Source organism: Prionailurus viverrinus, chromosome B2 (genome assembly GCF_022837055.1).
Source record: "Prionailurus viverrinus isolate Anna chromosome B2, UM_Priviv_1.0, whole genome shotgun sequence".
NCBI classification, from domain to species: domain Eukaryota; kingdom Metazoa; phylum Chordata; class Mammalia; order Carnivora; family Felidae; genus Prionailurus; species Prionailurus viverrinus.
Window position 1 is genome coordinate 29,031,652 of NC_062565.1, and position 134,799 is coordinate 29,166,450.

The 134,799-nt window shown below is 47.2% G+C and overlaps 11 protein-coding genes and 1 long non-coding RNA gene across 34 annotated transcripts in view; 6 read left to right on the plus strand and 6 right to left on the minus strand.

Annotated features, from left to right (window-relative positions):
- Positions 1–2,038: 2,038 nt before the first annotated feature.
- GNL1 (G protein nucleolar 1 (putative)) lies at positions 2,039–9,326 on the minus strand. The gene is made up of 12 exons (XM_047858988.1): positions 8,987–9,326; positions 8,412–8,577; positions 7,902–8,038; positions 7,592–7,743; positions 7,413–7,484; positions 6,232–6,439; positions 5,968–6,063; positions 5,375–5,569; positions 3,422–3,600; positions 3,182–3,344; positions 2,758–2,898; positions 2,039–2,388 (listed from the first exon to the last, which is right to left on the minus strand). The coding sequence occupies exons 1-12, from the start codon at positions 9,057–9,059 to the stop codon at positions 2,147–2,149; spliced, it is 1,824 nt and encodes a 607-aa protein (XP_047714944.1). The 5' UTR covers positions 9,060–9,326; the 3' UTR covers positions 2,039–2,146.
- Positions 9,327–9,568: 242 nt separating this feature from the next.
- Positions 9,569–15,350, plus strand: PRR3 (proline rich 3). Of its 4 annotated transcripts, none has more exons than XM_047858990.1 (5): positions 9,569–10,288; positions 11,030–11,092; positions 12,989–13,171; positions 13,520–13,810; positions 14,060–15,350. In XM_047858990.1, the coding sequence occupies exons 1-5, from the start codon at positions 10,183–10,185 to the stop codon at positions 14,164–14,166; spliced, it is 750 nt and encodes a 249-aa protein (XP_047714946.1). In that variant the 5' UTR covers positions 9,569–10,182; the 3' UTR covers positions 14,167–15,350. The 4 variants fall into 4 exon arrangements, with proteins under 4 accessions (XP_047714946.1, XP_047714948.1, XP_047714949.1 ...); XM_047858991.1 differs by lacking the exon at positions 9,569–10,288 and adding an exon at positions 10,412–10,544; XM_047858992.1 differs by lacking the exon at positions 12,989–13,171.
- A 6,747-nt stretch (positions 15,351–22,097) lies between these two features.
- On the plus strand, positions 22,098–37,084 carry ABCF1 (ATP binding cassette subfamily F member 1). 3 transcript variants are annotated; one of them, XM_047860094.1, is made up of 25 exons: positions 22,098–22,237; positions 26,595–26,641; positions 26,861–26,950; positions 27,063–27,192; positions 27,343–27,380; positions 27,466–27,573; positions 29,005–29,079; positions 29,161–29,277; positions 30,118–30,222; positions 30,827–30,949; positions 31,359–31,459; positions 31,553–31,638; positions 31,913–32,052; positions 32,138–32,286; positions 32,610–32,693; positions 32,894–33,018; positions 33,207–33,319; positions 33,439–33,610; positions 33,776–33,850; positions 33,943–34,013; positions 35,508–35,540; positions 35,623–35,791; positions 35,968–36,032; positions 36,119–36,191; positions 36,316–37,084. In XM_047860094.1, exons 1-25 carry the CDS (start codon positions 22,165–22,167, stop codon positions 36,480–36,482), a joined length of 2,529 nt encoding a protein of 842 aa, XP_047716050.1. In that variant the 5' UTR covers positions 22,098–22,164; the 3' UTR covers positions 36,483–37,084. The 3 variants fall into 3 exon arrangements, with proteins under 3 accessions (XP_047716050.1, XP_047716051.1, XP_047716052.1); XM_047860095.1 differs by having other exon boundaries at positions 27,066–27,192; XM_047860096.1 differs by having other exon boundaries at positions 22,115–22,237; positions 26,576–26,641.
- Positions 37,085–42,526: 5,442 nt separating this feature from the next.
- On the minus strand, positions 42,527–62,228 carry PPP1R10 (protein phosphatase 1 regulatory subunit 10). Of its 2 annotated transcripts, none has more exons than XM_047858753.1 (20): positions 62,100–62,228; positions 61,027–61,549; positions 54,729–54,846; positions 53,955–54,041; positions 53,665–53,800; positions 52,406–52,457; positions 49,273–49,350; positions 48,961–49,134; positions 48,638–48,743; positions 48,413–48,525; positions 47,184–47,284; positions 46,777–46,924; positions 46,541–46,699; positions 46,193–46,439; positions 45,944–46,007; positions 45,649–45,843; positions 45,405–45,480; positions 45,042–45,155; positions 44,082–44,882; positions 42,527–43,787 (listed from the first exon to the last, which is right to left on the minus strand). In XM_047858753.1, the coding sequence occupies exons 3-20, from the start codon at positions 54,833–54,835 to the stop codon at positions 43,678–43,680; spliced, it is 2,868 nt and encodes a 955-aa protein (XP_047714709.1). In that variant the 5' UTR covers positions 54,836–54,846; positions 61,027–61,549; positions 62,100–62,228; the 3' UTR covers positions 42,527–43,677. The 2 variants fall into 2 exon arrangements, with proteins under 2 accessions (XP_047714709.1, XP_047714708.1); XM_047858752.1 differs by lacking the exon at positions 62,100–62,228 and adding an exon at positions 61,772–61,864.
- Positions 62,229–62,339: 111 nt separating this feature from the next.
- On the plus strand, positions 62,340–68,573 carry MRPS18B (mitochondrial ribosomal protein S18B). The gene is made up of 7 exons (XM_047858755.1): positions 62,340–62,495; positions 63,675–63,783; positions 63,895–63,992; positions 64,120–64,188; positions 65,527–65,593; positions 67,359–67,418; positions 67,990–68,573. The coding sequence occupies exons 1-7, from the start codon at positions 62,418–62,420 to the stop codon at positions 68,286–68,288; spliced, it is 780 nt and encodes a 259-aa protein (XP_047714711.1). The 5' UTR covers positions 62,340–62,417; the 3' UTR covers positions 68,289–68,573.
- Positions 68,574–69,066: 493 nt separating this feature from the next.
- ATAT1 (alpha tubulin acetyltransferase 1) lies at positions 69,067–83,276 on the plus strand. Of its 2 annotated transcripts, XM_047860680.1 has the most exons (13): positions 69,067–69,192; positions 69,626–69,686; positions 69,813–69,904; positions 70,024–70,084; positions 70,202–70,315; positions 70,512–70,613; positions 77,521–77,566; positions 77,686–77,754; positions 79,321–79,392; positions 79,563–79,806; positions 82,363–82,442; positions 82,534–82,576; positions 82,909–83,276. In XM_047860680.1, the coding sequence occupies exons 1-13, from the start codon at positions 69,086–69,088 to the stop codon at positions 83,081–83,083; spliced, it is 1,266 nt and encodes a 421-aa protein (XP_047716636.1). In that variant the 5' UTR covers positions 69,067–69,085; the 3' UTR covers positions 83,084–83,276. The 2 variants fall into 2 exon arrangements, with proteins under 2 accessions (XP_047716636.1, XP_047716637.1); XM_047860681.1 differs by lacking the exon at positions 77,686–77,754 and having other exon boundaries at positions 69,077–69,192.
- A 178-nt stretch (positions 83,277–83,454) lies between these two features.
- CB2H6orf136 (chromosome B2 C6orf136 homolog) lies at positions 83,455–87,261 on the plus strand. Of its 3 annotated transcripts, XM_047860684.1 has the most exons (7): positions 83,455–83,731; positions 84,141–84,279; positions 85,083–85,481; positions 85,752–85,840; positions 86,023–86,223; positions 86,815–86,884; positions 86,963–87,261. In XM_047860684.1, exons 2-7 carry the CDS (start codon positions 84,229–84,231, stop codon positions 87,074–87,076), a joined length of 924 nt encoding a protein of 307 aa, XP_047716640.1. In that variant the 5' UTR covers positions 83,455–83,731; positions 84,141–84,228; the 3' UTR covers positions 87,077–87,261. The 3 variants fall into 3 exon arrangements, with proteins under 3 accessions (XP_047716640.1, XP_047716638.1, XP_047716639.1); XM_047860682.1 differs by lacking the exon at positions 84,141–84,279 and having other exon boundaries at positions 83,456–83,731; XM_047860683.1 differs by lacking the exon at positions 83,455–83,731 and having other exon boundaries at positions 83,749–84,279.
- Positions 87,262–87,309: 48 nt separating this feature from the next.
- Positions 87,310–103,236, minus strand: DHX16 (DEAH-box helicase 16). Its single transcript, XM_047860672.1, has 20 exons — positions 102,840–103,236; positions 101,182–101,429; positions 100,933–101,095; positions 100,568–100,624; positions 96,517–96,771; positions 96,127–96,330; positions 95,855–96,046; positions 95,099–95,209; positions 94,812–94,927; positions 92,949–93,159; positions 92,654–92,752; positions 92,397–92,549; positions 90,849–90,989; positions 90,042–90,204; positions 89,825–89,943; positions 89,644–89,711; positions 88,771–88,933; positions 88,506–88,667; positions 88,043–88,216; positions 87,310–87,528 (listed from the first exon to the last, which is right to left on the minus strand). Exons 1-20 carry the CDS (start codon positions 103,044–103,046, stop codon positions 87,400–87,402), a joined length of 3,135 nt encoding a protein of 1,044 aa, XP_047716628.1. The 5' UTR covers positions 103,047–103,236; the 3' UTR covers positions 87,310–87,399.
- A 2,061-nt stretch (positions 103,237–105,297) lies between these two features.
- On the minus strand, positions 105,298–114,479 carry PPP1R18 (protein phosphatase 1 regulatory subunit 18). The gene is made up of 4 exons (XM_047860673.1): positions 114,411–114,479; positions 111,727–113,406; positions 106,865–107,075; positions 105,298–106,218 (listed from the first exon to the last, which is right to left on the minus strand). The coding sequence occupies exons 2-4, from the start codon at positions 113,338–113,340 to the stop codon at positions 106,199–106,201; spliced, it is 1,845 nt and encodes a 614-aa protein (XP_047716629.1). The 5' UTR covers positions 113,341–113,406; positions 114,411–114,479; the 3' UTR covers positions 105,298–106,198.
- Positions 114,480–115,345: 866 nt separating this feature from the next.
- NRM (nurim) lies at positions 115,346–118,284 on the minus strand. Of its 2 annotated transcripts, XM_047860685.1 has the most exons (4): positions 118,091–118,282; positions 117,320–117,516; positions 116,528–116,704; positions 115,346–116,178 (listed from the first exon to the last, which is right to left on the minus strand). In XM_047860685.1, exons 1-4 carry the CDS (start codon positions 118,221–118,223, stop codon positions 115,897–115,899), a joined length of 789 nt encoding a protein of 262 aa, XP_047716641.1. In that variant the 5' UTR covers positions 118,224–118,282; the 3' UTR covers positions 115,346–115,896. The 2 variants fall into 2 exon arrangements, with proteins under 2 accessions (XP_047716641.1, XP_047716642.1); XM_047860686.1 differs by lacking the exon at positions 116,528–116,704 and having other exon boundaries at positions 118,091–118,284.
- LOC125166688 (uncharacterized) lies at positions 116,700–121,513 on the plus strand. 4 transcript variants are annotated; one of them, XR_007152495.1, is made up of 4 exons: positions 116,700–117,093; positions 117,696–118,137; positions 119,409–119,550; positions 121,289–121,513. It is a non-coding gene; the product is annotated as an uncharacterized LOC125166688 (long non-coding RNA). The 4 variants fall into 4 exon arrangements; XR_007152493.1 differs by lacking the exon at positions 116,700–117,093 and adding an exon at positions 118,615–118,750 and having other exon boundaries at positions 117,511–118,137; XR_007152494.1 differs by lacking the exon at positions 116,700–117,093 and adding an exon at positions 118,615–118,719 and having other exon boundaries at positions 117,511–118,137.
- MDC1 (mediator of DNA damage checkpoint 1) overlaps positions 121,042–134,799 on the minus strand; it is a 15,098-nt gene continuing 1,340 nt past the window's right edge. For 4 of the 10 annotated variants that reach the window (XM_047860663.1, XM_047860666.1, XM_047860664.1 and 1 more), the window contains exons 2-15: positions 133,496–133,634; positions 132,563–132,943; positions 132,408–132,477; positions 130,657–132,122; positions 129,841–129,906; positions 129,583–129,672; positions 128,103–128,879; positions 127,954–127,997; positions 125,451–127,484; positions 125,250–125,369; positions 124,939–125,121; positions 124,583–124,708; positions 124,361–124,471; positions 121,042–122,566 (exon numbers count right to left, since the gene is read on the minus strand). In XM_047860663.1, the coding sequence (XP_047716619.1) occupies positions 122,399–122,566; positions 124,361–124,471; positions 124,583–124,708; positions 124,939–125,121; positions 125,250–125,369; positions 125,451–127,484; positions 127,954–127,997; positions 128,103–128,879; positions 129,583–129,672; positions 129,841–129,906; positions 130,657–132,122; positions 132,408–132,477; positions 132,563–132,943; positions 133,496–133,634 (5,775 nt within the window). In that variant the 3' untranslated portion in view covers positions 121,042–122,398. Of the gene's footprint in view, positions 122,567–124,360; positions 124,472–124,582; positions 125,139–125,249; positions 125,370–125,450; positions 127,485–127,953; positions 127,998–128,102; positions 128,880–129,582; positions 129,673–129,840; positions 129,907–130,656; positions 132,123–132,407; positions 132,478–132,562; positions 132,944–133,495; positions 133,635–134,799 lie in introns of those variants that run through there. The other 6 variants (XM_047860668.1, XM_047860669.1, XM_047860670.1 and 3 more) reach the window with 6 other exon arrangements.

Sequence of the window (134,799 nt, forward strand, 5' to 3'; positions counted from 1 at the left end):
TAAACCTACCCCCTCTTCAGGTTCCCCTCCAGCTCCAGGCCTCAACTTTTCATCCCCACCCCCAGATTCTCCCTATGGCCCTAGTGAAACTCATGAGAGAGACAGCAAAGATAAAAAGATAAATGAGAAGCAGCATTGTGGTGGAGGCAGGGGGTGGGCGGACAAGTAGAATTCTGATTTTCTCCCCTTTCTCCATTTTCTGAGAACACTAACGTCCCTACGTCTAAGCAGCAGATGAGTCTCTTGCTTCCCTAAACATCATGAACCCTCAGAGGAAGCTGAGCCTGGAGCCCCTTTCTTCTATCAGAGCCTTCTAAAGAGCCAAAAATGGGAGACAGGTGGGTTTTTCTCTAACTGGGACTTTTTCTCTTTTATAGCATATTTTGGGCAACCTTTAAGCACATTCACATGCTCACAGTATTTAATCTTTGTTCTGGAGTGCAAATTCCAGGACTTATGTCTGCACTGCACCAACAGAGGATGAGCTTGGGAGTATGTGACTAGGCCTCAAAAGCCAAACATATCAGCTTCTCCTAAATATACTTAGTTTCCTTCACTCCTGGATTGCAGGGTTTCTATTGGCATTACCGAAAACTGCCCCATGTCCCAGATCCTGCATGGGATGCTTTAGAGTGAAGGGAAAAAATCTGGTACTCGCATTTTCTCCTTCCCCTACACCTAATGGTTTGTCAATCTGTTAAACAATACTTTTTGCTACCACTCAACCCAGACAACATTGTGGCAGCCAACAAAACAAATCTCATTCTCCTTTTCCTCCAAGAATTAAGTCTAGGAGTCCAGTTGCTTGCTTAAGAAAGTACAGCAAATGTTAAAATACCCTGTCTCACAAAAGAACTGCTGCTGAAATGCACATGACTCCATAAGACAGCTGTCTACCTGCTGACTTCTAGCTCAGACCCTGCACTGCTCATTTTAGCTTCATTCCAAAACCAGGGCAAATGGGATTCAGAAGGCTGATTCTGTGCCCTCCCTTATGAATCTCACAGACCTTCCATGCATGTAGACCTTTAAATAATAAAGCTTAACACTGTACTTAAGAGGCTGGTCTGCTCAAATTGTAAGTGTGCACACTAGTTGTTTGCCAGTAATTAAGATGCTACTTCTACACATTTAATCACCATTTTCACAAACATTGTCTTAACTAAAAATTCTATCAACAGGAAGTCCTAGAATTATAGTGTATGAGCCCCAAAGATTTGGAGAACATCACATACCCTTCTTAATCCAAAAACTTGGTTATCTGAAATGGGATCTTAATCACGGCAAAGCTGCACATTTAGGTCAGGTCCTGTTCGTGCATCTTTATATGCTCAGTACTTAGCACAGATCCAGACAAACAGTTGACCCTCAAAAAGTAGTTGTTGAATTTCAATAAATCCTGTAAAAATCTCACATGGAGACATCAGCTTGTCACACCTCTTACCACTTCTTCTCCAAAAAGATCCTAGTATAGGGGCGCCTGGGTGGCGCAGTCGGTTAAGCGTCCGACTTCAGCCAGGTCACGATCTCGCGGTCCGTGAGTTCGAGCCCCGCGTCGGGCTCTGGGCTGATGGCTCAGAGCCTGGAGCCTGTTTCCGATTCTGTGTCTCCCTCTCTCTCTGCCCCTCCCCCGTTCATTCTCTGTCTCTCTCTGTCCCAAAAATAAATAAACGTTGAAAAAAAAAAAAAGATCCTAGTATAACCCAGGTCTAGCAGCAGGGAACACACAAGGCTGCTGCTCAAATCTGAGAAGGAAGGAATGGCATGAACTCCAAAAGAGGGTTGGATTTAGACCAGGCCTCAAAGCCTGAAGTGACTTCCCCGCCCCATGTTGATAACAGGATCCATAAAGTGCAGAATGGGAAAGTGAGCAGAGACAGTGGATTTCAGGGCCTTAGAACCCAGTGAAGTAACCCTTAAGAGAGCTCTTCCTTCCCAAAAAGAATGCACGAGAAAAGAAGGGAGAAGAAGAGAGAAGTCTCCCACAACTGTCGGCCTAAAACAGCCGCTCTCACCTCAGTCCATCTGGGGAAGGGGCTACAAAGCAGACAATCTTTATTCACAATTGGGATGGCAGAGGGGAGGTACCCTCAGGTCAGTCCAAAAGCAGAGATACTGGGTGGAGCAGATGGCACAGGGCAAGGACTCAGCACTCGTCCTCACCCAGTAGGGCATAAGGGTTTCGGGCAGCCAGGCTGGACCCTGGAGCTGAAGTCGGGGTGTCCTCATCCCCTTCCCCCTCCTCATCCGCATCCCGGTCCTCCTCTCCCTCCTCCTCACAGGAGCTGCTCAGCTCTTCTTCTTCCTCCTCCTCCTCGTCACCTGCTGGCCCCACCCTGCCCTGCAAAACCACCAGCTCTGTGGTCTCCGGATGGGACTCCCAGGTGCCTGGGGAACCAAAACAAGAAAAGAATGGAGGAGAGTTTTAAGCAAGGAACTAAAGCCAGAGAAAGATGGGGAAGAAGCAAAAACTAAGAGTAACAATCAGTTCTGTAGCTGCTGGCATTCATTCATTCATTCATTCATTCATTCAAACTCCCACGGGCTGGGCACTGAACAACAGCTCTGCATACATTAACTCTACTCTCTACCACCACCTTACCAGGAGGCAACTATCACCCTGGTTTTGCAGATCAGGAAACTGTCTCAAAGATGTTTAGTAACACAGAGCTGGCTAACAGGTGTAGAATCCAGATCTGACCCTGAGCCACAAAGCCTTTTGCCTACATCATAGCACAGGAACACTGGCTGTCTGACCTTTCTGTTCACTGTAGCCTGGCGGATGAAAACACAGGCTGAGGCGGCCATCCAGTGCCAGCCGCAGGAGGCTATTGGCTGCTCTGTACACATCATTCCGGGCTGCCTTGGCTGTCTTATAACCACGTTTCTCTGCCCAGGCTGAAGAGAGAAAAGAATAATGGGGAGGGAAGCCGTTAACCGGACCCAGTCACCATCACCCTATTCCCATAATGTAGTCCTTCCACTTTTCTCTGGAACATTTTCTCTTTTCTCTGGCCACAGCTTCATTTCACTTTTCTCTGGCCACAGATCTTGCTGGCTCCACGACAGAAATCCAAGCATGAGTAGCCAGATATTTTACCAAGAGCAGAACCTCTGAGAAGAGGAGAGGAGATAGAGCAGGGTAAAGGGCAAGGGGAGAAGCCAGGAACATGGAGCCCACCTTCACAGATGTCCCAGGCACACCAGGGATGTTCTGCTGAGGGATCCTTGGCCTCTGGGTGGCGCAAGTGAAGCAGGACCTGCACAGGGATTCGAGAGGCCAGATAGCCCACTGCGGTGTATGGCTCCTGGATTTGGGCAATGGGGTAGATCCCCGCCAAAACCTGAGGGGAAACAAGAATGCTCAGCCTGTTCCTGGCCTTCTGCTTTCTCTCCCTCCCTGCCCCATCATACCTCATACCTGCAACTGCCTGGGCAGAAGGGAGGGAAATATGAGGCCAGGGCAGTCACAGAGCTTCACAGAGGGAGTGAGAAAGTAGGTCTGAAAGTATCGGGTATGGCCGGGGGTTCTGGAGACACTCACGACCTTCCGCCCCACCAGCCCGTTGATCAGCGAGGACTTTCCCACATTTGGGAAACCTAAAGAAGGCAAGGAAAATTAACACTGGACAGATCCCTACTCTGTGACAGGTAAGACAACAGCTATAGAGAAAAAGGGAAGTAAAGCTCAGAAATCAAGGAAGCAGTATAACCTTAAAAGTTTCAAACAAATCAGGCTCTGGGCTGCCAGGGTTGAATCCTGGCCTCTCCACTTACCAGCTTTGTAACCTCAAGGCAATTTGCTTCACTTTCTGAGCCTGTTTCCTCATTTTACAAGTGAGTAGTCAGGATTAAATAAAACAGAAACAAATAGAACTGTGTGGTTCAGTGCCTGCAGCAGACCAAATGCCCAACACAAGTGAAACATGTATCTCATAATCTTTACAACTTGTCCAAGAAGAAGACTATAAACCCTTGGGGGCTCACTGCTGCTCTCTTCAGGACCACCTCCGTCATTCTGGGTGACTTTGGTATCTGCACAGGTGTTCTGTTTAGCACTCTGACCTCTCGGTGCCTGCATCTATTTTCCAAAGATCATTTCCTCAACTACCCATTGTCAAGGTTGTACTCTGGACCTTGTCACTTCACACCTTCAAAATCTCAACCACAGGCACCACTCTCTCTGCCCTGACATCCTATCAATTCAGCTCACTTACTCTGTTTCCTCAGTTCCAATAAATCTTCAACTCTGACTCTAGTACAAAACCACTATTCAATACTGAACTCATGTCCTTACTTCTCTTCTTACCCAACTGAGATCCCAGGCCCCAGCTCTATAGCCAGTAGCTTTCACTCTTGAGTTCACCTTGAACTTCCCGGTCCTGCCCCTCTCCTCCATCTTACTCAACCCCATGGCTCCCATCCCCCAATGCCCTGACACTCTGGCTTATCCAAAAATCACCAAGCTCATTCCCACATGAAGACCCTCTCATTTACTGACCCCTTGGTCAGGAAGGCCCTTTTCCCATTATCTCCAAATAGCTACTTCCTCTGAACATCCTGGGCTCTTCTCAGAGGGAGTTTTTCATGAGAACCCTCCTCGCTGGATCACCCTCTACCTTTCAATGCCCCTAAATAATATGATTTCAAATTATGAATCAACTTACTTTCAAGGAAATAAGCTCTGTGAGGGTAAGGACTTCTCTGCCATTTTCACAACAGCATAACCCATCCCTGGAACAGCACCCGGCACTCAGTAAATATTTGCTAAGAACTAGAGGTAAATGAAACCTCAGGACTGCCTGTCCCACAGCAAAGGAAAGGGTCTCTGGGCCTTAATCATACATTCCTTTCCTCCCCAAAAAGAGCAGAGACAAGGCTATTAATTCAGGGAAGATGCTCCTTGACAACAAACTTAATGGGATAAGGCTCAGAAAGATACTAATGCTAACAAAGCTCCTGCTCTGATTTAATGATTGCTCTACTATTGATTACTACCATGTAAACAGTTAAAATCTATGTCTTTCAGAATGACGCCTGGTACATAGTAAGTACCACATAAATATTAAATTTCAACAATCATGATTATTACCATTATCACTATCTGTCAGGCATCATTAGGCTCTCTGTATGCCATTCCCTTCATTCCTGACATCCATTCTAATTGGGTATCAGCATCCCCATTCTAAAAATCAAAGTAACTAAGACTCAAAATGGGTAAATAACTTCCTCAAAATTAATAAAAGGTAAGGAAAGGGGGAATTTAACTCAGGGGTGCCAGGATACTTCCACTATTGCCGACACCCTCCTTTTCCAAAGAGTGAAACTCTGTACCTCATAGGAGGCTGCCATGCATGGGCCATTGCTTCCTTACCCACACAGCCAATGGTCACCACTCCGTCTTTGTAGCGCTCCCGGGTTGGGCCGGTTGGCTCCATTGCTGAGTCAGTCTGCTGCTCCACAAGGACTGCAGGTCCATCCTCTTCTTCCTCCTCCTCCCCAGAGCCATTTCCCCAGGTGGCCCCAGCCACATCTCGGGCAATCTTCTCCCGCCAGCTATTTAAGTCCACTGTTCCAAGAAGGAGATTATGATGAAGGTTCTCCCTAGGGCCACCATAAATGACTGCACAGACTATACACTGCACAGCTGATGTAACTGGCGCCCCAAGAGTGCCAACCTGCACCATACATTCTCCCCAGCCTTCACTTGACCCCACACAGAAATCATATGAATGTTTGAGTTTCAGAAAAATACTGGGAAGACTGAAAGCAACAGACCACTGGGGCTCCTGTCTACCTGCTGCCTCTGTTGCCACCAAGTCAGTCTGCTCCCTCTTCTACCCCTCCCTCTGGCTTCTTGCCTACATCCACAAAGAAGGGACTGACTTTAAGGAAGGTAAGCAAAATGACTTCAAGCCTTGGGCTTTCCACATATCGTCCCACAGCTCCCCTCTAAGAGGTGTATACCTTTCCCCGCAGTGATGGCTTCACAGGCTCTCAGTAACTGCTCTGGCCCCAGTGCCCGAGTCCATCCTCTCCCCCGTCTCCGACTCTTCTTCAAAACTGAGATCAGAGGGCACAAAAGTGTTAGCACATGGGCTTATGCACCCCATCTCACCCACCACCCTTAAGACCAATATCAGGTGCTCCTTTGTCAACAAGCCTCTCTGTTCTCCCTGTTGTCCCCTGCCACCCACCTCTCCCATACTGCCTTCCTCATTGCCCACTCACCACTACTAGGGTCCTGTGGGGTCCGTGGGTCCCGAGGGAAAGAGGTAAAAAGGACTATGTGGAGCTGGGGATAGTGCTGGTGAAAATAATGCTTCCAGGCAACGACGAGAGCCGGTGGGGCTAGATCCACCTTGTTCAGGACCAAGACCAAGGCCAACCCAAGTTCTCCAGTCACGTACTCATAAAGTGCTGGTGGGAAATTCACAACCTGGGACAGGGTTGGTGAGAGGAGGGAGCAATGAGAGATCAACCCAGAGTTCTCTGCCTCTAGCTCCCCACTCACCAGGCACAGCTCAGAGACAAGGCTCTAGTGGTAGCAGATTCTGGGGCAAAAGGGTAAATCAGCCAAACTAAACTAGGAAAATAAAGTAATGGTAAGCAATACCTGCGCAATTGTCTGGGGAACTTCTTACAGGTCCTAATTAGGAATGGAAATGAGCCAAACACAAGACAAGGAAATAGTGATACCTAGCACACTGGGATAAAGGCTGGGGTCAGGAATAGGGGTGGGGGTTGGGATCAAACTTCGCACCTATTTTTATGTGCATGCACTTATGTTTATACACATGCGTATGCACACACATATGCGTGTGCATGTTTGTGGCAAGCATGTGTGGCTGTGTGAGTGCATGTGAGTGCACACATATGTGTACCAATGCGTGTATATATGTTGTTAAGGACTTCCAACCTAAATGTTCCCACAGACCTCCCTTTCTCTCACTAGAGGACAACAGTGAAGTGGTAAAGCCAGATTAACACAAGGGTCATCTAGCAGCAGGGACTAGAGCCTTAACCACTGTCTTAACCACTATTGCAGGTGAGGCTGAATTCTGTAGTGACTAACATGATGGAGCAGGGGAAGCCCTAGCTGCCTTCACAGAATCCCCTGGAGCTCCACACTAGAACTTTCTATGGGTCTAGCTCTGGTGGGATGGGAAACAAATTATGTAGTTTTTCATCAAAGGAAGTAAAAAAAAAGGATCAATTAACCAGAGCAGAAGTGGTAAGCTGTGACACTGATGAATAAAAGACTGAGTTCCTGACTGCAGACATTAGTCATACTGACAGAGAAGACTAGAAATGAAAGATACCTCTCCAGCTCCCAATTTCTGCCTCTGCCCTTTACCCTACAAGAATCTTCCTTCCCCCTCCCCCTTGCCACCCTCATTCCCAGTACTCACTGGATGTCGGATATCAGTGATAAGCAGGACAATGTCAGACATCTCCAACACGCGCCACAGCTGCCTCCATGTCTAAAAAGACAACATCAGTGGAAGAGTACCTAAGCCTGGAGTCCCTCTCCTACCCGACCCCAGACCAATTTGATGAAAGGTCACTCCTGTCCCTACTGCATTCTCACCTCCAGATTATGCTCAAAGTAGCTGAGTTTCTCAGAGGTGTAAGCCCCATGAATCTTTGCAAGATACTCCTGGAAGCTACGTTCCTCCTGGCTCATTAGCTGCTCCTTGGACATCTCATAGCTCCAAGGAGGACGTCGGGGAAAGTCCAGGACTGGGAAATCAAGAAATAGTCCAAGTAAGTCTAAGAACAGTTTCAGGGCTCAAGAGTACATCGCAGAACCTCTCCTTCCCAGCAGTCAGGTCTTCCTCTTCCAAGCTCCTTCCCCGAGCCCACTGCCTCTCCCAAACATCCGTGTGTTGAGCTCTCACCTGAGCCAGGCTGATAGACCTCTCGGATGTCCAGCTCCAGCAGCTCAGCACTGACTGGCTGTAGCACTTGCTCCCGGGCTGCTTTCTTTCTCCTTTCCACCTCCTCCCGGCTGTCTCGCTCAAAATGCAGCCGGTATCTAATGGGACAGGGACCGCGCCATCTCTTGCAATCCTGTGACCACAAACTCCCCTCTTGGGCAGACAACTTCGTAGAGCTTTCTCTTCAGAGTTGTTCAAGTCTCCTTTCAGTAAGCCCTCCCTCAAGTCTCTCTTTCCCACAGTATTCGACCTTCCCCTAAGCCTCGCCCTTCTAAAAACCAAGAACTCTCTCCAGCCCCTCCGGAAGAGAGAACTGTGGCCTGCTCCGGTGAGCCCAGCTGCCTGCGGAGAATGGTGGCATCCCAGCCCCATCTCCTCCACCAGCAATAGCCGAGTTTCCCCCAATACTCTCACATCCGGGTAGGCGGGGAAGCCCGGACCAGTACACCCCCCTCCCCCGCCTACTCTCACCGATTTGGGTCATAGCCTCGAGGACCCAGCCCCTGGGAAGGCTGCTGGTTGAGCCTGCGGATATGATGGGTCACAGACTCCCCGTCTGAGGTGTCGGTTTGCTCCTCCCGCCGCTCCCGGCTCCCGCTGCGGCTGTTGGAACTGGATCGCAGCCCATCTTGGAGCCCTGCGGGGAGGAGTTGGTGACGCTGAGCTGGCGGGTTCTAAGGGGCTGTAAGACCCCCTCCTCGGTCAGCCTGGCTTCTCACAAGACCCCACTTCTTTTGAGGCCGGGGGCTCCCAGCCATCCCGCTCAACACCCTACCGGATGTGTGTGGGGGGAGTCATTCCTCCACCAGAGACCTGCGGGGATGGCGCCCGGTTAGAGCTGGAGGGGTTCCCCTCCCCCAACTATCCATCCTTTCCCACCCCTTCCAAGGAGCCTGGGGTAAGAGAATCCCCTCTGCGGTGGCCCGCGAGCGTCCGCGCGCGGCCACCGCCCACTCCCACGCCCCGCAGAGGTGCGGCCGTCACACCCCTCCTTCCAGATGTGCGGGAGCCCGAGCCCCGCCCCCTCCCCTCGCTCCTGCACTGACCTCGCTTCCGCTCCCGCTTGTCCTGCAACTGCTTCTTCTTTTGCTTCACGCTGAAGGGCTTCTTTCTCGGCATGGCCTGGACCAGTCACCTGGCCCAACCTCCGCCGAGCTCCGGCCGCCTCAACGGACTCCCCCCCCGGCAACCCCCGCCGCAAGGGCCTGGGACCCTTGAGGGGGCGGGGCTATGAGGTGACGTCAGCGAGCGGGCCTGGCCGATTCGCCCCAGTGGCCTGGGTGGAAGGCGGACGAAGGGAAATACAGCCACTTTCCTCTGGCAGCGAGGCGAGAGGAAGATGCGGGGTGGGCTACCCGCACGTGAGACTCAGTGGCACGGACAGGGCGCAGCTGCGGCGAGGAAGGAGGCGCGCGTGGGAGGATCAAGCTAACTTCGTCACGGACGCTACCAACTCGCGTTCGGAAGAGGGGGGACGCGTGTCATCACTACCTTGCGCGCTGGGGGAAGCTACCACTCACCTGGAGGGGTCGGTGGAGCAGAGGGCGGGTCCTACCACCTAGGGGAGAGAGAGGCGTGGATGCGCTTAAGATATTTTAGCAACCCCCGGGCTTGACCTTTGTGGAAAGACCGGACTGCGTGTCTTGGCAATGAAGTCAAGTTGCTGACTACACTGGGGACAGGGTCAGACGTCTTGAGGGACGGGTGGCAGTCTAAAGAGTCCTGGGCGCGCCACCTTCGTGGGACCAAAATTCCTTGTGGGACGATGATAGGGGCACAGATCATACAATACGGGCAAGCGCGGGCGAGGAGGGAAACCCAGGCGGGACAAGGACTTTTGAAGAGAGGTCAGAGGGCACGAAGTTGTGTCTGCAGCTGTTACCATGGTAACCCGGGACCGGATGTGGCGACTTAAAGGTGCGACAGTGGCCTCAGGCCTCCTGGCCCGACAGTCTATCGACTCTATGGCACATTGTGAGGAGCCGGTTGTGGGGTCTTTTCAGCGAGGAGAGAAGAGAGGAATTTTCTTTAAGCATTTATAGGAACGCAACAAAAGAAGGCTTGGGCCTGCCATTATCGTCTGGCAGAGACCGAGCCCCACAAAGGCTCCCCGGAGCCTTCCGGAAATGAAGGGGCAGGAGCCTCAGCTTCTCAGTCCACCCAACGGAAGCGGAAACAGAATCCCAGCGTGCCCCTTCCTCACTGCCCTCCAAATCCCGCTGCAGCCATTGCCGCAACCACGATGCCGAAACGAAAGAAGCAGAGTCAGCAGCAGCAGCCGCCACTGCAGCAGCCCCCGCTGCCAGAGCGGGAAGAGACTGGAGACGAGGAGGATGGGAGTCCCATAGGTGAGGAGCCCGGGAGGGGTGTGCACATGCCTGTCAGCTGGTCAAGGCAAGGGGATGGGGTCTGAAAAGGCGCGGGGGAGGGGGCTCTAACGGAAGGAGGAAGGGCGCAAGCGCTGGGGCGGGGATAGGAGGCTGTCCGATGTGGAGTCCTGAGCGAGTTCTCTTCCTTGACTCCTCAACTTCCATCCGGCCCCTAACCTTTCTGAAGAAGACAAGGGAGAAAAGGATAAAGAGCTCGTGTGCGCAGCCGCAGAAGGCAAGGGGGGGGGGGGAGGGGGCTGGAGAGGTTGCAGATTGCAAGGTCTAGAATAACAACTTGTGACCAGACTTGCACAGAGAAAGTGGAAATGCTGCCTTCTCTAAACTGCTCTGGGGCGGGAGGTGTGAAGGGATCGCTCTGATTGGCCAATAGTTAGGGAGAGGAATTGGATCACCTCTGGAATCACCTGGGATGTTTTGGATAGCAACTATGTGAGGGAAAGAGAAAGCTGTAAGTATCCTTTCCGCATTGTGTGCTCTCTTTGACTGAGTCTCTACTTTTTTTTTTTTTTTTTTTTTTTTTTTTTTCAAACTCAACGCTTGGCAGAGGAAAGGGCAGATAGATGGGCTAACAACTTGTAACACTGATGAGAATATATCTGGCTGTACTGATTGGATTAAAAGATGAGTAGCAGAAAACCATAACAGGATCATCAGTACTTTAGTCCATTCTGGTGACTATATTTTCGTGTCTACTCTTAGGACCACCCAGCCTTCTGGGCCCTCCCCCCATGGCCAATGGAAAGCCTGGTGACCCCAAGTCAGGTGAGGACAAGGGGGCTCTGATCCTTTGATTAGGTCCTGGAGAAGGGAGCAAGGGAGGGACTACAACCCCGGAAGGACTCAAAACCAAAACATCAGGGATTCTTTACGTAAATTAATGGAAAAATGTTGTATATTCACAGATTGGAAAGTTCAATGATGTAAAAATGTCACTTCTTCCCAAATTGATCTACAGATTCAATGCATTCCCAGTTACAATCCCTATAATGGAAATAAGCCTGTGTTATTACGTGGAAATGCAAAGGATCAGGCTGAGAGATTGCAAAGACAGTCTTGAAATAGGAGGACTTATTACTGTAAAACTATGGTTACTATGATGTGGTATTGTCATAAATCAGTATCTCAGTTCAAAGAGACTAGTAACAGGCCTGCAGATATGTAGACAATTCATTTGTGATGAAGATGGAGCTGAAATAGTGGTTGTTGCAGTAGATCATGCTGGATCAATTGGATATTCACGGGTGGGGGGGATGAAATCTGAACTATTCATGTGTAAACATCAATTCCACGTGAACTGTAGATCTGAGTGTTAAAGGTAAAGAAAATAAATACATTTCATAGTCTTAGAGGAGATACGAGTTCTTAAACAAACAAGAAGCACACACACACTAACCATAAAGGAAAGATTGATAAACTGAACTACATTAAACTTTTATCAACTAAATAACACCATTAAGAAATTAATAGGAAGCTAGAGAGTAGAAGATATTTGCAATAAGTATAACCAATAAAGAGCTCATATCTAGAATATATACAGAACTCTTCCAGACAACCTGTTAGAAAAGTGGGCAAAGGACCAGAGCAGCTGTTTCTCAAAAACTGAGATCTAAGTGACCAAGAACATGTGAACAAGAACTCAGTATCATTAGTTGTCAAATAACTGCAAGATAAAAACACACCACTTTGAAGTTGAGACCCTTGTGCACTGTTGCTGAGATAGTAAAATGATGCAATTCTATGGAAAACACTATGGCGTTTCCTCAAAAAAATTAGAAATAGAGCTACCATGTGATACAACAGTCCCACTTCTGGGTACATATCCAAAAGAATGGAAAGCAGGATCTTGAAGAAATATTTGCACACTCCTATTCTTGCAGCACTATTTACAATAGCCAAGAGCCAGAAGCAACCGAAGTGTCCATTGAGAGATGAATGGATATACAAAATATGGTATATTCATACAATGGAATATTATTCATCCCCAAAAAGGAAGAGAATCCTTGTGTGTTATATAGCATGGATGAACCTTGAGGCCATCTTGCTAAATGAAACGAGCCAGTCAGAAAAAGACAAATGTATGATTCTACTTATTTGAGGTATCAGAAGTAGTCAGATTCATAGAAGCAAAGTAGAATGGTGGTTGCCAGGAGCTGAGTGGAGGAAAGGAGAGTTGTTAAAGATCTGTTTCACAACAGTGAGGATTTACTGAACACTACTGAAACATGCACTTAAAAATATTTAGATGGCAAATTTTACATGCCTGGCTGGCTCATTCAGTAGAGCATGCGACTCTTGATCTCAGAGTTGTGAGATCGAGCCCCATGTTGGGCATGGAGTTTGCTTTAAAAAAAAAAGACAGCAAATTTTATGTTATGTGTTCTACCGCAATTTAAAAACAAAAAACAAAAACTCCCCAGAATGGCAAAAATGAAAAAAATTTATATTACTAAGTGTTGTCAAGGCTATGGAACAATGGCCAGTGGGAGTTTAAATTGGTACAGCCACTTTGAAAAAGAAAGTTTGACTTCATTCAATTTTACCATACATATACCCTAGGACCCAACAATACCTATACTACGTTTATCCTCAACAGAAATGCATACATATGTGTAACAAAGACATGTATAAAAATGTTCATAGCAGCATTTTTCGTTATAGCCCCAAACTGGAATCCACCCACATGTCCACCATCAGTAGAATGGATAAATAAGTTGTTGTGTGTGCATGCAATGGGATACTACACTGCAATGAAAATGAACGAACTCCTGCTACAGGCAACTTGGATGAATCTCACAAACACGATGTTGAGCGAAAGGAGCCAGACAGAAAAGAATGCAGACTGTATGATTCCATTTATGCGAAGTTCAAAAACAGGCAAAAACTAACCTATGGTGCTAGAAGTCAGGATAGTGGTTCCCTTTGGGGAGGAGGGTGGAATAGTGGGGGAGGAGGGGCACAAATGGGGGGAGGACTTCTGAGTGCTAAGAAGGCTCTATCCCTTCACCTGGGTGGTAAAAACACAGGCGTGTTTACTTTGATGGTAATTGAGTTGTGCTTTTAAAATTGGCGTATTTTTCTCTATGTATATTGTACTTCAATAAAAAGTAAAAGAACAACACAGGGCTTTTTTCTCAGGATTAAGGTGGCCACTGATCACCTTTCTGTGTCTGTCTTTCTCTTTCTCTCCAGCTCTTCACAGAGGTCCTCCAGGCTCAAGGGGACCAATGATTCCACCACTGCTGAGTCTCCCACCTCCTCCCCGGGGCAGAGGCCCAATTCGGGGGGGCGTAGGCCCCAGATGTGGCCCATATGGTCGTGGTTGGTGGGGGGCCAATACTGAACCTCCTTTTCCTGGACCAGGCCATGGGGGTCCTTCCAGGGGAGGCTTTCACAAAGAGCAGAGAAATCCTCGAAGGCTCAAAAGTTGGTCTCTTATCAAAAATGCCTGCCCACCCAAGGATGGCCCCCAAGTTATGGAAGGTGAGGTCCTTTTTTTTTTAAATGCCTGTGACTCTTCTCTTTTGGGCTATCCTTTGTCCTTTTGAAGTAGAAGTAGCCCTGAATGTGTTTTTCTGCCAGAGAATGACTACCGTTATCACTACCACTACCAAATAAATACCTGGAAATGGTAGGGAGTAGGAAATCTGACTGCCCTCTCTATTTCTGGTTTTTGTTATATCTTGTTTTCTTTCTTATATTTTAAACTGACCAATTTTTACTTGTTCACAGACAAATCCAACCGCCCTGTCTGCCGACACTTTGCCAAAAAGGGCCACTGTCGATATGAGGACCTCTGTGCCTTCTACCACCCAGGCGTCAATGGACCTCCTCTGTGAGACTGTGCCTTCCCATCCAGGCTGGAAGGAGCCCTCTGTGACCTAGCGGCCATATATTTCCCTGTGGCCCTGTGATGGCTACTGTGAGGCTGTTCACCCACCACCCTCAGTCAGTGACACCCACCCCCATCTGTCACCTTCCCGTTTGGGGTTCAGAGTTGTGTTTCATCACTGGTGCCCAGTGTGTGATCCAGCCTCCAGAGACTCGCCTTCGGGACCCCATCTTTGCTCCCTTCAACTGCCTCCTGGATCCTCTTCCCCCTCACCAACTGACTGCTGAACAGGAAACCTCTTTGGTGCTGTTTCTTGTGCATCTGCCCACCCAGCCCCCAGTACTGCCCTCGATTCCTGAGAGCTCTGGAGCAATTTCCTACCATTCCCATCTAGCTGCTTAAGTCCTTTTTATGTGACAACCCTTACCCCAAAAGTTGCCAGTTGCTCTGTGAAACTCACCAGGTTGACCTGGGGTTGAGTATGGATGACTGGTGCAGAGTTACTTCCTGAAAGGCCACTCTCCCTGCTTTTGGATTTTGTAGTTTCTGCATCAGTAGCATGATCCCCACCGCTCTGGTCTGTGATCACTGTGCTTTGTGAAACTGTGCATCCCCTCGTACGTAGCCTCTCTCAATGTCTGTGGCATCTTTGTGACTTCCCAACACTAGAGTAAGTTTTTCTGCCAAAACAAGTGAGACTCGGTGCCCTCTAGACTTTCCACGCCTCCCAACGTGGGAGAATTGTGAACCTTTCTGCAAGACTGCCTCCCTGGTCTCCCCATCCTGGTGTCGGTTTTTCTGGGTTTGACACAAGCCCATGAGATGTCCTCTAAAGCTTCTGATGGGCAACCCTGTCTCCTCTCCAGCCCACTTTAGTTAGACTATGTCATTGTGAGGCCACCAGCCCTTTCGTCTGAATTCTGTGAATCTCCACCCGGCCTACCTTTGGGTGGAACCTGGACAGTACTGTCGCCCTCGTCTAACCTTCTTCCCTGCATCCCTGGCACTGGTTGTTTTCTGTGAAAACGGCAGTGAACAGGCTCAGTTTTGAACTGGCCCTGAGGAAATGGGTCAGGAGTTGTGTGGGCAAGAGGGAAGGATGAGAGCCGTTGGAGAAAGAATGAATTTTTTTTCTTTTTAACATTTTTTTATATTAGTAATAAATGCAGTGGAAACAAGCATTTTCTTCAATCCCTGTGTTCCAGTCATCTCTGGAGGTACAGATGAGGCTGTTCTTGTTGGAGTCAACTTTATTCTTTCATTTGTTCATATACAGTAGTAATAGAGAAGACAACGCTTGAGTTTCTTTCAATCTGAAGGAACCAGTGAGGTCCCATTAACCTATAAGCATCAAATACACACCAGGCTGTATTACGTTCAAGGGTAAAATTTTATAGGAAAAAAGAAAGGCCAAGTATCCGTGGAGTAATTTCTAAAGACTTTACCCATGTTTGTAGATTTGATGTTTATGGGAGTGGTAATGACAAAACAGTCTTTGAGCAAATATATGTGGAGTGACTGTGGGCCTGACAATACACTAGGCACTAGAAATAACAGACGAAACCAATGAATTTAAAATTTTTTTTTTTTCTCAACGTTTTTTTATTTATTTTTGGGACAGAGAGAGACAGAGCATGAACGGGGGAGGGGCAGAGAGAGAGGGAGACACAGAATCGGAAACAGGCTCCAGGCTCCGAGCCATCAGCCCAGAGCCCGACGCGGGGCTCAAACTCATGGACCGCGAGATCGTGACCTGGCTGAAGTCGGACGCTTAACCGACTGCGCCACCCAGGCGCCCCGAAACCAATGAATTTATAGGGGACACCCGTTAATCATAAAATCAGGAACATGTGTAAGGTTGCATTTGTCAAAAGCAAGACATGATGAGAAGGGAGTATGTAATAAAGGGAGACTGGGAAGGTGACCTTTACACCAAGCCCTGAAGGAAGTGAGGTGGGAGAGTGAAGTCTAAGAGTGAAGTGTTTGGTTAGAGTTGGGAAGAGTAGGAGATGATGCAGAAGAAAGAGGAACTAGACCACTCAGAACCTTGCAGAACACAGATTTGGGTCTTAAGACCAAAGCCTTTGAAGAGTTTTAGGCAGGTGAGTATAATGGATGAGATTAGTTTTTCAAGAAGATCCACTCGATATATACAGCTGGCCAGGCTTGGAAATGCCTTTGAAGGGAACTTCAGTAGTCCAGGTGAGTTGTGATGATGGTATAGACTTGGGGACTGGAATGGAAGAAAAGTAATTTGAAAATAGATCAAAATGGAAGTATTTTAGGTTTTAGTTTTTACTATGTTAGGTTTTTCTGGTTTGCATAACTACCTTTTAAAAAAAAAAAGGTAAGAAAACAGGCATAATGCTGCTAATTTGTTTTTGAAATTAGTGAGCTTCCTTTTAAGACTTACAAGAAGAGAGATAAAAAAAAGGTATTTGCACATATAGGTTTGGTATTTAGATTAAAACTGGTGACATAAATGTCTGCTGCATATCTGAGTTTTTTGCATATAGATGGCAGTTAAACCATATGCATAGAAACATTTATTCCCTAAATATTAAGTGCCTGCTATGGCCCAGTTTATCAGCTTTTCAGTTCAGTTGTAACAGAACAAAATTAGTCTTAGAAGTTTGTTTCACAACTTCAGAGGTAGTCCAAGGCGTCATGCCACCACAAGGTCCTCAGGTATTCAGAACCCATCCCTCCAGGTTTCAGCTCCATAATTCCTTGAGTCAGATCCTTTTATTCATGGTTTGGGGAGTGAAGCTTTAGCTTGCTTATCCATGCTCCAAGCCTCAGTATGGACCAGGAAGGGCAGAGGATACCACCTGTGTTGGAGGAAATTTCCTTAAAGCTAACACAACTTCAACCTTGTGCCACTGGCCATAACAGTCTTGTGGCCAATACCTAGCTGCCACTGAGGCTTGGAAAAGTACTCTTTATTCAGGCAGCTACATATTAAACAAAATAATTGGACTTTCAGGATGAATGTCCTCAGCTACTCTGCTAAAATTTGTGGATGCAACAGAGAATAAGACAAAGTGTCAATACCCTCTAGCCAAAGCCCATGAGGAACATACACACCCGTGGTTAAACCGTTGGATTTATTTCGTCTGCAGAAACCATCTCCCTAAGAGGGTTAAGAATGACAGAATTAAAGGTTTGTGTTAGGTGATTTGGGGGGAGGGTTCAAGGAAATGAAATTGTTCTGGATTGGGTGCTGTCAGGAAGTGAGGGCAATTCTATGATTGCACTTCTTAACTTACCTAGAAGGAGGGAGGAATGAAACATGGCTAAAGCCGTGGCTGGTTAAAAAAACCATTCATTTTAGCTGAGAGGGGGCTGTTTAATATTTATGGTTTGCACAATGATCTTATCTTTGTGTTTAGAAAGATTCTAAACTTTGTCTTACTTTATGACAGTCACAGTAACCTTGTCTGACATTGGCGTTCTATGAGGTTATGTTCAACCTGAGCTCCATGGCCTAGCTGTTAGGATCCCATCGTCAGGGGCTGTTTTTCTCAAAAGTGAACAGATGAATAATTACAGGTTGTGATTGGGAGTACTATATAGAGAATAATGGTTGGGGGCTACTCAAGACATGGTGGTTGGGATAGAACTCTGAAGAATCTGTTGCTGAAATCACCTGAGAGGAGAATGTCAAATGGGAAGAAGAGAGGGCTCAGGATAACCTGACAGCCTTGAGGAGGGCTGACATTTGATGGCCAAATAAGGACAAGGATGAACCTGACAAGGGGATTGAGGAGAGATGGCCAGAGAGGTTTGAAGAGAGATCTCAGAGTGTAGCGTCTTCTCTTTGCTTCCTCTGTGCAAGGTACCATGTCAAGTTTTTACACTTACTGTCTTATGTAAGTTTCACATTAATTCAATAAATACTTTAATGCCTACTCTGGGCTAGGCATTGTTTAGGGGCTGGGGATATAAAAATGAGAAAGACAAAATTCCTACCTATATGGTGCTTACAACCTATTGAGGATGATAGACAATAAGTACATGTGTAATATAATCTTAAGTAATAAGTGCTCTAAAGAAAAAGTGAAGGAAGAGGCTGGAGAGTGACAGGTGGAAGAGAATAAATCAATACTACAATAGGGCCTCTTAGAGGAGATAAGATGTGAATAGAGGCTGAAATTGAATAAAAAAGCAACCATATGAATTTTTGAGGGAAGTGCATTCCAAGCATTGGGAACATCACAAAAGCCCTGAGGCAGGAATGAGTTTGAAGTAAAACAGAAGGCCAGTACGGCTAGACTATGGGAGATGAGATCAGGAAGTTCAACAGGGGCCGGGTCATATATAACCTGGTAGGCTTTGGCAAAGCACTTGAATTTTATTCTGAGGGTTTGAACAGCTGATTTACATTTAAGTTTATTTTTGAAAGAGAGAGAGAGTGCGCGTGCACGCGCAAGTCAGTCCCGCGAGAGCAGGGAAGGGGCAGAGAGAATCCCAAGCAGCTCCAGGCTTGAACCAGAGAGATCATGATCTGAGGTGAAATCAAGAGTCAGATGCTTGGGGCATCTGGGTGGCTTAGTTGGTTGAGTCTGGCTTCAGCTCAGGTCATGATCTCACGGTTTGAGAGTTTGAGCCCCACATCTGGTTCTGTGCTGACAGCTCAGAGCCTAGAGCTTACTTCGGATTCTGTGTCTTCCTCTCTGTCCCTCCCCCACTCGCACTCTGTCCTTCTCTGCCTCTCAAAAATAAAGAAATGTAATAAAAAAAAAAATTTTTTAAGAGTCAGATGCTCAACTGACTCAACAGCCACCTAGGTGCCCCACAACTGATTTACATTTAATTTTTTTTAACGTTTTATTTTTGAGAGAGAGAGAGAGGAGAGAGAGTGGGGTAGGGGCAGAGAGACAGGGAGACACAGAATCCAAAGCAGTCTCCAGGCTCTGAGCTGTCAGCACAGAGCCCGACATGGGGCTCAAACTCATGAACCGTGAGATTATGACCTGAGCTGCAGCCATGCAGGTGCCCCAACTGATTTACATTTTAAAACTACTACTAATGTAGGTGTGAAGATAGACTAGAGAATGAGAATGACAGCAGGGCCACCAGTTAGGGACCACTTTGGTGGTCCAGGGAAAAGAGATGGTGGCTTGGTCTGGGGTAAAGGTGGAGAGAGGTGGGCAGATTTGGGATATGTCTTAAAGTCTCAGTTGATGGCAACTCCACCTTCCTATTTACTCAGTCCAGAAACCTTGGAGTCTTATTTATTTATTTATTTATTTACTTACTTATTTATTTATTGTCACACCTGACATCCAAAATCCAACTCATTACAAAACCCGCTGGCACTTTTTCAAACATATCCAGAAATCAGTCCTTTTTTCCACCTCCAATACCATTGCCCTGGTCTGAGTCACCAACACCCCCTAACATGTCACCCTGCTTCTGCCATTCCTCCCCACCCTGTGACCCTCAGTTTATGAGAATAAACTGTTGAACAATTTATTCTCAGCTCGACCTTCAAAGTCATCCTTTTAATATGTAGGCCAGGTCATGTCACTGCTCTGCTCAAAACCTTGTAATGACTTTCTATTTTAGTCAAGAATAAAAGCAAAAAAATTTTTTAAATTTTTTTAAGTGTATTTATTTTTGAGAGAGAGAGAGACAGAGTGCAAGCAGGGGAGAGGCAGAGAGACAGAGACACAGAACCCAAAGCAGGCTCCAGGCTCTGAGCTGTCAGCACAGAGCCCAACGTGAGGGTGAGGCTCGAATTCACGGACCATGAGATCATGACCCGAGCAGAAGTCCACCACTTAACCAACTGAGCCACCCAGGCACTCCAAGAAGCCAAATTCTTGATGACCCGCAAGACCCTTCCCAATCCAGACCCTGCTTTACTTCTCTGTTTGCCTCTCCAACAACTTCTCATTCCCACTGCTCCAGCCACTCTGGCCTCCTTGCTGTTTGCTCCTCATATATGTCAAGTATACTTCTGCTATAGAGCATTGCTCTAGCTATACCTTCTCCCAGCAAGCCTCCTTTCCTGGAAATCCATACAGCCAAAAATCTCACCTTCTTCAAGAATTTGCTTGAATTTCACCTCACTGAGGCTTCATGAACATTCTAGTACTATAACCCCTGCCCTCCTGATACTTTTTACCTTGACCTGTATTTTCTTTTTTCCTTAGCATTATCTCCCCTGCTAGAAATGTAAGCAGAGATCTTTATTTCATTCACTGATCCCAGGAGCCTAAAAGAGTGCCTGGCATATACCATGTGTGCGCTCGCTCGCGCTCTCTCTCTCTCTATATATATACATATATATATTTAAATTTTTTTAATGTTTATTTCTGAAAGATAGAGTGTTGGTGGGGGAGGGGCAGAGAGCAGGAGACACAGAATCTGAGGCAGGCTCCAGGCTCTGAGCTGTCAGCACAGAGCCTGATGTAGGGCTTGAACTCACAAACAGTGAGATCATGACCTGAGCCAAAGTCAGACGCTTAACCAACTGAGCCACCCGGCACCCCAATAAATATATTTTTTAAAGAAATGAAGTATGATGAGGGGGAATTGAGAAAGAGAATGACTTTTCAAGTTTGGGCCCAAGTAACTAAATGAAAGGTGGTGTGATTTCTTGATGGAAAACCTGGAAGAGAAACAGAGTTGACAAGTAAAAACAAGAGCTCGGTTTAGTATATACTAATTTGAGATATTTATTAGGGATCTCAGAGAGGATATCCAATAAGCAGTTAGATTTGTGAGCCTGGAGCTTAGGGCAGAAGTTGGGGTCAAAATAAGATACACTTAGGGATATTCATCAGTTATGGGTAGTAAAGTCATGAGACATAGGTGATAAGTCTAGATAGAGAAAAATGTCAAAGAATGTGCCCCAAAACATTTAGACTTCAAGGGAAACCATGAGAGGGGCACCTGGGTGGCTCAGCCGGTTGGTTAGGTGTCCAACTTTTGATTTCGGCTCAGGTCATGGTCTCACGATTCACAAGATTGAGCCTGAGTCAGGCTCTGCGTTGACAGTGCAGAGCCTGCTTGAGATTCTCTCTGCTCCTCTGGAGCATGCTCTCATGCACGTTCTCTCTCAAAATAAATAAATAAACATTTAAAAAAAGAAAAAAGAAAAAAAGCCAGGAAAGGAGAGAAGGGGAGCAGCCTCTGAAATGGAAGGGAAACCTGCAGAGAGCAGTGTCCCTGAAAAAAAAGGAAGGTGGGAATGATCATCTGTGTCAAATGCTGCTAGCACAGTATGATAAAGACAGAGAATTGGTCCCCTATCTGTTGACCTTGGGAAGAGTGGACTCAAGCAATGGTAGGGACAAGAGCATGATTGTAATGGGTTAAGGAGAGCTGAAAGAGCTATGGGAGCGTCTTGCTCCCACACCTATTAAGTGGTAGGGTTAAGAAGAGGAACTCAAATCTTGATTGTGGTGGCAGTTTAATGGGTGTATATATGTAAAAACCTTGATCAAAGTGCAATTTATTGCCTGTCAATTTATTGTATGTGCGTTTATCATACACCAATTATATCCCAGTAAAACTGTGACTTCCCTCCGCCCCCCAAACTGCCCCCAAGCTTTATCACACCGTTATTTCTGTTAGGCTACAATTCCTAGTTTACAACCCTACACTCAACACCCGTCCTCTTCCCAAGTAGATGGACTACGTCTTTCTGCTCCTAACCACTTAAAAAACAAAAACAAAAAGAAGGATGCTTCTGCTCCTTCGTACTAATCCGAAATTACTGTGCTCAGTACCTATTCACGCAGCGTCGCGGACTCACTGCCACAGCATTCGCACACAGCCATAAATGCTTTATTGACTTTGCGGGGCCAAGCAGACGCCGGCCCCGCCCCATCGCCGCTGGCATGCCCCCGAGATGACGCCGCGGAGAGCACGTGCACCGCCCAGGGGCCGGACCGTGGCGCCAAAGTGGAGAGCCCGCCCCATTCGGGACCCCACGCTGCCGGAAGCGGAAATACTGCCCGGCGTCTCCAGAGTAGCTGTAACTGCCACCAAGATGCCGAAGGGACCCAAGCAGCAGCCGCCGGAGCCCGAGTGGATTGGGGATGGAGAGAGCACGAGCCCCACAGGTGAGGCTGATAGGCAGGGAACCAGCGAGATAGAAAAGGGAAGAAGAGAGCGGACGTATTTTAGGAGGGGGGGGTCACGGGTTGTGAAACTGACCGGGCCGTGAGGGAGGCTACTGCACATGCGTGTAATGGGGCCGGCCGGAAAGAGTTTACCCAGCACGCCAGTTTGGGGTGGGAGTGAAGGTGCCTGGCGGTCACGCACGAGTTTCAGTGGGATTTGGCAAGAAACGAGGGAATGCGTATGGTACCGTGGAAGAGATGGGTAGAAATGAGAAAGTCCTCCTTTCTTCCCTTTTGGACATCTTCCCCACCGCGCTGTATTCCACGTTCCATGGGAATCTGTCAAGCAGGGCGACACCCCACCCACTGCGCGCTCACGCACACATAAAACGTCACACATCCACCCACCCACACCCTCTCAGGAGGAAGAGATGATTCCCTGGGTTCTTTCATAATACACATCAGACTCATCTGGAGCAAGAGTGCAGGGTAGCTGGTAGGTGTTGCAGTGAAGGCTAAGGTTTACTTAAAAGCAGCGAATGTTTGTTAAACGTAAGCAGCACCTATACTGTGTTTTGGGAAGGGAGAAAAAATATGAAGACATCCTCCCAAATTTGAAGGCACTTCAACGGGAGATAAAATAATTACAGTAGATACACAGTGACTCATTTTACAAGCAATTTTTGGATGCCTGCTGTATACCTGATACTGTGCAGAGAAACTGAGAATGTAGAGATAAAAGATCAGACTTGCCCCAAAGGGGCACCCAGTTTAGTAGAGGGGACAGCATGAATCCAAAAGTGGTTGACAGAGTGATGAATGTGCTTGAGAATGCTGTGAGACTAGAGAAGAGAGGAGAAGCATCTACTCAGACAGCTAGGGTAGGAATGTCAGCAAAGCCTCCCAGAAATATGTAGCAGCTGAGTTGATTCTGAAAGAATCAATATGAGTTAGCAAGGGGAAGAGCATTCCAAGCAGAGGAAGAAATTTGTGCAAAGGTAAAGACGTAGGTGAGCCTGGCCGTTCCCCATATTGGGTGACTAATGTAATGGGGTTGGAAAGGTGTGCAGGAGACAAATAATGGGACGCTTTACACAGTATTCCAAAGACTTTAATTCTGAAGACATTAAGACTAATTGAAGTGCATAAGGCATAGTGTGATCAGCTCATCCTGACAACACTGAGCAGTGGAGAATGACTTGTATTGGTCAAGATTGGAGGCAGGGCTACCATGTAAGAGGTGCTGGCAATGATCTAGGTGAGAAGCAGTACCAGGGTAAGCCAAGGCAGTGAATATTAAAGAGTTACTAAGGACATGGCATTGAGCAGGTCTGAGAACAGACTGAATGAAGGGAGAAGAATTAAGGATGACACTCACTTAAGTAACTCAAAGGGTAGTATACTATTGTTTGAGATCAGAAATGGGCTGTAGGGTTGGGAGTGGGAAGAGATAAGGTCAGCTTTTGAATGTCAAGTTGGGGATTCCTGGGGAACTTCTAAGAGGAGATGGCAGGGAGAGATCTAGGCTAGAAGTAAACACACAAGCAAGTGTTGTTGAAATGTTGAATTCAGAGGAGTCCCCTGAGAGAGTATGCAGATTGAAGCCAAAAGAGGAAGAAGACAGGAACCCAAAAGATCCTCAACAATTAAGGGAGGGTAAGGAAGGAGGTAGGGGAGATGACACTGAGAAAGGTGAGCAGCCAGAGAAACTGAAGGCAAACCAGGAGCCAACAGGATCCCTGAAATTAAGTAATGACAGGAGGGAAGCAGAGGATGAGGAGGTGGTAGCATGGAATATTGCAGAGAAGTCATGCAAAATCAGGACTAAAAAAATTCTTTTTGGGTTGAGCAACTAAGGGGACAGTGGCAACTTTGGCAAAGGTAGTAGTCATTAGGAGATGATACCCAAATCAGATCGGAGTATGCTCAAAAAGGAATGGGAAATGAGGAAGCAGAGCTAGTGTGAACCTGTGGAGACCAAAGTAGAAAGCAGTAATTGGGGGAAGAGATAGTAAGGAAGTGTTCTATTAGGCTTTGAAGTTAGCTTAAGTTGTGTGCTGAAGGGGAGGAGCTATTAGGGGAGGAGCGATGGAGGAGCAATGGAGGAGCGCATTGCTTTAGCGGTACTTAGCTTTTTCCTCTTCCTTGGTGATCATACCTTGTCGCACTTGAACCTGTGCATAGGATTTTCCTTTCTATGGTTAGGAGGATCAAAGTGAGGTTTAAAGTTCAAAAGAGAATTAAAGGAAGGGAGAGATGGTTGCGTTGTGTTAGTCCTTGGGGAGAGATTAATACCTGGGAGGAGTCACTCCTCAGTGTTGTCAAGGTGAGCTGATCATGCCATTCCTTCCTCTGTACTGCAGTGGGTCCTCCCTCCTAATGTCTTTAGGATTAAACTCTCTGGAATAGCATATAAAGCCTTTCATTATTTCTCCACATCTTTCCAATTCATTGACACTATTCACCCAATATGGGGGATCAAATTTTGATGAAATGTGTTCTGGTTGGAAGATACAGATTAAGCAAAGACAGACCTACATATGCCTGAGACTTAATCAGGGGGCAATAACAGGTCAGTGTCCAGAACATAGGTGTGGGTAGGAAAACAGAGATATAGCAGAAAAGATAGAATAGGACCCTTTTAATTTGTAAAGTCTTAAGTTATAGGGATTGTTCTTTGATAACACTAGTTTTGGGCATATGGGTGGTCAGTAAAACTTTCCTCAATAATTGGTTACTACAGACTATGTGGAATTCTAGTTTAAAAATACTTAGTCAGTAGAGCATGTGACTTTTTTTTTTAATGTTTTGTGTGAGAGAGAGAGGGTGCATGTGCATGGGGGCGCAGGGGGAGGGGCAGGGGCAGAGAGAATCCCAAGCAGGCTCCACACTTGGTGCTCCACGAGTTCAAGCCCCACATTGGGTGTGGAGCCTAGGAGCCTACTTTTTAAAAAAAATGAAAAATAGGGGCAGCTGGGTGGCTCAGTCGGTTAAATGTCCAATTCTTGGTTTCAGCTCAGGGCATGATCTTGTGGTTTTGTGAGTTCAAGCCCCATGTCAGTCTCTGCTTACAGCACGTAGCCTGTTTGGGATTCTCTCTCTCCTCTCTCTCCTCTCTCTCTGCCCCTCCCCCACTCGCACTAAATAAATTTTAAAAACTTTTTTTTTAATGAAAAATACTTAATGTAGGTAGCAGAAAGCCACTGATATATATATATATTTTTAATTTTTATTTATTTTTGAGAGAGAAAGCAGGGGAGGGGCAGAGAGAGAAAGAAAGAAAATCCCAAGCACACTCTGCACTTTCAGGGCAGAACACGATGCAGGGCTCAAACCCTCAAACCGCGAGATCATGACCTGAACCAAAATCAAAAGTTGGATGGTTAACTGACTGAGCCACCCAGGTGCCCCTGATTTTTTTTTTTTTTTTTTAACTAAATGATTACAGGAGTGTTTCTGGATAGAATTGGAAAGCAGTGGATGGATAGGATGATTTGAAGGGGAATGTGATAGTGGGTAGGCCCGGACAGGAAGAGAAATCATAAAGCTGCTGGCTGCCTCCCATTCTCATGGGGGAAGGGAGAGAGGGAGTTAGACATAGTCTCCTGCCTTCAGGGAAACAGGGTTGGATAGAGGGGAGGAGCTGGAATTTGTTCAGTCAGTCAGGTTTTGTATAAGACTTCCTACTTTGTTCCATGGGAGCGCAAGTTAAACAGTCTGTCAGGTTGCTCTCTGGGTTGAAAGACTAATGTACAAACAGTTAAATATAACAGTGTGATTTGTGCTAGAATGTTATTTGAGCAGACCAGGTGGGGCATAGACCCAGATGTTCATTTATTAACCAGACAGCTCCGTTTACACAGTCTGCAGCTTTTCACAAATTACATATGGCAAACCAAATTTATACTATCTTTGTCCTTTTAGAGGGGACCTTCTCTTCCAGTATGTCCTGAGTTAATAAATGGTACCACTATCCCAACTAATTTTGCCCAGCTAAAAACATAGAAGTCTTTGGGGCACCTGGCTGGCTCAGTCGGAGGAGCATGGGACTCTTTGGGTTGTGGGCTTGAGCCCCGTGTTGAGTATTGAGATTACTTAAAAATAAAATCTTAAAAAAAAAAGAAAATGTAGGAGTCCTCTTTGAGTACTGTGTCTTCCCACTTCTGTCTTCACTCTATAAATTCTACTTCTCCCTTCCACTGCCACTCTAGACCAAGGCACAGTTGGGACAGTGCAAATACCTAAGGAATGATAGAAAGTAGTAAAATAGGATGGAGCCACTGAGAGCTTTGCAGGGGATGTCAGGCTGCTTTGGAATTTGTAGATAAGCATTCACAGTGTCTGCTTAACCTTCTAGACAAAGTGGTGAAGAAAGGAAAGAAGGACAAAAAGACCAAAAAGACGGTGAGTAAATGAGGGTTGTGGATGAGAAATGACAGTGGGTGTTTCCAATCAAAATAAGCCCATGTGAAGGAGGCAGGGGGTCCAAGGGAGGAGGAAAGATCTTTTCAAGAAAGGAAGCAAGGTGAGGGTGGACTGGAGGTTCAGTGGGCCTGTGTGTGGCAGAGAAGGACTTGGTTGGTCTCTGAGCCACATGTACCTATCTCTTAACTCCTTTTACAGTTCTTTGAGGAACTGGCAGTAGAAGATAAACAGGCTGGGGAAGAAGAGAAAGTGCTCAAGGAGAAGGAGCAGCCGCAACAGCAACAGCAGGTTCTCAAGTGTCAGGGGGTCCAGCCCACATTGGTTCAGTCGGTTAATGGGGAACTCTCTGTGCAGCAGAGAGGGCCCTGGGCTTCGTTGTGTTACTCTCTTTTCCTTTCAGCAGCAAAAAAAGAAACGAGACACCCGAAAAGGCCGGCGGAAGAAGGACGTGGACGATGATGGAGAAGAGAAAGAGCTCATGGAGCGTCTTAAGAAGCTCTCAGTGCCAGCCAGTGATGAGGAGGATGAGGGTAAATGACCTGAGGGGAAATGGGTTCCCAGAATCCCTGAGTCATGAATAATAAAGTACCTCATTTCTTGATTTTGAGTTGGATTAGATTGAGTAACCAGACATTATAATTGTTTCCTACCTCATCTTCCCAACCGTCGTGTCATTTCAGTACCTGCCCCAGTACCCCGAGGAGGGAAGAAAACCAAGGTAAGCCATCTGTGTGATAAACAAGAGACCCCAGGGCTGCAAACTTGACCATCCCACTGATTTCTCTGGCCCTTTCATTCTCTAGGGTGGTAATGTTTTTGCAGCCCTGATTCAGGATCAAAGTGAGGATGAGGAGGAGGAAGAAAAACATCCTCCCAAGCCTGCCAAGTTGGAAAAGAATCGGATTAATAAGGTGAAAGTGGCCACTCTGCTGGTCACTCCCACCCCATGTAGCACCTTCTGGCCATGGTGTGGTAATTCCCCTGCTCTTTTTCCTGCTTTTATTTTTTTAATTTTTTAATTTTAATTTCTTTTAAGATTTTAAGTAATCTCTATACCCAGTGTGGGCTCGAACTCACAACCCTGAGATCAAGAGTCACATGTGTCACTGACTGAGCAAGCCACACTCCCCATTTTCCTGCTTTTAAACTAGTTCTTTTAGGGGTGCCTGGGTGGCTCGGTCAGTTGAGAGTCCAACTTTGGCTCAGGTCATGATCTCATGGTTTGTGGGTTCAAGTCCTGTGTCAGGTTCTGTGCTAACAGCTCGGAGCCTGGAGCCTGCTCCACATTCTCTGTCTGTCTGTCTGTCTCTCTCTCTCCCTCTCTCTGCCCTTCCCTTGCTCACACTCTCTTTCTCAAAAATAAACATTAAAAAAAAAAAAAAACAACTAGTTCTTTTAGTAGGTCTCACACTATCAAAATCATCTTTTTTTTTTTTTTTTTTTTTTGTTAACGTTTATTTGAGAAAGAACATATGCGAGCAGGGGAGGGGCAGAGAAAGGGGGACAGAGGATCTAAAGCAAGCTCTGCAGTGACAGCAGAGAGCCTGATGTGTGGCTTCAATTCACAAACTTTGAGCTCATGACCCAAGCCGAAGCTGGACGTTTAACTGACTGAGCCACCCAGGCTCCCCAGATCAGACTCAAAATCTAAAACAAAGGGCCTCAAGTTTTTGCTTTTCCACTCGGACCCCTTTTGCAGGGTTACTTGGGATTCTTCTGTGTATATGTTTCAAATTAGCCTGTTCACACCTTGGCGTTCAGTTTTATGCCTGTGTTGAAGTATTTGTGGTTTTGTTTGTTTTTTAAGTAATCTTCACATCCAACTTGGGGCTCAGACTTAACCCCAAGATCAAGACTTGCATGCTGTACTGACTGAGCCAGCCAGGTTCCCCGCCCCCCCACCCTTTTAAGCACTACCCCAACATAGAGTTTGATTGAACCCATGACCCCAACATCAAGAGTCGTGTACTCCACCAGCTGAACCAGACACGCACCCCAATGCCTTTCTTTTTTCTTTATGTGTGTCTTCCCTTTTCCTTAGAATGCTCTCTCTACGCTCAAGTCCATTATTTCCTCTCAAGATGTGCCCTCTCGAGGAAGCCCTCCAGTGCTAGTGCCACCCCACCCATGTTCGTTTTCCTGACTCGTGTTCCCTTAGCTTTGCTGACATCATCTAACTATTTTTTCACTCTTTCACCTCAAGGTAGAAACTAGGGTTTTCCTAGGTCTCATTTGTTTTCGGAGGAGCACTCAGTATAGTTAGCTCCTAGTTCTAAACTCCCTAGAAATGCTTGATAAATAAGTTAACAAATTAATTTTCTGTGTGTGTGTGTGTTCTCCAGGCTGTATCTGAGGAACAACAGCCTGGGCTGAAGGGCAGAAAGGGAAAGGAAGAGAAGTTAAAGGGGAAGACCAAGGTGAGGGAGTATTGGCAGGAGGAGGTGCTGGGTCTCAGGAATTAGAACATTTCATCAGATCTGTTTTTTTTTCCCTGTTAGCCTCAAAATAAATTTGCTGCTCTGGACAATGAAGAGGAGGAGGATGAAGAAGAAGAAATAACAAAACAAAAGGAGCCTCCCAGACAAGGGAAGGAGAAGACCATGAAGGCAGAGGAGGTGTGTATTTTGGTGTTGGGGGGAAGAAAGATTGGCTGAGGGACTGGCCTTCTGTGGCTCTTGGTTGGGGGAGGGGAGCAGGATCTGGGGGTGGCATTACTACCCAGAGCAGGAATTAGCAGGCTTTTGTAAAGGGCCACATAGTAAATATTTTTGGTTTTGTGGACCACATACAATCTCTGATGCATATTCCTGTTTTTTAAAAAAATTCTTTGAAAATGTAAAACCATTCTTAGCGCTTGGGCCGTATAAAAATAGGCATCAGGTGAGATTTGGCCCGCAATCCATTTAGCTCCTGATTCAGAGAGGAAGGGACCCTGGTGGTAGCCTCAGATGATCTGGGTTCTGGCTCTGCCACTCACCACCTGTGTGACCTTTCCACCTTCTCAGGGCACGGTTATCTGTATGATCTAGTGATCTCTGCAGTCCCTCCACCTCTAGAACTTTCTAATTCTGGATTCTGTTAGATTTCTTAGTGCTGTAAGGGTTTCTGGACGTTTTCTTTGCATGTTAACATGTAAGCCACAGATACTCATTTGATACATGAGTAAAAGCTGTTTCATTTATTTCCTCCCCAGTGGTATGGGCAGTTTTGTTTGTAGGTGGGTAGAACTGTTATACTTTGTACATACACATTCATACTATTTGTCTTCTGTCATTCCTGACACAGAAGTGGGTAAAGGACTCCAGGGAGCCCAGGAGTGTGTGTGAGAGAGTGAGAGGACCCACCAAGAAATTTCAGGACTCTGGGAAAGGAATGAGCTAACTGTGGGGCTGGGTGAATGACATGAAATCTGAGTTCTAGAAGGGGTCTCTTGTTTTTCATCATCTCGTTCTCAGGGTTCAGAGGAAGAAGGAGAAGAGGAGGAAGAAGAAGGGGAGTCTAAGGCTGATGATCCTTATGTGCACCTTAGCAAAAAGGAGAAGAAAAAGCTAAAGAAACAAGTAAGATCTCGGTCAGAATTAGGAGCGTTTGACTTTTTATTTATTTATTTATTTATTTATTTATTTATTTATTTAAAAAAAATTTTTTTTAACATTTACTTATTTTTGAGACAGAGAGAGAGCATGAACAGGGGAGGGTCAGAGAAAGAGGGAGACACAGAATCTAAAGCAGGCTCCAGGCTCTGAGCTGTCATCACAGAGCCCGACGCGGGGCTCGAACCCACAGACTGAGATCATGACCTGAACCGAAGTCGGACACTCAACCGACTGAGCCACCTAGGCGCCCCGTGTTTGACTTTTTTAATATTTCAGTTGGACTCCTGGCTGGCTCAGTAGGTGGAGCATGCAACTCTTGATCGAGTTCCAGCCCCACATTGGGTGTAGAGATTACATAAAATCTTTAAAAAAAAATTTTTTTTTTAAAGTAGGGGACATCTGAATTGGGGCAAAAGGGAGCTTTTGATGTTACTGCAAGAACAACAGTTGGAATAAAGAAACAGATGTATTTTGTGGACCTTTTTTTGGTGTCTGATGACATGTGGCTGTGTTGTGACGGGTAACTGGCAGACAGTGGCCTCATATGTGGGTTTTCCTTCTTTCTCAGATGGAGTATGAGCGCCAGGTGGCTTCATTAAAAGCAGCCAATGCTGCTGAAAATGATTTCTCCGTGTCCCAAGCAGAGGTGTCCTCCCGCCAAGCCATGTTAGAAAATGCATCTGACATTAAGGTAAGGTCTGAGAGGCTCCCTCCCAACCAGTTTGCTCAAGGAAGTGCCACCTTTCCCTGAGTGGCCATGGCAGCCGAGGAAGCCAGGTATGAGTGGTATATTGGAAGAAAGCTTGGAGGTGTTTTCCATACCTTGACTTCTGCCAGCTTCAGTGAGAAGATAGGAAAACCAACACAACTAGAGGGGTCCACCCTTGGGGGGCAGGAAGGGTGGGATGGGCTGGACTCATTTAGAATTTGGGAGACTCCCCTTCAAAGCAGTGGACAGGAAGTGGACCAGCATGGTGAAGAGGGTCATGCTGGAGCTATCTGTTTTGTCAGAGGCTTCCCAGCAGGGAGAAAGTTGTCTGAAAGAGGGGGGTTCTCATGTGCTTTTCTTTCTTCTGCCACTGCTTCCCTGACAACTGCAGCTGGAGAAGTTCAGCATCTCGGCCCACGGCAAGGAGTTATTTGTCAACGCAGACTTGTACATTGTAGCTGGCCGCCGCTATGGGCTAGTGGGACCCAACGGGTGAGGAGAAGGGCTGGAGCTATAAAAGGGAAGGGGCTGGAAAAAAAAAGGTTTTTCAGGGATGGCCTGGTCTTAATAGTTCTCGTTCCCCAGCAAGGGCAAGACTACTCTCCTCAAGCACATTGCCAACCGGGCCTTGAGCATACCTCCCAACATTGACGTGCTGCTGTGTGAGCAGGGTGAGGCCAGTGGTGGGATGGGCCTGAGGGGTGGGCAGTTGGGGGTAGAAGAGTCAACCAAGAACAGAAGAAATTGTGGTTATGGAGTGGGAAAGGTTCTAAAGTAAGATTGGGGACTGGGAGATAGATGCTAAGGAAAGACTAGAGAAAATTTCTTTGGAATAAGTACAATGAATTGGGCAAGGTCAGACAAACCTGAAATTGAGCTGAAGAAAAGAAGGAATGGGAGACTTGGCCCTCAGGGCAACTGGCCTTTTCTCCCCTGACCCCCCAGAGGTGGTAGCAGATGAGACGCCAGCTGTGCAGGCTGTTCTTCGGGCCGACACCAAGCGATTAAAACTGTTGGAAGAGGAGCGACGGCTCCAGGGGCAGCTGGAGCAGGGAGATGATGCAGCTGCTGAGAGGCTAGAGAAGGTAGAGGAGATGGCGCAGGGGACATGGGCTAAGAGTTGGGGGTTCCTGGAACCTTTGGACATGTGTCCTCTTCTCCCTCCTCCAGGTATATGAGGAATTGCGGGCGACTGGGGCAGCAGCTGCAGAGGCCAAAGCCCGGCGGATCCTGGCTGGTCTGGGCTTTGACCCTGAAATGCAGAATCGGCCCACACAGAAGTTCTCTGGGGGCTGGCGCATGCGTGTCTCCCTGGCCAGGTGGGCCACCCACCTCCCTGCCTTTCCCCTTTGCAGCATCAATCCACGCATGGGCAGGGATGGCAGGAGGCGGGGCTTTCTCTTCTTCCTGTTCTTCTAAGGCCAGTTGGGAGTTTCAAGTCTTCCTGCTCCTTCCTGTATTGTCTGCATTGCCAGACTCAAGATCTTTCCTCTTGGGGGCATAATCTTTTCAACATCTCCTGCTCTCTGAGGAGAGATATGGAAGGAGTGTTCATGGTCTCACCTGCCAGAGGTTTCTGTGGAGTTATCTGAGTGAGAATCTTCCTACCCCTGACCCTACATTCTGGTGCCCCACCTTCTAGGGCATTGTTCATGGAGCCCACGCTGCTGATGTTAGATGAACCTACCAACCACCTGGACCTCAATGCTGTCATCTGGCTCAATAAGTGCGTCACCTTTGACTACAGTCTTTGCGTCATTGGTTGTCATTCTGTCCTTGTCTCCTCTAGCTGTTTACACTCTGTCCTTGACAGCACTCTATCCAGCCCCTTTCTCTTTTCCTCCCTGTTTTCATTGTCAGTCTGTTTCCCTGACTTAACCCTAAACTGACCATTGTGACCTGTCCACACTCTTCTCTAAAACCCAGCTACCTCCAGGGCTGGCGGAAGACATTGCTCATCGTTTCCCATGACCAGGGCTTTCTGGATGATGTCTGCACCGATATTATTCATCTCGATGCCCAGCGGCTCCATTACTATCGGGGCAATTACAGTAAGGATCATTTGTTGGGGGGAGGAAAGAGACGAGGCCTTGGAGGGAGGACCCATAGGGATGCAATGATTAGCTAAATCTTAAAAGAGTCTAGACAGTGATGCCCAACTCTGTCCTCACCAGTTCTGGTTGTCCCTCTGCTGGGGAGGAAGACAACCGTTGTTGCCCATCCTCCTTTTCTGCCTCAGTGACCTTCAAGAAGATGTATCAGCAGAAGCAGAAAGAACTGCTGAAGCAGTATGAGAAGCAGGAGAAGAAGCTGAAGGAGCTAAAGGCAGGTGGCAAGTCCACCAAGCAGGCGGTAAGCACCTGCGGGGCTTTTCTCTCAATATGGAGAAAGAGGGAACTCTGTGACACTGCTCTCCATTTCAGGGACTGCTGTGAAGGGTGTGAATTTCTCCTTTTCCCCTTCCTCTCCAGGAAAAGCAAACAAAGGAAGCCCTGACTCGAAAGCAGCAGAAATGCCGGCGGAAAAACCAAGATGAGGAATCGCAAGAGGCCCCCGAGCTCCTGAAGCGCCCCAAGGAGTACACTGTGCGCTTTACTTTCCCTAATCCCCCACCGCTCAGCCCTCCTGTGCTGGGTCTGCATGGTGAGCAGCTGCAGACCCCACCAACGCAGGGCGGAAGTGTGTGCACCCCATGTCTTCCACCCAGCGTGGGATCCATTCCTTTTCTCCAAGGCCAGGAAAGGACTTTAGGACACCTTCAGAGTGATTCTGAAAAGAAAGTATATCACTTCTTTTCCTGATTCTCAGGTGTGACGTTTGGCTATGAGGGGCAGAAACCACTCTTTAAGAACCTGGATTTTGGCATTGACATGGATTCAAGGAGTGAGTTGGTGTCAAGTGGCTTGGGGACGTGAAGCAGGGCTACAGGGACAGTTTCTGAGGACCTCTTTGACCACCTGTCTTCCTCCTTGCAGTCTGCATCGTGGGCCCTAACGGTGTGGGGAAGAGCACCCTGCTTCTGTTGTTGACGGGCAAGCTGACACCAGTAAGTCCTGGTGCCAGGACCAGAGAGCATGACGAGTGTGAAAAGGCAGCTGTTCACCAAATGCTAGAATCAAGGAGCCCCCTCTGTGCTGAAGATTTAAATACAGAATTCATCGTAGATGATTCCTTTTCCTCAGAGGTGCTAGAGAGGAGAACATTGTAGATCAGGGGAGAGAGCCAGGAGAAGTGGGGTTGGACTGGGGGCACCACTCCCCCATGTGTGTTTTGGTTATAGAATAACTAGAAATTGCATGAGTCAGGGGCACCTGGGTGACTCATCCGGTTAAGCTTCTGACTCTTGATCTCCGCTCAGGTTATAATCTCACGGTTCCTGGGATTGAGCCCCATGTTGGGCTCTGTACTGACAGCAGGGAACCTGCTTGGGATTCTCTCTCCCTCTCTGCCCTCTCCCTCTCTCTCAAAAATAAAAAACTTAAGAAAAAAAGAAATTGCAGGAGTCAGAAAAGTCTGGAGATAACCAGTATTAATTTAGATGGATTACTTTCTCTTTTTCTTCTCTGCAAATGTGCATATAATTTTTTTTTAACAAAAGTGGGTTCTCAGATGAATTGTTTCATAGCCAGTTCTCAGATAATACACATCAAGTATTTTTCCATGCCAATAATTACCTATGTACATTCGTTTCTTGTGGATTTATAGTTTTTGATCACAGTCGTTTAGATTTTTTTCTGGTTTTTCACTGAAGGTCAATCCTATAGTAAACTTTTTTTTTTTTTTTTTTTTTTTTTTGAGAGGGTGTAAGTGAGCAAGGGGCAGAGAGGGTGAAAGAGAAAGAGAATCCCACTGGCAGAGGGAGGGAGAGAGAAGGTGGGGCTCATCCAAAGGGGGGCTTGAGCTCACCTGATGCGGGACTCAAACTCATGTATCGTGACATCATGACCTGAGCCGAAGTCAGGTGTTTAACCAACTGAGCCACCCAAGTGCTCCAGTAAATATTATTGTACATGTTCATGACTGTAGTTTTTTTTTTTTAGGATAAACTTCCTAGAATTGTTTTTAGGATTTACAACATACTGCTATACAGTGCTTTTGATTGGTTGTAACCATCTTTACTCCCTCCAGGAAAATGTTCAGAAGGGCCCATTTCTTCATACACCTCAAGCTGTTTTTTCTTAGATCCTCTCACAGTCTCTTAACTCCCATATGAGGCAGAACCCTGAAAAAGTTGCCATTGGTGGATCTTGCTGGGTGGGAAGGGGGTGTTTGTTGGTTGTGGTCAGTCCCCTCTTGGTTCTGAATCTGTGCTTTTTGTGTCCCCTCCTTTATTGTCATCTCACTCCCCTTTGCCCCGTACTCTTGTCATTTCCTGGATGTGCCTTTGTCACATTAGGGAGGACATCCGCGTTCCCCTTCTTGCATGGACTGATTCCCAGCCCAATTCTGGTATTTGTCTCCCCTTAAGAAAGGTGACAATGTGGAGGGGCAGCATCTTCCTCTCCATTCCCTTATCTTCCCACTTGCTTTTTCCTTGCAGACTCGTGGAGAAATGAGAAAGAACCACCGGTTGGTAAGTTGGCTTTGGGAATTAGGGAGGAAGAGCCTGATAGAGGAAGTATGATTTTTACAGACCGCCTTCCTCTCTTGGGCAGAAAATTGGCTTCTTCAACCAGCAGTATGCAGAACAGCTGCGCATGGAGGAAACACCCACTGAATATCTGCAGCGGGGCTTCAACCTGCCCTACCAGGATGCCCGGAAGTGCCTAGGCCGCTTTGGCCTTGAGAGTCATGCCCACACCATCCAGATCTGCAAACTCTCTGGTACCACTGTAGGGGGCTAGGGAAGGTGTCCTCAATTTTCACACCTCCAGACTGTACCTAGAGTCAGAAGAGAACAGCTAGGACTTGGGGAATCTCTGCACACACACATCTTCAGAGTTTATCTTCAGAAACATAAGGCAGTGAAGTGTGATGGCCCTCTTTTTCCTTTGCTACAGGTGGGCAAAAAGCCCGAGTTGTGTTTGCTGAGCTGGCTTGTCGGGAACCCGATGTCCTCATCTTGGTGAGTGAGCTGGACTATGGGAGGGGGTAAAGGTGACAGTAATGAAAAGAATTGTAACACTTGGTCACGGAATGTTTCTTCCATAGGATGAACCCACCAATAACTTGGACATTGAGTCTATTGATGCTCTTGGGGAAGCCATCAATGAATACAAGGGTGGTAAGTCAGCTCAGGGTGCACCCTCCTCCTTTCCTGGTTCTCATTTGTCTCATTTGTTCTTCACGTTCTCATTTGTCTTTGCCTTCTTTGTCCCTACTCTCCCTGCTCACATCTTTTTTTAAAGCTGTGATCGTTGTCAGCCATGATGCCCGACTCATCACCGAAACCAACTGCCAGCTGTGGGTGGTGGAGGAGCAGAGTGTAAGCCAGATCGATGGTGACTTTGAGGACTACAAGCGGGAGGTGTTGGAGGCTCTGGGTGAAGTCATGGTCAACAGACCCCGAGAGTGAGTTTTCCTTCCTGGAAGTCTCCTGAAAGACAAGCTTGTGTGGCCTAGAAGTCCCCTGTTGTCTCCCTTTCTCTGCTTGGAGGCCTGCCTCTGGTCTGCAGCTGACCCAGCAACTACTCAGGCACAGGAAGGCAGAGCATGGTCTTGATGTGACCAGGGTACCACTTTGGTTCCTTTTCTCTGAAAAACTAGCCTGTTACAGTTTTCTTCAGATAACTGAGCTGGCCTTATCCTTGACATTCCTCCATATACACGGAGATGACCTTCATCATTGTGGGCTCCATGTAGCCAAACTTATGTGGCCAGTTATCTAGAGACTTTCATCACCAAGAACCCTGCCTGTGGTCCACCAGAAAGCTTCAGGGCTATCTGGTCCCCTGGTCTTTGAGTGGTGCTGTTCTTTTCTGGTGGATTTAATGCTGACTTACTGATACAGTTACTGCAGCTCAGTGCTGGAGGCAAGTTGTGAGGCCTAGGCTGTTACCCAGCCTAGGGCTTGGTGCCTGCAGTCTTTTTGTAGTTGGGGACTTGGGGGCAAGAAAATTACCCCTCAACTTGAATCTCCCTTTACAAGGGGAGGAAATAAAGGAAAGTTGTTGTTGCCGTCCTGTCGCTGTTTGGAGATTCATGGGCATTGGGACTATTTTTAGTTTTGATTCACTTTATTGCTAGCAGCATTCAGTATCCATGCTTCCCCACTAATACAGATGGATCTAATTTGTAGTCTTAGGCATTTTAGATGGTGCTTGCTGTTTGAGGATTCTCCAACCCTTCAGATAGGAACAGAAAGGGGTTCATCCCTTCCATCTGGGACTCTTGGGCCTCCCATTGTCCAAGCTTTGCTCTGTGGTCAGGGCCCCACAGTACTGATACTCTGAAAAGTTCTTAAGTAACTGACATCACATACAGCACTGTGGAGTGTACAAAAAGGAAAAGACAAGGTCTGCCTACATCAATAGTTTAGCTACACAAGACTTTAGAAAATGAGACATGAGTGTAAAGGTGATTTGGTTAATTGCCAAATGTGTGTCCTCTAGATGCTATAAGTTGCCACGTGCTCATAGAAGGGAAAGATGATCCCTTGATTATTTGATAGACAGGATCACTTCAGGGTGGGCCTCTTGAAAAATAAAAAGAATTTGAATAATGAGAAAATAGGGAGTCATTTTTGGAATGTAGGAAAAGAGAGATCTCAGGCCTGGAAAGAAGAAAAAACTATTTGGGAGTTAATGAGAAAGTGAAGCTGGTGTGGCCATTTTTCTTACTATTATATTGGAGAGGTAGATTTGGAAAGTAACCAGTGGCAGGTGGTTGGTGACTTTAGGTGGTGATGGGTGAGGTCGACTATAGAAGTATATGGAATGGAATCCATAACTTGTGGGTGAGGTAACTAAATGCTGAACTAGGGTAGGGGAGGCATGGGAAGAAAAGGACGGGAGAGGTGTGTGGGAGTTGGGGAGAAAGAAGAGAATGATCTGATGTATCCAGTTCCAGAGGGAATATGAGGAGCTGTTTGGTTAAGTCTGACAGCTTGGATATCTATTTTGGGGAAACTATTTTTTGACCAAGTGAATAAGTAATAGCCTGAGGTACAGATTTTGTAGTGAAGTGTAGTTTTGGTGTGGAAATAGTGTTGTTAGGGAACATCTCAAATTAGAAAGGAACTACTCCTCTTACAGAATTTGAGGGGAAAAAATCAGGGTCTTAAACCAAGCACCTGAGTAAGATGTTTTATGTAAAGTAATTTCCACAATTATGTGAAGTAAATCTGTCATAGAACAGTGGGAGCCAGGTTTCAAGTCTACTTACTAAGAGTATGATGTTGGACAGGCTACTTAGCCTCTTGGTACTGGTTTTCTCATCTGTAAAAAGAAGATTGAAAGTGTGTACCTAGGGACACCTGGGTGGCTCAGTCTTAACCGACTGACTCTTGATTTTGGCTCAGGTCACCATCTCATGGTTTGTGAGATGGAGCCCCGCATCAGGCTCTGTGCTGACAGTAAGGAACCTGCTTGGGTCCCTCTCTCTCCCTCTCTCACTATGCCCCTCCCCTGCTTGTACACTCTCAAAATAAATGAATAAACTTAAAAAAAAAAAGTAGCTACCTTGTAGGATTATTAAGGGATTAGGCAATTATTTTCTAAAGTGTTTTAAATTTTTTTGTTAGACGTGTTTCACGTTACACTCTACACTTTTCAGTTCACTGGTCTAGATGAGATGATGCATAAAATATATAGGAATGTTATTTATAAAGTGAATACCAAAATTTTGCGTTTCAAGTTTTTTATCAACTTCACTACAAGTACTTGATGCTTCAAAACAGCTTCCATACATGGACACAAATTGTACTTTTTCCTTCAATATACATACTTAGTAATGGAGTTATTAATGCACTTAAATGTGGGCAAAAAATACAATGCAAAAAGAACAAAAAAATATGGTTTATATGGTACAGTATGTATGGATAACCCAAAGCCTGGAAAATGGAATTTTGTTAACAAATATTGTTACTCATAGACAACTTTTATTATCTATAAGTCATGCACTAATGTACATAATAATAACTACCATAGAAATGGTTTTGAAAAGCAGAGATTCTTCTGCATACCTTCCTAATGAAACAGAGGACACTGACCTGTCCACAACCATCCGCCCTCAACAGAGATGGTTGTTGCTGATATGATGGCTCTTGTTTAGCTGACTCCAGTGTCCTGGATATTTTCCCTCTTGTGTAAAATGTGGACAGGGTAACCAAAGCGTGAGTCCTGGAAGAGCATGAGAGCCAGGATAGCACTGTGTTTTAGGAACACACAAAGAGGTTTTAGGAAATAGTGCCAGTACACTACAGTAAGAAACTACAATAAGAAAAGTGAAAACCAGGATTGAGCCTTGTGGCCATACAGCATGGGGGTATCCAAAGTTGCCATTGTGTGGCCAGTGCTAAATGCAACAACTGGGACACCGAACTGGCTGTTCTGGGTAGTGATGTTCAAAGTGTCCCAGACCAGCAGCATGAGCATCGCTTGGGATTCTGTTAGTGCAAGGATAGGAACTCTGCTGCCTTTGGAGCTAGGATAGAAAGGGTAGGGGGTGGGTTTAAATCCAGTGAATAAGAAAGACTTCTCAGGAATAACATTAAAGCCAAGGCCTGAAGGTGGTGAAGGAACTAGGTGAGTGGCAAAGAGCCCTCAGGGAAGAAACCATAGTGTTTCAGGGACCCTGGAGCCAGAAGAGCTTGACATAGACAAGATAGGCAGCTTGAAATAGAGCAGGGGCCAGACACTCAGAGCCTGTAAGCCTTGATGGTGAGTTGGGATACTGTTTGAGGAGCAATGGGAGGCCATTCTCACACAGTGGTGAGAATTTATTATTTTTAATGTGTATTTGTTTTTGAAAGAGTGGGAGGGGCAGAGAGAGGGAGAACACCCAAGCAGGCTCTGCACTGTCCGCACAGAGCCCAATGTGGGGCTCCATCTTGTGAACCAGGAGATCATGACCTGACCCAAAATCAAGAGTCCGACACAACGATTTGAGCTACCCAGGTGCCCGTGTTTTGATTTTTACAAAATTGTTCTGGCTGCTGGGTGAATAGTTGAGTGGGTAGAGGAGATGCTGAGAGAGGGTTAGATACTGCCTTGAAAACTGATACCCTTCTTCCTCTGGGAAAGGAAGATCACATAGGCTCAGATATTTTCAGGTGAAGAAATGGTGCTCACACTGGATGGATCTCATTCAGGAGCTCGGGTGCCAATCAAGAGGAATTGCCAAGTAGCAGTAAGTGTTGAGTTGGTGTCAAGATGGTAGGATTTTGTGTTTTTTGCAACATTAGGTTTACTGCCCAGGAGCAGGAATGGGGAAACTAGAACAATGATGATCCAGAATTGGAGATGGAACTGGTGTGCTTTGGGTGGGGTTGACAGAGAATGTCTAAAGTTGAAAGGGTATTTCAGGGGCAGGGGGAATGGAAGCAGAAAGGAAGAACAGACCAGCTGAAATGGAGAGAAGTGCCTGCAGGGGAATTGGTGAAGGCACGGAAATGGGTCGCTTTGGATTTCCATGGAGAATTTGAAAGAAAAATGGCTGAACTAAATTTTAAATTAACATAGAAAAAACTTTGAGCTCTAAAAGTTCTTGTGGCTTGATGCCAGAGATAGGGAAGCACAAGCCAGAGAATGGCCCACTAGATTTTTCCACTTGAGCTGGTACTACATTTTTTTTTCAACGTTAAAAAATTTTTAAGTAATCTCTGCCCCCAACGTAGGGCTCCAGCACACACCCCTAAGCTCCAGAGTTGCACACTCCACTGACCAAGCCAGCCATGCACCCCTACTTCATTCATACTTTATTATTTTTTTTAATCTTTTTTTTTACCTCATATTTTACCTCTTTTTAGGTGCTTTTCTCAGGTCCTAAGTGCACAGAGCTTGTATACGCTGACTGGGCACAACCCCTCTGAGGACTCAGCAAAGAGAAGATAAAATTAGCCCCATTGGCCTTGCTAAATGTAAATGACACCTGTGAAATTTAGGTTATGCCGTCGTGTGACCAATCCTGTGTTCTAGGGCAGTGTCTTTTTAGTGTTTTCCAGATCAGCATCAGCAACACATGGGAACTTGTTAGAAATGCAAAATCTCCAGATCCATCCTAGAACTACTCAATTAGAAAATTTGCTGGACCCCATTCCTCAGGTCTTTTAATAAGCCCCTCAGTTGATTCTGATGAACACTAAAAGGTTGAAAACTATTCCTTTTTTTTTTTTTTAACGTTTATTTTTGAGACAGAGAGAGACAGAGCATGAAGGGGGGAGGGGCAGAGAGAGAAGGAGACACAGAATTGGAAGCAGGCTCCAGGCTCCGAGCCATCAGCCCAGAGCCCGACGCGGGGCTCGAACTCACGGACCGCAAGATCGTGACCTGAGCTGAAGTCGGACGCTTAACCGACTGCGCCACCCAGGCGCCCCTACTGTTCCTTTTTAAAAAAAAAATTTTTTTAATCTCTGTGCCCAATGTGGGGCTCAAACAACCCCGAGATCAAGTTGCATGCTGTACTGAGCCAGCCAGGTGCCCCAAAACGAGCTCCTTTCTCTGAAATCTCTATGCCCAACATGGGGCTCAAACTCATGACCTAGAGATCCAGAGCCTACTGACTGAGCCAGCTAGGTGCTCCTGAAGACCACTGTTCTTAACCCATGCCCCAATATCCCCACCTTCCTCCTCAAAATGCACTATAATTCTAATTTCCCATTTCAAAATTAGCAAAACTTCGTATCTGTAGTAATCCTATGTTCTGATCTCTAAGACCTGTCTCCGCAAGAATCTTACTCCATCAACTAGGCCCTCAATACTTGCCCTTAAGAATCCTGCATCATCAGGACACCTTGGTGGCTCAGTTGGGTGGGCATCTGACTTTGACTCAGGTCATGATCTCATAGCTCGAGTTCAACCCCCACATCAGGCTCTCCACTCTTGGCACAGGGCCCGCTTTGGATCCTCTGTCTCCCTCAGCCCCTCCCCTGCTCATGCACTCTCTAAAAAATAAAAATTAAAAAAAAAAAAAAAAATCCAGCATCATCTAGCAGCAGTTAGTACAGTGACCTCTATTTTGCAAAGCCACTTCTTGGGGGAAGAGGAGCGTACATTTTCTGCTTTTCTTCACTTTCTCCACTGGAACTGCTCTTAATAGGAGCCACCAGCTTTTCCTCCTTTCACCCACCCTCACTTAAATTCCTTCCCTAAGCAACTCCACAGGCATGTTGAAGCGAATGTCCACCTACACCATCTGTAGCTCCAGCAATCTGTGAAAAGCCGTGTTCCCCTAGGTCCCAATGCTTACTCAAATAATGTTGACCCATGGGATTTACTCTGTACCTATGGGTGTTTTATGTTCAAAATATTCCTTAATTGTTTCACTTACTACCAACACTGACCTCACAGAACAAATGTTAGCTCAAGAACTGAAAACACATTCCACAAATGTTTGTCCTAATGTACCTAAAACAGCAGATAATGGCTGGGTTTTAAACAAAGAGCCCAAACACACTAAGGGTTAAATAAGCTGCTTCTCTTTCCACTGTTTATTATTAATGTACAAAATATACAAAACCAAAAGAAAAAAGAAAATACTCATCCCTCAAATCCATTGTGGCTCTAACCCAAGACCCTGCACAAAAGCCAACCAATCCACTGTTTTCACAGAAAACAACTGATGCCGAGACATGTGAAGGAGAGGGCTGGGGAAGGGCAAGTCAGCTTGTTGCACCCACCCAGGAAGGCACCTGGTGGGATTCAGAGGTGGCTGACAGGGCAAGGGAGCCAGAGGCCTCACACCAACAAGGTTCCAGGTGGGGGCAAAGAGTGAGCCAACTCCTGAAGGCAGTGCATGTAGTGTGACTGTCAGGCCCAGCGTGCTGGGCAAGTTGATGAAAAGCTGGTCTCACTGAAGTGTTTTACAAAGTTTCCAGAATGAGTTGTAGGCAAGGGTGGACCAACACCAGCAGCCTCACCTATACCAGCTAAAACTTCCACTGGATGCAGATGTGAATTGGCCATCACTGAACCTAACAGACCCATGATGCAGACTTGGGTGTTCACAGAAGGTTGCAAAGTCTTGAGAAAGGACTCAATGTAAAGCCTGTGTCAGGGCAGAAGTGGGGATGATATTTTCCAGAACTCAAATCCAGCCTAATTGAGCCCTCTCAGTGCAGTGGGATATATAATACCCCTTTTACCATCTCCCCACCCCCATGAGGAATAATGAACTTGGCTGGGATGATTTCATAAGTGCAGCTGATCCCATGTCAGTTCTGTGTGCATGTGGAGGACCCACAATAGGAGAGTAGAGGTGTTCTCCAGGATAACCAGCTTTAGGTTCTCAGGCATTAAGGGCAATACTGGAAAGGGATTTGGGGTTATAGGGCAAATCTCCTCAAAAAATGAAGCCAACTGGGTCTTCTCTTCAGCAGTCCAGGGTACAGAATGTATCCAGTCTCTCCTCCCCAGACTGGAGGAAAATATGTACATCAATACGCACCAGTGATCGAAAACCCCCAGAAACCCAAGCAGGTGGGAACTGAGGGGGCCGGCTCCTCATCAGCTGGGGAAAGGGGAAAAGTGGGCCTCACAGAAGCCATAACAGGGTAGAAGGAGCAAGGCTGCAGTCCACAGGGGTGTGTGTGGGTGGGGCAGAGGAGGTGGTCCCTAGGGCAGGGGGGGCCCGTTGACACCCGGGTGGTAGAAGGCACAGTTGTTCTCATAGCGGCAGTTGCCTTTCATCATGAAATGTCGGCAAACAGGGCGGTTTGACATGTCTGTGGGAATGACAGTGGAATGGTTAGATAGAAAACGGCAGACAGAGGTCAATGCCACCCTCACCCCCACTTCCTCCCACCCCACCCCCACCCCATCCACAGCATCCTGAAAACTTCTCTTTCAGGGAGACCTGGAATCTTACGGATTTGGGGGAAGGGCAAAGGGTAGGAACTGAATGCATGCTGAGAATGAGGTGATCTCATGTTTGGCCTAGCACACCTGGGGTACTAATGCTCCCCTAACAACTTGTATGGAACACCAAAAACCATATAGGGAGCAGGAACTATTCTCACCTCCTCCATGGCTGTGGCCTCCATCATGCCCTCGGTGGCCCCCTCCTCCATGGCCAGGGCCATCATGGCCACGGTGCTCATGAGGCGGTGGCCCTCGATGGTCATGGCCTCGGTGACCAGGGACATCATGAGGCCGGTGGCCATGGGGCCCTCCATGTCCAGGACCTTCATGGGGGCGATGTCCACTGCTTCCACCCATGCTCCCACCAGGGCCTTCATGGGGGCGATGTCCGCCACCAGCACCCATGCCTCCACCAGGGCCTTCATGGGGACGATGTCCACTGCCTCCGCCCATGCCACTGCCAGGGCCTTCATGGGGACGATGTCCACTGCCACTGCCCATGCCACCGCCAGGGCCTTCATGGGGACGATGTCCCCCACCTCCACCCATGCTACCACCAGGGCCTTCGTGGGGGCGATGCCCACCACCCATGACACTGCCAGGGCCTTCATGGGGACGATGGCCACTGCTGCTGCTCATGCCCCCACCAGGGCCTTCATGAGGACGATGCCCACCACCTCCAACCATGCCCCCACCAGGGCCCCCTCTTCCATTTGGGGGTCCTCCTCCAGAGCGACCTCCTCTGGCCCCTCGGAAGGGAGGAGGAGGAGGAGGTTCATTTCCTCCTCGGCCACCACGGCCTCTATGGTACGGTCCAGGACCTGGTCCTGGACCCCCCCGCATTGGGCCACCCCGCATGGGGTCACCCGGGCCATCCCAGAAGGGATCACCCCCTCGTGGAGGGGGTGGGGGACCCAAGAGACGTGGACCCACTGGCCCACCGGGGCCTCCGTGAGGACCTGTTAGGGGGAAAAAAGAAACAGTAACAGTTACCTGTTACACTCAGGGACAGCCTCTCCCAGCCTAAACTATCTCCTCCCACCTTTTGGTCAACCTACACTATTACCATACCACAATCAAGCAGGTAAACCCATTCCAACCTCTCGTTTACCACCTACCTGGCATAGGTCCCCCAGGTCCAGGGGGGAAGTGCTGCATGGCCTTGGGGCCACCAGGGCCTCCTGGTGGGAAACCATTGGCTATTGGACCAGGGCCTAATAATCCATGTGGCACTATTAAAAAAAAAAAAAAAAAAAAAAAAGAGAACAGTCAGCAAGAGGATTCTAGAAGAGTGGCATGACTTCCTACTCAGGTACGCCCCTCTGGCCCTCTCAGACCAACTTGGCAGAGCAATGCTCTATCCAGTCTTCCCCTCCCCATCTAGCAGCAATACCCCTGGCTCACCACTGTGTGAACCCTACTCCCCACACCCCAAAGTAGTCTTTCTCCCCCCAGGCCCCAGGGCTGGCCCTGGTGATTACCCAGCATCTGCTTGATCTTGTCTGAATAGTCTGGTTGCTTCAGCAGTTCCTCTGAGGGATGACTATTTGGGCTACCCTGTGAGGAGGCAAGGTGAATAGAGAACAAGGTTAACAACTGGCAGAGAAAAGAGAGGCAGATGAGGGGGTAAGTGAGAAGATGAGTATTAGCGTAAAAAGACAAGCAGATTCCAGAGAAAGTGGAAATGAGGAAGACGGAGGAAGGAGGAGGAAGGCGGACTCTTACCATGATGGAGGTGAGGATCTCTTGGACATTGATGCCCCCTCCTCCAGGACCCTGGGGGCTCTTTCCAGCACCCATGCTTCCCATGAGATTGGCCAGGACAGGAGGCAACTTGGAGCTACCTGCCCCATCAGGTGAGCCACCAGCTCCCCCGGGCTCCAGGGTCTCAATATATGGGGTCTCATCCATAGAACACTCCTGCAAGAACAGGAGAACAATTCCATTTGAAATGGAAATGAAATGTGAAAGACACATTAAAATCAATCACAGTCTCCATTGCCACATAGCATTCGCTCACCTCATCTAGGGGGATGAGCTTCGGGGGTACAGGATCATAGGGCTCAGGATCAGGCTCATGAGGACTATTAGGAATGTCACAGGTAATAAGGAAAAAAAAAAGATAGTCAAATTATTTATTCAAGCTCTCACATTCCCTCCTAGCCTACACCCCCTTCTGAATTACCCCAGAGTGCATGTTCCCCTCAGCAGTCCAAGCACTTAATATGGATATGGTTCATGCCTAGAGCGTAAACCCTGTTCTGCTCACCTTTCCTTGTTCAGGAAGAGCTCCTGAAGGATTCCTTTCTCCCTCTCAGCCTGGATGTATCGCTCCTGGCTATTGCTTCCAGGGGTGACAAGAGGTGAGGGTAGAACCAGGGGTCGCGGGCACACCCAGGGAACCTTCTCCTCCATATTGTCATGGCTCAGACGACGGGCCGTCTCAAATGCATGTCGGTCTGACAGTATCTCTCGTTTAGCTGCCTCACCAAAGTCCTTGATCTTATTCACATTTACTATTGGCAAGGAGAAAAAAACAAGAGCAAAAGTAAGTACAACCACATCCTTTTTAAACTCTCTATACCCACCTACTACACAGGAATCTACACATGCTAACCTCGTTCAGTTTCATCCAGTTCAAAATAGAAATATTCTCTCAGTTTGCCCTCCTCAGGCCATGTTACAGTCTTCCTCTTCCTGCCTTTCCGGGTCAGCTGACTAGGATCTCCAGGACTCTCCACTGGCTTTGCATCCAGTGCTCCTGGCTCTAAAGAAGCTGTAAGCAAAAGAGGTTTTAGACGCAGGCCCTTTCTTTCAGAAAACCTCCAAATCTGAACCAATTTCTAGACTTACCTGTATCCATGAGCTCTGGGACTTCAACAGGGGGAACTGGGGTTCCTGGGCGGTCTGTATCCATAGGCTCACAAGGAGGTGCTGGTTCTGGGGAAGAAGGCTTGGCTGTGCTTGGTTCTGTGCTCGTTTTCCCTTCAAATGGGCTTGGCTATAATGAAAGAAAAAGAAGTTAATGAGCTGATAAGAAAGCCAAAGTTAAGGTAAGGCAATTAGTCCGTGGTCCTAGACAGAATCTCCCATGAGTTCCTATAAAGGAAGACTTTGTCTCTCACATTGACAACCTCCCACCCGCACCCCAGCCTACATCTTGTTGTCCTCCCTAACCACCCCTACCTGCTAAACCCTTCCCTTCCTTCTACTTTACTTTTGACATCCTGTCACTGACACCTACTGCCCAGGGCTCATACCTTGGCAGCTGTAGGTGACAACACCTTCTTCTTCTTCTTAATTTTGATGCCTGGAACAGGGGCTGAATTGAGCGCATCCAGAAAGCCCAGGCCCTCCATAGCTATAAAAGGAAAAAGCATAACATGGAATCATTAGACCTCTTTCACAATTCTATTCCTATACACAAATCTGGGCAGAAAATGGGCCAATGGAGACCCTGCTCCAACTTAGGACATCATAAGGGCTGCCTACATGACTCTGTCGTTTAGGAGTCCCACTTTGGCTCAGGTTCAGGCCCCACATTGGGCTCTGTGCTGACAGTGCAGAGCCTGCTTGGGATTCTCTTCCCCTTTCTCTCTGCCCCTTCCCCATGCATGCACTCTCTCTCTCAAAATAAACTTTCATGGAGTTGTTTTTTTTTAATGTTTATTTATTTTTGAGAAAGAGAGACAGAACGTGAGCAGGGGAGGGGCAGAGAGACAGGGAGACACAGAATCTGAAGCAGGCTCCAGACTCCGAGCTGTCAGCACAGAGCCTGACACGGGCCTCGAGCTCACGTGACCTGAGCCTCGATCATGACCTGAGTCAAAGTCAGATATTTACATCAACTAAACCACCCAGGCGCCCCTCAAAATAAACTTTTAAAAAATAATAGTAGTAATGAAAAAAAAAAGAAAAGGATTAAAAACAAAACAAAACAAGAAAACTTAGGACATAATAAGTTCAAGGTGCCAGGAAGCATATGCTGGATTCATATAAGAAATGCTTGTTATTCTTACTAAAAAATTTTTTTATTTTTATAAAATTTATGAAAAATTTATTAAAAAATTTTATTTTTATCTTACATAATCTCTATACCCAATGTAGGCTCAAACTCATGACCTGGAGATCAAGAATTGCATGCTCCTCCAACTGAGCCAACTGGGCACCCCATTCTTTCTTTTAAAGGCAAACAATTTGTAGCTTTAAGTATGAATTAGAGCTCAGATAACTGAAGAAGCCAGCCCCCATTGACATAACAGAATATCCTGCAGCTGGGAGTGCTCCTAACCAGTCACATACCTCCCAATACCATCTCTAAAAGTACCCCTAAGTAATCCTACGAAAGGGGAGCTCCAGAAGTGCAAACATTAAGACACACACACACTTAAGACATGAAGAAATCAATCCCCTACCTACCCCCCAACAATCATTCCCATGAAAAGAGTTTGTTCCCAATTCCAAGTATATCCCTTCACTTTAGACTCACGCTGTGGTGGGATGATCTTCACTTTGATCTCTTTGGTGGCATTGGGTGTGGTGTTCAGTGGCTTGTATTTCTTCTCTGCAGGGGGGGCAGCATCTCCTGGAGCAACTGTGGTGCTGTCAGAAGAGGAATGGTCAACAACATCTCTGATTCACCCTGACTTGCCCCTTCTTTCTCCCTCGTGTCCACAGACATAACCCACGCAGAAACCCAGGATGTAGTCCATACCTCTGACGCTTGAGGGGGATGGGTTTAAGGTTGTACTTGTCAGAAACCACCACTGCACTGGCATTCTTCTTCACAGGCACCAAAGATGGGGTCTCCAGCTCTAGCCCTGGCGGAAGGAAAAAACATGATATTGGGGTTGAACTCACCCCCATTCTCTTAACTCTTCTTCCCTGGTCCAACCCCAAATCTTCATCCAGCCCAAGCTTCACCCACTAGTCTTCCCTCTTCCATGTGTGTGCCATTTCATAAACCGGCTATTCCACCACAAGACCCTAGGTATGCATCCGCCCACAGACTGTCCCAAGACTGGTCAACAGCCCTACCAGTGGAACGGAACTTGGCATGACTGGGTGCTGTGGTTCGGAGAGACTTGGGCTTCTCCTTCTTCTTCTCTGGGGCCTCCTCAGCCCGGGTCTCAGCCTTCACCTCAGTCAAGGGTCGCTCAGGAGGGGTGGTTCGACTCTTCCCCTCTTCTTTACGTTTTTTTTTATCTTTCTCTGTTGTTAAAAAACAAAGCAGAAAAGGATTTTACTTAAAGAGAAAGACTCTCAGAGATGAAGAAGGGTAATGGTACTGAAAGCCATGTCCCAGTGGGAAAGAAATAAATACAAGGGATAAAAGACTAAGGAGCTTACCAGCAGGCTGGGTACTGCTCTGAGAGCGGATGACAGCCATCCAGTCACTGACAAGGACTGAAGCCAATTTCCGGAGCTCTGCAGGTGAGAGTAAGGAGAAATGCCCAAGTAATTAAAAATATTACTCTTCCAATAACAGAAAACAGAGATGTTTAAAGATATACTGTGAAAACCTGTGTAACAAAAAAAGTAACTCAGAGTTTTAAGAAAAACATGGGATAGGCTGAAAAACCAAATTCTTCAAAATGGAAAGATGAATCATATAGCAGTCTTCTATTCCAATTCAACACTGGGAGGGGAGGCGGGGCGGAGGTGGGGAAGAGGGAGAATGAACATCAATTACACATAGAATACATTATAAAAACTACATCAATTGTTTTATGTATACTTCATGTGGTTGTTATATTCCAAAGATTTTTAAACCTCCTTCACAAAGTGAGAAAGAGAAAGCTAGAAAACCAGAATGAAGCCAGTGCCAATGCTCTTCCCCTAACCAGTATTAGTTTGTGTTGTGCCTAAAGACAAAGTTCAAAGGAGGCAGGTTTAGATCCATCTTTTTTTTTTTTAAGTTTGAGAGAGAGCAAGCATGAGCAAGGGAAGGGCAGAAAGGAGAAAGAGAATATGAGAATACCAAACAAGCTCCATGCTGCCAGCACAGAGCTGGACTTGGGACTGGAACCCAGGAACCGTGAGATCATGACTTGAGCCGAAACCAAGAGTCTGACCCAGGTGGCTCAGCTGGTTAAGCATCCAACTCTTGGTTTCAGCTCAGGTCATGATCTCACAGTTCGTGAGATCAGGCCCCTTATCAGGCTCCATGCTCAGAACACTGCGCCTGCTTGGCATTCTTTCTCTTCCTCTCTCTCTGCCCCTCCCCCCCTCAAAAATAAATAAACTTTATTTTTTTTCAACGTTTATTTATTTATTTATTTTTTATTTTTTATTTTTTATTTTTTATTTTTTTTGGGACAGAGAGAGACAGAGCATGAACGGGGGAGGGGCAGAGAGAGAGGGAGACACAGAATCGGAGACAGGCTCCAGGCTCTGAGCCATCAGCCCAGAGCCTGACGCGGGGCTCGAACTCACGGAACGCGAGATCGTGACCTGGCTGAAGTCGGACGCTTAACCGACTGCGCCACCCAGGCGCCCCTAAAAAATAAATAAACTTTAAAAAATCCTTTATAGCTCTTGGCTTTTGTACTTGGCAAATAACGTATCTATGGCACCTCTCCTCTTACCAACACTTTCACTTGCAGACTCACTTAATAATGAGATTGTTTAAAACATTAAAACCTAACTTTTCAAATATTCACAAAACCAGCAATTTCTATACTTAAGGCAACATGAACCCCAAGGCATCCCCAATGCAGGGATATTAGAAACCTTTTTGGACCAAATGAAATTATGGTCTACTGAAACTTTACAGTCTATAAGGAATATATAAATTACAGTATCCAAAGAAATTATACAAGAATTACACCTATATTCAAAAGTGGCAGCATACAATTGAGCCAACTAGAAAACAGGGAACAATATACCCGACAATGAAGAAACAAGAGATGGGCAATGATTTAAAAGGATCTTTTGTGGGGCGCCTGGGTGGCGCAGTCGGTTAAGCGTCCGACTTCAGCCAGGTCACGATCTCGCGGTCCGGGAGTTCGAGCCCCACATCAGGCTCTGGGCTGATGGCTCAGAGCCTGGAGCCTGTTTCCAATTCTGTGTCTCCCTCTCTCTCTGCCCCTCCCCCGTTCATGCTCTGTCTCTCTCTGTCCCAAAAATAAATAAACGTTGAAAAAAAAAAAATTAAAAAAAAAATTAAAAATAAATAAATAAATAAAAGGATCTTTTGTAATGTATTTTTACATTACAAATTATTAAAGATGTCACATTATTTGTGATGTCACACATTATTTGTGATGTCACAAATCAGAAGTGCTCAGTATTTAAAGGGCTTAAAAACCAATAATTAATACAGCTAAAAGAATAGAAAGCTAGAAAAGGTCTTTCACTGAAACAATTCTGTGAGCTAAACCCTTTATCTTTGTACATTTTCTGTGTTTTCCTCTATAGCTAAAGGAACTTCAGATAGGCTTACCCAGGTCTACATGCTCCTTCCACACCCAAACCACCAAAGCCTCTTTTCAAAAGGACCTAGCACGCCATTCCCTTCAGCCAAAAGAGCAAGCCTGTATTCTGATCAGGGGATTAGCTCTGCTAGAATACTGCTCACTTGTGGGATACTGGTGTCTTGTGCTTGTGGTTTGTACTCTGGGTATAACCCCCCTTTTTTTTTTCCACTAAAGAAAAGGCTGTAACTTTCTGGAGCCAGGCTCTGTCTTCAAGCCAGAACTGTATGGCCCTTGCCAAGGAGTCCACAACGCTTTGTCTTAGAAAAGGAAAGACTCGGGGCACCTGGGTGGCGCAGTCGGTTAAGCGTCCGACTTCAGCCAGTTCACGATCTCGCGGTCCGTGAGTTCGAGCCCTGCGTCAGGCTCTGGGCTGATGGCTCAGAGCCTGGAGCCTGTTTCTGATTCTGTGTCTCCCTCTCTCTCTGCCCCTCCCCTGTTCATGCTCTGTCTCTCTCTGTCCCAAAAATAAAATAAAAACGTTGAAAAAAAATTTTTTTTTAAAAAAAAAGAAAAGGAAAGACTCTGTTGCCACCAAAGCTATAATCTGTCTACTCCAGCAGTCAGGATTCTGTCCGTGCCCTAAAAGAAGGTGTTTACTGGTAGAAATAGTGTATCTGTTGTTAAGAAAATACACACTGAAAGTCTCAGAATATGCTTTATATTTAGAAAAACAGAGTGATGATGACACTCTCTAGGATGATGCTATTTTCCCCAAAGAATTTTAAGTGTATACCAAAATTTTACACCAAGAGATATTAAGAATCAGCTTCTAAAGTGCGGTGTCTTGTTTTACATTCAACAGTAGAGAAATGGACAAATCCCATTCAGAGTTGAGAACAGGAAAAGAGGACAGGTTAGAGAAGCTCAATTTTTAAAAGAAAGAGAAAAGCAAGGTGAGGTAACAAGGAGTGACAGGACAGTTCAAGGATGGAAGTCAGACATGGCATTAACTAAGTAGAAGTAATGAGGAAGGGCTGTGACAGAAAGTAAGGACTGGCCCCTACCTTCATCCTCACTTGACTTGCTCAGTTGCTTCACCAGTTTGGCCGTGTTGTTCTATGAGAGATGGGGAGAAAAGTTAAGTGCCAGGAGGAAAATAAGTCCTCTCAGTTAACAACTGCACAAACTCACCCACAGTTTCTTTTATTCTTTTTTAGATTTTATTTTTAAGTATTTTTAAGTATTGGGTATTTTTAAATACCCAATGTGGGTGGGGCTTGGGCTTGAACCCATAACTCCAAGATCAAGAGTGACACACTCTTCCGACTGAGCCAGACAGGTACTCCAGCCACAATTTCTTTTTTTTCCTTAAGTTTATTTATTTTGAAACAGACAGACAGCATGAGTCGGGGAGGGGCAGAGAGACAGAGGACAGAGAGAGAATCCCAAGCATGCTTGCTGTTGCGGGGCTTGAACCCATGAAGGCGTGAGATCATGACCTGAGCTGAAACCAAGAGTAAGAGGCTTAACAGTCAGCACAAAGCCCGATGTGGGGCTTGAACTCACCAACTGTGAGATCATGACCTGAGCTGAAACCATGAGTTAGACACTTTAACTGACTGAGCCGCCCAGGCACCCCTTTGTAGACATATTCATACTTAACCCTGAAAACAACCAACAATAGGGGTGCCTGGGCGGCTCAGTTGGTTATGCAACCGATTCTTGGTTTCGGCTCACACTGGGCTCTGCCCTAGCAGCACGGAGACTGCTTGGGATTCTCTATCCCCCTCTCTCTGTTCCTTCCCCACTTGCACTCTCTCTCTCTCAAATAAATAAAACCTAAAAAAAAAAAAAAAAAAAAGTGGCACATCACTTAAAAAAAACAAAACCCCAGTAATGGATGAGAAAACTAAGGCTCAAATATATGAAGTGCCCCAACCACACATCTATTACATTTAGTTTTCTGATACTAAATCCTATTTTTTCTTTTTCAATTTTTTTTTTTTTTTAACAATTATTTTTGACAGAGCATGAGCAGGGGAGGGGTAGAGAGAGAGGGAGATACGGAATCCAAAGCAGGCTCCAGGCTCTAAGCTGTCAGCACAGAGCCTGACGCGGGGCTTGAACCCACGAACCTTGAGATCATGACCTGAGTTGAAGTTGGGACACTTAACTGAGTCACCCAGGTACCCCAAATTCCTATTTTTTTCTACCACTCTCCTTCACAGGCCCAAGACTGCAATGCCATCAGTGCTACTGTGGGTATTTTATCTGTTAGGCTAATGCAAAAAGGAAGCACTAGGGTTGTAAAGACTTAAGGTACCTGCTTGAGGTGGTCCACAGTGAGTGGTAGGTGCTGCAGGGTCAGCAGAATTTGCTGCAAGAGGGGAATGTTGTTGGTTGTCTTTGAATAGGTCAGCCAATTGTTAAGAAGCTTGTAGCCACCAACATCAATAAACCTGTAGGCAGGTAGGAGAATCTGTAATGACCTTCCTAGGTTTTGCAGTGCCACATCCCACACTCTTACTCCCCCATCAATAATCTAGAAACCCAGGCCTCACCTCCCCCACTTTCTAACATCTTCCCATCTCAGCCGCCCTGCTCCCCACTTACTTGACCAATATTTCTGGTGACTGGGTCTGCAGGAGAATGTTCAAGTAAGTGCATCGACTCACCATCTTTCGTGCTTCCTTCATAAGACTGTAGGAGGGAAATTAAGGTTAGACATGGAGCAGCTAGAATGCCTCTTCTTTCAGCAGAAGCATCTCTAACTGTGGGAGTGCGTTAATAATCCTAATGACTTGGGACTTTGCTACAGGGTAGGAGGGTCACACAAGCCTCTTGGAGGATGATATGGATCCAGAGTGAAATGGAAACCTATGAGAGGATGGAAGACAATTCAGGAGACACTGAAGTCTCTGATCCAGGGAGGTGAGCATCACTGCTTCTAACACAGGACACACGTGATTCTGCTTCCTGGTCAAGAAACCTAGCACTAACAGCCATCCGTTCATAGTCTGTTCAGGACTGGTTTAGTTCTTTCCCTTCCACTGGGGAACTGGAAAGGTTCCTGAGGGAAAATAACACTTTGGGTATAAGGAATGTGACCTAAAACAGAACCAAAAATTCTGCTCCCCTGCTCCCTTCCTTCCAAAGTGTGACTCCCTCAAGACTGTGGATATCCAAATATTCAAATTCCATTATGGCCAGGAACCAAGGGATCACCTTTTCCTATCGCTTACTCTAAAATTATTGGATTCCAATCATATTCCCACTGACTCTCCCTTTCCCCTCCAAGAACACTCATTCCTGTCTGCCTTACTTAAGGTTATATTACAACATACAATATCTTCTACTCACAATGAATCCAAAGATAGGCAGACTCACCTGAAGATCTTGGAAATGCCATCCACACTCTTGACTTCCCCATCTCGGTTAAGGAAGCTATCCAGGCCCTTGAGAAGCTCTTTGGGATCTATGGGACCCGAACCCATGATCGAGGTTTCTAAGACAAGGAAAAAGCAAACCCACAGAATAAGTGGGTGGCAAGGACAGTCCCACTATGCCCTCTAATAACTTCCATTTCTATATGTGACAAAATTCTGTGACTAATTATTCAATCTATATTCAACTACTCTCACCATTTTCTAGATATGAAAAAATCAACACAGACCATCACACCACTGAGAAAAAAAGCCCTGGCAAGTTAAGCATGGTACTAATACAGGACTGAATGGGAAGACAATGGACTGAGCAGTACACCTTTCTCTCTTCCTCCCAGTTACATCCTTTCTAGATAGCTAACTTCACTAAATTGTATTAGGGCTAAAAAACAAGTGCCTGTAACAAAACACTCAACATTCTAAGGCATTTTTGCTTAGTTAGTTCCTGTTTCTACTTAGCAGCTGATAAATTTGGCCTGAAAAAAACCTGTAGTTTGATAAGAACTGGGCAAATCTTGGACAGGGCTAAATGTCTTCTAAGATTAGTCGGTTCCTTTTTATCTTAGTCTTATTTAGCCATAATCACCTCAAGTGGTAGGATGAGCTCTGCTTGCATCAGGAGAAAATCAGCTAAAATGGCAGGTGATATAAAACTTGATAACAGAAGCTTTCCCTCAAGAGAGTTGAGGGGAGCTCCCAGAAATGGAGACAAATGGACATAAAAGATATCAAGCTGGCACTCCTCAGTCTTGAATAGAACTGTCATTCATTAACCAAATACTGTACATGTTTTTATTGTTTTAAAGTCAAGAGAAAGACTGCTTTGTGATTTCAAAAGCAAAGACACAAATCTGAGCACTACTCCTCTCCAAAATCACACCACCATCCAAGATCTTCAAGAAAGGCCTGAAATTAGAAACCACAGAGGCAAAAAGAATGGAGTAGAGCTAGAAGCTGGAAAAATGCCATTAAATTCTTAAGTAGCTACTTTAGACCAGGTTAGAAAAGGAGCTCATTAAAAGCTAAACTCTGTTATGGGATGAAGTGTGAAGCAATTTCTAGGCCAGAACCCAAGATAATCTTGAATCAATGTGGCTCTGATTGGGATTTTTATCCACAATACCTCTAAGTATCAACTTCTGAGAACCAAAAAAGAAAGCCACCTCAGTAATACTTGCATTTGGAATATAAGGTTAACATTGGGTAGAAAGGAGGCAAGAACAACTTCTTGCCTCCTGCTTCTAGTACAGATAACAGACAGAATCTCAGTAGAAGGGTGGGAAAATCAGTGTTTTACAACGATGACTGAACTTTGTGCAGGAAAGAGAACAAGTTTCTTATAACATAAATTCGTTCTGTATGTTCTCAGACAAATCAAAAAGCATAACAATCTCAACCTTTTAGTCCTCTCAACAAAAAAGCCAACAAATTTTTAAATAGATAGGTCCTAACAACCTAAGGAAGAAGCAGCAGAAGCAGGGAAGAGGCTGGTTCTTGAGATCATAACCTGTGGGCTGAATAGAGAGGAAATAAGGTAAGAAATTCCGAGAGGTGAGCAACTCTGGGTTAACTGTGCTGTTGTTGTTGCTGCCCTGGAACCTCCACAAAGACAGGTAGAACCTGAGGTCAGAGAAAAAAACACTCAAGTAGAATACTGGATAAGATTAGAAGCCCATGAGCCAAATCCACTGAAATGTGATGATTCTTAGAGGCAGACATGGAGATAAAGGCATTTTTTCCCATGTAGTAAGACACCATATAAAGTGATCCATAGACACTACTATACCAAGAGATACACAGACACAATGGGATATATAAACCGACTTCCCATTTGTTGGGGACTAAAAAAGCAATGAGTGAATCCAAAGTAATACATATCATCAACCAAAATATACACAATTTGACAAAAGCCTTCAATTAAGTAACACTTTAAACCAGTGCTACCTACCCCCCCCACACCCCTTCCAGCCAAATACAGCTGATCCCAATGATTCAAACCAAGAGTAGGATATACATCGCCTTGGAGAACTACCTTTGGCATATCCAAGTCCGAGCTAAATCAACAGGACTGCTCCCCCTACTTCCTTCAGAAACAAAAAAGTGTCACCTGAGCTCAAATGTTCCTTCACTTAAGAGGGTGAGAGAGAAGAGAATAACCATCCCCAGGAAAGAGACCAATGAGTCCAAAGCTAAATTCTGTCCAGTGCCTTCTGCTGGAAATGGGAACCAGGGACAACTTTTTCATTCCCATTCATAAAAAGTAAGAATAATCAGGGGAAGCTAGAAGGCAAAGCAGATATATTAAATATTAGGTTTCCACCATTGTTATTCCTATTTATAATTTGGAAGTATAATTAACAAAAGCTAAGTTTTGTCTCCTAAGTGCCAATTGTGAGAAAATGTAAATGGGTTTTCTCATTGTTTTCCTATAGGCAAATTAGTTTTCACTAAAATTAAGGACTCCAAATGTCTTACAACCAAATTTCCTTACTTCAAAGTCAGTGCATTCTGAAAGAAGCTTACAAGGCACTCAAGTGGAAAGAAATGAAGAGCCTAAATTCCTGGCACAAGCCTACAGTGGAAAAGGCAAAGGAGTTGAACAGGGAAGGAGGGGCAATAACTAAGTGTCAACATTACCTAGCCATATCTGGAGCTTGGAATGGATGCTTGAGGAAGCTTTCTGGAACCAAAAATAATCTAGGGCATGACATGTTAATTTCCTCCAAGATAGAACATACAGAATAAGAAGGGGCGGGGAGAGGGAAATAACCCCAGCCTTATCTCCACCTTCTCCTAAGCTGTGCATTCCTTCTTATGGAGGATATTTGCAAGCAGAGATGAGCACTACTGACAGAAGGCACTGGGAAATTTTCTATCTTTCTTACCAGAAACTTAAAAAGTCCTTAAGTGACACCAACTCCTGCCTCTGAAATGAGTTTTCCTTGAGGGTTACTCAGTTAACAAGGTGAAAAATATCTAGCTTGGCGAAAATTATTCCATACCCATCACCAAGAAAAAAGAACTTAATTGGTTCAGGATAAAAACCCTATGCAAATCAGAGCCCTTCTAAAGACAATCACAACACTCATAACAAGGAAGGAGTCTGAGTTTACCTTGACTTAGAGAAGTCTTAGCACTTCTGGAAATGAAAATGTTTTGTACCTGACCTCTTACACTCCCCCCACCCTTCCTTTCCTTGGTGTTTGAGGTATTTCCTAATAGGACTCAGTGAACTGAATTAGGTCTCTTGGGTGATGTACAAGGTCTTACCTCTCCTAAGCATAAGCCCCTACCCCTTAAACTTCTTTTGAAAACCTGATAGTGATCTCCCGGAAACCTTATTTGCCTTTCAGTAAGTATGTAAAATCACCCCCCACCTGCCAGCAAAGTATCCCAGAAAATAACTCTGGCCACAAACTACAAGGATCAGGTTCTCCAAGGTTCTCTGGATGGATGTGGTTTCCCTATCTCCCATGTTAAGGAAGATCTTCTTTATTAATCCCCTGTTCACTAGAGATCAGGAACCCCAATGGGTAGAATGTTCAGCTCCCAAGGAAGGTATGCTGCAGAGGCACATGGCAAACTGCTTAAAAGATAAAAAACTTGTGGTCAATAGACATGTGGAAGAGTCCCTCCCACCCAATCCAGAAGTTTAAGCACTAATTGGAGAATCAGTACCCAACAGAAAATTAGCCCTGAAGTCTCACCAAGTCACCACAGGACAGCTGTTCAAAAGGGCTTTCCAATTTTGCCCAGAAACTCCACGCTTCAAGGCAGGACTTTAAAAAATGAAAAGTATATGGAGAGTTGGACAAAGATTTGACTGAAAAAGTTGGAGGAAGATAGATAAGGGACAGGATACCCAATACCACCCTCAGATAGGGCATGGCTTTGAACATGCACCAACTGCTAAAGCACTGCACAAGTTGAAAAATGAAGACATTATTTTCCCATTAATGTTTTTAAGGAATTTCTTTCTAAAGGGAAGGAAAAAGAAATTCAAAAAGGGTGGCTCTTTGGAAAAAAGAAATGAAGGTTGTGAAATGTAATACCAGAAAGGTTTTGCTTACCAGACACCGTAGCTTGCATCCCCCTGCCTTGAGTTTACAACTGCTGCTTCCTTTCCTATTCACTTCTCATCCTAGTACCAATGTACAGGAGCTAAGCAACTGGAGAACGTGACACAGCACTGAACACAAAGAGTTTATCCCTAAACCCAGAGGTGGGATAAGGGAATAAGGGTGATTTAAAAGAAGTCCTCAGGTACCCACCCTCCCCCGTCTCATTATACAAAGCGACCAAATGCAGGCCCAAGGACTGGTTCCTGGACAGAAAGGGCACATTTCAGTATTAGGCCCCACTTGTCTATTCAAGTCACTTCCACAAGTTCTCCTTTCCCCAGTATCCCCTACACCACACCACACCTACATACATACATGCACACAGCTCTCACACACACACACACCCACACCCACGCACACACCACCAGAAGGCTCCCAGTCTTAAAGTATAGTTGGTTTGACTGGTTTTCCACCCCTGGCAACTGAAGCGGGGAAAATTTCCAAGCTGTTGTGATGAGTGAAGGAAGATGAAAATAAAAGCAACAGGCTTTGATTGTTAAATATAAAAACTAGAGCTGCCCAGGAGATGGACAACTTCAAGACCTAATCCCTATAAGCTTTTCCCTCTTAAGAATATAAAAGATACTCTAAAGAAAATACAGAAAATGTCTTTTCCTGTCTAGCAGCAGCGTGCACAGGGAGTCCAGAAAGCATCTGCTCAGGGGTGGAGTTTCAAGAGGGTGGAGAGGAAGAAAGCTGATTACATCACCTTTCCATGCTGCTCCTCCCCCTTGACCAAGTTTCTAGGGCGGCCCTAAGCTCTGGATGGCAAAAGGGGGAGAAAAAACAACAAAGAAGCAGGGACGACGCCATTTTGTAATGGAGAAGAGGAAAACTTAAAAAAGCTATCCCGGCTCTGCCGGCAGCTAGTTACATTAGAAAACAACCCTTCTCAGTAAAATACCCCAAACCAGCCACCCACCCTGAATGGTCTTTAACCTAATTTGAGTAAGAGTTGTGAAAATAAAACCAATTAAAATATTTAAAAGAACATTTTTCTGTGGGGAAGAATTGAGTTTGCAATTGAGGTTCAACCTGCTACCATCGACCACCCCCATCCTCCCTATAAAGGGAAAGGGGGAGGACTTGGACCCCTCTCAACAAATAGGGTTGAGGTGGGAGGACAGGAGAAAAATGGGCCAAGACACAACCTGCAACACCGCTTTGAAGACAAAAGGACAAGGAAAGTCGCCATATTGAAGCAGGGAAGAAAAAAATTCCTTTTAACGACACAAATCTTTTAGAAAGCTAGCATTCAATTGCACTAAATGGCTTTTAAAATTATACTCCTGAATTCCACATTTCCCAACCTTTCCACCCCCTATTAGACTGTATTCCCACCCACCAAAACGTATCAAATTAAAATGTTAATCACTTTTTTCCTCTTAAATAACCTGCGCAACCTGCAACAATTAAAAACATTCTTTACCTCCCCATTATCTTGTATGTACTGGCACTAAGATTATATTTTTGTACTGAATTAAGTGTCTTGCAATCTTTATTCCTAGATTGCCACCTATTTTAACCACACAAATATATCCCAAGCAAATTACATTAAAATTGAGAGGATTTAACAATCATTTAAAGTCATAGCCAGCTATTATTTCTCTGCCCATCTCCTTACCCTGCAATCTTTATGTACAGATTGCTTATTAATCTGGCAAATTGAAAGGCGCCCTGCTTGTCTCACACACAAAGAAGTGGGACTTCTGGGCCACAAGATCCACCATCTTTTGTATGTGAGCTCATTAACCCTTTTGAAGACTGCTAACAAGAGGAAGTTAACCATTCCTCCTTATAAAAAGCAAACACTTATGGCTTTGGCAGTCTGGAAATTGGCTGGATTACCAAGGGTTAACCATCAAAATCCTCACTTGCTGGCCCTCCCTCCACCCTTTCCTTGCCTGCAGCAGGGCAGGAAGGTTGGTGGCAGGGGAGAGAGAACAAGACTGTTTAGACCAAAGGCCCTTTTTTTAATGGAGATTAAACGACCGGCTTGGTCCTTCTCCAGTTCTCTATTTTGTTCTATTGTCTCATTTCTTCCTCTCATTATTTTTGGTTTCACAACGGGAAACGTTGATTTCTTGTTGCAAGGCTGGTTTTGGAAAATTCGACACTTACTATCCAATTTTTTTGCGACGTCAGCACCTCGGGCTCAGGGGGGGAGGGGGCTCAAATTTTGGAGAAAAAAAATAAAACAACCAACCAAGACCCAAAACTCAATTATTTGGGGGGCCTCATTGGATCAAAAAGTCTCTTAAAAAAACGAAGGCCAACTCAGTATTCATTTTCCCCCCACCCAACTCCATTTAGGGAGGGGGGATCGTAGAAAAAAAGTTCTGAGTGGATTCAAAAAAGTAAACGCTGGATGAGTGAATTTGGGTGGGTTTGGGAAGGGTGGGTGGTTGATTATTTTTGAAGTTATGTGGTGACGGTCCTTCGGCCACAGATTGCAAGTCCCATGCAGCGTGGGCTGGTGGGGTGGGCAAGATAGGTGGGAAGGGGCAGAAGACACAAGTGGTTGGGCTGGTGGCTGCGGTTTTCCCTTTCCCCCCTCTCTCAGGATCCTTTCAAGGGCTTAGATGTTGCTGCGGCTTGTTTTTTTCCTCGTGGCCGGCCTGTCTTTCTCCGAGAAAATTCAAACCTAGGATAAAAGGAACACAAGGGAGAAAGATGTAATCAATACGGGCTGCTTTAAACACCCAAAATACCAGATCTGTTGTCTCCAATCACATCCAGGTCCCATCCCGAACACAGCCGCCTTTTATAAGCCATGATCCTCCACAGAACCCATCCCTAACCCCCTCCTCAGTCCGACGAAATCAACAAAACTTAACCCTCCAACCGACAAAACACCCAAACTTACCTCTAAACGAACCCCAGAATGGCGGCTGCCTGCTCGGGCGGAGTCTTTTATACCCGGACGCCGCCCAACGCGCCCAAACATGCTAGTGAAACGCCCTTGTCGCGAGACATTGTGCGCGAGGCATGAATTCATTGGCCAACCCGAAAGACAACTCGCTAGCTGATTGGCTATCCTTCCTTCACCTTCGCTCAGCCCCTTCCTCCCCCGGGACCTTCTTCCGCCTTCTTCCTGGGGGGGCCCCCCCCCCCCAGGCAAGCGCGTGACCGCAGAGCCTAGCACCTCCCTTTCCTCTGCTTCCACCACTTCCGTCCTCCAGAACTTTTCTCACCCTGGTTGGTAGAACCAGGCCGGCGCGTGCGCATTGAGAAGACGTTGGTCGAAATCCCCTTCAAAATTGTTTAAAATGCAAGCCCTTAGTATGAGATCTAAGAATCGTAATGACTGGTTTAGGAAAAACGCAATTTTGAGGCCAAATTCAATTGTGACGCAGTTGAAATTGGCTTCTCCCCATAGCCCCCCCTTTTACGCTTCCGTCCTGACGCAAGTGCGGGGCCGCCTCCCGCACTGCGGACTAGCCCTTGGCCCTACCGTAGTCAGTTTCTTGGAGCATGCGCAGTCGCCTTTCGTGCCTTGGGCGTACGTCAAGATGGCGGCGTCCCTATCGTGTTCGTTGCTGAGGCGCCTTCTTAACCTTTCGCCCTTCAGAGGTGCCTACGGAGTTCAGGTAACTCCTTGGAGCACACTTTGCACAACCACAACTTAGTTATACTTTCTCTAGGTTATTGCTGGGAATCCAGGAGCGGAGACCTTCCCAAGTGCTTATGCCTTGGCCGGCTAGGCAACACTGCTTCCACCACCCTTACCTTCTCACCCTTTTTCAGTGCTGCGCGGCTTTTTAATCTTTAGCCCAGGGCAAAGAGCCCGGGTTAGATATCATTCTTTTCCCGTTACCATCGCGGCTAAAGAACTAGGTAAAGGATTGGACCTCTTGGTCATACACAACCAGCTCTTAAGTATGCGTATGGTGTTTAAACCTGATTGTCTAGAGTGATCTTGGGTTGAGGGAGCTAACTTTTACCTGCTGTGATATCTCCCGGTAAAGCCAGGATACGTTCTCAAGACCTGGGGACCAATTTCTCCGCTTTCTCTCACTAAATTATTTTATTGTTGTTATTATTATTTTAATCAGAGCATACATGAGACCTTAACTCAGTCCTTTGGATTGAGGTTTCCCTCCAGCCTCATGTACTCACCACACTGGAAGTTCTTGGTAGGGCACGGTAGGTTCTTGGTAGGGCAGGGTGAGATAGAAAGGCTTGCACAGCTGCCACTCCCTAAAGTGGGACTGAAGACTGGTGACAGGGGGTCACCACGGAGTTAATAACAGCTTTGGTAGCTTTAAAGCTAGCGTTAGTACTCAAGTTTGTTCTGACCTATGGAATGTTGACCTTCAACTTTTTTAAGACTGGGCAATTTCATGATCCAGGATTGGATTGGGTTGGAGATTGCCCTGTCATATGCATCCTCTCCCTGCCAGGCATCTTCCTTCCAAGAAGTTAGACATTCTCCCTTTTCCTTTCTTCTCACTTTCCTCCACTAGACTCAGTACATTCTCAAAAGCACGACTATATCATAGGTGTCTTCTCAAATACGCCTGCTTCCCAGTCACTTAACCTAGTTACCCTCTCATATTAGCTTTTCCTTCAGGGTCCAGTCAGAGACAGGAATAGTGGTTGATGATACCAATTTTACCCTAACAAAAATGCTACTTTCTCTGTATATTCTTACTATATTCCATTAGTACAGTGGACATGAATTCCCCTTCTGCTAACATGTGGGCAGTGAGACAATCAGGTCCTTTCCTTGAGCTCTTTTTCTGATTTTTTTGGCCCTCTTTTTATAGGTTCCCCTCCAGACTCTTTGCACCAAAGCCCTTCCTGAGGAAGATTCTTTGCCCCTAGATCCCATAACCCCTTATAAGAATGAACCCTGGAAATATCTGGACTCAGAAGGTACCTCTGAATGGGAAAGGGGAGGATCACAGCGGTCTGAAATAAGTGGACAGAGACATTTCTATTACCCACCCCCCCCCCCGAAATAACTTGTGTGGTTTTTCATTTCAGAATACCAGAATCGCTATGGTTCTCGCCCTGTGTGGGCTGACTACCGTCGAAACCACAAAGGTGGCATACCCCCTCAGCGAACTCGAAAGACCTGTATTGTGAGTTTCTGAAGGCGGTACACGGATGGGATGTAGAGTGTGGATGGAGACCATAGTGACCATGGCAGCAGTACTTTTTCTCATAGGACTTTGAACATCTTCACTTACCAGTTTTTTCTCTCCACAGCGTAGAGACAAAGTTGCTGGGAATCCCTGCCCCATCTGCCGGGATCCCAAGCTGCATGTCGACTTTAGGGTAAGGGGAATCTTTTCTTCAGAATAAGGACTTGGAGTTTCTTCATAGTGCTAAAGAGATTACCATAGGTGTCCTACTCTTCTTCATAGTGTAGTACTCCTATAGTTTATTTTGCATTGACTTTCTAGTAACAGAAAAACATTCCTCTCTCCAGCCTCTTGTTCTCTATTGTGGATCATACTAAAAAGTTTCATTTCTTATATGTGAAATTTACAGTTTACATTGTAAGGCCAGAAGAATACCTGTTTCTAATGGGAGAGCAATACCCAAAGGTTCATTTGTATCCATCACAATTATTGGCAAGTAGATTGGGCTAGTTTTTTTCTGTGCGTGTGTTTGTTTTTGTTTTATTGTTGTCATATTGTGTGATGGCCTGCTGAGACTTGGGGTTGGAGAGCAGATACATGAAGCAAGATACAGAGTCTAATTATTTTTCAAAAAGCCTTTATTGCCAGGACAGAATTTCCTCCCTAAAGGGTTCAAAAAACCATATAAAAATATGGGGAAAAAATGGGAAAATGCTATTCTGAGCTTGCAGTGAAGGCATTAGAGCAGAAGCTGAATGGTCATCAAGGGAGTTGGAGGAAATTCGTGTATCAGTAAGCAGATGGGGGTGTCTGACTGCTCTCAGGTCCTTTCAGACACAGTTGTGGAAGGGTCCAATAGATAGATAATATCTCAATTTCAACTGTGTACAATTGGTTATAAAAAGAGAACATAAGCAGTTGTATACAGTTCAGAAGCCATTACGTGACCGAGGAAGAGACACAGGTTATAGGTTGAATAGTTCAGATGATTCTGCTTGCTCTTTTACTCCACACACGTATCTACTTTTTTCCTTGGGTGTCATCTCCTGTTGATTGACCTGCTGGCCAACGGGCATTCTACACAATTAAGACTATAAAATTGTTCTTAGTAAATATATATGTTATACATAGTATGCTGTTGTGTACATTAATATTTTACACGTGTGCATAACAACATATATTTCTGGGTGATTTCATGGATTGCCAACTGACTATCGCCAATTTGTTTTGCATGAAAGGCTGATTTTAGAACCTAACCCCTGCGGGAGAGGATTCTATGTAAGTCTCAGTGACAGAATGTAGAGTGTGCACATAAAATGGTTGGAAGGTCAAGAAAGGGGAAACGTTTGCTGGAGTTTTTAAGAATGTGTTTAGCAAAGTGATGGGGCTAGAAGGAGGGTAACACCTGAAGAGACACAGAGGAGTTAAGGATGTCTGTGCACACGTGTACAGATTGTGCACTTCCAGTCTCTCAAGGTCTTGGTGCTCTCCCTGCCGTCTCTCATGTTTCCCCACCACTTTCCTCCCACAGAACCTGAAGCTCTTGGAACAATTTGTCTGCGCCCACACGGGTGTCATCTTTCATGCTCCGTACACAGGTTAGCCCATCATCCCTGTCACCACCAGAATAACTTTTCCTTGGAGCACTTCTTGTTTATTCAGTCACACAACAGGTATTTGGTGGTTCCTACGTATGGCATAAAAAAACATTGATTGAACGTGTTTGGAAATCCTGCTTTAATGGGAATCTTCACATGGTAAAGCAATTATATGTGGACAAAAGATATAAGCAAGTACCAATGTAAGTAAACTATCTCAACAGAGCTCTTAGAAGATAAGTCGTGGTGATTATCTCCTTTCTGTAGAGTCTCTGCTTTTACAAAAATTGACTGTCATTGGTCACAAACAGACACAAGTCTCCAGAGTGAAATCCCATCGTGCAATTTTTAGGCACTGTCTCTTAATCCCTTCCCAGTCTACAGCTCCTGCCGAGCACTCTGGGGGCTCTCCTGCTCGATGGAGGCTTCAGCTGGGTTTGTGAGGGGCACCTCGAGCATTGATTGGCTCAGGTGGGGGACCACTCTCTTCTCGGAGATGACTGATAAATTGACTGCATGTAAGTTCTTTTTGCCATCGACAATCCAATTAGCTCTAACTCTCTCAAATTTGGAATTGTAATCCTAACAATGCAAGGTGACATTCATTCCTTAACGATGGTCACAGGCCAAATATGGCTCACTGCTGTTTCCATTTATTTTCATATTGTCTACAACTGCTTTCAAACTACAATGGCAGAGTTGAGTAGCTGAGACAGAGACTGTAGGACCTGCAGAGCCTGAAATTTATGTGGCCCACCACAAAAATTTTGCCAACGCCTGCTCTAAAGCAAGATAAATTTGCAGAACTAATCTGAATCCACCATTTTGGGGAAGGCAGCATGATCAGTGGAGTTTGGTTTGTTGGGGAGTTTTAAAGAGGAGCATTTATAGTCAAGCTATAGAAAGTTAAAGGGACTATTTCGCTACTCTCTCAGATCACCTCCAGATCTGGAAACCTTTCTTCCTTTATATTTTGTTTCGGTTTATTTATTTTCTTTGAGAGAAAGCAAGAGTGAGTGAGGGGGGTGGGGCAGAGAGAGAGAGGGAGAGAGAGAGAATCCCAAGCAGACTCCATGTTCAGCGCAGAGCCTAATGCGGGGCTTGATTTCATGAACTGTGAGAACGTGACCTAAGCCAAAATCAAGTCAGATGTTTAACAGATTGAGCCATCTAGGCACCCCCCCTTTCTTGCTTTATTGACTCATTCTTTGTGGATTGTCCAATCTAAATCTTTAATCAACCATACTTGCCCTTTGAATTTTGTCCTGCTGTCTTGGAGGCTTTACCATCAAATGGCTTTTCTGTGGTGGCTAGATCCTCTTAAAGTCTTCATCTCAGCTCTCAGAAAGGGGGGATTCTTTCCATTGGATAGATGGGGAAACTGAGGCCCATGGAGGGGTCAGAGAACTGGGATTATTAGAGCAACTTTTTCAAACCCAGCTCTTTATCATCATATAGAAGTAGTTATAGGGGCGCCTGGGTGGCACAGTCGGTTAAGCGTCCGACTTCAGCCAGGTCACGATCTCGCGGTCCGTGAGTTCGAGCCCCGCGTCGGGCTCTGGGCTGATGGCTCAGAGCCTGGAGCCTGTTTCCGATTCTGTGTCTCCCTCTCTCTCTGCCCCTCCCCCGTTCATGCTCTGTCTCTCTCTGTCCCAAAAAATAAATAAACTTTGAAAAAAAAAAAATTTAAAAAAGAAGTAGTTATATACTTTATTTACTGTGCTTTTCAGAACAAGCACCAAGTTCTCTCTCTTTCTCCCTTCAGGGGTCTGTATGAAGCAACACAAGAAGTTGACCCAAGCCATCCAGAAAGCCAGGGATCATGGTGAGCATAAGGGGCACAGTGCAGTTTTGTGCCATAAAGAAGGTGATTTAGGGCTGGAGGGTGGATATAAATGCTACCGATCTGAAAAGGTGGTACCCAACGTGCTCTTCCCAAAAAATCTTTCAGCACTCCACTGGTCCCTTTTTCCCTCCTGAGTCTTTTACCTTGTCCTTGTCCTATTCCGTTATTCTTCCTCTTTCCTTTCTCTTCCCTAACTATTGGTCCCAATGCCAGAGATAAATCATAGGGGATCTTTGTATAAATCTCTGGCCCTGGGCTCCATGACACCTTCACAGAAATTTTAAAAAGGTATACCTCTGCTAGGGCAGGTGCACCTTTATAGTCCTGGTGCAGAGCTGCACGGTTTGGCAGGCAAGAGCCCAGGCAGTAAGTATGTCAGTCCTCATTGCCCCTTGTCCAGTTGCCTTTGTGCAGTGTACAACATGCATAAATGTACGCAGTGGCTCTGACTGGTTCCTCCCTCCCTTTATAGGTCATTTTATTTATTGTCTTGACCTGAACTACTCTTCCTTGCTTCCTTCCTTCACTTTCTCTTTTTTTAATCCCCTAGGTCTCCTCAGGTACCACATTCCTCAGGTTGAACCTCGGGACCTTGACTTCAGTACCTCTCATGGAGCTGTGAGTGCTACTCCACCAGCGCCCAGCCTGGTGTCAGGTGACCCCTGGTACCCATGGTACAGCTGGAAACAGCCACCAGAGAGAGAGCTGTCCCGTCTTCGACGCCTCTATCAGAGTCATCTCCGAGAAGAGAGTGGTCCCCCACCAGAGTCAATGCCCGAATTGCCACTCACAACCCCAGCTGAAGCCTCCTCCACTGAGCAGGAGGAGAGCCCCCAGAGTGCTCTGTAGGAGCTGTATCCTGGGAAGGGATTATAAGAGATAGTGCCTAAAAATTGCATAATGGGATTTGACTCTGGAGACTTGTGTCTGTTTGTGGCCAGTGGCAGGCCCAGGGCCCGAGAAAAGAAATGATTGTGTTGTTGAAGGGAAAAAATACATTTGAGGCTTAAGGGAGGGCAGGACAGATGTGTATGGGAAACCCCAACCCCTATATATTGTAAGTAGGCTAAACATTCTGTTACTGCTTCAGACTTCTGCTAACTCAACTTTCCACAATAAAGCTATATCTCTGTTTATGGTCTGAGTTTCAGATTAATGCCATTTGTGTGGGGGAAATGGGTGCTGCTGTGGGGAGGGGAGGGGTGAAGCTTGCGCCAGACCAGCCAGTGACCCTTGGAACCAGGAGCCACCAGAAATGAGCAGTTGGGCCATTAGGTCATAATCACCTTTCTGGCCTCCTGTGCCCAACTCTGTGTTAGTGTTCCCACCATACCAGCTGTTTGGCGGGGTGGTATGTTAAAGGGTTGGAGAATGGGTCTTTAGGCTAGGAAAAATGCATTGCTATGGCCCTAGCTATGGGGGATGTGGGGTAGGGGAGTGGCATTGCTAAGGGACTGACTGACCTGGGGAGAACGGCTTCTCCAGGGCTGGCTGCCAGGAAGCTCGTGCTGCCCCTAGAGGCGGGTCCTGAGCCCCTCCACTGCCAGGAAATAAGGGTTCCCAGAAGCACTTCCTCCCCTCCGCCTCCTTCGAGGAGGAGCGGAAGTGACGTGTTGCGGGGCGGGTCTGTCCACGCACAATGGGCCATGGAGTTCTCTTTCGATGTGGACGCCCTGCTGCCGGAGCGGATCACGGTGCTGGACCAGCACCTGCGACCCCCAGCCCGGCGACCCGGAACCACAACGCCGGCCCGGTGACATCTCAAATTCGCCCCAAGGCCCTTCTCTCCTAGTTTCTCTCAAAAAATGGTCCAGGCACCACGCCCCCTTTTCACGGAATAGTGGCCCTGCCTTTTGTGGTCCTGGCTTGCCCTTTGGTGACCTTTGACCCTAGACCTGGTGGAGTTGGTCGCCACTTGAATCTGTAACCTTTCACTCTTAGGCCTGATTTGTTCTAACCAAAGCCCTTCCGGCTTCCCCACAATAACCTCAGGGAAGAAGGAGTGTACTGTATTGAAAAGAGGTGTGGCAAAAGTTTGGGTTCCAGAAAGGTGGGGCGGAAAATCAGATTAGAAAGGTAAAGTCAGAGAGTCTTAAGTGCTGAACCTGGATTGAGGTTGTGGCCAATGTTACCAGGATCCTCTAATTCAGTAAGTATCTGACTCTTTGTTTCCTTTCTTTCTGTAGTGTTGACCTGCAACAGCAAATTATGACCATTGTAGATGAACTGGGCAAGGCTTCTGCCAAGGTACTGGGGAGTCTTTAGATGGAGAAAAGGGCGGGGTGGGGGGAATCTCTCTGGGGCCAGTAGATAAGAGAGGCCTAGGTCCTTGGGAATGGACTTGCAGAAAGTCTCTCTTCATCTTCCCGGCAGGCCCAGCATCTTCCTGCTCCCATCACCAGTGCATTAAGGATGCAGAGTAACCGCCATGTTATGTATGTGCTCAAAGACACTTCAGCGCGACCGTAAGTGCCAAATGCCCTTCCATCCCATATTTTATTCCTTCCAACCCCAGCCCCTCTCCCTTTTTTGACTCTCCCGATATCTGCTACTAGCTTGTTTCATTATTATTCCCATCCTGCAGAGCTGGAAAAGGAGCCATTATTGGCTTCCTGAAAGTTGGATACAAGAAACTCTTTGTGCTGGTGAGTGTTACTGGAAGCTGAGAGTTCACATGCCTTGGCTTTTGAGAATAAAAGGGCTGGATGTTGGGAGGGGGCAACGATGTCTGTCCTAAAAGATATTTGTTCTTTACCTCTTAGGATGATCGTGAGGCTCACAATGAGGTAGAACCACTTTGCATTCTGGACTTTTACATCCATGAGTCACTTCAACGCCATGGCCATGGACGAGAACTCTTCCACTATATGTTGCAGGTGTCATTTAGCTTTTCACCAGTCCATCCAAAATAGAGATCAAAGGCCCCTTTGCCCTGACCCCTCCCAAAGGCCTTGACTTCCACCCTCCTCCCTGCCACATTCCCATATCCTCCTATCCCCTTCCCAGGCTGCTGGGTTCCTCTTGGCATGCTTTCCCCAACCTTCTCCTACCCTGAGTCTCCTGTCTTTGCAGAAGGAGCGGGTTGAACCACACCAACTGGCCATTGACCGACCATCACAGAAGCTGCTTAAGTTCCTGAATAAACATTACAACCTGGAGACCACAGTCCCACAGGTTAGAGGCTTCAGAGGGTAGATCCTCATTGAACATTCCCTTTGAATGTATTTATTATTTGGGGGCAAAGAAATGGCATCTTCCATGCATTCCTTATTACCCATTATATAGGATTTATTCTGTGTAGCTACCTCTTCTCCCCCAGCTCCCCCCCCCCCATTTTTTTATGGTACCATCTCTCATTCTGCAGCTATTCACTTTCATGTATTTTGATTTTTCGTTATTGGCTGTTCTGTATACCCAATAATATGTTTGTGCCCCAAACATAGCCAGTTTTCACCTCGTTTTTACACAGGCCTTTACTCAATCAATATTTATTAAGGCCCAGAGTAATATATATTCCTTGTTTTGGGGGAGTTTTGGCCTAATAGGGAAGGTGGTTTGTGTATAAGTAAATATGATACAATGTACTAATGCTATCCATTCATTTAACAAATATTTATTGGGCAGTTGACACTGTTTTGGACACTAGGAATACTTTACTCAACAAAACAGACAAAAGTCTCTGCCCTTGTGCAGTTTATATTCTCGGGGAAACAACCGTAACAAATGACTATGTAGTATGGTTGATGATAAGTGCTCTGGAAAGAGGAGAGCCACTGAGAAGGCTTGCAAGTACCATTGTGGGGATGGGAGTTCATGGAGTTGCAAGTTTAAATAGGATGATCAGGGGCACCTGGGTGGTCTGTTAAGCATCCCATTCTTGGTTTTGGCTTGGGTCATGATCTCACAGTTCGTGAGTTCAAACCCAGCATTGGGCTCTGTACTTGGCTGCTTGGGAGTCTCTCTCTCTGCTTGCTCCCCTGCTCACTCTCTCTTGCAAAATAAATAAGCTTCAAAAATTTTAAATGGGATAATCAGGGAAGGCCTCACTGAGAAAGTGCCATTTGAGCAGTAACTTAAAGGAAGTGAGAATAAGAGCCAGGTAATATCTGGAGAGAGGGCATCCAGGCAGAAGGAATGGCTAGTGCAAAGTCCATGAGACAGAATGTGCCTGAATGAATGAATTGGCTGGTGTGGCTAGAGCAGTTTGAGTGAATGGGAGTGTGGTGGATCAAGTAGCAAGGGAGAGGAAGAACATTTCAGACCTTACAGGTATTGCAAAGGCTTTGGCGTTTGCTCCAAGTGAAAAAAGGAGAGTCATCATAGGAGTTTGAGCAGAGACATGATACAATCTGATTTAACGAGACCACTTTGGCTATTAAGAATAGCAATAGGGGAGCAAGGATATAAGCAAGCAGACTAGTGAGGAAGCAACAATCCTGATGGAAAATGGTGGGGCTGAAACCAAGATGGTAGCATTAGAGAGGGTAAAGGGTGGTCAGATTTTAAATATTTTGAAGTTAAATAAGATATCCTAATAGATGATCTGTGGAGAAAGAGAAAGAAGGAGTTAAGGATGATCCCAAACTCGGCCTGAGCCATTGGACAGATGAAATTTGCTTAACCGAGATGGTAGGTGGAGCAGCTTTGGAGAGAAATGGTAGGAGTCCATTTTGATTTTGTTACTCCTAGGTTGAGTTGACAGTTGGGTACTTCTTTGGAGTCCACAGAAGAGATTTGGAATAGAAAGGTCTCAGCATACATAGGGTGTTGAAAGCAATGAGATAGGAGGAGATCACCAAGGAGTGAGTATAGAAAGAAAAGTGGTTCAAGGACTTGAGCCACTGAGCACTTTTTTTTTTTAAGTTTATTTACTTTGAGAGAGACAGAGCTGTGAGTGGGGGAGGGGAAAAGAGAGAGGGAGAGAATCCCAAGATTCCAAGCAGGCTCCACACTGTCAGTACAGAGCCTACTGTGGGGCTTGGTCCCATGAGCCATGAGATCACAACCTGAGCTGAAACCAAGAATCAGGTGTTCAACCCAGGTGCCCCAAGCACTCTTTTAAGGGGTGTCACCAGAGGAGGAGAAGAACCAGCACATGTGACCAAGGAGCGACTAGTGAAGTAGATGAAAATTTACAGGTAGGTAGGGTGACCTGGAAGACTAATGAAGAAAACATTTCCAGGAGGAAGGAATGGCTTAATGAGTCAAATGCTGCTGATTAGTGAGGTCAGAAGAGGCCTGAGAGGTGACTGTTGTATTTAGCTGCCTGAGGCCACTGGTGATCTTGACAAGGGGTTTTGGTGTAGTGGTGGGTAGAAGCCTGGATGGATTGGGTTTAAGGAGATTGAGAAGCCAGGAAGTGGAGAGGGCAAGAATAGGCCATAAATGCTGCTTTAAGGGGAACAAAGAAATAGAGCAAGAGCTAGAGGGGAAAGTGGATTAAGACAGGGTTGACAATTTGCGTTTGGAAGAACCAGCAATATAAGAATGACTTAATAGAAAATGTGATGTCAGAACATGGGGAGAATTGCAGAAGCAATGCCATTGAATGGGCAGGAGGGGTTGGGATTGGGTTGACAAGTTAGCTTTGGATAGGAGCATGGACAGTCCACTAACATGATTTGATTGATGTGCTTACAGAAGAAGGTATAAAGACATGGTGGTGAGTGCTACCTTGGGGTGGGGGTTGGGTAAAGGAAGGCTTGACTTAGTTTAATTGTGAAAGCTGAATGTCATGGGGACAGAAGTAGGCAGGCTAAAGTGCATTTCCTATAGAGGAACCAGCATGAGCACAAGCAGATAGGTATTCAGATACCTTTTAGGGTACTACAGGCAGTATGGTGTGGCAGGAATGCTGTGCATGTGCAATAATTATTGCTGGAGTAGGAGGGTGGGCCTGTAGACAGGGTCAAGGCAGGAGATAGGCAGGATCTATTTATATTTAGAATGTCCTCCCCTAATACATTGTTCCATTAAGAGGCAGTGGAGAGTGGTGGGAGGAGCATACCATATTGGGCATACCAAGGTAACCTGTAGACCAAAGCATTGTAGAGTATAATTATGTAAATAATGATTCATGAGCTCTGTGTGCTGTCTACATGCATCATCTTAGTTGATCTTTGTACCTCTCTTTGAGATGGGTGCTTTTATTGACCCCACTTAGGGGTTTATACAGATGAGCAACTTGACCAAGTTCACACAGCTAATAAGTGGCAGGGCAATAACCTGAACCCAATGCCCACTCTTTTTTTTTTTTTTTTAATTTTTTATTTATTTTTGAGGGAGAGAGAGACACACACAAAGTATGAGCAGGGGAGGGGCAGAGAGAGGAGACACAGAATCCGAAGCAGCCTCCAGGCTTTGACCTGTCAGCACAGAGCCTGACATGGGGCTAGAACCCACGAACTGTGAGATAATGACCTGAGCCAAAGTCAGATGTTTAACCAACTGAGCTACCCAGGCATCCCAGCTATTGGCCACTCTTTATGACTACACTATATTCCTGGCCGAAATGCTGCAGCTAGAATCAAGGTTCTGGGGCTTAAGTCCTGGCTGTGTCACTTGTTAGCTACTTGGCTTTCGGCAGGCCATGTTTCCAAACCTTTTTATTCTTCTTTAACATTATGACTACAAGGATTGTTGTGAAGGTCAAATTGAATGTGGTTTGACAAAATAACTCTAAAATGGTCAATTGGCACCCTGTCCTCCAGCATGTCTTCTCTTAACAATTCTACCCATTTGAACCCTGCTTAATTCTTAGTTTTTCTCATTGTTTATATACTTAAACTATTTGGTCTTGTTAATGTGTGTGAATGTTTAAGTTTTTGTTTTGACAGTTCGGGATGCCTCATCTTCCCTGATGTTTTGTGTGCTGTCTTTCCCATTTGCTTGGGTCCTGGGAGAACTAAAAAGTAGGGTATGGGTTTTTGTTTTTGTTTTTTTCTGGTTTTTTGTTTCTTTTTTTTCTTTGGGTTTTTTGTTTTTGAGATAAAATGCACTGTTTTAACTATCTAAAATATACAGTTTAGTGATTTTTAGTATTTTCACAATGTTGTGTGATTATTCCTGCTAATTCTAGACCATTTCTATGATAAAGAGAAACCCAGAACTCATTAAGCAGTCACTTCCCATTCCCCTTTCCCCAGCCTTTGTCAACCAGTAATTTACTCTGTGGATTTGCTTATTCTGTACATTTTATACAAATGGAATCATACGATATGTGGCCTTTGTGTTTGGCTTTCACTTAGCATAATGTTTTCAGAGGGTTCATCCGTTGTAGCATGTATTGGTACGTCATCACTTTTTATGGGTGAATAATACTCCATTATTTGGATATATCGTATTTTGTTTATCCATTTATCATTGTTTATCCATTTATCAGCTGATTCAGATTTGGTTGTTTCTACTTTTTGGTTATTATGAATAATACTGCTGTGAATATTTGTGGGCAAGATTGTGTTTGCACATATCTTTATAGTTCTTTTGGGTATATGCCTAAGAGTAGAATTGCTGGGTCAAATGGTAATTCTTTATCTGTTTGAGGAACTGACAAGATGTTTTTCCACAATGACTGCAACATTATACATCTTCTACCAGCAATGTACAGTATTCCAAGTTCTCATTATCCTTACTAACATTTGTCATCCTAGTGGCTATGCACTGTTATCTCTTTGCAGTTTTGATTTGCATCTTCTTGATGACTAATACAGATCTGCATCTTTTCAAATGTTTATTGGCCATTTGCTTATCTTCAGAGAAATGTTTATTCCAAGTCCAATATCAAGTCCCATTTTTAAATTGTGTTCTTTTTTTAAATTTTTTTTAATGTTTATTTTTGAGAGCGAGAGACAGAGCGTGAGAGGGGGGAGGGTCAGAGAGAGTGGGAGACACAGGATCCCAAGCAGGCTCCAGGCTCTGAGCTGTCAGTACAGAGCCCAACGTGGGGCTTAAACTCACAAACCATGAGTTCATGACCTGAGCTGAAGTTGGACGCTTAACTGACTGAGCCACCCATTTACACCCTCCCTTAAATTGTGTTCTTTGTTCTTGAGTTAAGTGTTCTTTATATATTCTAGATATAACACTCTTATCAGATGTATGATTTGCAAAGATTTTCTATTCTGTGAGTTTTTTCATTTTTTCCTTCCTTCCTTCCTTCCTTCCTTTTTAAGTTTACTTATTTTGAGAGAGACAGAGCACAAGCAGGGGAGGGCCAGAGAGAGGGAGAGAGAGAGAATCCCAAGCAGGTTTCATGCTGCCAGCCGCAGAGCCTGATTCAGGGCTCTAACTCAAACACCAGGAGACAGTGACCTGAGCTGAAACCAAGAGTTGGACGCTTAACCAACTGAGCCACACAGGTGTGCCCCGTCTTTGCATTTTCTTAGTTGTGTCTTTGGAAGTACAAAAGGTTTTGCTTTTGATGAAGTCCAATTAATTTTTTTCTTTGCTTTCTTATGCTTTGGTGTCATATTTAAGAAACAATTGTCTAATCCAGGTCATGAATATTATTCCCTATGTTTCCTTTTAAGAGTTCCATAGTTTTAGCTCTTAACAATTAAATCTTTGGGGCACCTCGCTGGCTCAGTCAGAAGAGCATGCAATGCTTGGTCTCTAGGCTGTGAGTTGAACCCCATGTTGGATGCAGAGACTACATACATACATACATACATACATACATACATAAAGTTTAAAAAATTAAAAAAGAAATTGAGATCTTTGACCCAGTTGAAGTTATTTTTGTCTAGTGTGAGGTGTAGGCCCACATTCAGTATCTTGCATGTGAATATTCAGTTGTCCAAGCACCGTTTTTTGTTTTGTTTTGTTTTTTCTTTTTCAAATTTTTATTCAAATTGTAGTTAACATACAGTGCAATATTGGTTTCAGGGGCAAAATTCAGCAATTCATCACTTATATACAATTCCTGGTGCTCATCATAACAAGTGCCCTCCTTAATAACCATCATCCATGTAGCCCATCCCCCACTTACCTCTCTCCATCAACCCTCAGTTTGTTCTCTATCTTTAAGGTCTCTTGAGGCACCTGGGTGACTCAGTCAGCTAAGCGTCCGACTCTTGATTTTGCCTCAGGTCATGATCTCATGGTTCGTGAATTCCAGCACTGACAGCACAGACCCTGCTTGGGATTCTGTCTCCCTCTCTCTTCCCGCCCCCCTGCTTATGCTCTCTCTCTCTCTCTCTCTCTCTCTCTCAAAAAAAATAAAGCTTAAAAAAAATTAAAAAGCAAAAGAGTCTCTTACAGTTTGTTCCCCCATGTCATATGTTCATTTGTTTCATTTCTTACGTTCCACATATGAGTGAAATCATAAGGTATTTGTCTTTCTCTGACTTATTTCACTTAGCATAATACATTCTAGCTCCATCCATGTCGCTGCAAATGGCAAGATTTCATCCTTTTTTATGGCTTAGTAATATTCCATTATAGATACACCATTTCTCTCTCTCTCTCTCTCTCACACACACACACACACACACACGGACTCTTTATATAGTTGGACTTTTGTTGATAGTGCTGGTATAAACATCGGGGTGCATGTTCCCTTTTGAATCTGTGTTTTTATGTCCTTTGGGTAAATACCTAATGGTGCAATTGCTGGATCACAGTGTAGTTCTATTTTTAACTTTTTGAGGAACCTTCCAGAGTGCCAAGCACCATTTGTTTAAAAAGCTGCTTTTCCTTGCATCGAATCATCTTGGCATCCTTGTTGAAAATTGACCATAAACACATGGGTTTATTTCTGGGTTCTATTCATTCCAATGGTCTCTCTCTCTGTCCATCTTTAGGCCTCTTCCATACCATTTCTACAAGTTCAAAACTTGTAGAAAGTTTTGAAATCAGGAAGTGTGAATCCTCCAAGATTGTCTTGGCTATTTGAGGTCTTTTATAATTCCATATCAACTTTTAGGATCAGCTTATCAGGGTTTGAGTTTTTGACTGATTCTGTCAACAAGGACAGGAAGGCTGGCTTTTTGTTCCTCTCACTATGTTTTTTTTAGGACAAGTTCTGTCCCCAGGTAGTGCTGAATGGCTGAATGGACTATATTTCACTTGTTTCATCTTATAGGTCAACAACTTTGTGATCTTCGAAGGCTTCTTTGCCCATCAGCACCGTAAGTTTTCTCAATTTGTGTGTGTTCGCCAAGTAGTTGGGGTGAGGGGAAGGAAAGAGGTGGATTCTTGATCCCATTGGCCCCCTCACTGAGGGGCACCACCACTTCCTTCCTCACAGGGCCCCCTGCTCCCTCCCTGAGAGCATCTCGACATTCTCGTGCTGCTGTGGTTGATCCTACACCTGCTGGTAAAGCTGCAGTGAATGGGTAGAACTGTAGGACCATAGTGCCTAGTTCCTCTGGAGGCCACGGGGAGCATAGTGCAATCATGGGCAATTTGGGAGAATTCTAAAGGAGCCGAAGTCTCTGGCAATTGTTACCCATTTGCCATTGCCATTGTGAGCTTAGTGCATCTTAGGTTTGTTAGAACTTTAACCAAGTGAGTTCACTGGGAGCCTGTTTGAGGATTGGTATCGATGGAGTCTCTTGCCCCTTCAGGTCCGTCAAAATAGGCCAGAGTCACATTCCTTTGCAAACCCCTCAGGTTTCTGTCAGTCAGTGAGGGACAGACAAGTGTAGTCAGCCCTTCCATTTCCAATCTTAGAATAGTGACACAAATGGTCCAAAGTTTAAATATATATTAGTTTTAAAAAACAATGCTCAGAATTTAGTATTTCCAACCAAATAATGAAATTGATCTGGAGAAACCAAACCTAGGAGGTACTGAAATGCTGCCCAGCTTCCCCATTCCATCATACACACATGTTCCTTGCCAGTTTGGGCCCCACTCCTCCCTCTTCCTCACTGCCTCCCACAGGTAGAGAAGCACAGCTTGCACAGAAGTGCTCCCTTGTTGATCTGGTTTTGTGGCTAGCTCTCACCTTGTCCATGGCCAGGAAAGGGAGTAGCAGCCACCCAAAGAACAGTCTGTTACCCCTTATTAGTTTCGACCAGCGTCAGGCACTGGGAGGCAATTCATATCCATGACTCGCTTTGCTTGCCAAGGCTTCTTCCATCTAGCTCCTGCTGACTTACAGGCTGTAAGAGGGAGTGAGAGCCAACAAGGACAGTGAGGACTGAGATCCACAGGGGAGGAGAGCACAGATAAAGCCTAAGTGGATTTGTTGAGAAGTCTCTCATTTACCACACATGATAGAGAACCTCTGGAAAGGGAAAGGGAGGGAGCAAATAGGAAAGTAAGGGGATGGAAAGTAGAGCTTTGGATAATATGTTAGCCTCCCATTTACTCTGCTAACTCCAGATGTCTTTGTTTTCTCCTCAAACTTTTGTTTTTCCTAAAAAAAAGCTTAAGTTTTGTCCTATTTTTGCGCCAGAAGGAGAGGTTCTGCCCCACCCCAACCTCTCCAAAGCAATCCTCATTAACCAAGGGCTTTGTCCATCTCATCTAGAGGGACCTGGGGTCCTCGTTGGCCCAGCTGGGACCATTCCACTGCCCCAGAATCCCAGGGGGGCCTGACAGCACCCACTGACAGTAAGAGCTTGCCTCCCTTAGCCATCCTTCTCCTGCATCACCCAGGCCCCAGAGTCTCCCCCTGGAACTTTTCCCCCAACTCTGCATTTGACCTACTCCTTCTGGCTCCCCTCAAAAATGCTCCAACATTTTCCTTGAATTCCCTCTTGGTGTGAAGGCATTGCCACAGAGCTGCTTCTGTGATGGAGCTGAACTCTCCTTCCCTGGGAAGAACTGTGGTGTCAGGGAGTAGAGGTTTGGGGTCATGGGGGTAGTGGCTGGGAGGAGGGGTGCAGGGTATGTCTCCTAATGCTTGCTTTGCCTGTGTCTTCTTCACTGACAGCTCCAGCAAGAAAGCTGCCACCCAAGAGAGCAGAGGGAGACATTAAGCCATATTCCTCTAGTGACCGAGAATGTAAGACTGGGGTAGGGTGGCTGGCTTGGGGACCTTAATCCAGGGGAAGGATTAGTTCTCTCTAAAGGCTCTGATTTCTCTTTTTTCTACCCAAATCTTTGCTGTCATCACTCTCTTCCCTCTTTTTTTTCTTCTTTCTCTGTTGTGGTCTGTATTTTCCCTCTTGCCAGTTCTGAAGGTAGCTGTGGAGCCTCCTTGGCCCCTAAACAGGGCCCCTCGCCGTGCTACACCTCCAGTTCACCCACCCCCCCGCTCCAGCAGCCTGGGAAACTCACCAGAACGGGGTCCCCTCCGCCCCTTTGTGCCAGAGCAGGAGCTGCTGCGTTCCCTGCGCCTCTGCCCTCCACACCCTACTGCCCGCCTTCTGCTTGCTACTGACCCTGGGGGCAGTCCAGCCCAGCGTCGCCGCACCAGGTAATAGGAGTTAGGGAGGGTTAGGGAGCCTCAAAACTGTCAGAGAGGTTGTTAGAAATGGCAAAGGGCAGTTTGAATCCACCAGAGATGTGAAGCAATAGGACATGTGGATTGGAGAGGCCTGAAACCTTTTGATAAGAATATATTGGAACAGAGTGGTATGGAGTGGTAGGAGTGGTATAGAAATAAACGAAGGAGCAGAATAGTATTTTATACGGAATCGAGTGTTTTAAAGTGAGAGACAGGAGGAAGGAAGAACACAGATCCACTGGGTGGGGAAACGGAGTCAAATTGGGGAAATCTTGGTTTAATACTTACTGGGAAGATGCAGTGTCTCTGACATTTTGGGGAGCCACTGGCCCCATGTTAATGCTTTGTATGGCAGCAGCCCATCTTAACAGGTGGAGTGGGCATCTCATTGATTTCTCTCCCTAGCTTTCTCTTCACTTCTGACTTTGCTTTCTGTTTTTCTCTCTCCCCCATTTTCCCTTTCCCTTTCTCCTGTCCATAACACCCTTCCTCAGCTCCCTTCCCCGCTCTGATGAGAGTCGATACTGACAGACAGCTACCCCTTCCCCTCCCGTGGAGACCCGGGATGGGCAGAGCCCCCTCTCCCTGAGAACCCCAGACCCACTCTTCCATTGTAGTCCCAGGTTTCAGTGGAACCTGACAGAGCTCATAGGATTCCCTCTTCCACTTTCTTGGGCAACAGTGTTGTCAGGGTCCTACATGGCCAAATACTTTGTAGCTTTTCTGCCTTCTTCCTAAGTGGGCTGCGAACACTCCCACAGACAGCCTGATTTGCTGCCAGATCCATTGATTGGGTGGCTCATACTGATTATCCAGAGAAGCACACTTTTGCTTGCTGTGTTAGACCCTAGAACACCAAGGAAGGTCCAAGGGCCTCCTCTGCCAGGGAAACTTTTAAGGAGTCTTGTCCATGGAATAAATCCCATAGTCCTTCCACAGTGTTACTGGTGGCTCTAATACTGCTTTGTGCTGCCTACTACATTTATCTTCTCAGCCTGCTGAAGCCAACCAATGAGCTTTGCTTCAGAGCAGCTCAGTGATCTAGGACAGGGTCTTACCAGCTCCCCAAAGGGATCCACTCAACATTGCCAAACTCTAAATCTCCCCATGTTTTGTGTATGTATTGGGAACCCCCAAGCTGATGTCTGCTTTGAGGCTCTAGACTCCCCACACTTCTGAAGATACCATCACTTCCCTGGGGTACTAGAGTGGCAATTAAGTGTCAGATCCAGACACTGTGAGGGAGTTTGTTTCTTGGCAGCAGATCCTGTTGAGCACCCTGTGATCACTCTTAGCCATGTTTCAGAAGATAGGCCCTGAGTCTCAAGTATCTGTTAGCTCCTGGGATCCCCTCTTGTATACATCCCTCCCCAGTAGCTAGATGCTGATAAATGCCTGTCTGGTGAGGTTGTCTTGAGATGATGGAGGAACTCTTCCTCTGGCCTTCCTTTCTTTCTTCCATAGCAAGAACCTTCCCTGCTCCATACCCAGGGTATGGAACATCCTTCCCCCTCCCTACCTTCTGAATGTGTGGTAGATCAGGTTACTCCCAGTGTGTTCCCCCATCCCAGTACTTGGGAGCAGGATCTCCCTCTCTCCCAACTCACTCCTTTTCCTTCCCCTTCTCACTGTTGTTTGAATAAACTGCATTCTTTTGTGTTTTTTAAATGGACATTTTCAATGAAAGAAAAATAAAAAAAAAAATACAAAAACAAAAACAAAAAAACCCCCAAACTTCAGGTCTCAGCCTCGTTTGTGTGTCACCTGTTTTTTTTTTTTTCCTTGGGATCTCTGGACCTCTGTGCCTCTCATCTTCCTTACCTCTGAGATCTACTGGATCTTCTGCAGGTTCCGTCTCCTGTCCATGTAGTCACTGGATCCTCTGTGTAGGCTTCTGGATCTACTCTCCCATTCCCTCCAGAAACCTCCAGCTTTCCCCAGTGACTTCTACCCTTTTGCATAGGCCAGCCATTGCTGAGATGTCAAGATTTGCCAACATCTCTGGGACCTACTCATTGCCTCCTGACTGTTCCCTGGATTCCTCTTCCCATTCTGGTTTCCTGCCCCTCTCCCACCCTTGGACCTCTCTCCGTACAATTTCTTTTACTCCTAAATTAAGCCTTGTCACTCCCTATTTCCCTCTGGTCTGACATATCCTATAATTAAAATAACCATGTTTTCTAAACCAAACACCAGGGCATCTGGTCTAACAATTTTTTTTGCCTATATGTGACTCTGGTTTTCTGACATAACTCGAATCACATTTAGCCTTATTTTTAACACACTACCTCAACTAGAACTAAGACTACAGCAAACTAGGACTGCTCCAAAAAATCTTGCGTATAAAATGAGCTCCCTACCCTTTTCTGAAGCATAGATTAGATTAAAACCCCATAGGAATGGTAATTGCCCCTTTGTCTTTATCCTGTACTATTCCTTTCCTTTCTCTTCTCTGATTCCCCCCTCCATACCCACTTATCTTTCTTCCTGTAGCCTCTTCCCCATCATCTCCCATTTCTTCTACAGGGGGGATCCCCCAGGGCTGGTAGCCCAAAGCTGCTGCTACAGCCGCCATGGGGGATTGAGTTCCTCATCCCCCAATACAGGTAAGTATTCATCCTTCCTTATCCTCAAACCAAGTAGACCATATTCACTACCTACTCCAGCCTTCCCATGACATGCCTGGTGTTTCCACAGGCAACCAAGAGTGGAAGCAGGGGGAACAGGAAACACAGAATAGGTGAGGTCTGAGCCCTTCCTCTACCAGCTTCCCACCACTTCTGACTCCTTTCCTAACATCACTGTCTGCTACTTTCTCCTTTGAACACCAGCTCCTCCCATAAATTGTTCTACCTAACATCCTTAAACCCTCTTTCCCCATAGGTTCAACTCGTGCTTACTTTGGCACTAAGGGGTTTCAGATTTGGACACATAGCACTAATGGTTTCAGCCTCATACTCACTCCATCATGTATCCTACTCTACATTAGGGCCAGACCTTGAAGAGCCCCTGATCTTAATTGCCACTCTAGTACCCCAGTAATTCACCTTCCATCTCCCTCTCACCTACCAGGTCTGCCAGCGAGGAGCAGGTCTTGTCACAGGATGGGTCTGGGGAGGAACTCATGCACACAGTTCCTCCACAGGCCCAGGCCCTGCCAGCTCAGTCCTGGACAATGGGTGGGGACATGTTCAACGCCAGGTTCATTCGAAACTTGCAGGACCGTCGCAGCACTAGGCCTTGGTGATGGAAACCCTTTCTCACACCTTCAAAGTCAGTATAATTTCTCACTACAGGAGGTAGCCAAACAAAGCCCGCCCTCATAATGGAAATATTTATTCATTAATTCTTTCATTCATTCAACAGCTTTTCTTACCAGTGCCAAGTCATTTGTATTTTATTTTTAACCAGAGCAATAAAAGTTTATTTTTATCACGAGAGCTACTAAAAAACTTGATTGTCGTTATTTCAGTCCCACCCCTCGTTCTTTGTTGCACCTGGTTCAGGCCTATCATCCATCGCCCAGCCTTTTGCGTAAGCGCCGCACGTGAGGCAGCTGTGTTCCCCTGGACGCTAGTTCACTGCGCAAGCGCTCTGAGGCAGCCTCAAGAACAGGCGAGCGCAGGCGCACTTAGTGCAGACAAAGTCACCGCTTCCCTGGAATCCGCTGCAGTGCGCAAGCGTGCAACATCTCCGTTTCCCTCCCTTCAGCCCCTTAACCCCCCCCCCACCTCCTTTCCCCTTCAAGAAACCGGCTCCAGGGCGCGCTCACCCCTGTGAGGAAGCCGGACACGGGAGGCGCTGTCTCCGCTCCCGGAAGATCATGTACCAGCCCAGCCGGGGGGCGGCCAGGCGTCTCGGCCCCTGCCTCCGTACCTACCAGGCTCGCCCCCAGGTGAGAGTAAAGGGGAAACCCGAGAGAGGAGGGGGCGGGGTGAGACCCTCCTCAGAGCCGGCGCGTAGGGCGGAGCGCGCGCCCCGTCCGCGCAGGCGCAGTGGCGTCCTACCGCCCCTTTTCACCTGGGCTGGGCGGTGCATGGAGGGGCGAGGGGTCGAGAGGATTGGAGGGTTGTGCCGCCATCGGTGGCGTACGCGGGATGTTGGTTCTCCCGGGTCTGGGTTGCGCAGGTTGGATTGAAGCTGGGACGGCGGGGCGAGGCCGCATTTCGTCCCAGCTTCTGCGATTACCTGTGCCTGGAGGTGATTTGAAGGGCAGTGGGTGGAGAGGTTCGCAGCCCCGCCGCGGAGCTGCCCCGGGAGTTTCCAAGTCCCGACCGGACAGACCTACGGGCCGCGCTTTGCAGCTCTCGCATCTTCCACCCGGATAGCGGTCCTGGCAGAAAGGCCGGCCCGGCTGGACCGGACTCGGGCCCCCGCTCCAGGGTGGGCAAGATGGCCACGCCCCCGGCGGAGACGGTGCCTCAGGGACACCTTTGGGGACAGGTACCTGCACGGCCCGCCAGCCTTTCCGGTAGTGAGACACCCCCCCCCCCGCCCGGGGGGGTTCCTTGAGAGCGGAGAGACTTGGGCTAGGCCTATGAGTGGCCTCCCACTCATCGCACTTTAAGCGTAGGTAAACCAGAGGAATGAAGCCCTCTGGTTTCATTAACCTTCGTTAAAGGTCTGGAGACCTTTATCGGTCTCCTGGGCTTGTTTCTGTCATTAAGGGGGGCCCGAAATGATAGTAGCTTACATCTACATAGTACTTTATAGGTCGCGGAGTTTTATTTACATTTATTAGGTCATATAGTCCTCATAATAACTCTGTGGCTTCATCGTCCTCGTTTATAAGAGGACATTTATAAGAGATAGGCATATGTAATGAGAATGCCTAAGGTGTCACAATGTAATCGGAGCTCAGAGAAATGTCTCCTACTTCCAGTTGGATGTTTTTCTGTTACACACTGCTTGGTGGAGTTCCCTTACAGGCTACGTTATTTCATCCACAGTACGCGAAAATCTGTTACTCGTTCTTTTTCCAAAAAATATATTATGATTCTTCCTGTAAGAGAGGTGGAATTGCCCCCAAACAGTGTTAGGATCTTAAACAAGTGTACTGTTTCCTGTGTCACAGGAAACTCTTCCCTCCTGTTTTCAGTAGAGATGAATTCATCCCATTTTCCTCTAATAGTTTTCTCTCTCCTGTCAGGAGGAGCAGGATTGGAAGCATATTAATGAACAGAGTTTAGATGCGGGGGTATCAAGCAGCTAGATTCTTACCTTTTCCTTTTATTCTTCCTCCTTAGGACCAGCTTTCTCCACGGGCTCTACCATTTCCTCCACTTTGGCCCCACTCCACAACAACCACTTCTCCATCTTCTATTCTCTGGTCTCCCCCACTCCCACCCCCTCCTATCTGGTTGCTTCCCCGAGCTCCCCCCCTCCCTCTCCCTCAGATCCAGGCCCTCAGCTCACCATGGGTGGTTCTCCCTCCAGGAAAGGGAGAGGAGGGACCAGGACCTGAGATGCATAGCGGCTGCTTGGATGGGCTTAGGAGCCTATTTGAGGGACCTCCCTGCCCCTATCCTGGGGCTTTGATACCTTTCCAAGCCCCTGGGACCTCTTGCCCTTGCCCTGCCACTCCATCAGGAGATCCGAGTATGGAGGAGCACCTGGCTATCATGTATGAGAGACTGAGACACGAGGTAAGTCAGCTTGAAAGTGGGCTTCACCCACAGTGAGAAGGGATGTAGGCAATACTTGGAAATAGAGGATTTTCTTGAAATCACGAGGCAGGCAAATATATGTATTATGTTATTTCCCAAGGAAGAGATGTTCTTCAGTTTTGATTTAAGGGAAGTTAGACATGGAATGAGATTTCCTTTCAGAGGGGAGTAAAGAGGCACCAAAAAGAGAAAACTGAGAAATAGGATAATTTCTTTCCTACTGGACTGATGCCTTCTTCTTCCACCTAGCTTCCCAATCTCTTCCTTCACTCCCACGACTATACTCTCTACTCATCGGATGTGGAATTCATCAATGAGATCCTGAACATACGCACCAAGTGAGAATCCAGGCACGGGTAGGGCCTTGGGAAAGAAAACCACCCAATGCTTTATACTTGACCTTTTTCACTTACCAGAGAAGGTCCTGCTACTTCTCACAACTGTTTCCCATTCCCCAGAGGCCAGTGAGGTTTTTCTCATTATGCCATCATAAGATAGCTTTCCCATCCCTTCTTCACAGGGGCCTAACATGGTACATTCTGTCACTGACCCTCTGCCGCTTCCTGGCCTGGAACTATTTTGCACAACTTCGGTTGGAGGTTCTACAGCTGACCCGCCACCCAGAGAATTGGACCCTGCAAGCCCGCTGGCGGCTTGTGGGGCTGCCCATCCACATGCTTTTCCTGCGTTTCTACAAGCGTGACAAGGAAGAGCTTTACCAGTAAGAGAAAAGATCCAGTCAGTTTCCTAATCCTACTTTAGGACTCTGATGGTCTAGTCTTCCAGACAATCCTTAATCTACTCTGACTTGACTGCAAGCTTTTTCTTGAGGGCAGGGATTTTGTTTTAGTCTACTTTAATATACAGAAATATACAGAAATACAGAGTGTGAGGAAACCTCTAAACTCGGGTTTCTTCATGTACATTGTGTGGTACATAGTAGGCATTCAAATATTTATTGAACAAATGAAAATTCTTGTGTAATAAGTTGAGCCTCGCAACCCTAGGTAGAGTATTTGGTAAGTTTCTGGCAAAGAGTAGAATCTCAAGAAATTGTTAGGCTCAGCCCAAACCAGTGGTCCTCAAAGTTTGCTGCATGGTGGAATCATCTAAGGATCTTTAAAAAATATTGGTGCCAGACATTCTGATTTAAGTGGGAAAGGGTACAGCCTCGGCAATCAGGACTTTTCAGGGTTCTCCAGGTGATCTAGTGTGTAGCAAAATTTAGCAACTACTGGTTTAAACAAATGCTTGAATTAAACTTTGCGATCAGTCACCTCCCTCAGTAAGCCTTTCTTTCTCCCTTCACCAGGACCTATGATGCCTATTCCACCTTCTTCCTGAATTCCAATGGCCTCATTTGTCGCCATCGCCTAGACAAAGTGAGTCCTTTAGACTGGATGGGGATGGGGTGAAGGGATAGAACATCCACCAGCTGGCATTAACCTTTGTTCCTGCAGCTGATGCCTTCACACTCACCCCCAACACCTGTGAAGAAACTGCTAGTGGGAGCCCTGGTGGCTCTAGGACTGTCAGAGCCAGAACCCAACTTACACCTGTGTTCTAAGACCTGATCCAGGAACTGGGTGGAGGCAGCACTGAAGACTTTGCTACATACGCACAAGTGGTGGAGGTGGAGGTGGCCTAGAATCTCTGGGAGTCAGCTTCCTCCTCTCTTTTCTCTCCTTTTTTGCCATCTCATGCCATGTAAAGCTGCTGTGTAATTTAATTTGTAAATAATAAAGTCTAAGTAAATACATGAGAATTTCCACATCACTTTCTCTGCATCTCAAAAGTTCCTACAAGCTTTATTCCAAAAATACTTTTATTAATAGATATTAAATAATACTACAGAAAGAAAAGGAGCTGGCGTTGGGTTGTTTGTGTTCCCTTCTCTTTACCCTAGCTCTTCTCGTGTCTTGCCTATTTTTTTTGGCATTTTCTTAGAATGGGGATCTTCTAGCTCCTTGGCCTTATAATAGTGGGGAGCTACCTCCAGAAGCCAACTGCTTTCAATCTCTAATACCTAGAAGAGATCAAAAAAATTAGCAGGGTTCCCCTTTTTCCAACCTAGATTCATAATGTACGTGTTTGACCAAAAAGTTTCTTTTTTTCCACCTTTAACTACAGGGCTAGGGGAAAGGTGCCAGGTTCTAATACTATATACCCCAAAGGAAGACACACCTCTACATGTCATTCAGGATCCCAAGCAAACTATCCCTAAAAAATCTGATCATAAAGCTATATAAACTACACTCATGACAGAGACCACATCTGCTTTGTTCACCATTCTCACCCCAGCATCTGAAAATACTGAGACAACAGGCATTCTCATTCACTAATTCATTGAATGAGTATGCAGATCTTAGTAGATGCTGACACAGCTGTTAGAAACAATGTCTTTCTATTTTATCCTACCTTAAATCAATGTGTTTTCCTTTCTCTGCTGGTCTCAGCAACTTGAATCTGGATTTTGAGCTTGCTAGGATCCCACCGCCCCACACATCTCCACCTTCCTGGGCAGGGGAAGGTCCCCTCACCTGTCTCATGAATTCCTTGGTGGTCAAGACAAGTTCATGGTAGAGCAGCCAGCGTGGCTGTTCCTCAAAGAGAGAGGAGTTGGGGTGAATGAACACTGTCTGCTGTTGTTTGACTGTGCGATAGCCACTACGAGTCAGTCGCGCCGTGTGGTAAAAGTAACCAGCTGTGATGGCCTTAGGGGCAGACAGGAAAGAAAGTCAACCAGAAAGCCAGATATCCAAGCACCCTAAGCACTCACTACTTTTAGTTCAGGCTTCTGGAGAACTAGAAAGGTAAAGGATGCATGAAGAACCCACTGAGAAGGAACCTTCATTGGCGTGGGGGGAGAAAGCACAGAAGAGCACACTTTCCACAGGGGAAGAGGACATATCCTCAGGCTGGAGGGATGGCTGCAGGCCGCTGGAGAAGCTTGCTCCATAGATTGAGGGGGTGTGGGGAACAGCAGACTAAAGAAACGCTGACCTTGCGTACACGAATATAGTCCCCTTGGCAGGAGCTGAGACCAACTTCCACTCGTTCCAAGAGCCCCTCCAGCTGTTCCCGCACATCCCTGGCTCGGCGCATTGATCTGAACTGTACAAAGTTTTCATAGCACCACTGGGAAGAGTAACCACTCTCAGCCCACTGTGAAGATGGTTAAAAAAAGGGGGTAGAAGTTGGGGGGTAAGTAGCAGAACCAGAGTCTCCCCTCATGTCTCCCTCATTCCCATCATCCATGCCCAGTGACCTGTGTATAAACGTTTAGCAGAACCAGGTGGTCCCCACCAGGGAGGAAAAAGTTGACACGGGCATTGTCGGCATGGACGACCTTGTCCTTGGGTCTGTAGAAGATGGAATTGTTGACAGAGAGCATGGCAGCCACTGTCAGGATCTCTTCTGAACAGCTATACCTGGGGCAGGAAGGGGAAAACATGAGGATTCAAAGGAAGACACACAGGAACAGACATACGGTGAGGGGAAAAGTGATCACTGTGTGTAGCTATGTCCTCACATGGAAACTGTTGGTTAGGATAATGGCTACAAACCAGAGCAGACAGATTTTGGTTGCAGCAATGGCAATATGGGTGTCGAGGACATGAAACATAACAGAGGAGGGCTATCCTTGGAGGTGGGGACAGGAAAGCACTTGGGACTTCTGAGGGTTCTATAGGGGGAAGGTGTGTATTGTGCGCATCAGGGAAAGACAGCACTTCATGTAATCACCTCTGACCTCAACCATGGCAGGGGAATGGCATTTAAAGGTGATCCCTCCACAACTACATCTGAATGTTACAGTCTGAAACCTTAGGAATGAGTAAGTCCCCAAACCAGTCCACAAATAGCACTCTGCACAGGTGTGAAGGGACTTCCACATCCATTCATGCCCCCAAATTTTCTGTTAGTCAATCTTATCCATTTCATATCACGATCAAGGAAGGGCAAGACAGTGTCTTACTGCCCCCTGTGAGCCTCAAAAGGGGCAGTAAGAGCTTTCTAACTTACTTGTTAAAGAATAATACAGTAGAGAAAAAAAGCAAGATAACAAAGATGGCCCCAAGAGACAGAAAGAGGCACAGCCGGTTTGTGTGCTGGGGGTTTGGGCAGGGTGAGGGTTGCTTACTTTTCAGAGGCCAAGATCATTTTAGATAGCATGGGATCCACCGGTAGCTCTGCCATCTTTCGACCAGACTAAGGAAGGAAAGAGAGTTGAGGCCAGTCCTCCTTCAGGTGTCTCTCCACCATTCAAGAGGTTACCCCCAATCCCTTCATCCTGCCCAGCCCATGCTGCCCTCCCACCTCACCGTGGTGAGCTCCCCAAGGTGGTTGAGGGCTCCCAGAGCATACAACTGCTCCAAGGCCAGCAGCAGGGTCTCATATGGTGGAGGGTCCAGGAAATCAAAGTGCATTAGGTCATGGATCCCTAAAGAAAGATGTGAGGGAATAGACAGTTTCTCTGCAGGGACCAGTGACTCTAACCCCACCTCCCTCCTCTCAGGAAAACTGGGGGACCCCAATAACCTAAGCTCTTGAGCAGCAACACAACATTGCCCAGGCTGGTCCTCTGGATCTCTGGCACAGTGGTTTCCTCCAGCTCATGCTGATAGGCCCAGGCGGTATACAGGCGGAAGCACTTCCCTGCAGCCACCCGACCCGCCCGACCAGCTCGTTGATTGGCTGAGGCCTGGAAAGAAAGGAGAAGCAGGACAGCTGACAATCTGATGAGGGAAAAGACAAAGGGCAATATTTATGCAAGATATCTGAAAGGATGGGAGCACCTGGGTGACTTGGTCGGTTAAGCATCTGACTTCCGATCAGGTCACAATCTCATGGTTAGTGAGTCTGAGCCCCACGTTGGGTTCTGTGCTAACAGCATGGAGCCTGCTTTGGATTCTGTATCTCCCTTTCTCTCTGCCCCTCCTTGCCACTCGCACTCAGTCTCTCTCTCTCTCAAAAATAAATGAACATTTATAAAAAAGGGGGCACCTAGGTGGCTCAGTCGGTTGAGCATCGAACTTCGGCTCAGGTCATGATCTCGCAGTCCATGAGTTCTAGCCCCGCGTTGGGCCCTGTGCTGACAGCTCGGAGCCTGGAGCCTGCTTCTGATTCTGTGTCTCCCTCTCCCTCTGCCCCTCCCCCGCTCATGCTCTGTCTCTCTCACTCTCAGAAGTGAATAAATGGTAAAAAAAAAAAAAAAAAAAAAAGAAAGAAAGAAAAAGAAATCTGAGAGGATGTAGGTTGCTTATTTCCTGTCCTCTGAGAAGCTCCCACAGGTTTCTGAGTTGAACCTTCCCCATGGAGACCCTGCTAGAGCCCAATCAGGCTGACCTTGCTGCAGGGTGTGACAGTAAGGGATTCCATGCCTGTGCGAGGGTTGTAGCTCTTCTGCTTACAGAACCCTGGATCCAGCACATAAATGATGCCCTCAATGGTGAGTGACGTCTCAGCGATGTTTGTTGCCACAACCACCTGAGTGAAAGGATGTAGAATCACCCAGGGACCCCACCCACCAAGTTACCTAGAAAAAGTAATCCTGGAAGATTCAAGTAGACAAGTAGGTGCAGACAAGGGGCAAGAGCTGAGGGGATTCATATCCAAAGGCAGGAGAGGGGCCCAAGGCCAGGCAGGGGCAAGGGAGAAGTAGGGATAAACAGGGACATGATGTGGAAAGGGAATAGGGAGAAGAGGAGTTAGAACTTTTTTCAGAAATGGGAGAGGGTGGGTCCAGGTCCCTGCCTCCATCTTGTCCAACACCAGTTTCACATTCACCCTCTCCCACTACTTCCTGCAATAGCCTCCTCATGTGTCTTCCTGGCTTTACTCCAAGCCCTGTTTACCTGGCATCCAGATGGTTCTTTAAAAATGTTAACTTGTCACATCTCTAACCCCATCCTTCAATGGCTTCCTGCCTACTTGAGAATTATATACAAGTCCCTTAAGGCCCTTAGTCCTCCAGCCCTGGCTACCATTCTGACCTTACCTCTGAGTAAGGGCTCCCAGCCAGGGTCCCAGGCTGGTCCGAGCATATTCCTCACTCAGGTCCTTTGCATAAGCTCTTACCTCTGCTGGACACACTCATCTCCCAGATTATCAGCCTGGCTCCCTCCCTCACCAGGTTCAGGCCTCAGCTTCCCTTTCACCTTACTGGAGAGGGAGAGGCCTTCCCTACACCCCAAGGAAAATACTTTCCTGCCATTCCTCACTCCCACCCCCTAGAGTCAGTCTCCATCTTCCTAAGCTGCACTGTATTTCTCCACAGCATTAGCATTTGTCATAAATCAGCATTGTGTATTTACATGTCCACTGTCTCCTAACCTCTGTTAGACTATAAACTCTGGGAGGCTAGGGACTTAGTTCATCACTGTATCTTCGTTCCCTAGAACAGTAACTGGCATGTGGGAGAGCTTGTTAAATATTTGTTGAATGAAAGTTACATCTTTACTCAAAACCTTTTGAATGCCACCCAATCGTCTAAAGTCCAAATGCTTTCAACTGCTATGAAAAGCCCTCCCTAATATCAGTCCAAAGTTTTCACCTTGTGAACTTTCCACTCAGCCTTCTAGATAATGCTCTGATCTCAAACTCACCTTAGGCCTTGCTCTGATATTCCCCACCATTTTTCTTAAAGGTCCAGATCAAATCTAACCTCTGGCACACCAAGGACCTCCCTCCTCCTCTGCACCCCTACAGTGCTACTTAACAGATCATGTATTTGGCTATGTCTCAGTTCATGCTGAATTATTCTCTCTCTCCAGCTCTGGAAGTGAGGGACTCTTACTGAACCCTGTAGCTGTAACAGTGCCCAGGACATATCCTGCACAGGGCAGGCACATACTCTCTTTTCCATTACTAGTTGTGTGGGTTTCTCCAACTAACCTTTCGTGCCCCAGGGGGTGTGGGCTGGAAGATTCGAGCTTGCATGTCAGAAGGCAGGTTGGCATAAATGGGTAACACCAAGAGCTCCCGGATTTTGGAGCCCAGGCGGCGGCAGCGATCCTGGAGCATCTCACAGGCGGCCTCAATCTCCTCCTAGATTTGGGATGGGGAGAACAGTCCAGTGACATACAGCTGACATGCCAGCTCTGTCTTCCCCTGGGATACACACATCATCATCCCTCCCCTACACCTCACACCTGTCCTGTCAGGAACACCAAGATATCCCCAGGAGGCTGGGTCACATGGATCTGCAGCACAGACACCACACAAGCTTCCAGGTAGTCAGCCTCTGGAGCCTGGGAATGAGGAGGAGAAGGGTCACAGGAAGGCCATCTGTTCAGGAAACCTCTTCCTCTTCTCCCAGCTCAGTAACCACTTTATCCCAGTTCCCCTTTGGACTCTCCATTTCCCCTTCCTTCTTTACAACAACCTTCTCCAAAGGCTCAAGCTTTGGTGCCTCACACTTAAGTCCATCCTCCCTGAGGGGAGCACCTTGGTATAGAAGATGTCAACTGGAAACCTGCGTCCAGGGATTCGGAAGACAGGGGCGTCATCAAAGAAGGTGGAAAAACGGGCAGTGTCCAGTGTGGCTGAAGCCACCAAGACCTTCAGCTCAGGCCGGAAGCGAGCAACATCCTTGATCAACCCAAAGAGAATGTCTGTGTGTAGGGTCCGTTCATGAGCCTCATCTACCATCACCACGCTGGGGAAAGAACAGGGAGCAGTGAGCAAGGAAAGCTGGGCATTGCAGGAGAGGACACTAGGGTGCCCTGGATAAGGGCACAAATGGAAGTAAAGAGCCCAAAGGTGAATGTGGGAGGAGGGAGTTCCAAGGAGAAGCCAATCACCCCAGTTAAGGAAGACCAACAAAAAGTTAAAGAAGGTCAAGACCCCAGGGTCTGCAGCCTATTCCAGCCTGGCAGACAACAATAACCAAGATCTGGAGGCTGGAAGCTAAGGCCAGGACAAGTCAGACAATCCTCTCTGGATCAGAGTCAAAGGTCTGTCAGAGTCAACAGAAGTAAGAATATCTGTTTTAAAGCGGAAAAAAAGTGAGAGCAGGGCCTCTTCAAATAAGGCTGGGCTCCCCAGGCTGGCTGGGGATGAACAGACAGATCTGAGCCACCATGATCTGAACAGCCCAGAAGTTCCCAGGCTCCCAATGGACTGCTGTGGTGTGTCCCTGTTGGTCCTGCTGCCTCTTTGTGGAGAGAGGGAGCGGTTAAGTCTTTCTACCCCAAACTTAAAGGACCTTGCAGGCTTCTTGGTTTCCTCCTTAGTTACATGTGTGCCATGCTTCTTTATCCTTGCTCAAGTCTTTGGATTTCCAGGTGACAGTCAAGCCTGCAGGAGCTCACCCCCTGGCTCAACCCTTTGTGCCTAACCCGACTATGATGGTGTAGTCCCCAGCTGTTTCACAAAGCAGGCTGATTTGATGGGAAAACCCCATGCCCCAAACACTCTTACACTGGCTAGCCTTCTATGGGTTCTGAGATTTTTGCAAGGGATGTGAAGGCTCAAATTATATTTGTTCTATTGCTCCATATATGATATCCTAGGACCAGAAATCTATAGCCTCCTAAAAGTTAAAAAGGCACATATTGCTCAGCTGGCCTGACCCCACCACTAGCCCATGCACAGATCCCTTCTCCTCCTAAACACATGTTCATGCAAAGCCCTGCTTGGCCAACACCAACACTGAGAACTCACTATTCACAGGCCAAGGCACTCCAAGACTTTGGCCAAAGGCCCAAGAGTGAGGGTCCAGGCATACTGACAGCCCCTCTGATCACCACTCTGGCTTCTTGGTATTGCGCTGAAATCTGTCTCACTATAACGTCTCCCATGGTTGCTCCATGTACTCTCTGTAGTCATGTGAAACAAGTCTGACCTTTTTTTCCAAGTAACACCCCTTCCCATGTTTAGAGGGAACCAGGATGTGTCCCCTGAGTTTCTTCTCTCTAAGCTGAACACTCTAAGTTTCTTCAAAGGGTCTTCACATGGCTTTTCAAGTCTCTACAGCACTACTTTACCATCCTGGTGTTTTCTACACTCTGGAAGCAACAGGGCGGGGGGCGGTGGGTGGGCAGGGAAGGGAGAGGACTTCTCTGCAGTCTCTTCTACCCCATCTCCATGGCGCCTGCAGTTCAGTCCTAGTACCATCCACACCATAAAGATCTAAGAAGTGGTGGGCTAGTCAGAAGACAAAGGCCAAACTAGCTGGGTAAGAATGAAGAGAAGAAAGGCCAGAGATTAAAGGAGATACAGGAAGGTACTGAAGGGGGAGGAAGGCAGCAGATGGGGTAGAGGAGAAGATGGTGGCTCTCTTGTGGGAGGTGGGGACCCCTTGTGTACCTGTAACTTGCAAGGTCAGGTTCAGAGAGGAACTCCCGGAGGAGCATCCCATCTGTCATGTAGCGGAGGACAGTTCGCTCCGACGTGCAGTCCTCAAAGCGGATGCTATAGCCAACCTGTTAAGGGGGCCATTAGCAATCAAAATTGGGCTGGTGCTCCCTGAAGGGAGTGCAGGGCTAGGGGATGAGGTGCCAGGGCCTGGACCTGTGGTGTGAAGCCCTGTGCAGTGTGGGCTACGTCCCAGACCCTAGAGGCTCCCCTCACCCTTCGGTCCCCACATATCTCACCTCATTCCCAAGCTTCACACCCATCTCCCGGGCCACTCGGGCAGCCACACTCATGGCTGCCACTCTCCGGGGCTGGGTGCAGGCAATCTTCATTCCCTTCTTTGTGTAACCCTGAATGACAAGAGAAGAGGTTTTCCCTTTGTTAAATATGCTCCTGGAACCCAGGACAATTCAGAGAAAGAGATGTAAATTCATGACAGGGCAGGGGGAATGGAGGGAACAGACAGAAACGAAAACCAGACCACAAGGGCAAATGGATAGGACAGCACACCTAGGGCCCCTGAGGGTGTTGTCACCCAGCCCTGAGAGTCCCAGCGTCTGGGTAATCATGTTCAGGCCCTGCTAGATTTGAGGTGGAACAGGACAGATAACTGGGGCAGACCCAGATGCAATGGAAAACAAAAGAAGGTGAAAAAGGAAAATGAGTCCTTTGACTCTTCGTTCTTTGGCCCCTGCAGAGGAGCAACAGCTGAGCTGGCTGGCATGGGAAGGTCCACAGCCCACCATCTATCCGCTTACATGTTCTTCCAACATGAATGTACGGAACTAGACACAAACATTGTGGCAGGAACTGAGAATAGAAACATAAAGGGTTTGTCCTTATTCTTAAGAAACTCACAATTTAGAGGAAAAAACTAAGTGACTGAAGATGAAAAGGTAAGCAGCTACTCAAAACACCATGTAAAAGAAGGCCTGACAGGACTGTGCTTGTCAAGGGCCAGTGCCCAGCAACCTGGAGGGTGTGGATGACTGTACCTCCTCAAAGAGATACTGTGGGATCTGGGTGGTCTTCCCGGAGCCTGTCTCACCCTCGATGATGAGGACCTGATGATTAGCAATAGCAGCCAGGAGCTCCTCACGGAATGGGAACACTGGGAGGCTGCGGCGGACAGCCTGGATGGACTCTTTCTGCTGAGCCTGGGTTGGAGGTGGTGGGCCTGATGGCTCCTGAGAAGGAGAAAGAAGGGCATGAGCTTCAGAGCCAGCTTCCCAACCTCCTTAGGATGTCCCAGAGTTCTCCCGCTCACCTCATCACCCTGGAGCTGAGTGGCCCGGACAAACTCGATGGTCTCCTCTTCCTCCAGCACCAGCTGATACTTGGGCTTCTGGGAGGCAGCATCTCGGGCCCCAAATTTCAGGGACGCTGCCCCCAGCCGGGCCTCCTCCCAGCGCCGCTGCTCCTCCCCAGGGGCACCTGATTCCTCCTCCACTAGATCCATAGCTCGTGCTGGCTATGGAGAGGACATGTGAAGACAGGTGATGCCTTCTTTCCAGGCCCCTCCTCCCCAGTCACTACCCCTGCCCACCAGGAAAGGCAAGACAAAGAAGGGGCCAGCCACAGCCCTGGTCAATGCCTTCAAGACCTCCCTCCCCTCAGCCTGGGGAGCAGGGCTGAAGCTGATTCTGCTTAATCTCACCTGTCCTCGGGTCTCCTCAGGCATATGGTAACGATTGGTGGCCTCCAGCTTCTCCTGCTCCCCAGCAGCCCGGTACTCTCGGGCCAAGTCCCGCACTCGCCGCTTGTATTTGAGCTCCCGCCGCTCATGTCGGCTCAGCTCCACATCCCCAAAAAGGAACTCCTCATCAGCCAGCTCAGCCTCCAGATCCTCCAGTTTCTCTCGTTCCCTCTTAGCCAAGTACTCTCGGCGGGATTTCTTCCGCAGCTCAGGGACCTGGGTCAGGACAGGGCAACCAAATCCTTATCTTATTAGAATAGCAACCCCTTTCCTTATCTATCTGTAAAAGTGACAAATTCCCCAACAGGCTGGCAATGTCCCTCTGCAATGTCCAACCTAATGGTATACTCCAAGCTGGGCCTCTCTGAAAGCCACACACTGACCCCACACACTATCTTCTAGCAGCACGATCCAACTGGAAGGACTTCTGGACAGTCTCACCATCTTTGTCAATACAAATACATCAGGGCAATTATTTGAATATTTTAGATTATATTCTTATTATTTTATTCAACTTAGTGGAAAGGAGGAAAACAAAAGGGCTAATACCAGCATTTAGAAGCACAGGTCTCAAACGAAAACCACTGGCTGTGCCAAAAACAGTAGGTAATCTTCAGCCTGTTAGATGCTCCCTGGTCTTAAATCAAATGACTATGGTTTGGGAAAAGGGGAAAAATACACTATATACAAAAAAATGGAAGTATAACATCAGAAAAGTGTTCTGTAAGGCAAGATGTAATCAGAAAGGCCTAGCTCTCTGAAACTAACCTCTTCCCGCCTCCTACAATGTGTCATTTGGCTTCTACAGGTTCCTTTGATATGAGCTTTTTAGGACATATTATGGATACCAATAAAAGACTGGCCACATCCATAAGACCTTTCTCAGCTCTCATCCTGAGCCCTCCCACTGTGGCAACATTGTCTTCTCCGGATCACAACAACCTCCTCTACTGTGGTGGCAAAACCTCATTAAGCCCTTTCATTGGGGACTCCAATTCGATTTAATTGCTTGGCTTTTCTTGTTCGTTCTGTGAAGACTTAAAAGTTTATGCTCATGATCTAATGTGAGTACACAATCAAATACCCTTCCAACTTGATGGGTAAAGCAGAAGACATCCTTTTAAAATATGGACAAAAAACCAGGGCAATTTGAGGGGCACTTGGCTGGCTTAGTCAGAAGAGCATGGAACTCTTGATCTCAGGATCCTGAGTTCAAACCCCACACTGGGTGTAGAGATTACTAAAACAAACAAACAAACAAACAAACATACAAACAAACAAACAAAAACAACCCAGGGCAATATAAACATCAAAAAGAATCATGATAGGGCACCTGGGTGGCTCAGTCAGTTAAGCATCTGATTCTTGATTTCAGCTCAAGTCATAATCTCCCTGTCGTGGAATGGAACCCTACATTGGGCTCTGCATTGACAAAGTGAAGCCTGCTTGGGATTCTCTCTCTCTCCCTCCCTCTCTTTCTGCCCTTCCCCAACTCATGCACATGCACTGTCTCTCAAAATAAAAAAAAAAAAGAATAATGATATGAAACTGTAAAATACTGCAAAATAGAAATTCGTGAGTCCAATGTGACACACATACACACAAAGAATGGGAAAAAGCTTTTGCCCCCAGTGAGGTGGCTGTTATACCAAACTCCTTACTCTGAAAATTAGTAATTAAACATTTTCCCTGCCTTTTAAAAAGGAATGATAGCTCATTCCTACTTGTTAAGGAAAAGCTCTTCTTTACATAACAAGGTTAGCCAAAAAATGTAGGAGGGATGTCAAACTCCAAAAATCACCTTTCTGCAATCCCCAGTGAAACAGCAGATTCAGGAAAGGATCTGCATGTAATGGCTACTAAAACCATTAGATGAAAGGCTGTTGGCAGAAAGGATATCTGCACTAATAGGTAGACATCGGATAGGATGTCCCCCCTGATGTGGTATAATGTGAAGTGCACATCGCCACCCAAGAGGTGTTCCTGTCACAACTTTTTAATCTGAGTTGAGGCAAGATTTAGATACAATTTCCACTTTAAAGGAAGCATGGGGCATAGAAGAACTCAATACCACAAGATAAGTGTCAGATAATCCAGAATGTAGGACATAGTATAAGATGAGAGAGAGAGAGAATGAAACAAAAAAATATATAACAGTCTGAAACACCAAATGTAATGTAGGAAATTTAACTGGGTTCCTGCTTGGAAAAGCAGTTACTAAACACATTTTGGGGTAACTGGGGAAGTTTTACTATGGACAGGTTCCTAGTTGACACATGAGAAGTACTGTTCATCTTCTGGGGTGTGACAATGGCACTATGGCTTTAGAGGACAATATCTTTACTTTTAGAAGGTACATGTTAATAGGATAAAATGCCATGTCTAAACTCTTTTAAATGGTTCAAAAAGAAAAAAAAGCCTACACTCACACAGACATTGCAAATACTACACTATTAACCATTTCTAGGGGTGCCTGGGTGGCTCAGTTGGTTAAGCATCCTACTTCAGTTCAGATCATGATCTCACGGTTTGTGAGTTCGAACCCTGCATGGGGTTCTCTGCTCTGAGAACAGAGCCCCCTTCAGATCCTCTGTCCCCTCTCTCTCTCTGCCTCTCTCCCGCTCATACATGTGCTTGCTCTCTAAAATAAACATTAAGGGGCGCCTGGGTGGTGCAGTCGGTTAAGCGTCCGACTTCAGCCAGGTCACGATCTCGCGGTCCGTGAGTTCGAGCCCCGCGTCAGGCTCTGGGCTGATGGCTCGGAGCCTGGAGCCTGTTTCCGATTCTGTGTCTCCCTCTCTCTCTGCCCCTCCCCCGTTCATGCTCTGTCTCTCTCTGTCCCAAAAATAAATAAAAACGTTGAAAAAAAAAAATTTAAAATAAACATTAAAAAAAAAAACTTAAGAAAAAAATTAACCATTTCTGGGGGCGCCTGGGTGGCGCAGTCGGTTAAGCGCCCGACTTCAGCCAGGTCACGATCTCGCGGTCTGTGAGTTCGAGCCCCGCGTTGGGCTCTGGGCTGATGGCTCAGAGCCTGGAGCCTGTTTCTGATTCTGTGTCTTCCTCTCTCTCTGCCCCTCCCCCGTTCATGCTCTGTCTCTCTCTGTCCCAAAAATAAATAAACGTTGAAAAAAATTAAAAAAAAAAAAAAAAAAATTAACCATTTCTGAATCCAGTCTATATGAATGTTAATTATACTAATGCTTTCAACATTCTTATTTGTTTGGAAGTTTTCATGATTCAAAAAGAAAAGGAAAATTAAATTCTGGCAAATAAAAACTTTACACCTGTACAGACAAATGTCTTAGTACTCTCTGACCACAATTGTTTTGTGGGGTGGGTCATGAGACGGCTTGGTCAGGAGAGACCTGAGTTCTAATAGGTCATTCTTAGGACATCAAGAGTCTCAAAATTCTTTTGAGAAACCAAAGTATAACCTTACTTGGGAAGACCAAACCTTTGGAAAACCACCTACCCTAACTAAACTTATACCATAACAAGTTCAGTTCATGAATTACAAGGGTTGTGTCCCCATTCAGTAAGAAGACCAACTCAGGAAACTAGAGGAAGATCACAAGGCCATGTCCGGGATAGAGAGACTAGATGGTAGGAAGGTATTTGGAACTAGGTGTGTCCAAGCTGAATGGTCAGCATATCCCTAGGCAGATCCCTGGGCAGTGGGATAGCTGCCCTGCCCCTGCCCTCCAGCCACCCGCCTTGATGTTCCAGCTGCCTTTTGATTACATCTCATTAAGTCTCAGGAAAAGGGAAAGCTCACACTTCCTTTACGAACACAGCGTGATTTAATTCTAAGGAGTCAGGAGGGTTTGTGTGTAGCTTCCTTCCCTCTACAACTTAAGTTTGTCCTTGGTAGGCTCCTGTCAACAGGGACCTGACACCCCATCAGCATCCCCGCTGTATTTCATGTCCTTTTTCCCCTACCCCAAACCACTTCATTAGAAAGTCTTTCCTTTTGCTTTCTGATGTTGGCTTCTTGGGCACTGGGACTCACCATGGCTTTCCGGTCTTCCTCAGCCATCTTGAGGCGCTTCTGAGCCTCTTCATAAGCCTAGGAAAAGAAACCAAGAGTAAAGCGCTGTGAGGACAAAATCTCCCAAAGCCACAGTCACTCCCCCTTTAGAATCACAAGGTTTTGATATACCATAGCATGAAGAAATGTCCCTTCTCAGTGGGAATCTCTAGGGCTACAGGTTCAGCAGAGGGTCGCCTTAGCCAAAGCACCCAGAGGGGTCCTCTTACCATACAGATGAATACCACCAGAGGCCATCGCTGGTCTTCCCAAAGATTACTATCTCTGCAATCACACCCAACCAGGAATATTCCTGGGGATTTATAAAACATGCTGCTCCTATGTACCTTCTTGTCTGACCGCTCCAGGACATTTCGAGTCCGATCCTTGTCCCGCTGCCGAACCCTCTCAGCAAAGGCATCACGTTCCTCCAGGTCCTGAAGGCGCTCTCGCTCAGTCCTCTCCCACTCATCCTCCGACTCTGGCTTCTCAGTCAGCTGTTTACTTCCTCTGCAGCCCAGCCCGAAGGATCACATAAGGCCTCCTAGAAGGTTTATCATCCCATCATCCCCTGCCCCATCCTGCTTCTGTCTTACCCTGTCTTTCTCTTCTCCTTCTCAGAAACCTCTTGCTCCTCTTCTTCCTCTTCATCCTGACGTTTCTTCCTGAGGTGTTTCCGTTTTTTACGCTTCTTCTGGACATTGCTCCCAGCTCTACCTACGGTCTCCTCACTGCTCTCCTCACTGTCTTCCAGCAACTTATAGGATAGGTTCTTCTCTAGCAGGGCTCGGGCCTCTCGCTCTGCCACTCGAGCTGGCTTTTCTACCACTGCCTTCCGTGGTACCTTTCAGTAGGAGGGAAGATAATGGGATGTGAGCAACTCCTGATCTCTGCCCACCAAGTTTGCCCCATTCCAAATTTAAGGAATGACCTGATCTTAAACCAGCCTTCATTGTCCCTCTTCCCAATGGCTTCACACCATGTTCATCCAGTAATTAACATTTATTGAAACCTGTCCAATGCACCAGGTACTTGCTAGGTACAAACACAGGAATAAACAAAAGACAAAAATCCCTGCCTTCATGGAGTTTATTTTGCATTCTCAAAACCAATTCTCAGTTGCTCAGCCTCTGTTGTTCCTCATGATTAAGTCATTCTGATACCACTGCACCCAGTGCTCCAGCCCAGCTGGTGTCGCTATGATGACCCACGCTGCCCCGTTCCTGGCCCTGAATTCTCTGAAGCAGCCATGCTGGCGGCCGACATGCTACGAGGATTGATTTGCAAAGGCTTGTCATATGTCTGGCACTGTATCAGATTCCAGAGATGCTAAACAGATTAACATAAATCATCTACCCTCATATTACTTACATTCTAAACTTGTCTCTCACCAGGCACCATATCTCTCACCAGACAACTAAAGCAGGCTATTTGCCATTCTAGGAACATGCCAAACACTTTCACTCTTCCATATACCTGTTTTGTAAGGTGCTGTCAGGTGAGAGAAATACAAAGACAAGAAATACACAGTTCTGTCCTCTAGAAGCTCACCTTTACACCTTTACTACTTTCCCCTTCTCTGACAAATTTCAAGGAATTTTTGGGCCCACATGCCTTAATCAGTACTGCTACCTTTTTCTGCCCTTCCACAGAACTTCTCTCTCTCTCTTTTTAAATTTTTTAATGTTTATTTCTGAGAGAGAAAGAGAGACAAAGAGTGAGCGGGGGAGGGGCAGAGACAGAGGGAGACAGAATCCGAAGCAGGATTCAGGCTCTGAGTTGTCAGCACAGAGCTGGTGGCAGGGCTCCATCCAACTCACGAGCGGGAGATCCTGACCCGAGCTGAAGTCGGACGCTTTACCCACTGAGCCACCCAAGTGCCCCAGCACCTCTCTTCTCTGGCCTCGCTATTCAAAGTGTAGTCTGTGGACTATCGGATTTACCCGGAAACTAGTTAGAAATGCAAAAATTAAGATCCCATCCCATAACTAATAAATCGGAATCTGCACTTTAACAAGGGTCCTGAATGAGTCTCTGCATATTAAAGTTCAAGAAACACTGCTCTGTAGCACTTAACCCTCCTTGAACTTCTCCCCACAGCTGGACGTCCAGCACCTAGCACAGTACCCAGGCGACAACGGACAAGGCTAGGTGCTTGTAAACTGAGCTTATTTAATTCCCCGAAGAACAGTTAGCCCAGTCTCACCAGGACAAATAAACTGGGGCCCCTCCCCTGCCCCACCCCTTCCCACACCTTGTTCCAAAGTCTCAGGGCGAAGTCCCGGGCCGGCCCGCTGAGGTCCAGAGTATCGGTGTCTCGGAGGCGCTGCACGAACTCCTCGGCCGAGGCACAGCGCTGCGCGGTACCGATCAGAAATTGGGCTACATGCCGTTCGCTCAACCCCAACACCGAGTGCAGCTCGTCCTGCACCCAGCGCTCCAGCCCAGCTGGCGTCGCCATGGTGACCCACACTGCCCCGTTCCTGGCCCTGAATTCTCTCGAGCAGCCACGCTGGCGGCAGTCCCGTCGGAGGCCCGGAGACCTGGAGTCCTAGGCTGGAGTCTCAGCTCCGCAAAGGACCTCCCTTAAGACCTTGAGGTTTGGTTTCCAACAGCCCCAAACCTTCCTCCCGGACCACCGAGGCCGGAAGCGTCCGATCATTTCCGGTCTAAGCACTATGGTGGCCGAGCGAGTTCAAACCTCGCGGTACCGCCCCTGAGGCTCGGGATAAAATGTTCTATTTCCGCCTCTACTAAGTTCCTCAGTCGTCCACTGATGGTCGGTCTGTGGATGACTCTCTCACTTATTCATTCAACAAATGCTGTGTGCTAAGCACAATTTTAGTTGCTGGGGATATGGCAAAGAACTAATCAAAAAATCCCTTACCGAAGGGAGGGTCGAAGACAAGATACATAATAAAACATGTAAGTCCTATGGTTAAAAATATGTCAAAAAATAATGCAAGGTTTGTGTGTTGTGGGGGGAGATTCTCTTTTTTTTTAACGTTTATTTATTTTTGAGACAGAGAGAGACAGAGCATGAACGGGGGAGGGTCAGAGAGAGGGAGACACAGAATCCGAAACAGGCTCCAGGCTCCGAGCTGTCAGCACAGAGCCCGATGCGGGGCTTGAACTCACGGACCGTGAGATCATAACCTGAGCCAAAGTCGGCCGCTCAACCGACTGAGCCACCCAGGCGCCCAGGCGCCCCGGAGATTCTCTTTCAAATGGAAGGTCAGGTCCATGCTGATGAAAGATTAGCCCATGCTGTTTAGGAGTTACCTTTGTTAGCACTGTACCTGCAGCAGGAATGAATACAGGTTAGGAATAAGCAAGGACCTCCAAGCTGGAAGAAACAGGATTTGGGGAAAAAACAAAGGTTCCCTCTTTTCTTTGTGCTGTCTTAAAGTTATTTTTAAAAGTCTCCAAACTAAGGAATGTGTAAACTGTGTTCTACATTTTCGCTAACCGCTTGAATTCTCTGGTGGCACTTAATCAAAAAATAAGCAGAACTTGTTATCTTGCTCTTTGCTTATCTGACGTCGGTTTGACCCTGTTTCATACTGTTATGACTAACTGGACTGATCAGACACTACTGTTGGGAAATGAAATAATCCAAAAGCCACAGGTAGCTCCTTAGCATTGACTTCTTAGATGCATTGTTTTCTGTTTCTGAGATGGACTTTGGGCACCACAGGCATATCAGAGCTTCCTGCCCCGCTTTCCTGGGTTACAACAGATTAGGATCTTTACTTAATTAGCTACTAATGTAAGCATTGTTTCCCTCTATACTCACACCCTCTCTAAATTGGCTCATTGTTCTAACACCTTGCTTGTTCCTTTGCTAGTAAATTGAAGACTTTTGGTACGTGTTTAAGATCACTTTGTCTTATTTTGTATTTAGTAAAAGGGAGTCTCCTCTGACTAGGCTGAGAAAACTCCTGTAATAGTAGGACTATAACTACTCAAACTAGTCTTTACTACCTTAGCAAACTAGAAAGAAAAAAAAAAAAGACTTGATAAGCAAACTACATGTATAGATCTTCCACATTTATAGAAGATAGAAATTCTTTGAAATGCCAACATTCAGTGTACTTGGGCAACAAACCCATGAATTATCAATGGCTCTTAAACCTTTAGGTATAAAACCCATTGTCTAGCGGACTCTTTTTCAGAAAACTGCACTTCTGTACATACACTATATTTTGCAGCAATTTTAGTCTTGTTATATATGGTCCCAAGTCTTGAAGTAAATGCCCCTGGACTAGCCAGTGTTATACACTAGCTGGCTGCTTCTAGCAGGCTTCTAAATACTGAAATTCTTCAATTCCAGTATTTTAGCTATTTTCATCTATTCCTATATTTGTTCAGTCATTCAATCTAGTAATAGTTTTGTGAGGCCTGGGCTACTTCATTAAACCCAACTGACATCGTTTGCCCTTGTGGCACTTCCAGTTTAGTGGATTCTTCCTGCCCTTCCTCAAACCAGTCCTTTTCCTGCTAGTCCTTCGAGAAACAGATACAGGGCTCTTACAGAGCCCTTTCTTCATGTCAGTATTGAGTTCCTGTTTCACTTCCATCATTTTTCCCTCCTGCAGCCATAGCCACTACCTCTTCAAGGCCAATAGGAAGATGGGAGAGGCTTGGTATGAGAAACACAGAACCTCCCACACACATACTTTTTTTCTAAAGAAGGAAAAGCAGCAGGAGAGTTGGAGAGATCTCCATTTTATTATGGAAAACTTCAAAACAAACAAACAAACAAACAAAAAAAAACCAAACAGGCAGTTGATAAGGAGAAATGGGAGAGAAGAGTTGAGGTGCATTGTTTGTCACTCCACACCCTTGCAATTCAATTGTGAACCACTAGGAGGAACAGAATTAAATAACTAAATGGGGGTACAAGGTTAGGGTTAGGATTCCCAGACTTTCCTCTTGGGGAAAACAGAGGTACAGACTGAGCAAAAGTGGAAGAAGCCACACCCCCAATGAGGCAGCTGCCAGGCACAGGGGAGAGGATTCCACATAGACTCAACATGTAGGTGTGGTTGTAAACCTGGGACTTTGGCAGGTAGGGCTGGGAGCTAGTGGGGTTTGTAAACCAGGCTGGCGGTCAAGGGAGGTGGCAGGAGCTGTAAACAAAGGGGCAGTGACCTAAGGAACAGGAAGGAGAGGGGCCTGTAAATAGAATGGGGGCAGGCTGCCCAGGATGAGTGTTTAAATTGTAAGAGCCCTCAAGGGGTGGTGGGGAGTAAAGGAAGGCTGGAGAGTGTACTCTGTCCATGGAGATGTAAGAGGTGCTTCATCTCCCTCCCCCAACCCCTCACCCCCATGAGCTCTGTGCTCCTCCCCAGGACTTGATGCTCACTCTTGAATCACCCAGGGTGCACCAGCATCAGATGTGATGTGCACTCACATCAGAGACCTTTGGTGAATGTGGAAACTGGGTAACTAGCTCTGCCCCTATAAACAGGATGAGGAAAGCAAGTTGGAAGATGTCGGTTGCCTTCCCTTCCAAGCTCATGTTCAGGGTTTCTCTGTTCTCAATCTTCTGGGCTCCAGGATCTTCAGTTCTGGGAAAGGGGAAGGTATAGACCCTATGTTGGAAGAGGGTCACCTCCGGCAGGACTCATCTGTGGGAGAGGAGGCAATAATGATAGAGAATGAGTGAGGGCCTCTGCCACCCGCCTTCCCCCCTTACTCTCCACACTGAAGATAAGTCTTTATATCTTTCATGCTGAGTGCTTGCTACTACAGTAACAGCAGCCATCATTCACTAAGCTTGCATTCTGTGCCAGGCATTCTTACAACCTGTTTAATCACACAATAACCCCAGATGAGTTTAAGTAATTTAATGTCCAGCCATAGTTCCAAGATGCTTCATAAAAATTACTGAACCCTCTCAGTAAACCCCAGGAGGTGGTTATTTTTAGCTCCATGTCATAATTGCTAAAAATAAGGCCAGAGAGCAGGTGATTTCCTGGAGATTACACCACAGGTAAGAGACAAGATGGAATTTAAACACAGTCCTGTCTGACCAAAACCTTGTGTTTTTAACCACAGAAAGAGTTATGGTTTTGAAATCTGGAGATCCCTTGTGCACTTCACTTTCTAAGACCTTGGTTTCCCCATTTGTCAAGGGAGTGGGTGGGGTTAGAGGTCCTACCATGTCTCTTCTAGGAGCACCAACATTAATTAATTCCTCCCCTTCCCTCCTGGACTGCAGTGCCCAATAGGAACACCAGGGGGTGTCCTCGGACCAGCAGAGCCTCAGCTCACCCACGATCAGGGCCTTGGTGCGCAGGCCGCCCTGGAGCTCCCGTTGTAGCAGCAACAACTCTTCCTCATCCTCTTCGTCATCGGGTTGGGCCGCTGGGGGGCTGGGGGTACTGGGAGCCTCAGGCTCTGGGCCCAGCTCCTCCAGCACTGAACTTTCAGAGGGGTATTGATACGTGGTCTCCAATGCTGTCTCGCTGAAGGAGATCTTGAGCTGAGAGTAGGAGAGAAACGCAGGAGGCATGGAGTTCAGCCGGGGAAAGCTCCTAGGGAAGCACGTGCCAGGTGGGGAGGGGAGCTGGATTTGGGCACCCTACTGACTTTACCCTCCCTATCCACTCTGGGGCCCAGGGATCCAGTTTTCCTTTTTTTTCCCCTAAATTTTTATTATTTTATGTATTAATTATTATAATATATATAGCACATATATAATATAATATATAATAATAAATTATTTATAAATATTACTTATTATGCATTTATTAATTTAATACTTGTTTATTTTGAGAGAGAGAAAACGTGAGGAGAGTTAAAGAGAACCTCGTGGAGTGCCTGGGTGGCTCAGTCGGTTAAGCGTCCGACTTCAGCTCAGGTCATGATCTCGGGGTCCATGAGTTTGAGCCCTGCGTCGGGCTCTGTGCTGACAGCTCAGAGCCTGGAGCCTGTTTCAGATTCTGTGTGTGTCTCTCTCTGCCCCTCCCCTATTCACGCTCTCTCTGTCTCAAAAATAAATAAACGTTAAAAAAAAAAAAAAAAAAGAGAACCCCAAGCAGGCTCCTTGCTGTCAGCATGGAGCTAGCCGTGAGGGGGCTTGAACACACCAACTGTGAGACCATGACCTGAGCCAAAACCAAGACTCCAACACTTAACCGACTGAGCCACCCAGGCATCCCACCCAGTTTTCCTTTTGATATAGGCTCTCCAATCCCAGATTTCCCTTCTTCTATCATATCATTTCCAAAACATCAGACTTTTGCCTGAACTTTCACACAGGTGCAGAAGTGAGTAATACAGGACCCAGCTTCCTACTCTTTAGACTGTGGGTGGCAGAAGGGTAAAAAGAAAATACGTGGAGATAACCCCTGTGATCAGAACCGAATCTTTGGGTACCCTGAGGGCAATCAAGAAGGCTTCCAAGAGGTAGGAAGTTTGAGCTGGCAGGAAATAGGTGGCTAGAGGGAGTCCCAGGCAAAATCAAGGAAGAGCACTTTGGTTTCCACATCATCAGACCCTTGGCTGTTCCTGAGAAACCCTGGACACCTGTGCCCTCCTGCTCCCCCCCTCACTCCTCTCCTACAGCTGGAGTGAACTCACAACAAAGTGGGGCTGGGGCCTGGGAGGGAAGAAGAGACTCTACTGAAAAGCCCAGAGGAAACAAGACTCTCCCCTAACACAGAGAGGAGATGGGCCCTTGAGTCCCTGCAAGGGAAGCTAGGTGAGGCATCAGGGGCAGAGAGGAAAGTCCATGCAAACACAGGTTGGGGTGGAAAGCCCAACAGGAGAAACATGCAGAGACAGAGGCAAAAAGCCAGAGGGGACCTGGAGGGGGCAGAAATCCTCCACAAACACAATGTCCCAAGAGCAGGCGAGCCCCAGATGTTCTCACTCCCTTTCTACTCTTCCCCTTTGCCCTTTTAAGAAGCTCAGGGGCAGGGGCAGAGTGGGATTAACTCTGGGAGCCAAAGCGATTAAGGAGACAAACAGGAGGATTCTGTGTGAACTACTTGGAAAGGTCCAGACTATCTATTCAGGTCTTCCCAGAAGACCTGTTTGGGAAACTTGGGGCTTGGGCCCTGCATCCTTGAGTCTCCACATGGACTGGGGTGTGAGAAAAGAGAAACCGGGAGGGTGTCTGGACAAGTGGATGCTAAGGGCTGTACAGAATGTGCAACATGGGTTCCATGGGAAGCTGGAACTCAGAGACTCCTTGGCTCCAAACCCAGCATTGACTCCCCATTTCACTGGGAGGAAAAGCCAGAGCCTGACTAAGGCCCACAGGGTACTCCCACTGTACCACTTCTCCCTACCCCCCACTTCTCAGGCAACTATCTGCTCCCACTGCAGCCACCCTGGTCACAGTTCCTCTAAGGCCAACAGGGGCACTCCAATCTTAAGGCCTTTGCACTGGCTATTCCTTCTGCCTGGAACACTGTTCCCCCAAATACCCCCATAGCTCCCTCTCTCCCAGTCACCCTATTTAAAGTTCATATTCACTCCCCCAACTTTCTCGCTGTCTACGTTCCACTTACCCTGTTGTAATTTTTTTCCATATCATTTACCACCTCCTAATCTACCAGAGAATTTACCTGTTATTCTGTGTCCACTGTCCATAGGAGCATGAAAGTTGCTATGGTGAGTAAGGAAGAGTTGGTTCAGACCTCAGGTGTGGTCCTCACAGACAACCAACACTGGGGACCAGTGTGGAAGGTACACAGTCTATCTGTGGAACTGCTGGTAGAAATGCATGACAGCAACCAGATCCCTTATATCCCAATTCTTCAGAAGGACCAGTTCTGGTTCTGTTACTGACAGATTTACCCAAACTTCTGGGAACCCATTTGTTTTCTTTTCACATTCCCTTTTGGGATAACAAGCTCCATGGTTTGTTATCTACTCTGAAAAATGATTCATTTTATTTGTTCTCAATCATGTTTGTCTCTCTTCTCCAATCCTGCTTCTCTGCTCACCACCCCCCCCCCCCCCCACCAACTTCTGACTGGGCTTCTCAGGAATGCACAGCCTCCATGGGAGTTTGGGGGAGGGGGGAGTACAGAGGGGTGTGACTCACTTGCTCCTCTCCCATCAGCTATATAAAGTCACAAGGGGGCCAAAGAGGGGAGGGGCCCATCTCTCAGCTAGAAGGGCCTCTGGGGAAGGGCACCAGCCACAAGACAGGGCTGGGATTTCTCTCCCATGGCAAGGATGCATTTGATGATGGCCTTAGCTTCCAAACAAGAGTTATTTCGGGAAGGGGGTGGGGGGCAGTCCTCTGGTCCCAGAGCAAGTGGATTGGGTCAGAGCTGGAACAAGCATGTCAGTCCCTGCTGAGCAGGGTGCAGAGAGAGGGAAGAAGGCCTGAGACAGGGTGGAGGGGGAGGTGTCTGGGTCTAGAAAACTCTGTGCTGCTTCTCTCCACCCCCACCCCTAGAGCAGCCATGGCTTCCTCATTCTCTCACCACATCCTGAGCAGTTCTGGCAGGCCTAGGGCCCAGCGGTTCCCCACTCAGCCCCACCAGCCTTCCGGCCCCCACCCCAGGCTTCCTGTTTGGGTGATCTGCTTCCGGCTTCCCTGCTCCCTAACCTAGGTATGGTCACCATCACAGGTCCTGTCCTGCACTCACATGGTCCCCAGCTTTGGGCCCTGAATTTCATGCCTCCCTCTGCTCTTCCTCCCCAAAGGCACAGGCCAACCTCTATAGGAAGTGACTTGTCTGAACACCTCACTCTGGCAGTTCCTGGCCTACCTCCTAACATCTGTCCAGCCCAAAGGGGAAGGGGCGGGTAGCAGTCAGAGTGCTCAGGACAGACTCAGGTACCATGGCTCGGGGAGGGGAGCTTGAGCTGCACATGAGGATGAACTGGGGGATCAAGTGTCCCGCAAGCTTAATCTAGGTCTTTGGTCCCTGTGGTTTCCCACTGACAAAGCACGCGCGCGTGCGCGCACACACACAAGACAAATCTGAGGACGTCAGATGAGATGACAACTGGAGACTATGAAGGGCTTCCCAGTCTCTGGGGAGATGTGTTAGGTGCAGGGACCTCTCTTTCCTTAGAGATTTTCAAGCTGGAAACTGATTGGTGTGTAAGGAAGGGGTTGGGCTGAAGCCACAGCAAGAAGCCTGGCTGCTCCCACTTCCTGCACTTTGTCCTTTTTCCAGTTTAACCTCTAACCCTCTGCTGGCCTCAGCCCCCATCCCTGTCCCCAACTCCCATTGTATTCCCTGCTCTCAGCTCAGTGTCTCCAAATTCACTTCTCTCTTTTGCTACCCCAAAGGGAGGGAGAGGCCAGGGCAACAGGAAGAGAGGGGAAAACCAACTGCTGAGCCAGTTCTGGGGAGGGAGGGGAAGCCCAGGGAGGAAGGAAGAAGGGGAGTGAGGGGCGGGGGTATTTTGGAAGAAGAGAAGGCTTTTCTTGTCCCAAGAGAGAAGGGAGCACTGTTTAAAGCAGTGGCCCAGCTGGGGGTGTGCAACCCTGAGGTCACCCACTTCAAATGGCTTCTGTGTGTGCCTCTCCCATGGAGCAGACTTGGGGTTCAAAAGTCTTCTCTTTGGCCAGCCTTATTCCATTCCCCCACCCTCATCCCAGTAGTCCCCTCACTGGCTCTGCCCCCTCTGCCTTGGGACTGAGAACTTCCTCCACTCATTTCTCCCTGCCATTTTCCCCTAGAACCCCAAAGGCACCCCCCTGTGCCTCTTCAGGCTTCCTGGCCCCACATTCCCTCCCCTGGGAGGCTGTGTGTGCTTTCAATCTGAGGACCCTGCTCTCATAGATTCTAGGCTGTAGCCTCAGCTCAGTTCTCCACCAGACGGGTTGTGTCCCAGACTCAGAGGAAAGGAAGGAAAGAAATGGGGGGCAGGGAGGGACTCAGAGCCTGAGGGAATGAAGAGTGAGCAGCCTGGGCACACCCTGAGAGAGACACACCCAGAGACAGCACTTGATTTAGGGCAGGATTCTTGGGCTTGGAAATGAATGGAAAAGGAGGGCAACAAGAAGGAAGGGTGTGTGTGCAGAGGAGGAAGGGTTGTGGCAGGAATTAGCATGAAAGAATAGAGAAAGACCAGAACATAGGGATATAAAAAAGAAAGGAGTACAGAAAGAACCGATGAGCAGGCTTCTAAAGAAAGCTGGCTTAGCTGCTCCCTACCTGTTTGTGATGCCTTTCAGGGGACCCCTTGACAAGGCAGCTGCGGCTGAGACGGAGGTAGCCCCCCAGAACCAAGATCTCCTCAGCAGTTGGGTACCGCTTCTTCCCAGCTCCGGGGACTGCAACATCAGCTGTGGCTGGGGTGGCCGGAGGAGTGGTGGGGGCTGCAGGGGGCAGGGACCGCCGGGGGTTGACTGTGAAGGTGTGTCCACTGCGGCGAGGGGCCCCCACCCCTGGCCCTGCCTTCACCCCATAGAACAGTCGGTTCATGAGGGGATCCCCAGGGGACTGGGGGGCAGGTGGGGCTGGGGGTGGGGGAGACAGAGGGGCTGCTGATGGGGGCCGGGGTTGCACTGCTTCCTCTTCCTGCCCTCTAGAGCCTCCAGTCCCAGCGTCCTCTGGTGGGAAGGGGGAGGGCACAGAGCTGCAGTTCTGCAGGGTTCTCAAAGGCCTGCCCAGAGCCCCCGCCTTCTCCTTCTCAGCCTCGCCTTCTCCAGCCTCTGTACCAAAGGGCCCCAGATACTTCTCAGCAGACTCTGGAGGGACTGGTTTCTGAATTTGAGTCTCTGTGTCCCTGGGTGTCCATTCTCGAACCTTCCCAGAATTCAGGGTCCATTTCCATCCTTCTGTCAGCCTCAGTCCCCTCTCACCATCCTGCACAGGGCTACGCCTTTGTTCTGCTGCCTCCACTTCTCCAGAGCTGCTGTCTGGAGCCTCCCTACTCAGGGTCTCTGACAGCTCTGTAATCTCTTCTGAGGCCAGCGTTGGAATTGGCCTCTCTTCTTTTCTCCCACATTCCTCCGAGCAGTCTTTTCTTTTTTCTAAGCTCAGCCTCCACTCTGATATCTCCAGTTGTACCAAACTCTGTTCCTGAGACTCTCCAGAGTCGGGCCTCCATTTATGGGCTTCTGTCAGGCCCATCTTCTGGTTGTCAGACTCCGCTGGGCTCAGTCTACTTTCCACCACCTCTTTTCTCCTCGGGCTTTGTTCTCCAGGCTCTGCCAGTCTCAGACTCCACTCTGGAGTTTCTCCCGGGCTCAGCCTCCATTTCCGCGCTTCTGACAGTCTGGAGCTCTTGTCTCCAGCCTCTCCTGGGCTCTGCCTCCAGTCCCAAGCCTCTGAAGGCCTGGGGCTCGACTCTCGGGCTCCCCCTATCCTCTTCTCTCTGGCCTCCCTGGGACTGAGCCGATCTTCTCTCGACTCTCTTCCCTTGGGGCTCTGATCCCGCATCTCCCCAGGGCTGGGTCTCTGCTCCCTGGCCTCCAAAGTCCCGGGCCTTCTTTCTGCAAGTAGTTCTTCATTACGCTGCTGCTGCTGCTGCTGCTGCTGGCGCTCCTGCCGAATGAATCGGTTCTGGTGCACTGGCCCAATGGCCTCTAGGAGGACAGCCGACTCGTCTGGGTCTGGAGGTCCAGCCTCTGTAGTCCCAGGTGTAGGGCTAGGCTCCCCAGGAGACAGACCAAGCTTGGCCCGGCGGCGCTCCAGGAGCCCCCGCTTCCAGGCTGGCATCTGGGACAGACGCTCCCGCTCTGCCTTCTCTCGGCCACGAAGGGCTGCCTCCTCCTGCCGTCGCCGGGCTAGCAGCTGTAGCTTCCAGTCTGGGATGGTGGCCATGACCGCGTTGAGGTAAGGGTGCCGAGCGCTGGGGCCAGAGAACAGGAAGGAGAGGCTCCAGAGGCCCTGGGGGTGAGACTGGGGGTGGGCGGAGAGGAAGTAGAGGGGGAGAGGTGGTACACAGAGATGGGCAAAGAAGCTGAGGGTGAAGACAGAGGGAAAGAGGGAGAAGACGGAAAGCAGAGAAAGGGGAAAACTAAGAAAGTGAAGAAACAGCTGTGGACCAAGTGGGGGTGGGGTTGTGGCAGTGAGAGGAAGAGTGGAGATTCAGGGCAAAGAGGCAGGAGTCAGATTTGGTAATGTACGGTTAATGGTATCACAGTCCCAAGGATGTGAGAGGAGAGAAAGGCGGAAAAAGAAGCCGGCATGAGGGAGGAGAGAGAAAAGAGAGGCGGGGGAGGGGGGGTTGCGGGGGAGTAGGGGTCAGGCGAGGTTTCCCCACAGCTACTCCAGAGGCGGTTAGAGTGGGAAGGGAGGTCAGGGAATCCCGCCCGAGAAGGGGTGGTGGGACCTGAGGAGGGGGGGCGTGGAGGTGAGGAGGGGCGGAGAGTGGAGAGGTCCAGGGGAGCAAGGAGACTCCGGGGGCAGAGGGGAAATAGAGCTCCGCGGGAGGAGCGGGGCGCGCGTTTCAGCGCGGGCCGGGGAGGTCCTGGCTCCCCTCCCAGATCCGCTCGGGCCACGCCTCTCCGGCCCCCAGCCGCCACCCCTCCGCCCTGCACTCCGCCCCCAGGCAGGTCGGGGGGGAAATACCCTCCCTTGAGGACTTTCGGAACCCTGGCGTCCACCCCCACCCGTCCCGCCACCACCGCCTGCCTCTCCCACCGGCCGTGCCCGGGACCCTGGGTGCGGAGCACCGGCTCCACGACTCTGCTCTCCGGACCTTCGAGTCCTATGCCCGGGTCTCCGATCTCACGGAACCCTGACATAGCCGGCCATCCCCACCCAGCTCGGACCGCACAGACAATCTCGGCACAAAGAGGAGACAGCCCAAGGTCCTGGCTGGGGGCAGGAGCGGGGACAGAGGGAGGAGACACCCCTTCCCCAAGTCTGAAGCCCCTCAGTCAACTCACTAGCCAGCGGGGTTCCCAGGGGAGGGGGTGCGGAGGAGCCTGGCGTCCGGAGGGAGGAGGAGAGAGGAAGAGGAGGAGAGTGGGATTGAGGGAGATCCGGAGACAGGAGGGAGGGGGGGAGGGAAGGAAAGGAGGAGGAGGGAAGACGGAGTAGAGGAGGAGGGACGGAGACAGAGACTTGGGGGCCGGGCGGGGGGCGGCGACCGCTTTGTCTGAGGACAATGGGGAAAGGGAAGGGGGCGCGGGGCGGGGCCCGAGGGGGCGGGGCCTCGCTCCAGAGACCCCGCTTGGGACTAGACTTTCCGACTGACCCCTTTCCCGCCGCAACCCCTGGCCCTTCGCTCTCTGTCTTCAGGACCCTCAACCCACCCCCACCCCCCAGTAGCCCTGGAGAACCTAGGTGTCCAGACCCTCGCCCCCAGCTCACAGACTCAAGCAGCGGCCCATGACTCAGGCCCCTCCAGGGACTTGGAGAGGAAGCAGCAGCTGCTGCGAGCCGGGCCCGCCCTTCCCATCTCCTGCCGCTCCTCCCCACTCTTTTGCCTCCCCCCGGCCCCCCACCCCGACAGCCTTTGTTACTGCGGGGTCCAGGGCCACCACCAGGCTGCGGTGGGTCTGTGGAGAGCCGGGGCGGCTGGAGAAGTGCTCAGAAGCCAACGACTTTGGAAACTGGTTCCCCCACCAGAGCCAATGCCCCACTCTCTAGCTTCATCCTGTCTTCCATGGGTCCCCTGGTCTGCAGTGGGAAAATTGGGGAATTTGGAGGAAGGGGGACCGGGGAGATGGGGGTGGGTCTGCCGGAACGGTCGCCGCCCAGCTGTCGCCAGAGGGCGCGGTGGCTGCCCAGACTCGAGTTTGGCGTGCCCTGGCTCCGCTTGCCTTCCGTCCCAAAGTTAGCCCTCTGGCTAGAGAAGACACTGACAGACTACATGGCATATGTAGAAAAAAAGGCTGAATTTTATTTTTCTGCTGCGCGTGTTCCTCGGGAGAACAGAAGAGCGGAAGGATCCTCTCAACTAGGTTAGAGGACAGAGCCAGGGACAGGGCCTAAAGAGGCCAGTGGGGCAGGCACTACCATCAAACCTGCAGACTCTGCTCCTAGGAAGGGAAGCTGGAGGAGAAGGAGATCCCTGAGGCACAGAATCAAGTAACAGTGGGAGGGAAGTGGTCAGGCCCACCATTCTTCCTTTATAAGGAGGTTCTTGAGGCAGGTGGGTGGGAGGGGAAGGGGGGGATCAAGCCCTAAACTGTGAGGAGACATAAGTTTCCCACCTCCTTTTCCTGGCTGGTGAGAAGATCTTGGAGGTCCAGTGGTTGAAACTCAAAATTTAGGGTATGGAGCTGGGCCCAAGGAGTGGAGGCTCAAACAAGGGAAGGGACAGCCCCTTCAGTCCATAGATTTGGGCCTCTGGTCTGAAGCAGCCAGGGCCTGGATGTTAAAGGAGAGGAAGTGCAGGGCTTGGAACCAAGAGGGCTTGGAACCTCTTCACTCAGCCTCACCTTCCTGGGGCCGGGAGAGCAGGTTGAGTTTTCTTTGTAACTGGGCCCGGAGGTAGCGGAGGTCTTGCTGGTCAAGTCCGTGAGCCAGGCCCAGGTAGAGTGTAAGGAGGAGAGCAAGGAGGAGGCGGTCAGTGCCCAGGGTGGGCACCACCCACAGCACTGTCAGCAACTCCACACAGACTGGGTGGCGCAAGTGGGAGAAGAGTCTCAGAGCCCGGGGAGACTTCAGGGCCAGAGGCTCACCCAGCCCCAGCACATGGTAGTATACCTAGGAGGGAGAACAGCTTAGAAATGAAGTCAAACCCTTTTTGCAACTTAGCCACCTCTTTCCTCCCTTTGGAGGAAACTTCCCCTTCTATAACTCAGGCCTAAGAACCACCCTTCTGAGACCTGGACTCCTGATTCTCATCTCTGCTAGGCCCAGGAGGCCTATGGTTTCTGACCTTTGAGGGAAAGCTGAGGGGAGACTCTTTTATAAGAAAAGGAAGTAGGTGAGGGAGTTGAAAGAAGAGGAAGGTGGAAGAGCATGGGAGGAGGAGGAGGAGGGAAATCCTTGAAAGGGAAAGAGGCATTCTAGAGGGAATCAGAGGTCTCAGGTAGGAATCTGGGAGCCTCACCTGTTTGAGGCCCATGAGCTCGGCGTAGTCAAAGACGAGAAGGATGCTGAAGATGAGGAGCCAGGCTATGACGTGGAGCACAAAGCAGAGGAGGGGCACCCAGGTGGCCCATGGCTCAGCTCGAGCCTCCCACAACACAGGGCCTCTGGGTACAGGTTCCCAGTACCGCATCACCAACTGGGAAAGGATGAGGGGCTGGGTATCTCAGCAGCCTACCCTTGAAAGACCTAGACCCAGAGGCTGCCCCCACCCCAGGCTGGCCTGCAGTTCTCCCCACCTCTACCATGAGCATCATAAACAAAAATTCACCATGTGGAGCATCCCATGTGGGGTCCCAAGGATGTAAGGATAACCTGTATCTACCCTGAGGACTTAAGAGAACAGACGGGGGTGACCAGATAGGTACATAAAGTAGCCTGTGCCAAGCACACACTGAGAAAACAAATGTGTACTAACTGGGAAGCCTCCTCTTGAGACCTCAAGAAGTGATTCTGAAGAAAGGGTAGGACTGAAAGAGGTGTCACCAAAGGGATCTCAAGCAGAACAACATGAACAAAGTTGCAAAGGTAAGAATGCACATATGGTACTTGGGGAATGAGGAGTGGTACACCATTCTTGATAAGAAGAAGGATATGTGCTGTGGAGGAATGGAAGCTGAGATTAGAGTCCTAAACACCCTAAATTCCCCTAAACCCACATTTTATCAGAAGGCTAAGGTCCTTGCCCCTTCAACTGAGGGCACCCTTCTCACAGATTGTTTCCCTTGGGGACTCAGTGGCCAAGGCCTCATACCTGCAATGCCAGGGCAGTGCATGCCACGTACAGTGACCTCTGAAGAACCCCAAAACATCGAGACATCCACGCCTTCACTGTCTCAGTTGCCATGAGGCTGTGCTGCCCCACAAATAGTATCAGGAGACCCAGATCCCAAGCCAGGGGGGCAAGGATGCTGCAGTCCTGCAGAGCAGCCAGCCATCCTTGGCGGGCATCTAGGGGGAGTTCAAGAAGGGGACAAAAGATCAAGAAAGTTTCAGGAAACACCCCCTACCCTAATCTCCTCTTGGGGGTCCCAGGCCATGTCCTTTAATGCTTTCAAAAGCCTTAATGCTTCCTCTCCTGGTTTTTCCCATATTGCTTTTCCATTCTCTGCCCTTTCCCTTTTCCCCAGGCCTCCTTCAGAGTGGGGAGGAGGATTCCTTCAATCACAAAAGGCTTGGCTGGAGAGGCCACCATTGGACTGATCCTCGTGTTTTCGGTACTCCAAATGTGCCCTCTTTTTAACACTCCCCTCTCCATAGTCCTCTCTACAAAAGCACTTTCCTTTCCTCTGCTTCTTATCGCCTTTTCTCTCACCACTCAGTCCTAACTCTTCCGCCTCTCCAAACCGCTAATCCCTGAGTTCCTAATTTAGCCCTCCGGTCAGCCCTGAAGCTTCTCGGGCTTCAAGGTTCTAGTTCCCTCTCCCGGACTTCCCCTGTCATTTGTCTCGAAGCCCCGCCCTCCCTCGCTCTCGTCCGGCTCCACCTCCAGCCACAGAGCTCATCCTCGATCCCTTCCGCTCACCCGGACCCCCAGGCTCCGGGAGCCCTCCAAGAAGTGGCCGAAGAGAGGTAAAGCGCACGAACTCCACTCCGGTGCCAAAAGCCAGGATGAAAGAGGCGAGGGCAGCAGGGACGAGGAGCAGAGTTGGGGCCATGGCGACACTCGGAGGGGTTGGGAAAAGGGCGGGTATGGGATTCCCGCGGCCGCAGGCCCCGCCCCCGCCCCCACCTCCAGCCTGGGGTCCTGCCCAGGAAGGCGTGGCTCCTTCGCGCCGCTGCCTCTGCGTGCGTTCTCCGCGCGCTTTTTTTTCACACTGTCCCTAGGGCGGGTACCGGCGCCTTGACTGAGCCTGCGGTCGCCGCGTCATAGAAGGGAATGTTAGAATTCTGAGTGACAAGTAGAAACGTAGGCTGCTCTGCAGCCACTCGTGTGGGTTGAGTCGCAGCTCGGCTAGTTGTCTCATCTAAAATGAAGACAGTTCGTTCGTTTCTTTCAGGGTTCTTGTAGAAAACGAGAATTATAAACCCCCTTTTCTGTAACCTTAGCCACTAAACATAGCCAAAGTCAGAGGTTACAAAGCGTCGGTTAACGCTTCAAATAGGAAACGGTGAGAGAACGGAAGACTGTTGACCGAGGCTGAAAACCCAAAGGTCTGAATCACCTATTACATCTTGTTAAAAAGTTAGTGACCATTTTACCATAAAGTAATGTTTATTCTGTAACTTATTCTCTCCACTTGCCAAGGACAGAGAATTTCTCTGTAACACTTAGATTATTTCTAATAATGCCAAAGGCTGTTGATCTATAATCATGAGAATAACAATGTTAAATATTTGTGATAGAAAATTTTGTGTTGTAAACTTTGTAGTAGGTTAATTTTACCCAAGCTTGTGATAATTATGACTTTACTCTGCAAGCTCATAAGCCTGACCACCATCCACGAGTCAGAAACCGCTAAGATCTTTTGTCTGAATTTTTTCCTCCAGACCTGTTTGTAATACCTACAGAATAACATTTTTGAAAAGCAAAGTAAAAATAAGGTTTTCCTCCATCTGAATTAAACATCATGTTGCTAAGGACCTAGTCACAGTACCTATGACCATAGCAGGGACCTTAGAACATCATGTAGCGAAATCCTTCAGCTTACAGACATAAGAATATAAAGAAAATTTACCAAGATGAGAACTAAGTTGCTGCTAGTCCTGTGGGCTCATGGATGAGAAAATTGCCAGGCAGCATCCCACAGCCTTTACTTTCCTTCTGTTGGAGGATCAGTACTCCCACCCTCCTCTGAATCAGTGCTGTTGTAAACTATACCAGTCTTATGTTTTCCCTCCAGATGCACCCTTCACCCTTCTTGTTCGAGGTTGTCCCGAATGGACTAAATCAATGAAAATCACAGCTTTTATTGAGGAAGCCCTCTCTGCATAACTGCTCTCTCCTCTCAACCTTTTGGACTTAGAGGTGGTCACAATAGAGCTGTGAGTACTAGGGTACTGTAACATTATGATTTCTCTACACTCTCCCAACTTCCTTGTCATTTTCACTGTATTAAACTCTCTCCAATTATCCTAATTTGACTGTGCTGTTATTTCCTGCTAGGACCCTGATAGAAATACATTATTTGTACTACTATAGTATTCATTGGAAGTACAAGAAAAGATCTCTCTTCTCCAGAAGTTTAAACTGGGGCACTTCAATGTCACTAAGTCAAGGTGCAGATGAGTGCTAAAATGGGGGTATAGAGACAGCTAGTACTGTAAGGCGCCCCATGAACCTCAAGGCCATAGACAGTTTCACACAGTACAAGATTCTGAGTGTGCAAGGGGACTAATATTTATTTGGGTCCTACTGTGCTGACAGCTCAGAGCCTGGAGCCTGCTTCAGATTCTGTCTCCCTCTCTCTGCCCTTTCCCCCCTTGCGCGTGTGTGCTCTCTCTCTCTCAAAAATAAACAAACATTAAAAAAGAGAGACATGTTTATATGTTTAAAAGTCAGCAGTATGTGGCAAATCTCATGCTCTTTCTACTACACCAAAGTTTTACAAACTTAAGTATAATTTACTTGCAGAAAAGCCACTAACTAATCACCCATCTTTGTTATTAAAGTGAAATTCACATAACATAAAAACAACTATTTTAAAGAGAACAATCCAGTGACATTTAATACAATTCATAATGTGTGCAATCACCACCTCTATCTAGTTCCAAAGCATTTTTATCATTCCAAAATAAAACCCTATACCCATTAAGCAGTCACTCCCCATTTCCCCCTTCTCCCAGCTGCTGACAACCACTACTCTACTCTGTCTCTATGAATTTACCTATTCCAAGTATTTCATGTAGGTGGAATCATCCCAGGTGACTTTGTGTCTGGCTTCTTTCACTTAGTATAATGTTTTTGAGGTTCATTCTCAAAACATTGTAGCAAGAATTGATACTTCATCTCCTTTTATAGATGAATAATATTCTGTTGTGTGGATATGCCACATTTGTTTATTCACCTGTTAATGAATATTTTTCTTTTCACCTTTTGGCTCTAATGAAGTATAGATATGAACATCTGTGTACAAGTATTTGTTTCAACATGTGTTTTAAGTCTTTTGGGTGCACACCTACTAGTGGAATTACTGGGTCTTTTGGTAATTCTATGTCTAATTTTTTAGAAATTGTCAGATTGTTTACCACAGCAGCTGAACCATTTTATATTCCCACCAGCAATATGTGATAAGGGTTCCAATTTCTCCACATCATTGAAATCAACCAACTTTTAAACTTTAAATTTAAGGGGCACCTGGATGGCTCAATTGGTGGAACATGCAACTCTTGATCTTGGGGTTGTGAGTTCAAGCCCCACAGTGGGTGTAGAGCTTACTTTAAAGACAAAAATAAATAAATACATAAATAAGATGTAAGATTATAAATAAATAATACATAAATTTAAGATGTTTTAAAAAAACCTGCACTACACCATAAGGCACAGAGTGAATATTTATTTATCACAGAAATTAAACCTAAGCTCTAATTTTATAAATACTGGAAAAGCAGGCCAGAAAAGTGCAAAGATCTGCTCAAAGTCAAAACTAAAGAACACTTCTAACAAGATGGGGTGAAGAGAGAGGAAAATAATGGTAGCATTCCATACCTCCAACCTCAAATTTACTCACTCCAAGCATCCCTTCAAGTTCTTGACACTAAAATTGTTTCTACTCTCTTTCAGAGGATGAATAAGAATCCCAGTCAAAGAGGGAGAGAGATGGCTTCCAAACAGGAGGCAGGACACCATGTGTGCCACACAGCAGTAAGTACATCAGTCCTGCTAAGGGCAGCCACTTATGATATCTGAGAATGGGATTACCCATCTCTAAGTGGCCATTTGAGAAATCTGTGTCTCATCAGGTGACCCAGCTGCCTCCCACTCCTTGTGTCTCAATCTAAACATTGAGTGACCACTGACATGCTCCAACTCCTGGGCTGTAGTGTCTTTGTGGAGATGGTAAATAGACCTGAATAGCTTATAGGAGGCCCCTCCCTTCTCAAAGATGGGAGGGGTCTCTGCCTCAGTTTCCCCTTCTAGACAGCAGAGGGCTCTGGCTGTCCCCCACTGATATCATTATGGAACCCCAGCTGGGGTCCCTATTCAGTGCTGACTCCCCCCTCCTAGCAGCTGCTCTTCCAAACACACCCCTCCTCCTGCTGCCCCAGCCCTTGATACTGGCTGGCCTTCCCCCACACACAGTCCACGAGATGGGCTCCTGAGACCCTCCCCCAGCAAAGGGCTGCCTGCAGCTCATTCTGGAGAGAGAGAGCAGGCAAAAACTTGGACTGGCAGATAGAGGCCTGGGGAGTCAGAGTGCCTCAGTTTCCTCCTCAATAGCAACTGAGTATTTATAGTATCTGAAAGCAGGCTTGATACTTGATGGCACAAATGTAGACTTCATCTCCTTTCCCGCTTCCTGCAGGAAGCAGGATGGGGGCAGGTAGCACCTGGTAGGCAGGATGGTTTGCCCCTCCCTCCTCCATCCCTTCTGGAAGTTTTGGGGCCTTAGTGCCTGCAACAGCCAGCCTTGGGCAAATAAAAGACTAGGTTGTTTACTAAAAAAAAAAAAACCAAAAAAAAACAACCAAAAAAAAAAAAACCCAACTGTGGCTAAAATCTCATTATCTTTTTGTTTATCCATAAGCCTTTTTAGCCCCACCCATGTTCCAAGACAAATCAGGTCAGTATACCCCAATTCTTTCTAAAGCCCTAGGTTCTTTCTTCCAAATCTTTTCTAACACTTTATTTACTGGTCTGGGAGGGAAAACAGTAAGTACTGTGGTGATGTTTTCACGAGGATGACATTTCCAAAGTGGAGAGGATGAAGGCCTCTGGCTTGGCTTCCTGCTTCAGCACTCCTGTCAGCAGGAACTCAGGTGAGAGAATGGGCAGCCCAACCCGAAATGGAATAGAGCATCGAGAGAAGTCCTGGGAGCATGTAATCACAACTCTCTGAGGCTGGGAAAGACAGAGAGCAAAGACAAAGTCATGGGTGAAAAACAATCCTAGAAATAGGTTTGGAGTCCACAAATCAGTTTCAGCATCGCTACAATATACCTCCTGATAGGAAGCACACTTGCTGGAAGTACTCTTCCCAGAAAAACTGAACCTGAATTTATTCAAGCTTTTAAAATTAACTACAATTTACAAGGAATGTAAGAGATGGAAGAACAAGATAAATTACACAGCAAAGGAGCAAATAGAAAAACCCAGACTGGAACATTCTAAAGAACAACTGACATAGTTTCTGCAGGAAGTCAATGGAATAAGAAAGGCTGGGTGGGTTGGGGGGGGATCTTCTAGAGTAAAAGAGAATTAAGAGACATGCAATTGTGAGGGGAGCCTGGGTGGCTCAGTCAGTTAAGCAACTTATTTCAGCTCAAGTCATGATCTCAGGGGTGATGAGATGGAGCCCTGAGTTGGGGCTCTGTGCTGTTAGGGCAGGGCCTGCTTGGGATCCTCTCTCTCTGCCCCTTCCTGCTCACATGTGCAAGCATACTCTCTCTCAAAAATAAACAGGGGTGCCTGAGTGGCTCAGTTGGTTAAGCCTCCAACTTTGGCTCAGGTCATGATCTCACAGTTCGTGGGTTTGAGCCCCGCCTCAGGCTCTGTGTTGAGAGCTGAGAGCCTGGAGCCAGCTTCAGATTCTGTCTCTTTCTGCCCCTACCCTGCTTGCACTGTCTCTCTCTCTCTCTCAAAAGTAAATAAACATTCGGGGCGCCTGGGTGGCTCAGTCAGTTAAGCGTCTGACTTTGGCTCAGGTCATGATCTCACAGTTTGTGAGTTCGAGCCCCACATTGGGCTCTGTGCTGACAGCTTGGAGCCTGGAGCCTGCTTAGATTCTGTGTCTCCCTCTCTCTCTGACCCTCCCCCCTTTCATGCTCTGTCTCTGTCTCAAAAATAAATAAAAATTAAAAAATAATAATAATAAACATTAAAAAGGTTTTTTTAAATAACCATTAAAAAAAAGGAGATTGCAATTGTGGCAATACTTGGACCTCATCTGAATCTTGACTTGAATTATAAAGACACATTTTTGGCCAATTGGAAAAATCTGACTAATGGACTCTGAGAAAATGACAAGTTAATTTTGTTATGGATCAATAATGGCATTGTGATTATGTAAACAAACATATATCATTTCTTACAGAAGTATACTTTAAGTATGTAGGGGGAAATAATATGATGCTTGTAGTTTCCTTTAAGATACTTCAGCAAAGGGGCGCCTGGGTGGCTCAGTCAGTAAAGCATCTGACTCTTGGTTTCAGCCCATGACATGATCTCATGGTTTGTGAGTCTGAGCCCCGCATCAGGCTCTGCGCAGAGCCTGCTTGGGATGATCTGTCTCCCCTCTCTTTCTGCCCCTACCTTGCTCATACTCTTTCAAAATAAATAAACTTTACAAAACTTTTTTTAAGTACTTCAGCAAAGAAAAAAAAAGGGATAAATGCAGACGATATAGCAAAATCTAAGCTACCTTGTTAAATCTGAGTGACTGATATATGGAGGTTCATTGATATATGGAAGTTCTCTCTCCCTTTGTGTATATTTAAAATATTAAAAATGCAAAATAAAAATCCATTTGGAATCAGCAAACCTCTCCTACATTCCTATCCCTTTATATACCACAGAGCTTACCCCCACCCTCTCACTACTCTGTGTTTCTATCCATACCAGTATTCTCCAAACTTTTCCCATTCCAGCCACCTCTTTAACTGCCACCTCACTAGACCCAAAACATACCACCCATACCTTATAGGAGTGGGGCATGCTGGGTAGGACAGTGCCTCCACAGCAGCTGATGATCTCTCCCATTTGAGGTGGTGGTGGCTGGACTCCTGGAGTCACATGGATCTCATAGCCCTAAGCAGAAGAAAACAGTGAAGATCATAGATGTATGCACTGAGAACCCATGAACAGCTGGAGAGCCTCAGGAAGGAGGCCTGAAGCATGGGGCAGAAGACAGCCTCTCACCTCTAGCAACCTTCTCTCCCGAGCCCGGCTCAGGGCATCTCGAAGGCTGAAGCCAAAGTTCTTCTCCTGCTCAGGATCAGTCACCACATATTCATCCGGGGGCAAGAAGCAACCAGCCTTGCGGGACTAAGGATAGCAGCAGTGAGCATCAAAGCTGAGCCCAGCCTACCACCCAGCTCTTCTGCTCAGCATGTGGACGGAGCTAATGAAATGTTCTTTGATTTAAGCTTTCTGCCTCATTCACCTCCCTTGTCTTCCTTTACCCCCTTTCCCCTCACTACTTTCTAGAGCATCATGTGAGCAGTCTTCTGCCATCAATATCTCTGCTGGTGTGCTATCACCTCCTGGCCTCTCACCTGGTGCAGCCAGTCCAGGGAGAGGATGGGGATCCCCCGCCCCAGGGCACACAGGAACTTGACCGTGCGGCGGACTCGATCAGTCACCAGGTGGGAAGCCTCTGCCACTGAGCTGGCCAGACTCCCACCCAGGGCCAGCACCGCCCGTTCTCCACGGGCATCCACCACACCTGTGAAGAGTACCTGTGGAGGGAGTTAGCCTAAGCTGGTCACGGCAACCCATGCCATCAGTGTCTATCTCTGAACCCCTAAGTCTCCTCCCATCTTCCCATGTCTGTCTCCCACCAAGCCCCAGGCCCCTTCTCTCCTACTTTGGGTGCTGTGGACTCTTGGTTAGGTTTGACCCGCCGAAGGCTGCGGCTTGGGATTCCCCTGGGCTCCTCCTCTGTTTGGTCTCTCTTTCTCTTGCCTGGTCCTGGAATCACTGCCACCTGGGATTGAGAAAGATCTTGCTGGGAGTTTCCGAGCCTCCAAGCCCTTTCCTAGCTTCGTGGCCCCAGCCCTCACCTCACCTCGTCCTTCCTTGGGCTCTCTGCTGAATCTTCTTCCTCTTTGTGGAGGGACACAGTCTTCTGTTGGAGCCGTTTTTGAAGTGGGGGTGAATCCACAGTAGCCAAAGGCCTCTTGCGGCTCTGAGAGGGCTTAGACTGGGGCTCTGGGGTGAACTCAGATCTGCCTGCTGCCTCTACCTTTTGGATCTGGGTAGCATGAGTGGGGGCCTCAGGAGGCTGGGCAAGAGCAGGCTCGGGAATGGTCCTAAGAGACTCCACTGCTCTCACTGCTCGTCTTTGGTTCTTTGAGGATCGAGAGTTAGGTTCAGGGGGTGCAGAGTGGGGCTCATGGACAATGGGAGCTGTGAAGGACCCATGCTTCCTTGTGGCCCTCCGCTTCCTGCTGCAGTTGGCTTGAGGGATGGGCTCAGGGGGAACAGGCTGGCCTATGGGGTCAGGATTCTGGGATTCATGGGTGGTAAGAACTGGCACAGCACTTACTGTAGACCTTAGTGTCTTACCCTGACCACCCTCAGCTATAGCCTTAGGGGTGACCAGTTGATCTATGGGGTTGAGAGATTCAAGGTCAGAGGCTGTAGATTCAATTGGTTGGGGGATCTTGACAGAGGACCTATGTATCCTTCCCCGAGTGGCCCGAAATGTAGGCTCAGGGGTGACAGGCTGATCTGTGGAGATGGAAGGCTGGAGCTCAGAGGCTGTGGGGACAACTGGCTCAGGGGTCTTGACCAAGGACCTTTGTGTCCTGCCCCGAGTGGCCCGAGGTGTGAGTTTGGGAGTGACAGGCTCGTCTGTGGGGGTGGAAGCCTGGAGCTCAGGGACTGTGGGGACAACTGGTTTGGGGGTCTTGCTAGAAGACCTGGGTGTCCTGCCCTGAGATTTACGTTTGGGGGTGACAGACTGGCCTTTGGGGGTGGTAGACTGGAGCTCAGGGGCTGTGGGAACAGTTGGTTCATGGGTCTTGACAAAAGACCTGGATGTCCTGCGCTGAGATGTAGGTTTGGGGGTGACAGACTGGTCTGTGGGGATGGAAGACTGGACTTCAGGAGCTGTTGGGACAACTAGCTCAGGAATCTTGACAGAAGACCTAGGTATCCTGCTATGAGTGGCCCCAGATGTGGGCTCAGTGAGGACAGACTGGTCTTTGGAGGTGGTAGGCTGGAGTTCAGGGGCCGTGGGGACAGTTGATTCAGGAGGGATCTTGACAGAGGACCCACGTGTCCTGCCTCGAGTGACTCGAGATGTGGGCTCAGGGGTGACAGGCTGGTCTTTGGAAGTAGAAGGCTGGAGCTCAGGGGCTGTGGGGACAATTGCTTTGGGAGTCTTGACACAAGACCTACGTGCCCTGCCCTGAGTAGCCCCAGATACAGACTCAGTGAGGACAAACTGGCCTTTGGAGGTGGAAGGCTGGAGCTGAGAGGCTGTGGAAATAACCAGTTCAGGGGTTTTTACAAATTTATGTGTCCTGTCCTGAGATATGAGCTCAGGAGCGACAGACTGGTCTTTAGAGGTGGAAGGCTGAACATCAGGGGCTGTAGGGACAACTACTTCAGGGGCCTTGACAGAGAACCTTTGTGTCCTACCCCGAGTGATCCGCGATGTGAGCTCAGGGGTGACAGGCTGGTCTTTGGAAGTGGAAGGCTGGAGCTCAGGGGCTGTGGGGACAACCAGTTCAGGGGTCTTCACAGAGGACCTACGTCTCCTGCCCCGAGTGACCTGAGATGTGGGCTCAGCACTGAGGGGTTGGTCTGTGGGAATGGCAGTATGAGGTTCAAGGGCTACAGAAGAAACTGGAGAGGGTGTCTTCCTGGAGGACCCTCGGAGCCTGACTTTGGATTTTGGCAAGGGAGTCTCTGGAACTTTCTGATTCCTGTTTTGCCTGGTCCTGGGAATGGGCTCTAAAGAAGATGGAGAGGAAGAACAGAAGGGCTGAGGCACAGGATGTTTTTGACTCTGAAAGAGGAGGGGGTTTTGGTGTGGGGCTGAAGCTTCAGGCACTGCAGGAGGCTGACAAGCATCTCTGGATTCCTGATCACCCTGAGGAGAAATAGAAGCAAGTGAGGGAGGAAGAGGCAGAAAGAAGAAAGACAGTACTTGAATACTGTTCTTGATACTTGTTTATGGTTAGACTGTGTTCCTGGCATTTCACTTGTCTATGACCTCCCTTCCTAAGACTGGAAACTTCCTGGGGAGGGAGCAGTCCTCGTTCCCACAGACCCCACCTCATGCTAGAATAGTGTTCTCCATAGATGGATGATGGCAATAAGAGGATGGTTGGAAAAAAGAGGGAAAAGACACAAAAAAATGGATATTCTGAGTTAGGTACAGGGAGACAGAACTTGAAAAACAGATACAGAAAATGACAGGTGCCAAGGGAAAGGGAAAGAAACCAACTAAGGAGTGGTGACAACAGATTAAAACTGGGAAGACAGAGAAAGGAGTAGATTGGAGCAAGGTTAGGGAAAGGAACAGTGGAATAGGAGGAGGCAGAAACAGCAGCTCTCACCCCGAAGGCCTTCTCAGCAGGTGGCACCTCACAAGTCAAGTGGCCTAGACAGAAAGTAAAAACAAGTGTAGCTGAGGTCTAAGCAGTCAGTCACTTGGGGGTTGATTAGCATGAAGGCTAACCTGGGGTTCCCCTCTGTCTTCACTTACCTCTCTGCTGCCTCCTGGGGCTCATTGGGACTCCCTCTCCTCCACCTGACTGGCTCCCAGAAGCTACTGAGGCTGAAGCAAGTCCCTGGTGACCGCCTGTCCCTGTTTCAAGCTCTAGTGTTGGACTGGAGGCTTGCCCTTCCTGGTCCTGGCTCCCTTTCTCAGTCTCCCCTCTCTGTGGGCCTCTCTCCAGTATTACTTCCGGTACCTCAACTCCTAATCCATTTGGCTCACCCTCTCTCTCTAGTACTAGTTTCTCTGTTTCTCTCTCAAATATTTCTCTTGCAAGAATCTGCTTTTCTATTTCTTTCTCTTGTATTTCCCTGGTTATCTCAATTTCTACGTTCAAACTCTCCATATTTCTTTTAATACTTGCAATTTTCACCTTTTGGTCAGACTCTTGTCCTTGAGTATCTCTAGCTAACACCTGTATCCCTCTGGTTAACTCTTCTTCTCCTATCACATCTTCTTGTTCTCCTGATGGCAGGTTCTCAGTTTCCCTGTCCAATGGTCCTCTCTCAGGGGCCACCCCCTCTGCTGCTTCTCTTGGTATCCCCATGTCTTTCTCCATAGTCTGCATCCCTTTGTCCTGAATCCCCAATGGCTCTATGTGAACTGGGCTTCCTGGATTTTGGCCTTGTGGTATTGTCCAAGGTGTAGAGAGGCAGGATCCATGGGCATCAAGAGGACCAACAATGGGCTCGGGCTCAGGGGCCTCAGACTCTCTCGGACAGAATGGCTGTGTTGCCAAGACCTCCCACGGCTCATCCAAGGTACCTGGAAGGAGAGAGGGAGAGAGAGATACAGATTGAAAATGTAACAGGTTGAGAAAAGATTAAGATAAATTCATGAACAGTAAACCTAAATGGATTATTAAAGGAAAGTTGGGAATAAGGAGGACAGTTATAACATTTAGTATTTGTCTAAAAAATAAGACCGCACACACATACATAAATTCTCATAGGGGTGCCTGGGTGGCTCAGTTGGTTAAGCATCCAACTTCGGCTTAGGTCATGATCTTGTGGTTCATGAGCTCAAGCCCCACATCAGGCTCTCTGCTGTCAGCACAGAGCCCGCTTCGGATCCTCTATCCCCCTCTCTCACTGCCCCTCTCCAGCTCGTTCTCTCTCAAAATAAATAAATAAAGTTAAAAAAAAAAGTTCTCATAGCAGCCTCTTTAAAAATGACGGAGGGGCGCCTGGGTGGCTCAGTTGGTTAAGTGTCCGGCTTGATTTCAGCTCAGGTCATGATCTCATGATTCGGGATACTGAGCCTCGCATCAGGCTCTGCATTGACAACGAGAGCCTGCTGGGGATTCTCTCTCTCCCTCTCTCAAATAAATAAATAAACTTAAAAAAAAAATTAAAAAGATGATGGAGATGGAGAAACATCAGCAAAAGTCAAACAATATGAAAAAAACATGTAGAGGGAGAAAGCAATGATGCCAAGTTAGGAGCATGAAAGACAGAATAGCTTATACCTGTATCCTGGAAGCTATAGCAGGAAGGACCAGGCTCTTGGGGTAGAGTAACCAGAAACGCCTGGGTGGCTTCATCCTCCATGCTCTGGGCTGTTGCACAAGAAAAGCCAACTCAAGCACAGCTCCTCCACAGAACTCCAGGGTCCCATTCCTGGTTTCTTGCCTCACCCATGCTAGCTTTCACAACCTTCAAGGACCACCACTTTGGGCTCCCAGGTCCCACCTGCACCAACATCCACATGACATGGATGTCCTCACCTTCCAGATTCTGATTGTCTCTCTCCACAAAGCACTGGGTAGCCTGTAGGTCCAGGTCTTCAGAATCTGGTGGAGGAAGAATAGAGGATCGATAATAAAAACTCTACCTGACCCTTAATTCCTTACTCTCTCTACCATTTTCTCCCTAACCCAAATCCTTCTGCAATGGACCAAATGTGTGTATCCCCCAAATTCATATGCTGAAATCTAATTTCCAACGTGAGTTTATTAGGAGGTGGGGCCTTAGGGAGATGATTAGTACATGAGGATAGAACACACGTAAATGGGATTAGTACCCTTAAAAAGAGACCCCATAGGGACCTGGGTGGCTCAGTCGGTTAAGCATCCGACTTTGGCTCAGGTCATGATCTCGCGGTCCGTGAGTTCGAGCCCCGCATCGGCCTCTGTGCTGACAGCTCAGAGCCTGGAGCCTGTTTCAGATTCTGTATCTCCCTCTCTCTCTGCCCCTCCCCCGTTCATGCTCTGTCTCTCTCTGTCTCAAAAATAAATAAACGTTAAAATAAAAAAAATTTAAAAAAAAAAAAAAAAAGAGAGACCCCAGAGAGTTCCCTTGTGCCCTCTGCCATGTGAGGACATAGTAAGAACACAGCTGCCTATGAACAAGGAAGCAAGTCTTTACCAGAACATGACCAATCTGGCATTTTGATCTTAGACTTACCAGCCTTCACAACTGTGTGAAAAATAAATTTCTGTTATTTATAAGCCACCAGTATTCTATTATTACAGCCCAAATGGACTAAGATACTCTATAAGCATTGTTTCTTTTAGGGGTCAAGGGAGAAAGCCAGCACTTACCACCGTGGTTGTCTCCAGAGTCCTGGGTCCTGTCCATATGTGGTTCTCTCTCCCTTTCTATGGAGGTCTGGGCTCCCTCTCTCTGTGGCTGGCTGGATTCCCCTGAAGTGCCTGTGACCACCAGATCATTAATATCCTCCCTTGAGACAGGGAGGTGATCCTGCTCCACCTGTGACACAAGTGACCCACCCTGGGCCCTCGCCTCAAGATCTCTCTTGTGCTCAAGAACAGCTACAGCCCTCTTTGCCCCAGCATCCTCTTCTGCTGGAAGCTGGCTCTTTCTTGTATCTGCCACCACTGAAGCTGCTAAGGATATGCCCTCCACATCTGTCTCACAGTCCCCAGATGGAGGTTGGGCTTCCTCTAGATGCATCACAGGCAGCTTCGCTTGGCCCTCTTCTACTTCCACATCTGTTTGATCTGTCCATACCACAGGCACCTGATGCTTCTCCACAAGTAGAACAGCTGACTCTGGTGGCACTTTCTCCTTCACTTGTATGTTGATGTCCACTGTGGCAGAGGCTTGGCTTCTCTCCAGATGGACCCCAAGTGAGCTCTTATCTTTGTCCACCCCTAGATCACTGTTTTGGGGAGGAGGTTGCCTCTTTTCTGAATATGCCTTGTCTGTGTGACCCTTGAAAACAGTTCCTCTCTTTTCCATTGGGAGCCCCTCCTCCTCCATGTCTGTGTCACTGTCTCTCCCAGTAGAGGTTTGGTTTTGCTCCCGAAGGGCCACAGGTTGGGCCCTATCCTCTTCCAAATCTGTATCTCTGTTCCATGTAGTGGCTCGGCTCTCTTTCAGATGTGCCAAAGCGAGTGCTGCTAAGACTTCTTCCTCACCATCTGTATTGCTGTCAATCACCACAGAGGCTCGGCTTCTCTCTAGAGGGACTGCCAGCTGGATCTCACCTTCCCCCATATCTGTATCACTACCAGTTGGGCTCTCCTGTAGATGTACCAAGGCATGTGTCCGAGGACTCCCTGTACTAATTCCATGGAAGATTTGCCTCTTCTTCATAGGAACTACAGCTGGGGTTGCAGGGATCTCTTCTTCTTCCACATCAGTATCACTGTCTATGAAGTCAGAAGGCTGAGCCCTTTCCAAATGGACCACAGCAGGCCTTCCTGGAGGCCTGTTCTCATCATCCACATCTGTGTCACTGTCTTCCCCAGCAGGTTGGTTCCTCTCCAGTATCACCCCAAGTGGGACCACCCCATTCCTTGCATCCCTTTCAACTTCTGTGTCATTGTTTCTCTCTTTTACCGAACACTGATTCTTTTCAAGCTGGATTTCAGTTGCCATAGCTGTAGACTGTTTTGTCTCTGCAGTGGAGCCTCTTCTGGCAGTTGAGGAGGCCTTTCCTGATGCTGGATGTTGACTTTCTTCCTCATCTGTGTCACTGTCCAGGTTGAATGCAAAAGGTGGCCCAGGGCCATCTGGGGCAGGGGAAGGCCCCTCTTCATCACTGTGAAGGGAACAGAAAGGAAAGAATCTAAAGCATGTTTCCCAAGAAGGAATATTCTACTCAACAGGGAGCTCCCTGAGAGCAGACACAAGGCAGTAGCTGTTTTTTTCTCCCCAGCAATTAGTTCTCTACTTGGTACATCAGGTTAATGAAAGTTCAGCTGAGCAAAAGACTATGTGCAATTCCCCGGCCCCACTTTCATGATAATCATCTCTCAGAGATGGATCCTATAGCCCTGGTTCCTCCTCCTTTTGAAGACTCAAGTATCTGGTCCTCTGCACTCACCTCTCTGGAACCACTGCAGCTAGAGGGCAGGTTCTTGGTTCTTTCACCACACACCTTTCTGAAGGAGAATCTATAAAGAATAGAAAGGAGTAAGTTGACTATTTTAAACTCACTATCCCCATCTTCTCACCCACCCTCCCAATACACAAACATACCTACTTCCTCCTCTGAGTCCTCAGCCAACAGGAGTCCCTGGGGTTGAGTTCGTCCCTGTACCCTGGGTGTCTCTTCTATAGTTAGAGGGCCCCGGGAAACAAAGGGCAGGGGAACATTCAGGCGATGGTACTGGCAGGGCAAGTCAGCAAAGAGAATCAACTCCTGATCCCTCAGCCGATGACTCATCCCTGGGCTTAGGACCTTAGGAGGCCTTAGGACTTGAGTACCATTGAGGCTGCCACAATCTTGAAGGACAGGTGCCTTGTCCCAGGCCAAGATTTCAATCACTGCATGTTGTTTGGAGATGGATGAAAAGGGCAGGATCACAGAGCAATCAGGCATTCGGCCTACCATATTCTTCCCGAGATACAGAGGGAAATCTAAGAATTAGAGAGGTAGATAGATTAAGGCCAGAGTCTTGGCCTGCTATCAGGAAAATATTCCTGTTAAGTACCCCACTACTAACTCAAGGTCTCCATATACACAAGAAAATAAAAGGCTGTAGTACACCTAAGTATTGAAGAATATAAGCAATGTTATTCATTGTCAATATCTATCCATCCATATTGGGTTTTTTTCTATTGTGGTAAAATATATGTTAAAATTTACCATGTAACCATTTTTAAGTGTACAGTTCAGGGGCATTAAGTACACTCACATTGTTGTGCAACCATCGCCACCATCCATTTCCAGACTATGCTCAATTTCTATCTGAATCTCTTCACCTTCTCCTACCAAAGTAAAATTGAGCCCATTGAGTCCAGGGCACTTGCCTGGAACAATCAATTCAATCAGCCCCCTCTTCTCCATTCCCAGTGAAAAACATTTTCAGATCTCCTTGAAATATATATAAGCTTCTTGCAACCTTCCAACTACCTCCCCATAAAAATAAGGGGCCTGTGTCAGTACTCGAGCATCTAATAACCTCTGACCTTTTTCTGGTCCATGGGCACTACTGAAGATATGCAGTCGTCCTACGGGCTCCAAGCTACACCCCAAGGATTCACTGGGTATCTCTTTCTCCTCCTCTTCCTCAACCTCCCAGTTAATAGCTTGGGTGTCTTCCATGACCTGGGAAAGAAACACATTATCATCATCTCTATCACAACATTTAATTAAAAAATATTTGTGATGGTTAGTGAGTTGGAGCTCAACATTGGGCTCTATGCTGTCAGCACAAAGCCAGCTTTGAATCCTCTGTCCCCCTCTCTCTCTGCCCTTCCCCCACTTACACACATGCACATGCTCTCCCTCTCTCAAAACTAAATAAAAATTTGTGACTATGATAAAAAATAAATATTGGTGGGGGATAAATATTACAAGGTCCCAAGTACACAAATATATACAAACACACGTGCTTACGTACAGAGACAAACATTTTCAGAAACAATGTTTGCCTTAGGATATACAATATACTGATAGTTTTCATTCCCGTTCTCTATTTTTTAAATGCTGATTTGCAACACACAGTTTGAAAAAAAAAACATTTCAAAGGGAGCCAAATTATGCTAAGCATCAACTATGTGTTGGGCATTGTGGTATATGTCAGGCATAGCAGACATAGGAGGCATGCATTTAGGAAAGTAATGCTAAAAATATTAAATGAGTTGCTCAGAATAACATAGCAAGTAGGTGGAAAGGACAAGAATAAATATGCTTCTGGAGGCAAAGCCCATGGTTTTTACACTTTGCCAGAACATCTCAGTATGATCAGAGTAAACTGCAAAGAATCCTAACAGCTGATATACATACATGCTTTCTATGTGTGAAGCACTGCTCTAGTTAGTTTATATCTATCTATCTATCCCTATATATGTACATATATACATATAAGTACATATATTAATATATACAGATTAAGTCCTCACAAGAATCTTGTAAACAACTATTACTATATTCTATTTCTCAGATTAGGAAACTGCAACATACATGGGTTCAAGAACTTGCCCAAGATGACCAAGATACTGTCCATCCTCTGTTTAACATTTGGTGGCTTTTCATGCCCACAGAATAAAGTAAAATCTCAACTCCATAGCAAGACCTTCCATGATCTGAACCTCAGGTCCTACAATGTATGCTCCCCTGCCCCAAAGCCTATGGTTCAGCCATATGGACCTTCTCCCCAATTTCCCAACACAGTTCCTGTTGTCTCCCACACCTGCATGCTTTAGCCAGTACCTTGGCCCTTAACTCCTAGTTTTCTGATCCAACTCCTACCCATGATTTATGATTCAGT

What these genes read in the sequence shown, in the direction of transcription:
- GNL1 (XM_047858988.1), bottom strand. Translation starts at nt 9,059, where the DNA reads ATGCCGAGAAAGAAGCCCTTCAGCGTGAAGCAAAAGAAGAAGCAGTTG. An exon ending in CGAGGCTATGACCCAAATCG is followed by an intron (nt 8,039 to 8,411) that starts GTGAGAGTAGGC and finishes CTGTCCCATTAG; the next exon opens with ATACCGGCTGCATTTTGAGC. An exon ending in GGTCTATCAGCCTGGCTCAG is followed by an intron (nt 7,744 to 7,901) that starts GTGAGAGCTCAA and finishes TTGATTTCCCAG; the next exon opens with TCCTGGACTTTCCCCGACGT.
- PRR3 (XM_047858990.1), top strand. Translation starts at nt 10,183, where the DNA reads ATGCCGAAACGAAAGAAGCAGAGTCAGCAGCAGCAGCCGCCACTGCAG. An exon ending in GGAGGATGGGAGTCCCATAG is followed by an intron (nt 10,289 to 11,029) that starts GTGAGGAGCCCG and finishes GTCTACTCTTAG; the next exon opens with GACCACCCAGCCTTCTGGGC. An exon ending in TGGCCCCCAAGTTATGGAAG is followed by an intron (nt 13,811 to 14,059) that starts GTGAGGTCCTTT and finishes ACTTGTTCACAG; the next exon opens with ACAAATCCAACCGCCCTGTC.
- ABCF1 (XM_047860094.1), top strand. Translation starts at nt 22,165, where the DNA reads ATGCCGAAGGGACCCAAGCAGCAGCCGCCGGAGCCCGAGTGGATTGGG. An exon ending in AGAGAGCACGAGCCCCACAG is followed by an intron (nt 22,238 to 26,594) that starts GTGAGGCTGATA and finishes TTAACCTTCTAG; the next exon opens with ACAAAGTGGTGAAGAAAGGA. An exon ending in AAAATGCATCTGACATTAAG is followed by an intron (nt 30,950 to 31,358) that starts GTAAGGTCTGAG and finishes TGACAACTGCAG; the next exon opens with CTGGAGAAGTTCAGCATCTC.
- PPP1R10 (XM_047858753.1), bottom strand. Translation starts at nt 54,835, where the DNA reads ATGGGTTCGGGTCCCATAGATCCCAAAGAGCTTCTCAAGGGCCTGGAT. An exon ending in ATCCCCCTCAAGCGTCAGAG is followed by an intron (nt 48,526 to 48,637) that starts GTATGGACTACA and finishes CTCTTCTGACAG; the next exon opens with CACCACAGTTGCTCCAGGAG. An exon ending in TGTCACCTACAGCTGCCAAG is followed by an intron (nt 46,925 to 47,183) that starts GTATGAGCCCTG and finishes CTTTCATTATAG; the next exon opens with CCAAGCCCATTTGAAGGGAA.
- MRPS18B (XM_047858755.1), top strand. Translation starts at nt 62,418, where the DNA reads ATGGCGGCGTCCCTATCGTGTTCGTTGCTGAGGCGCCTTCTTAACCTT. An exon ending in GAACTCGAAAGACCTGTATT is followed by an intron (nt 63,993 to 64,119) that starts GTGAGTTTCTGA and finishes TTCTCTCCACAG; the next exon opens with CGTAGAGACAAAGTTGCTGG. An exon ending in CCAGAAAGCCAGGGATCATG is followed by an intron (nt 67,419 to 67,989) that starts GTGAGCATAAGG and finishes TTAATCCCCTAG; the next exon opens with GTCTCCTCAGGTACCACATT.
- ATAT1 (XM_047860680.1), top strand. Translation starts at nt 69,086, where the DNA reads ATGGAGTTCTCTTTCGATGTGGACGCCCTGCTGCCGGAGCGGATCACG. An exon ending in ACAAGAAACTCTTTGTGCTG is followed by an intron (nt 70,085 to 70,201) that starts GTGAGTGTTACT and finishes TTTACCTCTTAG; the next exon opens with GATGATCGTGAGGCTCACAA. An exon ending in GAACAGGAAACACAGAATAG is followed by an intron (nt 82,577 to 82,908) that starts GTGAGGTCTGAG and finishes CTCACCTACCAG; the next exon opens with GTCTGCCAGCGAGGAGCAGG.
- CB2H6orf136 (XM_047860682.1), top strand. Translation starts at nt 83,660, where the DNA reads ATGTACCAGCCCAGCCGGGGGGCGGCCAGGCGTCTCGGCCCCTGCCTC. An exon ending in ATCCTGAACATACGCACCAA is followed by an intron (nt 85,841 to 86,022) that starts GTGAGAATCCAG and finishes CCTTCTTCACAG; the next exon opens with GGGCCTAACATGGTACATTC. An exon ending in GTCGCCATCGCCTAGACAAA is followed by an intron (nt 86,885 to 86,962) that starts GTGAGTCCTTTA and finishes TTGTTCCTGCAG; the next exon opens with CTGATGCCTTCACACTCACC.
- DHX16 (XM_047860672.1), bottom strand. Translation starts at nt 103,046, where the DNA reads ATGGCGACGCCAGCTGGGCTGGAGCGCTGGGTGCAGGACGAGCTGCAC. An exon ending in AGGAAGACCGGAAAGCCATG is followed by an intron (nt 96,772 to 100,567) that starts GTGAGTCCCAGT and finishes GTCCTGACCCAG; the next exon opens with GTCCCTGAGCTGCGGAAGAA. An exon ending in ACTATATTCGTGTACGCAAG is followed by an intron (nt 88,217 to 88,505) that starts GTCAGCGTTTCT and finishes TCTGCCCCTAAG; the next exon opens with GCCATCACAGCTGGTTACTT.
- PPP1R18 (XM_047860673.1), bottom strand. Translation starts at nt 113,340, where the DNA reads ATGGCCACCATCCCAGACTGGAAGCTACAGCTGCTAGCCCGGCGACGG. An exon ending in CTGAAAGGCATCACAAACAG is followed by an intron (nt 107,076 to 111,726) that starts GTAGGGAGCAGC and finishes TCCTACTCTCAG; the next exon opens with CTCAAGATCTCCTTCAGCGA. An exon ending in CACCAAGGCCCTGATCGTGG is followed by an intron (nt 106,219 to 106,864) that starts GTGAGCTGAGGC and finishes CCTCTCCCACAG; the next exon opens with ATGAGTCCTGCCGGAGGTGA.
- NRM (XM_047860685.1), bottom strand. Translation starts at nt 118,223, where the DNA reads ATGGCCCCAACTCTGCTCCTCGTCCCTGCTGCCCTCGCCTCTTTCATC. An exon ending in CCCGGAGCCTGGGGGTCCGG is followed by an intron (nt 117,517 to 118,090) that starts GTGAGCGGAAGG and finishes AACTCCCCCTAG; the next exon opens with ATGCCCGCCAAGGATGGCTG. An exon ending in GCACTGCCCTGGCATTGCAG is followed by an intron (nt 116,705 to 117,319) that starts GTATGAGGCCTT and finishes ATCCTTTCCCAG; the next exon opens with TTGGTGATGCGGTACTGGGA.